Source organism: Somniosus microcephalus, chromosome 2, assembly GCF_052327205.1.
Source record: "Somniosus microcephalus isolate GS21.2 chromosome 2, FLI_Smic_1.0, whole genome shotgun sequence".
NCBI classification, from domain to species: domain Eukaryota; kingdom Metazoa; phylum Chordata; class Chondrichthyes; order Squaliformes; family Somniosidae; genus Somniosus; species Somniosus microcephalus.
Window position 1 is genome coordinate 58,028,319 of NC_140988.1, and position 144,179 is coordinate 58,172,497.

The 144,179-nt window shown below is 46.8% G+C and overlaps 1 long non-coding RNA gene across 1 annotated transcript; it reads left to right on the forward strand.

Moving 5' to 3' along the window:
• Window positions 1–14,005: 14,005 nt before the first annotated feature.
• LOC147122711 (uncharacterized) lies at window positions 14,006–90,125 on the forward strand. The gene is made up of 3 exons (XR_015080330.1): window positions 14,006–14,197; window positions 86,761–86,905; window positions 89,103–90,125. It is a non-coding gene; the product is annotated as an uncharacterized LOC147122711 (long non-coding RNA).
• The last annotated feature ends 54,054 nt before the right edge of the window (window positions 90,126–144,179 follow it).

Here is a 144,179-nt window from a genome sequence, read left to right on the forward strand (position 1 = left end):
GGCTGAATAGGCTCCCCAAGATAGTGGCGTGGGAGTCATGGAGCAGGAACCTACTGGCCTCTCTCTGGATGCCAGCATTCCTGCTCCTTCCCATGTCACTCCACCATTGCTCTTGCAGTTGCCTGTCAGCCAGGCAGCCCAGACTGCCTAAGCCTATGCTGAGATGGTGCAGTCTAAGGTGGGACCATCACACACCACAGCCTCTTGAGGGCATTACAGGAGGGCATCTGACTGCCCTTTTCAGAATCTCAGCAGAGCACTTATAGGATAACCACTAAGGTAAGCACCAGTTACCTATATATTATTCCCTATTTTTTATAGTTTAATATTTATATTTGTGTCAGGTTTCTGTCGTTTGTTTTTGTGCCAATAAAACTGATAATGGTAACTGGGTAGTGGTGGAATTATTGGTCTTTTTTATAGTGCTCTTCATGGGGAAGGGGTTGAAAGGATTGAGTGCAGATGGTGGACTTCCTGATGGATCCCGAGTTGTGGAAGGTGAAGCATGTGGCAACAGTACTCTGGTGCCTGATGTTGGAGGACACCTCTCAAAAGTGCTCTTCAATTAGATGGCGGCAAGTGTCCCTCCTAGGTGTGGGCCATCTACCTGGAGCCCTTTGGTGTTCCCCCTGGTCTCCCTCCTCTTGTGGTTCCTGAGCATGAACCTCTGCCACAATTGCTGGTGGTAAAGGCTGGTCTCTCATGATCGCCAGATTGTGGAGAATGCAGTGAGTCACCACAAATCTGGAGACCTTCTTGGGTGAGTACTGCAAAGCACCTCCTGAAGGGTCAAGGCATCTATAGCTGCTTGAGGACCCCAATAGTCTGTTCAATGATAATCCTGGTGGCTGAGTGGCTCTCATTGTAGGAATGTTCAGCTGGTGTCTGAGGGTTTCTCAGGGGAGTCATGAGCTATGACATCAGAGGGCATACCTTGTCATCTAGTAGGCAGCCATGAACATTGCATTGGGGCTCAAAAATCTATGGGACGGATGACTATCTCATTATAAAACCATCGTGGCAGCTCCCTGGATAGCAGGTATTCACCTGCATTATATGCTGCTGGTGGTCGCACACAAGCTGCACATTGAGGGAATGGAATCCCTTCCTGTTCCTGAACACCTCCGAGTTTAAATGAGGGGCTTGCATGGCCACATGTGTGCAGTCAATGGCTCCTTGGACTATGGGGAATCCTGCAATCCTGTCAAATCCCAGAGCTGTCTGTCTCTGGTCTTCTCTGGAAATAGGGAATGATATATAGTCATTCCTCATAGTGTATAGAGACTTCCCTTATGCAGAAGTGCACATAGGATTGTGAGATGTGACTGATAACACCTGTGGCAGCCTGGAAGGTTCCAGTAGCATAAAAGTTAAGCGCTGCTGTGACCTTGACTGCCACAGGCAATGCAGTCCTGGCTGTGCTGTGACATCTGAGTCTTCGTTCCATGGTGTCACAGCTCTCTGTAATGACGTCCTTGGTAAAGCACAGCTTCCTCGTGCACTGGTCTTGTGTCATGTGAATGTAGTAGTGGTGCTCTCTGAAGACCTTGAGTGGATAGGGCCTCCTGCTGAGGCCTTCTCGCCCTCTTGTCCCTCCTCTCCCTCAGCAGTTAGTGCTGCTCTGCCTGACCTCATCTCCTCCTCCCATTCCTCATGCAGAGCAAGGGGGACCCCTAGCAAGATGCCCATGACCAAGCACTTGCTTTCTCCTGATGACTCCTATGAGGTGTCCAATAAGGTAGAGTGGCACAGCACTCAATCTTTTTAGATGAAGCCCTGAGAGAATTCCTTGGAAAAGTGTTGATAGAGTGTTGGTGATGTCTTGACAAAGTGTCCCAGAAAGTCTCCTGATGTGCCTCAAAGGTCCGCTTCAAACGCAGTGTAGTCAGTCGATCTCCAGCAGCAAATGAACATGAAAAGCTGAGCATGGCTTTAAGAAGTGCTCGCAATCCTTACCAATGACTTCTTTTACTCCTGTTCAGCTGGTTGCCATTAGGAGAGGTTGTTAATTGAAGTGCTACCCACCAAAATGCCATGCAGCCCCTTTAATGAGCGCAAGCAGGCAATTTAATTGCCAATCAGCCTCTTAACGATCCTCTAGGCGGCTGTTCATAGCACTTGTTTCAACTCCTTTACCAAGATGGCGTCTTGCTAAACTGACGCTGCAGCATCTTGGCCACCTCGGAAGCTCTTTAGCGCCTCAAGTATCCAGGGAAAATCGCCCCCTAAGCGTTCATCCACTAATATCAGCAACAATCATTTCTAGGCCAACACATGCATTAAGACCCATGTTCCCTTTACGCTGTGCGGCCATGCACTCGGGCTCTTGCGCAGCCGGTGAGCTGGGTTTTAAATTGGAAAAAAAAACACTGAATTTTGAATGGGGCACGCAGCCCGTTAAAGGGGCCGCACAGACCAAAATAAATTAGAGGGAACATTGGTCAAGACCTCCATAAAATAGCGGCAAAGGAACGTCAAAAGAAAGAACTGGTATTGACATAGCTTTCTAATGACCTCCCAAATAATTTCACTGCTGTTATTTAGGCAAACACAGAAGTCAGTTTGCACTCAGCAAGTTCTCTCAAACATCATATATATGGAAAAAAAATGTACACAGAAGCCCATTGTTTTTATGAGTATTCCTGGTACCAGACAGAAAAATTGCAGGTTATGTGATTTTGCTCCCCACCCCACCACCCACCCCCCAAAAAATGTTAAGGGGCCAATGCACCATATAATTCTCGTCACTGAAAAAATAAGAAGAAACAATTTTTCATGAGCTACAGTAATAAAACCCCAAATCACAAGATGTCTTTGTTTCCTCATCAGTATTTATCCTTTTTGCCTAGATTGTTTTACTGTTTTACCTGAACTGGAATATTATAATTGATTCTAGTGAATTAGCTAAGTCCATTAAAAAATTATCTGCTTACATCTTACAAGGCACAATCTTTGATTGTGACAGGGTTACCAGGTACGTTGATGTACACGCCAACAAGTCCAAATTTGCACCTCGATCTGAGAAATGTTTGTGAGTCCCTAATTATAATTTTGCACATGTAATTAAAATATGAATTATCTTATGGATTAGATAGCATAATACTTTCCACATCAGACAGTGAAAAATAGAATAAAAGTCAACTCTCTCTAGTGATGAACAATCCTAAATGAGTTTCAATTCTCCATTTTTTAATACCAGTAGCAGGAACCAGCCTTCTGATTCTTCACTAATTCAGCAATCTTTCAGCAATCTGTAAGCTGCAGGGTAAATACCCTGTGCCAGAATGGTGAGGTCCAAGGCGTCCCTGATATTGGGCCTCGGGCCTCAATTTAACAGAGCTGGCATGGCACTACAGCCTGCCGGAGAAGAGTGGAGAAGACAGGTAAGAAATTGGGCCTATGCTAGTGCCACAGTGGCCCTCAGGTAAGTGGGTCCACTCAGACGGGGGGTCGGAAGCAGGATCGGGTCGGGGGCATGAAGTCGTGGGGTTCGGGGGGGGGGGGTTCTAGTCATAGGGGTTGGGAGCGAGGGGTGTGGGAGATCACGGGGGTGGGAGATCAGCAGTCACGGGGGATCGGGGCTCGGGGATCTCAGGGCTGGAGGGATGGGTAAGTTACTTATGTTCTTTGTTGCAAGCGTTTCGCCGGGCTGGTTTCCCTGAGTGCAGCCTGCTTCCGAGCAAACGAATGTTGGAGAGGGGACCTCAAGCAGGCGTCAGGCCCTTTATTTGCATATGCAAAGGGATAAACAGCTGCTTCAGGCGTTGGTAAAGGATGTCTCTTGTATGTCCTTACCCAGTATGGTAGGCGGCGTACTTCCTGCTCGCCATTTTGGGGCCTTAGTAGGCTTTAGGGTAGCTGTTCAACTTACCACACAGCATAAAACCGGCATTGTGGATCAACTCCGTTATAGAAACCACCCGATTTTCATTGATCCGCAACAACAGATTTACACCCAGGCACAAAGTTGAAGATCTACGCTAGGATGTCTTCAGTGTGTGAAATAGGAAGATGTGTTTTTCAGAGATTTCGGTTGCATGGGATGTGTTGTGGATGTAATGAAGGAGGAGTTCTGCATTGCATTTGGGTTGTACTCTGGAGATGTGGCAAGGGTCCCATTACAAGAAAAGACAAAGAATGTCCCATTCCTCAGCACTGTCCTCCTTCGCCCTGATGAGCACACATAAATACAAGTGATTAAATGGAGAAAAAAACAACACTGGTGATGATTTTTAATTACACATTCAATCACAGCTGCTCCATCCTATTAAAACTGCAGGCATTACATGTAAACATGAGGCAATCTAAACAGAATGGTTCCATTTATAGGAAGTCTGGTGATTGGTTGTGGTGGATCAGTGTAGTACTAGCAGCTGGGAGTTGCTCCAGTGGAACATGCCTTTCCAATGACAAAGATCTATGGAACTATACTAACATGTGTCCATCTGCCATACAAAGCTGCATAGCAGAAAAATCAATAGCAGATTGGTTGCTTGGGTTTTTCAGAAAGCCACAAAAGGCCTCCATGACCTTTTGAAGACACATGAGACAATAAATCTGTGACCCAGAGTTCCGGAATGCTTTGGGCAAGGTCAAGATGGCAAGTTTCCCACTTCCACAATATCAGATGTTACGGTAATTCCTTTTAGCTAATGTGTAAGGACAAAGGAATTTCTTAAAACCTCATCTAGGCGCTGTGGAATCTGTTGAAAATGCTTGACAGCTGTGAGTTTTGGCTGCACTGCATCTGTGAATGGATGAGACTTGGAAGTTGTTGCGAGGGAATGACTTTAAGCACTTTCCTCTTAGACGTTAACAAAACCCAATTCTGAACAAGGGTTATACCTGAAACGTTAACTTGCCTGTTCAATCCGCAGATGTTAGCTGAGCTGCTGAGGGCTATCAGCATTTCTGTTTTGTTTCTTTTACAGTTCTAAAACCTTCATGACTTCAAAGTTATAGGGGGCAAAATTCAGTTGCTTTGCGCCATGAGGGGGCGCTAACGGGGTGCAAAGCAACTACCGCCCGGGCGCAGCGCCGCTAATGCCTCCCATGAAATTCAGCAGTAGGTCAGCGGCAGCGGTAGCTGGTAGTGCCCTGCGGCACTGCGCATCCGGCAAGGATGCCATCACCATGCTCAGCGCCCTGGCCGCAACCTTGGATCGTGCCCCCTGATCTACCGCTGGAGGCTATGTCCGACAGGATCAGGGGGGCGTACATGCGGCCAGGGCGGCGATAATTAAAGGGCAGGTGCCGAGTGGCCATTTTTGTTTTGGGCCGCCTGCCAGCACCTGCCCCCTCTGGCCTCCTCCTGCAAGGTGCTGGCCGCGATCCGTCAGACTGGCACTCAAGAGGAGTGCCGGGCTCTTTTGCCGGCACCCCGCTCCCTGGTGGCCCGGCAGAGCCCCGGCCCCTTTAATCAGGGGAGGGAGGTCTGCAGTACCACAGCGCTATATGCCGACGCTGATGCACATAGCACCGCGATATTCCACGGGAGCACCCCAAGAGGGAGGGGGAGTACTTCCAGTAGCGCCCCGCCTCTTGCTTGGGGCGCTACCATTGAATTTCGGGCGCAGGGGAGCTAACTTTTTCAGGGCGCTAAAAGTAGCGCCCCGGTGAAGTTATCGCCCCAAAGGGGGAACGAGCCAATTTTCCCCCCATAGAGTTATCATAGTACCATTGAGACAGACAAGGCTCTTTTGGATTTATTTTGAATTAAACTGGAATTCTGCTATGTCCCGTAAATGATTTAGTTGCTCAATATGGAACAAGTTCAAAAGTAGAACGTCATACATTTTTTCTTATTACTTCTGTTTGCAGATATGTCTTCACTTTCAACCAGCTTTAGTGTCCCAGAATTCTGGACGCTGGTTCCAAAACATAAATTCCACATTCATGAGTGTGTGCACGCAAAATAAGGTCAAATCCACATAACATCCTTCATGTTCAGGTGATGCAGTTGAATATTGAAATGTTTTGTCTGTCAACATTTTTGGATAAGATTCTTATAATCCTGTTGTACGGATAGGAACATTAACTAATACTTCGACATTGTCCACAAATATCTCCATGGAAAAGTTATCTACACAATATCACTATCTGCGGTGTCTTAAAGACGTTGGGGTAGATTTTCTCTTTACCGCCTGGGCTTTAATCATTGCATTTTTTAAGAATTCATTGATGGGATGTGGGCGTCGCTGGCTAGGCCTGCATTTAGTGCCCATCCCTAATTGCCCTTGAGAAGATGGTGGTGAGCCGCCTTCTTGAACCGCTGCAGTCCATATTTGCGTGGTCAGAAATGAAAATCTGGCAGGGAGTATCGCAGAACCCATTGAAATGAATGCAAGGAAAATCAGTGGTTTCTGTAAGTGACATGTAATTCTTCCCACCTGACTTTCCTGTCTGCGTTCCGCCCCAGATGATACTTAACACTCTGGCGATAATCTGTTGTAAAAAAGTGATGCTTTTTTTAGGTGGCCAATTGTATTCCCCTAAATTGTCACACTATCCCTAAACGTTAGAAATGGAAACAGTTGTACACTGCCAGGTGTCTCTCAATCACCTGTTGTTACTGAGTTTTATACTTTCAACCTGCTTCTCAGGCACAACCTGGGAATGGACGTTTGATGTACTAGTCCTTCCAACCCAGCCTATGACATTGCAGGATTCCACGAATGAGCGGTGGGGAAGTTTGTGATGTCACAGCCAGAGGAGATTCTGTGTAAAATTTCTGTTCCCAGCTGCTTTAAATCATAAAAGGTCATACATTGGGGCAACTGCAGGTGTGTAGATTTACAACATTTAGAACCATGAGATACTTTGGCGGAATTTACTTTCCCTTTAAGAGAGTTTGACATATTTCCTGACCCTCATGTACAGGACTAAAATTTCTGTCTTTGTTATTATTAAAAAAGGAGATACGAATGAAACATGGTGGATTTTGTGAAGAAAGCACCAGTAAACTATTTGCCGGTGTTTAGTACTGCTTTCAGGATTCCCACCCCTCCAAAATTAGATCATCGTACCGGAGCAAAAAGGATTGGAAAAAAGTGTTTCATGCTTGTTAAGTCTGGTAAAAGGCATGGTAAAGCTACACATGATTATGCACCATTGGGGCTTGGCTATCAGCTTTGGCTCAGTCGCAGCACTCTTACCTCGGAGTCCAAGGTTTGTGGGTTCAGGCCTCACTCCAGGACTTACGTCTGGAATTTCTGCAACTGGTTCTCCCTGATCTCTCACTGTAACATCAACAGAGAACTGGTGTAAACAGACAGTATCACTAAAAAAGATTATTTGGTCATTTCTCTCATTGCTGTTAGTGGGATCTTGCTGGGTGCAAATTGGCTGCTTTATTTCCCTCCACTACAACAATGACTACACTTCCAAAAATGTCCTTCATTGGCTGTGAAGTGGTTTGGGATGTCCTGAGATTGTGAACGGTGCTATATAAATGCAATTCCTTTCCTGCTTCAGAAAGGTTATACCTCTTATTATTTAGCAAAGATTTGTAAGTATCAGTGCATCAACCACAAAACTGTGTCACACAGAGAGTTTTTCCACCTGAAGAAGTTGTGTTACGACAGAGTGATAGGGAAAGCAGTAAATGAGGAGTCTCAGGGCACCAAGGAGGATGTGACTGAGGAGTTCCTACAGGTCCTCCTGCACTTGATGGAACAGGCAACATCTGCATTGACCCAATGGCAGCTAAGGTCACCACTGCTCTCAATTACTATGCCACAAGGCCCTAGCATTTCACCACCACTTATGGGAGCTGGGGTAGCCACACCCCCCACAAAGTGCTCTTGTTTCTCTCTCCCTTCAGAGAGAGAAACGGCAGGCATTGCCAATGACTGTTAGAACAGCTGGGAGACAATCAGGCAAGAGGGCAGCAGACTGTGATCACCCCGAGTCACCAACAGAATACAAGAGGGTTAGTTAGAAGTCATTGCCCTCAGTGTCTCTCTTAAGAGTGACAGTCAGTCATTTTGGTTTAAAAATAGTGTATAACCTATGTTGATGCCTATTACTCTTCAGAAACAGACACACCTCTTAACATTTCAATTCTCTTTGTGATGTTCTATAGGTCCCCTCATCTACGATCATGTACTTCCGAATGGGGTAATTTTAACCACCCAGGGTGGGTAGTGTGTTAAAAACTAAGAAACGGGAAACCCGGTTTTAATTGGGGGGGGGGGGGGGGTCAGGGGGCGGGCGACCACTCCACTATCAGGAGGAGGGATGGCCATTACTATTTTTAAAGATTTTAACTCAAGTTTTATTTTTAACACCTGCAGGCCAGGTTTTTCAGGCCTTGGAAATTCCAGCAGATGAAAGGAGACGAGAAGAGCTGGATCCATGAGGCAAGTGCCTTTATTGCACTGCTTGTGGGTCAGGAGAAGCAAGAGTGCTTCCCCCGGCCCACCAAGCTTACCTTTTAAACACCTCGCGATGGGACCCCAACGATTGGCCGACACCCGCCCCCACCCCCAATGATCGACTCTCCCCACCCCCGCGATATCCAACTCCACCACCCCCCCACGATATCCAACTCCCCCGCCCCCATCACCGCCCACGATGTCCGATGCCACTCACCCCCCATAACGTCCCATTCACCCACCCCGTGATGTCCAATATCAGCCAAGGCAGCAATGGAGTTGCTACAATTGGCAGTGGTATCCTTGAGCTAGGGGAGGGAAAAATTGCCAGAGTTCCTGCCCCTGACTGCCATCTTATTACTTGTGCTGGAAGGTACATACATGTGTTGTTGTGTGCGGACAGTGCATGACTTGGCTGTGATATCCTCAGTATTTGAACAGCCTGGGACACTCACAGAATAGGTTCACATGTGGAAAAATAGCCACCTGGTAGAGTACTGATGGACAGCTGGTGCCCTTGGAATTATACTCCAGCACCAGTTGTGCCTTCAGCCGAGAGGAGGAAAAATTAGGAACATAGGAACAGGAGTAGGTCATTCAGCCGCTCGAGCCTGTTCTGTCATTCAATGAGATCATGGCTGATCTGTGATGTAATTCCATATACTCCAATTTTGAAGAAGAACACCAATATAGTTTGAGAGAAGATCTAGTTTATTTTGGGGGTTTTTTGTAATAAAGGACTTGACTTACCACTAGCTCCAGACGTTGATCAGAAGATAATTATGGATGAGGAAGACCATTCAGCTCATCTTGATTCAGCCATCCAGAGACATTGTAACGTCACACTGTTTCTTATTTGATTCCAAGGTTTTTTTCCCATTACTTTATCTGGAAGTTTATTCCACACTTTGACCATTCTTTGTGGGTTTTTTTTATTTGTTTTTATGGGATGTGGGCATCGCTAGCAAGGCCAGCATTTATTGCCCATCCTTAATTGCCCTTGAAAAGGTGGTGGTGAGCCACCCTCTTGAACCGCTGCAGTCCATGTGGTGAAGGTACACCCACAGTGCTGTTAGGGAGTCCCATGATTTTGACTCAGCGACGATGAAGGATCGGTGATATATTTCTAAGTCAGGATGGTGTGTGACTTGGAGGGGAACTTGGAGGTGGTGGTGTTCCCATGTGCCTGCTGCCCTTGTCCTTCTAGATGGAAGAGGTCACGGGTTTGGGAGGTGCTGCCGAAGAAGCCTTGGCAAGTCGCTGCAGTGCATCTTGTAGATGGTACACACTGCAGCCACAGTATGCCGGTGGTGGAGGAAGTGAATGTTTAAGGTGGTGGATGGGGTGCCAATCAAGCGGGCTGCTTTGTCCTGGATGGTATCGAGCTTCTTGAGTGTTGTTGGAGCTGCACTCATCTAGGCAAGTGGAGAGTATTCCATCACACTCCTTACTTGTGCCTTGTAGATGGTGGAAAGGCTTTAGGGAGTCAGGAGGTGAGACATTCACCACAGAGCGGAGCGATCATAATATGATAGAATTCTTCATTAAGATGGAGAGTGAAGTATTTGACTCAGAGACTAGGGTCCTGAATTTAAATAAAGGAAACTACGATGGTATGAGGTGCGAGTTGGGTAGGATTGATGGGGAATGTCACTCAAAGGGTTGATGGTGGATAGGCAATGGCAAACATTTAAAGATCGCATGGATGAACTACAGAATTTGTTCATCCTTGTTTGGCATAAAAATAAAAAAAAGGCGAATCAACCGTGGCTAACACGGGAAATTAGGGATAGCATAAGATCCAAGGAGAGGACATATAAATTGGCCAGAAAAAGCAGCAAACCTGAGGATTGGGAGCAGTTTAGGATTCAACAAAGGAGGACAAAGGGATTAATTAAGAGGGGGAAAATAAAGTATGAGAGTAAACTTGCAGGGAACATAAAAACTGACTGTAAAAGCTTCTATAGATATGTGAAGAGAAAAAGATTGGTGAAGTCAAGCGTAGGTCCCTTGCAGTCAGAATCAGGGGAATTTATAATGGGGAACAAAGAAATGGCAGACCAATTAAATACATACTTTGGTTCTGTCTTCACAAAGGAGGACACAAATAACCTCCCAGAGATGTCAGGGAACATAGGGTCTAATGAGGGGGAGAAATTGAATGAAATCAGTATTTGTAGGGAAATGATGTTCGGGAAACTGACGGGATTGAAGGCCGATAAATCCCCAGGGCCTGATAATCTACATCCTAGGGTACATAAGGAAGTTGCCCTAGAAATAGTAGATGCATTGCTGGCCATTTTCCAAAATTCTATAGGCTCTGGAACAGTTCCCATGGATTGGAGGGTAGCTAATGTTACCCCACTATTCAAAAAATATGGTAGAGAGAAAACAGGGAATTATAGACCGGTAAGCCTGACATCGGTAGTGGGGAAAATGCTAGAGTCCATTATAAAAGATGTACTAGCAGAGCACTTGAAAAACAGTGACAGGATCGGACAAAGTCAACATGGATTTACAAAAAGGTAAATCGTGCTTGATTAATCTACTGGAATTCTTTGAGGATGTAACTGGTAGAATAGATAAGGGAGAACCAGTGGATGTGGTGTATTTGGACTTTCAGAAGGCTTTCGATAAGGTCCCGCATAAGAGATTAGCGTGTAAAGCTAAGGCACATGGGATTGGGGGCAAGGTACTGACTTGGATAGAGAACTGGCTGGCGGATAGAGAACTGGTTGGCAGACAGGAAGCAAAGAGTTGGAATAAACGGGTCTTTTTCCGAGTGGTGGGCAGTGACTAGTGGGGTACCGCAGGGATCGGTCCTAGGACCCTAGCTATTCACAATATATATTAATGATCTAGACGAGGGAACTAGATGTAATATCTCCAAGTTTGCAGATGACACAAAGCTGGGTGGGTGTGTGTGCTGTGAGGAGGATGCCGAGAAACACCAGTATGATTTGGACAGGTTGGGTGATTGGGTAGATGCATGGCAGATGCAGTATAATGTGGATAAATGCGAGGTTATCCACTTTGGTGGCAAAAACAGGAAGGCAGATTATCTGAATGGCAATAGATTGGGAGAAGGGGAAGTGCAACGAGACCTGGCTGTCCTTGTGCACCAGTCGCTGTAGCAGGCGGTTAAGAAGGCAAATGGTATGTTGGCCTTCGTAGCGAGAGGGTTCGAGTACAGGAACAAGGATGTCTTGCTGCAGTTGTACAGGGCCTTGGTGAGACCACACCTTGAGTATTGTGTGCAGTTTTGGTCGCCTTATCTGAGGAAGGATGTTTTTGCCATGGAGGGAGTGCAGCGAAGATTCACCAGACTGATACCTGGGATGGCATGAATGACGTATGAGGAGAGATTGGGTCGATTGGCCTCATACTCGCTGGAGTTTAGAAGAATGAGAGGGGATCTCATTGAAACTTATAAAATTCTAACAGGACTAGACGCTGGAAGGATGTTCCCGATAGCTGGGGAGTCCAGAACCAGCGGTCACAGTCTAAGGATAAGGGGTAAGCCATTTAGGACAGAGGTGAGGAGGAATTTCTTCACCCAAAGAGTGGTGAACTTGTGGAATTCTCAACTGCCTTCTGTGGTAGAGGCCAATTCATTAAATATATTGAAGGAGTTAGATATATTTCTTAAGGCTAAAGGGATCAAGGGATATGGGGAGAAGGCAGGGCCAGGGTACTGAATATGGATGATCAGCCATGATCTCATTGAATGGCAGAGCAGGCTCGAGGGGCCGAATGGCCTACTCCTGCTCCTATCTTCTATGTTTCTAGAATACCTAGCCTCTGACCTGCTCTTGTTGCCACAGTATTTATGTGGCTGGTCCAGTTAAATTTCTGGTCAATGGTGACCCCCAGGATGTTGATGGTGGGGGAGCCGGCGATGGTAATGCTGTTGAATGTCAAGGGTCGGTGGTTAGACTCTCGCTTGTTGGAGATAGTCATTGCCTAGCACTTCTGTGGTGCGAATGTTACCTGCCACTTATCAGCCCAAGCTTGAACGTCATCCAGGTCTTGTTGTATGTGGGCATGGACTGCTTCATTATCTGAGGAGTTGTGAATGGTGCTGAACACTGTGCCGTCATCAGCGAATATCCCCATTTCTGACCTTATCTTGGAGGGAAGGTCATTGATGAAGCAGCTGAAGATGGTTGGGCCTAGGACACTGCCCGGAGGAACTGCTGTAGCGATGTTCTGGGGCTGTGATGATTGACCTCCAACCATCTTCCTTTGTGCTAGGTATGACTCCTGCCAGTGGAGAGTTTTCCCCCTGATTCCCATTGACTTCAGTTTTACTCGGGCTCCTTGATGCCACACTCTCAAATGCTGCCTTGATGTCAAGGACAGCCACTCTCACTTCACCTCTGGAATTCAGCTCATGTGTGTGTGAATTAATTTTCTTGATATCTGTCCTACAATTACCCTTCTCTAGTCTGAAGCTGGGTCCCCTTGGTCTAGTCCCGCAGTTTAACTTAAAGTAATATTCTGGGTTATGTGGCGGTACCACCGGTTGTACCTTACATAAAGACACATAATTCCCTTTAACTTACCTTACTGTATGTTTAACTTACCTGTTGGGGCCATTGCCCCTTTAAGACGTGCCCTAGCGCGCTGACGTCACGTCACGTACGACGTGATGTGCGTGCGCCGGCACAGCCCGGCCTAGCGTCTTCAGCCGCATCGGCCAGCCGACAGGAGCGACGCGATCTTCCGCTCCCGCGGCAAGCGCCAGCACAGCCCGGCCTTGCGACTTCAGCCTCAACGGCCAGCCGACGGGAGCGACGCGATCTTCCGCTCCCGCGGCAAGCACCGGCACAGCCCAGCCTCGCGACCTCGGCCTCAACGACCAGCGACGCGCATCACGTGACGCCCTAAGCGCGGGAAACGCGAACGTGATGATGTCATCACGCTCCCCACAGGACTGCGAACTCAGTCCTCGTGGAGTCCCCGCTGGGACAAGACCTATACCACGGTGCTCCTACAGTCAGCCATCTTACCTGATGTAATTAGTCTGTTCCTGTAAATAAACAACTTGTTAATAGTTCGTCGAAGTCAAACTCTCTTATTTAGTGGTGATCTACACGAACCGCTACAGTTAACTCTTTCTATCCCCTTAACAATCTTACAGAACTCTAGAAGTTAATCACTTGGCCGTCTTCTTTCCAGGCTGAAAAGCCCAAGTTTCTCCAATCTTTCTTTATAACTCAGACCTCTTACAAATTGGGATCCGTCTCCTGGATAAAAGAACAAAAAGAAATTTGGTAAACAGAACATGTTAACAAGAATTGACTTTACTATAGGTAGGCATTGTAAAAGAATTTTTTTTTAAATTTTCTTGTTTTTTCCTCCCTCTCCCCTCTAGATTTCTACTAAGCATCAACTACTCCTAGAAAATGGACAGCAGGTGACCGGCTCCCAACATTCCATGATTTTATGATCAAACACGAGGAGGCACGCCAGAATGTCTGGTGGTACGTGGGTCTTCCTTTCCCTTTAAAAAAGGTGCCTTGTGACCATCACCATGATAGCACTGCTGAGATCGATTGGTGGTAATCTTAACCCCCCGGGGTTTAAATAGGCACATATGCAAAACCCGACCCCAATTTGCCGCGACGCGCCTACTTCCGTTTTAACCGCGGCGGGTTTGGGGGTGCCTGACGAACCCGCTCTGGAGAGGCGGGTCCGCGATTGTAATATGTTAATGAGACTCCGTTACTCAGATTTTGCCAGCCATCTGAATAAAACGCTGGCCGCCGGGTTTCCCATGACTGCTGCTAGAGGGAGGCGGGAGCAGACAGATCCAACAGGTAAGTGCCTTTTACAGCACTACTTGTGGGCTAGGAGGAGCAGGAATGCTTCCCCCGGCCGCTCAAGCAAACCTTCATCCGCAATCAGCCGAGCCCCGTCCAAAGCCGCGATATCTCCCGGACCCCCGCCCCGGTGATTGCCGGTCCGCCCCCGCGATGTTTCCCAGTTGCCAGGGACCGTCCCCAACTGCAGCTTTCTACCGCTGGCTTTCCCCTCCGGCAGCCAGCCAGCCTCTCAATCTGGCCAGCTGCAGGATGGGAAACGGAGCAAAAAATTATAATGCCCACGTTGTTGGTATTTCCAGGTTTACCAATTGTAAACATGTGCTCGGCTCCCTGTCGATATTGGGGCTATCATGTGAGAAATCAGCTAGTGAATTATATGTCACCATGTTGCTCCAACATGGAAAATATTTTGATTTGAAAAAGAGCTACATGAAAAAAGCTCGTGATTTATGAAGAATATGAACCTGTATTCATCACAAAAGAACATAAAGCGTACAGTTAGGGTTGGAATTCATTATTTGCATCGTATCCAACTAGCTTGGGAAATGTTCTGCAAAATGTCTTCCTGCTCACAAAACTGAATTCAGCAGAATTCTAGGATACCTATATAAACTTAGAAGGTTGATTTTACTCTGCACTTGGGAACTGAGTGTTTCCTCAGTGCAAAGCAAAGTAGAAGAACGCTGGGTCGCTACCCCCATTCCATTACTCTGGCATTTCCCCAGAGTGCATTTTAATGCTTGCACCTGGAGCAGGCACAAGCATTTAAATTGGGCAAAGTGACATAACCCTAACTTTCCTTATCCAACATTGAGCAGGAGTACATTATGTAAGGTGCCCAGAATAATAGGCCTCAGGCCTTGAACTCAGTCCCCCCTCAGATTGGAGAAGCTGAGAGAGAGGCAGACAGCAAGGCCACAAAGGACCTGAAAAGAAAGTTCCCATTTGTTACAGGCCCTGCCAGCAGTGGAGCTTTGGGGCTGAAGGCACAGTGGCCATTACCATTGCTGCAGATTTCTGCCCCCATTTGCAGATGAAAGGTGCAGTGGATCAAACATTCTCAGGGCCATTATCTCTCTCTACTTACACCTGTAAACTTCAATCTTACTGCTAGCTGGATATCCATCCAGCTGTTTTTAAAGGTGTTAATCAGCCATAGCATTACCGCTTCATCTTGGAAATCTATTTTACATTACCACGACACTGGAACATTGCACTGTGAGTTTGCTGGCTATTTGGCATAAGTACCGCACGAGTATGGAATCAATACAAATATCATGCAGGCTACATGTGCATTGCGGCAAGAATTATGGCTTAATTCTGGAAAGAACTCATTGCAGCCTGGTCTCTGAGCAGAGCCAAGTTGACTGATTGTTGTACGAGCCTTGGATGAAACTATGAGGCAAAGTTGGATGAATCATTTTTGGTATTTTTAGTTGGGAAAAAATATGATAACCATCTGTTCTGCCCATGTTTAATTCTGCAGTGAGTTCTCTTATTTGCCCTTCAGAAGAAATAGGTAGGGGCTTTCTACAAATCAAAGCACAACTACAACTTTTGGAAATAAAGTTGGCCAGCATGACAAAACTCAATCTAAGATGTCAAATTGTTTTTCTTAAGGATATTTAGGCGCCTTGCCAACAACATCCAGTTCTCCTACAATTTGCAACTTGAAAATGGCTGCCAGGCCACAGCAAAAGCCTTACTCCTGCGTTGTCATGTATGGCAGCCTGGAGCTGAGGGCACTGCTGTGTTTTTCTCCTGATTTGTATCAAGAATTCAGTTGGTGCCATTCTAATGGAAAATTGATTCCCATCAATCCAGTCACTGGCACTGGTCCTCTACAGCAGGGTTTCTTCCTGCTTCTGTATCATTGTACTTTAAGTACTGTGTGTGGGTGTTTAACTTCGTTTCCAACGTCTACCTATTGACTATGCTTCCTTTCCAGAAACAAATGAAAGGAGATAGGATTTGGAATGTTATTAATACAAATGTAACGTTCACATGTCCTTAAGAAAACACAGACAGAACTACAGTGTGCCATCTGCGACTGCTCCTGCCTGCAGCCACTTTCAAAACAAGTTTTGTTTTTCATCTGAATGTCATTTTTTGTTTTGCATCATGTTGCTAAGTGCAGCAATGGAAAAGTTTTGATTTCCGCTAATTGATGTTTCTCCAAGCGTTACAGAGCAATAATCCACAGGAGCCACAGAGGCTTTCAAAAAGCAAAGTCGCATGAACTATCAAAGTTTAGGATGGATTATCGTGAGCACATATGCAGCTGAATCTGATTTGTTGCTTTTATCCCACCACAAATACTAAAAATAAAGCAAAGAATTTTTGTTTTGATAATCCTTTCTATTATGTGGTCTTGTACTCTGTCACGCAAGTAACAGATAATCTATGAATGTGGGTTCGAACAGGGAAAGCCATGATTAGGTGACATGTCACTCAGATGTTAGATGTCACATTAACAGGAGCAGAGATATATGACTTTGTTCAATTTTTCTTTGAATCATTAAGTTACTACCCATAAAAGCAAAAAGGGCTGGAATTGTTCTATGTAAATTAATGGAACAATATGAATCTCCACATCCAACACACAATACTTTGTACATATAAACAGTGTAAAATAATGAAGGAGCTCTTGTCCGGTTTAGCTCAAAGTAAATTATAGTTTGCATATCTACAGTCTTCTGACCTTTTTTTTTCTCTCCACGTTTTATTTCAAGAGGCCAATCATTAAAAACTAATAGATTATGGCCCAAAAAATCCCGGGGCATTCAATCCCAGCTGCTATGACCTCCGCCACAGATCCTGCCGGAATGTGCATGGTCAGTAAAAAGAAAGACTCGCATTTATATAGCGCCTTTCACGACCACCGGATGTCCCAAAGTGCCTTACAGCGAATGAAGTACTTTTTGAAGTGTAGTCACTGTTATAATGTAGGAAACGCAGCAGCCAATTTTCATACAGCAAGCTCCCACAGACAGCAATGTGATAATGACCAGATAATCTGTTTTTTAGTGATGTTGATTGAGGGATAATTATTGGATACGACACTGGGGATAACTGCTCTTCTCGAAATAGTGCTATAGGATTTTTACATCCACCTGAGAGAGCAGATGGAGCCTCTGTTTAACATCTCATCCAAAAGACGGCACCTTCAACAGTGCAGCACTCCCTCAGCACTGCACTCGAGTGTCAGCCTAGATTTCTGTGCTCAAGTCTCTGGAGTGGGACTTGAACCCACCAACCTTCTGACTCGGAGATGAGAGTGCTACCAACTGAGCCACGACTGACACTATAGGATATCACTTCATTTGCCTGGGGCCAGCAGGTGCCTGCAATATTGGGGGTGGATCTCAAGAGGCTATCCAAGCAAGGGGTTATAAGGCACACCCTCTCCCCTGCCCTTAGATATGCCAGATTGTGCTTGCAGCATCCCCCTGGACAAGAGAGTTGCTCAAAAAATGTTGTCTTACCTCATCCTCAGGATCCAGTCCACAACTAACGCCTCGGCCCCACAAACACCACTTCTGAGCTCAGTAATCCTCTTTCTAACTGGGTATACCCACCACCAATCTCAGGACATTGGGGCAGTAATTCCTCCCCAAACGTGTGAGTACGGAAGGGGTACTCGCGCGTCTGGCCGGAGGAAATGCCGGTTTTCAGTATGCACAGCGCATGCGCTGAAAACCGGCATTTCCTCTCCTCTAACCCAAGAGGTGAAGAGGCTAGCTCGTGCGCTGTAGGGGGCAGCGCATGCATCTTGGATTTCCTCTGTTTTGGGGGATTTGTGCATGTCTAAATGCCTCCGGTCTTTACGCTTGTAAAAAGCACACGTAAGTATTTATTTTTACAGGTAAGTGGTGTTTTAGTGTAATTTAGAATTTTTTTTCCCACAGGTTTATTATTTTAAAGAATCTACAATAGTAAGTTTAGTTTTAGACCCTTTTTTATTAAAAATTTATTTTTTTTCAAAAAGAAATTGTTTAAATTATTTTTTTAAACTTATTTATACTTAATTTAATGATTGGGATGTTTTTTAAATTTTTATTTAAAGTTTAAATAGTGTTTTGGGCCCCTGTAGTTTTCATGAGTTTGACAGTTCTTACACTCAAATTCATGAATGAACCTTCCCCTCCCCTGATTGGTTGTACAGTGCTCACCTGATCCCAGCCAGCACATCACACTAACTACGCCGCTGGATCAGGTAAGCACTGCGCGCTGACATCTGAACCGGGCCTGTGACAGGAAATGCAAGCAGGCCCGGGCTTCAGATGTCAGCGTGCAGGGTGAGTGCAGATCAGGGGCTTGCACACGCGGCAAGCCCCCGACACCAAGTTCTGGGCCAATGCCTACGGGAACGCTGATGTCTGTTTGGAGCGTGCAAAGGCTCTGTCACAAACATAGACGAAAGGAAACACTCGGGCAAGATAGATGTATCCAAGGCCCGGCCTAGTTTCCGGCCTTTCCGCTAAAGTCGCGTTGAGAAGGCAGCAGAAGGACTTTTCAATTGCAATCCCTGTAAGCTGAAATTGGCAAACATCTAGCAGTTAACAGTCCAGATATATAAAATGTGTATTTTATTATGAAAAGGAAAAATTGTACATTGGCTTTCACACTGATATAGCACTGCTGTATATTCTCAACATGACATTTACAGGAAGGCACATTAATGGCCTTGTAGCACGTATCTGTACTACAATTTAAGATGCTTCAAGATTGGGCAGCGCTGCTTTCCTTATGAAAACCAAATAACGTATGTTCCCTACAAGGACAGGAAAATGTATTATTGCTGCTGAAAGTTCTGGATCATTTTACAGCACATTGCATTCTACGGGGGAAAAATTTGGTACCTTAGCACCTCCCGTTAGAGCATTATCCCCAGAGAGGCGAATCCAGCACCACCGCATGCCAAATCTCCCCCCCCCCCCCCCCCTGCAGCGCTGCCAGTAACAGTTATCACCAGGCGGATCGTGGCGTCAGCGAGTATGCAACGCTCACTCACTGCCTGATCTGTGAAATTGATTGTCGTCACCTACCTTGGCGACTGGAGTAAACAGCGATAGGAAGAGCACCAGGAACCCGGTTCCAGGGACATTATTTAAAAGGGATCATCAGTAACTACTCGCAGCTGTCAGATTAGTAGAGTTTCAGCGGTTTCTGTAAGTTTCACATAGTCCAACATTTTCATACAAAGTAACCTTGAAGGTACTGAATCAGGAGTGCTGTCGCAACTAAAAAGTAGCTACATTTATTTCTTAAACAAATCAAACTGCTACACTTGGTAACATTAATGGGGAGCTATACTGGCAGTCGACCTCACCTTCCAGGATCTACGGCGGAGACAGCGTAGGCAGTGAGAATGATGAGAAGAGAGAGATGTCCACAGAGAGATGAGGAGGGACATCAAGGGGTCAATTTTCTGGCAGCCGTCGGGCGGCTTTTCATGCGGCCGGGGGCCGAAAATCGACGAAAAAGCGGGTTGGGACCCCCCGGGCCGGATTCCCCGCCCCGTCCGACTTTCGGACCGCCGTTTCGCCGCGACCCGCTTCAGTTCCGGCTGCCGCTGGCGGGACTGGTCGTCGGCACACTACTAACCAATAATTACCTTGTTGAAGTAGATTTTCCGGGGCTGTTGCAACTTTGGGGCTTTCCCCACATCAAACACGCCTGCGGGGAACCCCGCTGATGAGACCTGGCGTGAAGTTTGCCGGCTTGCTTGCTGTCAGCTGCAGGTCAATCGGAGAAGCTGTGATTTAAAGGGACAGCACTTGTATGGTGAAGGACCTTGTTGCTGCAGGTTTGGGGCTACTTCTTCAAGGCTTAGGCACAGCTGTGGAAGGTTGGAGCCTCGCACACTTCTCCAATGCGATCTCCTGGGAAGCCCCTCTCGCCACCCTCACTCACCGCTTCCTCAGTGGAGGCATCTACGAGAAGCATGGGACGCCTTTTGTTCCTTCCCTTCTTGCCATTAGAGGATCTCCAACAGAGGCGGCAGCAGCAGAACCAGGATGAGCACCAGGCTGCTGCTCACTCACCTGAAGCTGCACAGGCCAGAAGGGGCCAGCGCTTGGAAGTGGCTTGAGAGCACCTTGCTGCGCTTTAGGGGGCCATGGGGACCCATTTCTGCACTGGCAGTCCTACTCAGAAGGACTTCCATGAAGATCTGGTTTCTCTGTTCAACAGATGGCCAACGCTCCTCAAGAGATGTCATTCTCTTTATGAGCACTCACCATGTTTTCCGTACCCTGGCGAGTTATCTCCTCCATGGAGGTTGCCAACCTTTCCATGGTGATGCGTTCATGCACCAATGACTCCACAAAGGCTCTGCTCATGGTCGCTATGGACTCCTCCATTCGCTCCACACTCGCAGCGACCCTGGAGACAAAACCTGCCAGAGACTCCTACATTTGTGCATGGAGATCCATCTCCTCTTCTCTTACGGATGGACCCAGAGGCAGAGGGTCGACATGCAGCACAGCTGAGCTGAGCTGGCGGAGTCCTGCGCCCTCCGACGAGGACTCTCCACTGCTGTCCCTGTCTCCAGAATCTGCTGAGGCTCACTTGTGAGCTGTGAAACACCAGGTGACAACACTACTCTATGTCCCGAAGGTCCCCCCGAGGTGTGTGTGTCTGCACTGGTGCTGGGTGCGCTTACTTCTGCTGACGCTGTGCCCTCAGAGGCTGGAGCTTCCTCTGAGTAGTCTGGCTGCACAGCCTCTTCCTCCTCCACAGTGAGGACGGGGGCTCTAGATGGTACTGTGGGGGAGTAAAGGAAAGAGTTAGAGATGTAATGCCAAGGTTCTTCTGGTGAACCCCAACGAGTTGGCATCTGCTGGCACCTGCATCCATACAGCATTGGTCTCAGTGGGAGGTCTCTTCCTGCCTGACCTAGGGAACAGGACCTCCCTGTGGGCCCTAACCCCATCCAATAATGCCTGCAGTGAAGCCTCGTCGAATTTGAAGGCAGCTTGGGGTCTGGCACTGGCCACAGCTGCTGCAGTCTCCTCTGCCATCCTGTGTGGTTCGTTTGGAAGCCTTCAGATGATGCAGTGCTTGCTATGGACCTTGAAAGCACCACGAATGATGACATCGTACTGTGGGGATTTCTGACTCGAATTGGACAATTAGCAAAGCTTCCCACATGCTGGGAATTAATTGGCCACGAGGGAAAATTGCGTGGAGCTGGCTGACACTTTTTTTTGTGTCAGAAACCCCACATTCGGGGAATCCCGACCATTTCCCGCACAAGCCGAAAATCAGGGCCCAAGGCGCTCACGAGGAGGTCTTACCCTCCGAGAGTATTCAGAGAGCACTTCTCCTACCTTCAATGAAGTGAGGAGCAGTGTATTAGATGGCTCCGCCTCACCAAGGAGGTGGTCACAGAACTCTGCCACTTCCTCCAAACAGACCTCCAACCTCACACCAGGATGACTTAAAGCTCACATCCCCTTTGCTAACCACATCCCCATCATTCCATCCCTCTCACATGCCGTTTCACACCGCAAAGCTGAAATGACAGACACCACAAGAATGGTAAGTGAATTAATAAATTTATCAAAAATCAGTGAACATATATTTACAACAACATTAACTATTTACTCTTGTGCAATCCCTTAGTGCCTCTCGTTACTGTGCCTTTGCCTACTCCAGTGCTCCTACGAAGTGTTGACCCACTGCAGCAGGGCTGGTGGAAGGCTGCTGAGTGTCCATGCAGGAGACTTCAGATGGCCTTGCAGGACGCCCTCGACCAGCTCTGGGCCTGGAAGGCCCGGCTGTAGACTGCACCAACTCAGCATAGGCAGCAGCATTCTGGGCTGGCTGGATGACGGGCAGTGACAAGAGCAATGGTGGAGTGGCACTGGTGAGAGCAGGAATGCTGTCATCGTGAGAGAGGACAGCAGGTTCCTGCTCCACTGCCAGTCCCCCGGGGCAGCACCTCTGCATCCCTGGAGTACAGATTGCTGGCCTGCTGCGACACCGTGAAAGCCCCGGTCGACGGTGGTAGACCCAGCCACGATGGCAGCAGTCAGAGCTTGCATGGCATCAAGCTGAGACTGCATGAGAGCAGTCTGAGATTGGATGCCACCAACCATAGACTGCATTATAGCACTAAGACGTTGCATCGCTTCTGCCAGATTGTCCATCACATGTGGCATCAGGTCTGGGTCACCACGGTCTCTTTGGGAATCTACGATCCTTTGCAGACTGGAAATGATGCAGAGCCTTGTGCAATATTGGAGGCGGACTCCTTCACACTACTTATCAGGGGAAGTGGGATGTGAGAAGGAGTAGGGATGAACATATTGTTTTCCCCAAGCGGGTCAACGTCGCCAGTGGCCATGGTGCCCACCACCTGGTGCCCAATAATCTGCAACACTATTCTCCAGCCAGACAATGGTTGGGTGTCGGCTTGTCCCCCACCTGTGCGCTCCTGCTCCCTCCTGTTGTGAGCCACTTTGGCCTGCAAGAGAAAGGAAAGTGTGTGAGTGAGTGTGGAGCAATGTGATTGGGTGACATGCCTCCCATAGTTGAATAGCTGTCATTGTGTGCAGGGTGTGATATGTGGGTGAGTGTTGGTAGGTAGAGATTGTTGGTGGGTGAGTGCTGGGGGTCTGGTGCTTTGGGCAGTGTGTGAAGATTGTGGTACAGATGGTGGTACATAGCATTTGTTGAAGCATTCACTCACCCTGACCAGGTAGATCAGCACCCTCCATCTCTCCAGTGAACACCAACACCGCCCATGCTTGATCGCAGAATCTGCATGCTCTCTCCCAAGACATGGATCTGTCATGAGTACAGCTGCTTCAGTCCACCGGCTCCTTCTCCTTGTCCTGCTGCTACTTGCTGAGGTAGCTGCACAGCCAGCAATGCTGAGAATAAGGTTCTGCAGCATTAATGAACCTCCCCTTTAAGAACTGAAAAAAGCCTGTGGCAATCATGACTTGCGATTAGACTGCACCCGATATTGGTCCACCCTTTGAGTGTAATGCCAGAGAGCTTGGGCTTTAAGACTTGGTTTAGGACTCCAATCATTTTTTTGAGCAGTGAGCACGAATTTTGCATGCAGTTTAAAGCATTAGCGCCTGCCGCTAATTCTCCAACTTTTCTCATGATACCACCCATTCCTGGGCTATGATGAATTTCTAGCCCTACTAGTCTAAGGATCCAGGTCACAGAATTCCACATTGTCCATTTTCTGTGACTTAAAGCAGGAAGTTTCTACTGCATTTGGGTACCTATGTATGGTTTCCAGCTTTCAGCTGTGTTGAGATGCTTCTAGTGAGAGTACATCAGAGAATTCTGTTACCTTTCCAATTGCCTTTATTATATAAAAAAAGATAGACCGTGCATTTATAGCAACTATCACATCTTCAGGACATCCGAAAACACTTCACAGCGAATGAAGTGCAGTCACCATTGTTTTGTAGGCAAATGTGGCAGCCAATTTGTACACAGCAAGGCCCCACAAACAGCAAAAGAGGTGAATGATATTGATAACCTGTTTTGGTACTGCTGGTTGAGAGATGAATGTTGGCCTGGACACCAAGACAACTGCCTGCTCTTCTTTGTAAATGTGCCAAGGGATTTTTATGCCCACCTGCACTGGCAGATGGAGCCTCGGCTTAACATCTCATCCAAAAGATGGCACTTCTGAAATGTAACACTCTTTCAGCACTGCACTGAAGTATCAGCTTAGATTATGCATTCAAGTCCTAAAGTGGGGCTGAAAACCCACAACCTTCTGACTCGGATGTAAAAATACCACCACTGAGCCAAGCTTAAACTTACTGGGCGAAAAATGTAGCTCTGTGGCGCCCAATCTTTTGGTGCTACGGTTGCCATTTTGTGCCGAACATGGCTACTGCACCACTCACGCACACTTCTGCTCTGCGCCGCGCCTGATGCCATCTTGGTGAGGGCGGTAGGGCAGGCGTTTGGAGCGTGTGCCAGAAGTATGTAGCGTGTGCTGATCGTGACGTCAATCTAGCACTGATTTAATGCCAGTGCTGCCATTTTGACAACACTGGAGCTAACGCCCTGTGCTAACCTCGCAGGGCTAAACAGGCGTTCAGCATCAGCAAAGACCCCCAACCAGCAATATTTAAAGGGGTCAACAACCACTCTTAAGATTAGTCGCTGATTGATATCTATTGGCTCCGTGTAGGTTTGTGGAACTGTTTGGAGCTTTCGAGAGTTGTTTGAAGTTGCTGAGATGCCAGGGAGTGGTGCTGCCAGCGGAGAAGGCCTTGCTTCTGACTTCAAAGGTTCTGGTCAGGCCACTTGCTCCCAGTCATGGGGGCTCTAGTTGTCATCCCCCTTGGCCTGCAGCATGACGGAGATGGAGCAGAGGCAGTGAAGGAGAGGACAGAGGGAGGAGGGGGAGAAGGGCTCTCAGCAGGAGGCCTTACCTACCTAGGGTCTTCCAAGATTAATTCTCTTACCTCAGCCTGAGCCAGGAGCAGTGTGTGAGGCATCTGCGCTTTTCGAAGGAGGTGCTCACAGAACTCTGCCACCTCTTGCAATCAGACCTGCAGCCTCACTCCAAGGTAAGGACAGCGCTGCCAGAGGCTGTGAAGGTGACCGTGGCCCTGAATTTCTGCACATTGGAATGAGTCCAGGCTGGAGCAGGCGACATCTGTAACATCTCAGTTCGCCGTCCACTGCGGCACAAAAGAGGTGACAGACGCTCTTTATGCCAGGAGAGGGGACTTCATTGTCTTCTCTCTGAACAGAGAGAAGCAGGCAGAGCATGCTCATGGCTTTGCCAGGATTGTGGGCTTTCCCGTGGTCTAGGGCTCTATCGATAGCAAACATGTGACTCTGCGGGCACCACATCTAAATGCTGAGATGTACCGCAACCGCAAAGTTTTCCAATCGCTGAATGTGCAGTTGGTGTGTGACCATGCTCAGCATATCATGATGGTGAATGCCCGGTATCCTGGCAGCAGTCATGCTGCTTTTATTCTGTGTCAGTCCGCTGTTCCCTCAGTCTTTGAGCCACCAAGACAAACCAGAGGCTGGCTGCTGGGCGAAGAGGGCTATCCTTTGACTGCCTGGCTCATGACTCTGGTTCACAAACCAACAACACGTGGCCAGCATGCGTACAACGAGAGCCATGCTGCCACATGAAACATCATAGAGCAGACCATTGGGGTGCTGAAGCAATGGTTCCACTGCCTGGACTGCTCTGGAGGAGCTCTGCATTACTCAGAGCGCGTCTCAAGATTCTGGTCTGGTCGTGGTCTGCTGCAGGGTTCACAACCTTGTCATCATTAGGGCACAGGCCTTGCCACTAAACATACGGTGACCAGCTGAGGAGGAGGAAGAGGAGTGGAAGCAGAAGAGGAGGAAGCGAAAGGGAGGACGCAACCCAAACAGCCCCTTTCTGCCCAGGCTATCCGTGATTGATTCATCTGACTGCAGTTCCAGTGAACGCAACCCCAATTCCACATTCACCAATAGTCACACACCTTACCATCACAGCGTCCTCTTGGCCACAATGCTGAAATAGAAGCCATCACAAAACAAGCATTCCAAATCAACTTTATACATCAATCCATCCAATATTACATAAAAAAGTCAACTGATATTCCTTGTGCATTCCCTTAATGCCTGTCTTCAGTGTGCCTTTGCCTGTCCTGGTGCTCCTACGAAGTTCTACCCCAGTGGCTGCAGCATGGCTGGTGGAAGGCTACTGACTTGCAGTGGGGGAGACTGCAGATGGCCTTGCAGGACAACCTCGAGCAGCTCTGGGCCTAGAAGTCCCGGCTGTAGACTGCAGCACCTCGGCAGCAGTCTGGGCAGACTGGCTGACCGGCAGCAGCAAGGACACTGGCGGAGTGGCAGTGGCGGGAAGACAAACGCTGTCATCCTGAGAAAGGACAGCAGGTTCGTGCTCCAGAGCCACTGCCACTCCCCCATGTGGCGCCTCAACAATCCTAGTAATCAGTTGGAGGACAGATTGCTGGACTGCTGTGACACCCTGCAAGCCCCTTTCAACACTGGTAAATGCAGCCACAGTGGCAGCAGTCTGAGTTTGCGTGGCAGCAAGCTGAGCCTGCATGAGAGCAGTCGGAGCTTCCACTGCAGCACTCAGATGTTGGGTCACTTCCGCCATTGCTGCAGTGGAAGCTGAGACATTGGGCATCAGACCCTGCATCATGGTTGGGTCCACAAGTATGCTAATGGTGTTGCCCGTCAATTCCATTCTGGAAATTGTGGGCCCCAAGCTCTGCGCAAAGCCCTGTGCAAAGTTGGTGCTGGACTCCTCCATGCTCCTTGACAGCGACAACAGGCTCTCTGGCAGACCTGCCAATGCATCAAGCATTTCTGTGTGCATGCCCATCAGCCTTCTTCTGATGTTGCCCCATTGAAGTCCTCATCGGAGTCGTGTGCGAGCTCGTCCTCCAGAAAGCTATCACCTGAGCTACACTTTCCCCCTGCCCTGGCTGCAGGTCACTCGTGCCCGGTGAGTCACCACATGCAGATCCCGCCTCTATACTACCCACTAAATACGCACAGTACCAGCGTCTGAGTGGGTGCCTGCGAGTGTGAGATCGAGTGACGGTGTTGCTTCTTCTCCATCACTCTCCTCTTGCTCTTTCTGCACTGGCTGGCCAGGTTGGAATTCTTGGGAATGTAAAAAGAGAAAGGCACAAGGGTCAGGTTGTGGTGAGGGGAGGGATGAAAGCAAGATGCGCACGCTTACACCGTTAGCAGCTTGTAAGTGAGAAGAGATTGTGGGATATGGGGAAGTGGGATGTGAGAAGGAGGATTAGGTATGAGCATACCGTCATCTTCAATGGTTTCAGCCTCGCTGCTTGCCACGGCCTCAGTGATGGCCCCGCCAATAATGTCGAGCGCCATCTCGAATATGAAACCTTTATCTATTTGCGAGGCAACAGATCCAGTTTTTATCTGTAGAAATTAAATGGAGGTCCAATTAAAATCAACCTACAGACATAGCACACCCCTCCAGCCTTCACAAAGAGGACTGTGAAGCCTCAGTATATTGCCTGTAAGGCTGTGGTAGGGAAGGCAAGGGATAATTTTTCATATTTTCTGGTTATGTGAAAGAATTCAGCCCCCCTGACAAAGTGCAGCATGAAATCTAAAATGTCACCAAGCACACAATCAAGCTCAATTTAGTGGATTACCTTCTGGACCTTTCTGCTAGTGATCACTCTAAACCCACCTACACATGGGCAAATTCCGAGGTTTCCTCCTAAGCATAACACAATGATATATTCTGCTGAGGTCAGCTTGGTTCAGTTGGTTGCACTCCTCTGAGCCAGAAGGTTATGGGTTTAAGATCCACTCCAAGACTTGAGCACATAATCAGGGCAGTGTAGGCCCAACCATCTTCAGCTGCTTCATCAATGACCTTCCCTCCAAGATAAGGTCAGAAATGGGGATGTTCGCTGATGATTGCACAGTGTTCAGCGCCATTCACAACTCCTCAGATAATGAGGCATTCCTTGCCCGCATGCAACAAGACCTGGATGACGTTCAGGCTTGGGCTGATAAGTGGCAGGTAACATTCGCGCCACACAAATGCCAGGCAATGACTATTTCCAACAAGCGAGAGTCTAATCACCACCCCTTGACATTCAATGGCATTACCATCGCCGAACCCCCCACCATCAACATCCTGGGGGTTACCATTGACCAGAAACTTAACTGGACTAGCCACATAAATACTATGACAACAAGAACAGGCTAGGTATTCTGCGGTAAGTGTCTCACCTCCTGACTCCCCAAAGCCTTTCCACCATCTACAAGGCACAAGTAAGGAGTGTGATGGAATACTCTCTACTTGCCTGGATGAGTGCAGCTCCAACAACACTCAAGAAGCTTGACACCATCCAGGACAAAGCAGCCCATTTAATTGGCACCCTATCCACCACCTTAAACATTCACTCCCTCCACCACCAGCGTACCGTGGCTGCAGTGTGTACCATCTACAAGATGCACTGCAGCAACTCGCCAAGGCTTCTTCAGCAGCACCTCCCAAACCCGCGACCTCTTCCACCTAGAATGACAAGGGCAGCAGGCGCATGGGAACATGACAAACTCCAAGTTCCCCTCCAAGTCACACACCATCTTGACTTAGAAGTATATCGCCGATCCTTCATAGTCACTGGGTCAAAATCCTGGAACTCCCTCCCTAACAGCACTGCAGGAGTACCTTCACTACACGGACTGCAGTGGTTCAAGAAGGCAGCTCACCACCACCTTCTCAAGGGCAATTAGGGATGGGCAATAAATGCTGGCTTTGCCAGCGATACCCACATCACATAAATGAATATAAAAATAAACCAGACTAACATTTTCATGCAGATCTGAGGGAGCATTATCAGAAGTGCTATCTTTCTAATGAAAGCTTAAACTAAAGTTCTATCTGCCTCTTTAAAAGATCCCATGGCACTTTTTTCAAAGTAGAGCAGGGAGTTCCCTTGTGTTCTGGCCAATATTTATCCCTCAACCAACACCACCAAAACAAATTAACTGGTAACTTATCTCATTTGCTGTTTGTTGGAACTTGCTGTGAATAAATTAGCTGTTGTATTTGCCTACAAAAAAAACAATGGCAGCATTTCATTGACTATGGAACGTTTGGGATTTCCTGAAAACATGAAAGAAGCTATATAAATAGAAGATCTTTGAGGTGGTGACAGGTAGACACTTCCCCTCAATCAGTCAACGTGGGTCAAGCCACAACAGAAAATAGCCCACTCTGCTATACTAGCTGATGCTGAACCAAGAAAAACATCTGATTTTCCATTTCTGGTCTGTTACTAATGGTCCACCAGCACATCAACAACATCCCCCATATAGAGTGTGCAACTGGGATATATATGTGCTGACCTGCCTGCCTGTGAATGATCACAAAGCTGTAGCAAAGCAACCAAAAGGATCCAACAGTGATTAATATCAATGAAACAGCCAACCAGGTTTATGGCTAAAAATCAACATCGTTTACCAGAACCCACAGATATGTCTCCATGTAAGGCTCTTTCCTTGTCAGTCTGTAAGTCTGTATCATACACGAAACCATACTGTGTGTATATTATGTTAACAATATATAAGTAAGTTTCTGCATTGTATCTAAGAACAATTGCAACTTTAAGTTAAACCAAATGAAAATTATTCTTGATCCTGGTTCCAATTTAACAACTTGGCAAAGTGTAGCTTTTTGCCTGGCTCTTACAGCATGGAATGCTCCACCACTTTGGTTGGAAAGAACAAATGTGTTTTTTTTCAAATTTATTTTTATCCCTTTAAATGTTATTGTAAAATGCTATTTAGGATTAAATTCTACACACTGTATGTCACCAAAAGGGGGACTATCTCTTTTAAAGTGCTAAACTTTTAAAATGTAATTTGAATGTTGCTTTTTTGCTCACAAGCATAACATTCTTTGAATGAATGGTTGATCGGGGCTACACAGTGACGCAGGGCAATGGAATTTCACCATGGTGCAGTAGGGACAAGTAAAAACTGGGTTCACACATGTAATTCCCCAACCATAGTATCAGATAGTACCAGACCTCAATCGTGGCACCTAATCTAAATGAAAAATAGGCATTTCCCCACAGGGATCAAGAGAAATTTGAAGGAACAGCCATCTCCTAGCAGCTTGATAAAGAAAAGAGTGGCATTGACCAGCAAGCTCCTCTTGAGCCCACTCTCTCAGCCACATTTGTTCTTTACAACCGAAGCGGTGGAGCATTCCATGCTGTTCGTGCACTGCAAGGAAACTATGAAAGAAGAAAGAAAAGAGATCTCCTCAATTTTCTCATGAATGCATTACTAATACTGGGATAGACTGGGTTCCCTTCAATGCCTTACCCAGGTGACCATTCTTAAAGTCTAAGCCCTGTAGCAGGGGTCACTGGATAGTGATCAGCAGCAGCAGCAAGAGCCCGGGCTGAGTTTTCTCTGTCTTTTGCACAAGGGTTGAAAAAGTCAAAGGTGCTGCCCTGGTTGAGATTTGCCAATTCCACAAGGACCAGGCATCCAACCTGGGACCTTCCTGGTCTGTAGGGATCAGTTCCACACTGGGTAATGGATTTATCAACTGGACCACAAGGAGACTGTACAAAATAAAAATGCATTTCAAGAATTTTAGTTTGAGTTTTAAATTTAAGCAGCAATTTTACGAGGCCAGGGTGCTGGCAGGGAGCCTTGTCCAATGCATTGCCTTTCAGAAATCTGGGCGTATGCTGGTGGCAAGCCAGGCCTCCCACCAGAGGGTGAGACTCCCACATGCAGTGCAGATTCATAAAATTACCCTTTATTATAAAACTATTGGAAATTAACATGTAATTTTCCACGTTTTAGCCCTCATCCAACCTATTTCCAAGTCACGTTGAGTAGAAGACATGGTAATGAGCCATTTGTGACTGTCACACTACCAATGATTGCCTGAGCAATAGGGTCAGAATGAAGGAGAACTGTAAGATACTGGCAGCAAATCCTTCAGCCCAGTCCAGTTACATTCCAAATGGTGCAGTTACAGAACTCTCACTCTATTAAATTATTTATTTTTCAGATAGCAAATTTATTTTTATATAAGTTTTATTAGGGAATGAACAAATGAAGACACAGCTCCTTTTGATAACAAGAATAACACTAACAGCAATAATAAAGGAATAAAATAAAGGGTCAGTATAAAGCAGTCTTGTGTTATTTACTCCAGCTTGCCCTGTATTGCTATCTGCTCTGATTCGCTGCATTTTGCAGTCAGCAAAAACCATCTTGCAGCGAAAATGATTGTCATTTTTGAGCTGAGCTGATGGGCAGCTGTGCACATCTGGACTTGAAGGAAGACGAGCTGTATCTAGGCACAACTTAGATCCCCATCTGTTATTTTTTTAAACTTGAAAACAATAATCACGATAAGAACAACACTGTGTTCTGCCAGACTCAAATGAGTACTTTTATTATGGTCATACTTTACATCAAGCAAACTTTAACTGTGAAATAGTATGCCTGACACAGGATGAACTGCATTTTCAGGTTTTGGTATAATGAACATTTCTGCTGCTGATTTTTTTGCAAAAATAAATCTGTGAACACAAAAGAAAATTTGCTATTCTGCACTCATGTCACGCGCTTGGAACCAAGCAAACACCAGCTCGGGTATTGGCACTATGCTTACTTTAGAGGTTAGGCTAGAGGAGGGGTCTTCATGTTGTAACTCACCAGGCACAAGTGTGCATGAGCTAGGACAGGGGGCTAAGATGCCACAGGTGTCAGCTCACCAGAGGGCGAGATCACACACTAGCTCTGCTGCAGTGGACTCAGATGCAGACTTCAAGGAACCAGGCTACCGAAGAAGACTGATGGGCATACACCAGGAAATACCAGTTGAACTGGAAGCCTGTCAGCAAACTTGCACACAATTCCTCAGAGCATGGAAGAATCAAGCTCCAGTTTGGGTCTGGGCTTTGCACAGACCATGGCGACATGCAGCATTCAACCACAAATCTGGATACATGGTCAGGGTGAACTGAAAAGTTCCTCCCAAACAGTCCAGGCATTGAAAGCATTGTTGTAGCACAGGTGCAGGATGAATGAATAATGACTGCTGTCAGAAAATTGGGCACAGACCTGCATGATATGCTTGTGGTCACAAACAAGCTGGACATTGAGGGAGTGGAGCCCTTTCTATTCAGAAAGATGCAAGATGGTGATCAGGAGCACGCAAGGCAATGTGGGTGCAGTCTATGGCATCTTGCACCCTGGAGAAGCCTGCAATGCAGGCGGAGCCTGGTGCTCTCCTCTTGGTTCGCACCACAACTGCCATCCTTTGCCTGTCAGTGAGATTGTCTATCAGTACGAAATTAGGAGACGCTTTGTGCTATGGGTGTATGCCCACTAAGATGGGGATAGAGACTGCCAAAACTAATTTCGCATGGTTCCCTCACAGCCATCAAACAGAAGGGATATTTGTTCCAAAATGAGATGGATTCAAACCTAGATCCCAGAGGCGAGAGATCAATGGTTTTCTTTTTGGGACAGTGAATTTTCCCTCGAGTTACTACTTTCAATTTAACTGACAATAGACTCTATGGAAAATAGTGACATCAACTTCAGGGCATTTCCCTATTTGTTGAAGAATCTGAGGTTTGAAATGAACATTCCTGATCATGGCACTATGTCATTCAATATAGTTTTTCAAGTTATCTTTAAGAAGACTTCCATCTCTACTAAATCCTCCTTAAATTGAAGTGGCACCATTGTTAGGTACACTAGTCCCTCAATATTCGCCATTTTCATTCTGTTGCAAGAATCCATGGGATTATCTCTATTTATAGGAGAAAGAACAATAGATGCACCCAATCATAAAAACATAAGACGTAGGAGGAGGAGGAGGTCATTTAGCCCCTCGAGCCAGCTCCGCCATTCAATAAAATCATGGCTGATCTGATCTTGGTCTCAACTCCACTTCCCTGCCCGCTCCCCATAACCCTTGACTCCTTTACCACTCAAAAATCTGTCTATCTCCACCTTAAATATATTCAATGACTCAGCCTCCACAGCTCTGAGGTAGAGAATTCCAAAGATTCACGACCCTCTGACAGAAGAAATTCCTCCTCATTTCCGTTTTAAATGGGTGCCCCCTTATTCTGAAATTATGCCCCCTAGTTCTAGATTCCCCCACAAGGAGAAACATCCTCTCTGCATCTACCCTGTCAAGCCCCTTCAGAATCTTTTATGTTTCAATAAGATCCCCTCTCATTCTTCTAAACTCCAATGAGTATAGGCCCAACCTGCTCAACCTTTCTTCATTAAGACAACCCCTTCATCTCTGGAATCAACCTGGTGAACCTTCTCTGAACTGCCTCCAATGCAAGTATATTCCTCCTTAAATAAGGAGACCAAAACTGTACACAGTACTCCAGGTGGGGTCTCACCAACGCCCTGTACAGTTGTAACAGGACTTCCCTACTTTTATACTCCATTCCCTTTGCAATAAAGGCCAATATTCCATTTACCTTCCTAATTACTTGCTGTACCTGCATGCTAACTTTCTGTGATTCATGTACAAGGACCCCCAGATCCCTCTGTACCTCAACATTTTGTAATCTCCCCATTTAAATAATTTGCTTTTTTATTTTTCCTACCAAAGTGGATAACCTCGCATTTTCCCACATTATACTCCATCTGCCAGAATTTTGCCCACTCACTTAGCCTATCTGTATCCCTTTGGAGATTCTTTGCATCCTCCACACAATTTGCTTTCCCACCTATCTTTGTATCATCAGAAGAGGCAAAGTCAGATATATGGACTTGATTTTCAGTGAGGCGGGCTTTTAGGCGGGCGGGGGGGCTAAAATCCCAAATTCAGGGGTCCCGACACCATCCCGCCCAAAACCCACCTCCACGTAAGTTTCAAAGGAGGCGGGTACCCGCCCCGCACTGGGACCTGCCGACCCGAGGCAGGAAGGGATTAGTGCCAATTCACTGCCTGTTAACAGGTAGTTAACAGGCAGTTTTTAGCATAATCCCTATTTTGAGGAGTGTCGTGTGGGATTCCCGACGGCTCCAAACCACGCCAGGTTAGAGCAGGCGGGCCGTCGGGTTGAAGGACTTGGAGGGGTCGCGATGTCGGTGTTCAGGTGAGTGATGGGTGCATCAGTGCAAAGGTAAGTGTGTTTGGTGTGTCTAAAGTGTGTAAAGAAGTTTAAATTACCTGTACTTACCTTAACAGCCTTTCTTCCTCTAGGTTTCGGGAGTCCATCACTCAGCCAGCACTGAAAGCAAAATGGCTGCGAGCTGTCAAAAGTGACAGCCTGCAACTTTCATTGCCGGTGAGATTTCTAACTGAGTCTGCGTAGAAGGACTCAGGTTAGAAATAAGACTGTCAGTGCTTGACAGCTTCAAACAGCTGTGAAACACTGATATTTCATCTGTCAACACCTCTTGACAGATGAAATTTCAGTCTGTGATGTCACCTGTTGCCGGGTGGTCCTTAATTGGCCTGCTGAGCCCGCTGGGTGGGCTCAACAAGGTCAATCAAGGGAAAATCGCGTGGATTGGCCGGACATCTATGTAGGCGGGACTAAAACCCGAAAGTTGCAGTCCCGCCTCCTTCCCGACTGCTGAATGAAAATCCGGCCCAATGTATGTGAATGTCCAACATGGACTCTATTCCACATCTGACATTCTTTTCTCATTTTCTAGCAATTTTTATGAAAGATTGCTTCTAATAAAGATCAGATTCCTTGTTATAGCGCTATAACTTTCAAACCATCTGCCACTTTCAAACCACCTGTTCCCAACATGAAAGGTCTCATTTCAACATCTTAAAACTTGTCATAGCACCCAGTGTAGCTTGCTTGTTACCAAAAGATTTTCACATTCAGATCCTTTTGAGAATGGGTCTATGCCACAGTCCAAGAGAGGACTCTTTATCTAATTGTCTCAGCCTTTTTGGCAAAAAAACTTACTTTTGAAATATTGGGAGAAACTGTTTCCACCAGCAGGAGGGTCAATAACCAGAGGACACAGAGTTAAGGTAATTTGCAAAAGAACCAGAGGGGAGATGAGAATTTTTTATACTCAGCAAGGTGTTATGATCTAGAATGCACTACCTGAAAGGGTGGCGAAAGCAGATTCAACAGTAACTTTCAAAAGGGAATTGGATAAATACTTGAAGGGGAAAAACTGCAGGGCTATGGGGAAAGAGCAGAGGGAGTGGGACTAATTGGAGAGCTCTTTCAAAGAGCTGGCACAGGTGCGATGGGCCGAATGGCCTCCTTCTGTGCTGAATTATACTATGATTCTAAATGAAGCCTCTTTTCCCTTGTGTGAACAGAAGAGAAATATTTCTAATGCTTAAGGCATTGCAAGAGTAACAACATTTACCACCATTTCCCACCTTATCCACAGAACACCTATTGGAATAATGTTATAGCAACATGGACTAAGAAGAATTCTTATACATATAATAAATGAATAGTAATATTTTCATTTACATAGTGCCTTTCACATCAAAATATCCCAAAGTGCTTCATACAATGATTAATTTCTGAAGCGGTGATTGTTGTTATGCTAGCAATTTTCCTCGCTACCTGTCATTTTAAGTACTCATTGTTAAGTTTTGCTGCAAAGTGTCATTTTATATTATGAGGCCAATCTATCCTTAATTACAACCACTCTTTCCGGATGTGAATTCCAGATTGTGCACGGTCGTGGAAGTCTCTTCTCGGTATGACATGTTCAGTGGGCCCCATGTCTTACAACAGGGTATTCATTTCTGAGGTATTTTCAGAGGACTATCCTTATTATCTTTGGTGCCAGGAAAAGCCCGATAACAGGTCTTATCAAAGAAAATACCTTTAGCTAGCAGTTATCGATTGGGCCAGCTGATCATTTGCTCATTACTCCTTTAATCAAAAATATTTTAGTAAAATTAGGTTTCAAAGGATCTCCACTATAAAGTTCTATATGTGTGCTCTGTTTTCTTTTTGCGACTGGCTCTCCTGGCCTTTAGGTAATTCTGAGTGCATGTTGCATAGCCCCTTCAGTTAATCATAAGCCTGACAGCCCTCGGGTATAAATATCCTTCCCTCCCATATGACATTGTTCGGCAATTTTTCTCGGTCTCCTTAAAAATTTGCAGCTTACCTAAGCTCCTGATGGCCCACTGATGTACATGCAGAATTTCTTGATGGCGGCACCAAGATCGTCAACTATGTCTGATCCATTCACCTTGGATGAACTAAACACAGCCTTGTCGACAACCAAATCTGGAAAAGCTGCTGGTGCAGATGGTGTTTACCCAGAATTCCTAAAAGCACTGGGACCCAAAGCGAAGAGATGGTTGACCTCCTTCTTTGAGGTACTGGCAACTGGTAAAACTCCACTTATTTGGAGGGAGACTAAAATAATTGCCCTCCTGAAGCTAGGGAAGAATGCTTGTGAAGCCTCCAGCTACTGCCCAATCTCCTTACTTTGCAATTGTTATAAAGTGTTGGAGAGGCTACTACTCCACAGACTAACCCCCATCATCGAACCAACCATTCCTAAGGAGCAAGCGGGCTTCTGGAGCGGCCGTAACTGCTGCAACCAAGTGATGGCTTTAATAACGCACATCAAAGCAAGCTTCCAGCGCCAGCTCAAGACTGCTGTAGCATTCGTGGACCAGTCCGCAGCGTATGACACAGTATGGAAGCACGGACTGCTTTTCAAGCTCTCCACTATTTTACCCTGCAGAATAACGATCTATCTTCTCAACTCCATGCTTAGCAACCAACGCTTCCATGTGTACTCTGGCACCCAGAAGAGCAGATATAGGACATTGAACAACAGACTCCCACAGGGTTCTGTCCTGGTACGCACGTTATTCAATGTTTACACCAGTGACCTGCCCGAAACAGAGTCCTGCAAATTCATATACGTTGATGACATTGCCTTGGCCACGCAAAGCATGAATTTGTCCATCACCGAAGAGACCGTAACCAGTGATTTACAGAGGATGGAGGCCTACTTCCGTCAATGGTGACTTCGGCCAAACCCACAAAAGACCGTCTCCTCGACATTCCACCTCAACACCCATCAAGCAAACCAAGCTTTGAAAGTCTCCTTCTGCGGCCCAAAGATAAACCGGGCCAAAAACCCTCCTATTTAGGAGTCACGCTTGATCGCACCCTGTCATATAGACAACATCTCCTAAAGAGTAGGGTCAACTTGATCCAGAAGCTCGCTGGATCCACATGGGGAGCAGACGCTCAAACCCTCTGTACGGCAGCAGTCGCCCTGGTGTACTCTACAGCGGAATACTGCTCTCCGGCATGGCTATCGAGTCCGCAAGTCAAATGCGTTGATGTCCAGCTGAATTCTCACCAGAACGCTTTTATCGACACCAACACCTTGGCTGCCCATGTTTGCAAACATCGCACCACCACACCTACGCCACGAATATGCAGTTTCCAGAGAATACAACCGCTACACCAAAGACATGCCGATCCAGGCAGACTTGAACAACCTACCACCGACCCGTCTCAAATCTAGGAGGCCATTTTGGACCGTCGCCGAAGCCCTTCAGCGATCTCCCCTCAGCCTTGATGACCGATGGCAAAATGCTTGGAAGAACTGTGACATATGGAATGGATTCCTTATAGAGGACCCCACAGTGCAACCTGAAGAATCAAACCTTCCTCGTAAACAGTGGACAACCATCAACCGCCTCAGAACTGGTCATGGTAGATGTTGCCACCTTCTCCATAGATGGAAGATTAAAGCATCCCCATAGATGGAAGATTAAAGCATCCCCATCATGCAACTGTGGAGCTCCTAATCAGACCCTGGAGAGCACTTCATTGAGCACTGCCCTCAGAGGAAATTTGCAGGCAGTCTACAACATATCCACGCTGTTACACCAGAAGCTTTGGTCTGGATAGCCGACTTAGATATTGACATTTGACTTGCTTTGCTACTACCATACAAAAGAAGCAGCAGAATTTCAGATTGTCAGACAAGGCAGAGAAAGAGAGATATACACAAAGGGAGATAAAAGAGTAAAATAGGCAAGCACAAAGAATCAAATACAAAAAGTGTGAGAGGCATACAGAGACAGAAAAAGGAAGGCAGAAAGGTTGGGAGACAAAGGCAGAGAGAGGGAGATTAACAGAGTTTGCAATTGGGAGATGAGCAGAGAGACAGTTACAGGAAGTCACCATTTTCTGTGTGCAATGCCACGGGAGATCAACTTCTTAATTAGCATTTTCTTGTCACGCCAATTAGATGATAGTGTTTGCCATTTCTTCTAAATGGGCAATATGACCAAAATCTTCACAAAACTCAAGTAGCAGTTGGTCTATAAAGCACTGACCTATCTGATAATGCAAAGTAACTCATCTCATGCTCCCCTAGAAAAACTTAACTTGTTTGTGATGTCAAACCGTGCTTTTGTCACTTCACGTTTATTGTTACTTTTTGGCTGGTAAACTGAAAGCAACAATAACAGGAATCCACAACACTAGCTGGAGTTCCTCGTTAATGATTCATAGATGATGTGTTTTACATATGGAGGTTGTGATAGGAATATGAAATAAAGATCTATGCAGTATCATTTTATCACTGGCGTTTACCTGTTCCGGAGCTAATTTTATGTCTCTTTTCCATACTGTGGATTAAGAAAAGAACATTAGCAGAAGTTAAAATCCACTCCTACATTACAACAGTGACTACACTTCAAAAAGTACTTGATTGGCTGTAAAGCGCTTTGGGACATCCGGCGGTCGTGAAAGGCACTATATAAATGCAAGTCTTTCTTTGTTTCTCTGAAGGCTCGCTGCTAATTATGGCTAATGCGGAGTGGAGAGTGGAATGTCACAACTTATTTCTAAAACTGTCATGTACAGTTATTGTTGGGAGAAATGTCCTTTCAGCATGGCAACTGACTGTGTTTCTTCAGGCAAAAGGGAAGCCTGAACAGAGGCTGCTTTGTTGTTGAAAAGTAAATGGGACTCAATTTGCGTTCCGAAGGTAACTCCAGGGCTGTGCCTAGGCCGATGCAGAATCACTGAGATACAGTAGGAAAGCCCTCTCCAATTGATAATAATTAGGCAAAAATGAAAATAAATGTACTTGCGTAGCACTATTGTATCTTAACGAGATGTACAGCAGAAGATTATTATTCAAGAAGTGTATGTCTGCATGAGTTTGGAGTTTTTGGTCAGGCTCCTATGCTCCTGATCAATGCACATGAAATTCCTTTATCGCCACACCCAAGGTCATTGTAATGAAAATTCCAAAGACTGTGCCAAGGGGATAGAGTTGCTCCTAATCCCTCAGCAACAAGTCATTCGATCTGTAGGCCCACCGGGGTTATTGTCTGTCTGCTGAGTAGCAAAGGCATAGGAATGGAAAGGTATAGTCACAACTGACTTCCTGTACTTCCTCCTTTCATCTGCACTCTGTCAGTGTGATTGATGGCTTAACAACTTGCATTCAACCAGACAAGCGTTGCACAGCAAAAACCAGAGGAGTCACTTGTATCCATATAAAAGATAATATGCACTTAGTGTTGGGGCTAATTCTCCTTCTTTGATTAAATGCTACAAGTATGCTGTACGGACTCACCTTACATTGCAGAATTGGGTCTTGATGATTTGCATTGTGAGCATATTCAGCCACAGTGCAATGTTCCAAGTTTTATGTTTAAGTTATCTTTGAATAATAAGTGATTAATGAATTGAAAGGAAAGATAATGCAATAAAGCAACACACTTAGTACAATACAAAGACTTTCAATGGGATTTTTTCATTTTGTCACGCATATGTAAAATTCTGTTAATCTTACCATTTTTTCTTCCCTTTGTGAATATTAGAATATTAATTTTCTACTTGAGCATTATCAGATATGCCAATGGTTTCAGATCATCAAGGTGCTGCACCACAATTCAGAACTACAGGTTAACCTAGAATTAACTTGCTGCCCAGAAATCTATCTGGCATCTTATAGTGAACTGTAAAATTCTCTGAACACTGGTTTCTGATGTTCTTTGAGGTTTTTGTATGTGACAAGTCTTATAAACAGCTCTTGTGAGTTTTATAAAGCTATTCTTTCCATAAATTCACTTACAAAGCCACATCATATTGGGAGTTTAGAAAGTGGAACACATTGCAAGGACACAGATGACAGTGGAGTGAATTGTCATGTCTTTGATTCCATTTGGTGGTAGGTGGGATTCGTGAGCCCGCAGCCCACCCGATAGAATCAGTGTGCAGTCCGATCCATTTTCATGGTCGAGCCTTATTTGAATAATCTCGGTGAGCTGCCAGTGCTGAAAAATCAAACAGCCAATCAGAGTCTCATTAAAGACAGGCATGAAGAAGATCACAGCTCTATACTATTGTGTCTTCCCAATTGAAGGAGGCAACATAAAAATGAAAAGCAACCATGGGGGTCTAAAAGAGACAGAAAGTGGAGACTAGTATAAACGTTAAAATGCTCTTATTGGAAGCCATACTTACTGCTTTTAAGGTATTGTTAAGTGGTCTTTATTTATGTTTAACTAATAATTGCAGCTATATCAGTCATGTGATACTGTAATCTACCAATATAGATTGTTACAACTCTTTATTTGAACTTTTATACCTAAAACAATTGTTTCTGCAAAAAGTTGGCTGGTATATATGTTATATCACTGCCTTTATGATACATGACAATTTTCTCATTGCTAGGTGAGCACTTTTTGAAAAACAGTTCCTGGGATCAGCTCGAATAATGGGCCATAATTTGCAACCCCTACGGGTGCATACGAGGTGCACATGCGCCTATAGGGGTCGTGCAAGTTCCAGGTTTAGGCATGCGACGCGCATGCGCGAAAAACCGGAACTTGCGATCTGTCAAGAATCTCTTGACACATAAATTATAACAGTCTCAAATTAATGCTCAGATTTTATAGACAATAGGTTTTGACAGCTGGGGAAAATGTTGCACTTAGCTTTTCATTTTTTATTTCACTCAAACAACTGTAAAATTCTAATACAATAGCAAAATACTGCGGATGCTGGAAATCTGAAATAACAACAGAAAATGCTGGAAATACTCAGCAGGCCAGGCTGATTAGTTCTGATGAAGGGTCCCAGACCTGAAACGTTAACTCTGTTTATCTCTCCACGGATACTGCCTGGCCTGCTGAGTATTTCCAGCATTTTCTGTTGTTATTTTGTAAAATTCTAATGTTGCACGAGGATGGGAAAAGTTGTAGAAGTTGTGAAATGTTTTCCTTCTAGGCCCAGTTCCTGGAAGGGTTCACCTGCAACAACTGCAAGCTGGTCAAGACTGAAGTGGTCAGCCTTTGTGAGTAGCTGGCCACACGTCAAAATATTGGGGAGGGAGAAGTTTTAAAGATGAGATATTTGTGAAGACCAAACTGGGGGTCGGAATAGGAGAGGAGAACCCAGTACCTAGAGGAGGCGGTTGGGTCTCTGTTAGAAAGGGGGCCAGAAGTTGTAGTCAGGTGGTGGAGCAGGAACAGTCATCCCTGACTAGAAGATAGGAGCAGGAGTAGGCCATTCGGCCCCTTGAGCCCACTCCGCCATTTAATGAGATCATGGCTGATCATCCAAATTCAGTACCCTGTCCCTGCTTTCTCCCCATATCCCTTGATCCCTTTAGCCTTAAGAAATATATCTAACTCCTTCTTGAATATATTTAATGAATTGGCCTCAACTGCCCTGTGTGGCAGAGAATTCCACAGGTTCACCACTCTGAGTGAAGAAATTCCTCCTCATCTCAGTCCTAAATGGCTTACCCCTTATCCTTAGACTGTGACCCCTAGTTCTGGACTCCCCCGCCATCGGGAACATCCTTCCTGCATCTAGTCTGTCTAGTCCTGTTAGAATTTTATAAGTTTAATAGAGATACTGTGCAGACTCAAGAGTTGACTGCTTCATCCTCACCTATTGCAATCAGCAGCCTGTCAGGGAAGGTAGATAAAAGAGAAAGAGCAGCAAACAAGTTGTGGTATTAGCGGATTTGATTATTCGGTTTCCAGATAGAATTCTATGCAAATTGGACCCGGAAATGCAAATGGTATGTTGCCTCCTGGGTGCACAGGTCGAGGATCTGACATCCGGGTTTAACAGAATGCTAGAGGGAGCGGGTGAGGAACCAATTGTTGTCATACATGTGGGAACGAATAACATAGGTAGAAGTAGGCCAGTGGTCCTTCATGCTAAATTTAGGCCATAAGAAAGGTAATTTAAGGAAAGGACCTCAAGTGTAGCATATTCTGAAATACTACCTGCTCCATGTGCTAGTGAAGAGATGCAGAGGGTAATTAGGCAGACCAACGTGTGGCTAAGACTTTGGTGTAGGGAATCAGGGTTTCGGTTCTTCAAACAATGGGATACCTTTTGGAATAGGGGGAGCCAGACTGACTCCACCCAAGCAAAAGTAGGGTAGAGTTGTCGGCAGGCAGGATAGATAGAATGGTGGGGGAATGTTTAAACTGGATGTGGGGTTGGTTACTGTCAGTGTAAGAGAGCACCTGTACTGATTAGAACAAATCTTAATGTGTACCAATGATAAAATAAATCAAAGTTTAATTGCAATGGTGGAACATAAACAAAGTAAAAATGTTAATAAAGTAAATGGAAAAAGGTAAAAAACAATGGAGCTGTGCTTACATTAATGCAAGAAGTCTGACAAATAAGATGTGTGATCTGGAAGATTTTGCAGATATTGATAGATTGGAGATCATTAGCATCACAGACATGGTGAAATGATTCCAATCAATGGAATGCATATCTGGAAGGATATAAATTGTTAAGAAGATACTGTATCGGGAGAAAAGGAGGTGGTGTGGCACTATCTAAAGGCCTAAAAATTGGATCACGCTCCCACCTGTTTTTCGAGCACTAAATAGGCACCTAAGCCTCCAATATGAGAAAGTAAAACAAGGGATGGATTGGGGCCACTAAAGTGAGATCTGGTGAGGTCATGATAACTGATGCTGCACAGGCTGAAATGTCAGGGGCCGGATAAGATACATCCGAGAAACCTTAAGGAAATAAGGAAGGCAATGGAAGGAACTCTCGCATAATTCTTCCAGGAATCACTGAATAGGGCTTGGGTGGGATGGCTGTCGGTGTAGGGACTGGGTGCTAGGGTTTGGATGATCAGCCATGATCTCGTTGAATGGCGGAGCAGGCTCGAAGGGCCGAATGGCCTACTCCTGCTCCTATCTTCTATGTTTCTATGTTTCTATTAGAGAGATGCCTGGGGACTGGAGAAAGGCAAATGTTACTACTATTTTTTAAAAAGGTAACAAAAGTAACCCAAGAATCTACAGACCAATCAGTTTGATGTCCATTATGGGTACAGTTATGAAAACCCTAATTAAAAGGTAAGATCATGGAGCATCTGGATAGAAATAAATTCATAAAAATGGGTTCATAAAGGGGACATCTTACCAATTCAATTTAACTGCTATCTTTGAGGATGTGACAAAGGAACTTGATAGGGGTAAAGTAATGCATCTGGGGTTCTTGGATTTCATAAGGATCTTCTGGAAAGGCAGGTACTGAAAATAAGGAAAGTGGGAATCAGTGGAAATCTTTTACAATGGATACGGAATTGCTTGATTGATAGAACCCAGATGGTGATGGTACAGGGATTCTCATCAGCCTGGGAGAATGTTACCAGTGGGGTCCGAGAGAGGTCTGTTTTGGGATGTATTAGAATAGAACTATAGAATGGTTACAGCACAGAAGGAGGCCATTTGGCCTGTCGAGCCCATGCCGGCTCTCTGGAAGAGCACTTCAGCTAGTCCCACTCCCCCACCCTTTCCCCATAGCCTTCAGGTACTTATCCAATTCCCTTTCGAAAGCCGCAATTGAATCTGTCTCCACCACCCTTTCAGGCAGTGCATTCCAGATCCTAACCACTCGCTGCGTAAAAAAGTTATTCCTCATGTTGCCTTTGGTTCTTCTGCCAAGCACCTTAAATTAGTGTCCTCTGGTTTTTCGATTCTTCTGCCAATGGGAAGAGTTTCTTTCTATCTACTCTGTCTAGACTCCTCATGAATTTGAGCACCTCTATCAAATCTCCTCTCAACCTTTTCTGCTCTAAAGGAGAACAACCCCAGCTTCTCCAGTCTATCCACGTAACTGTAGTCCCTCTTCCCTGGAACCCTGACTCCCCAAATCCTTTCCACCATCTACAAGGCACAAGTCAGGAGTATGATGGAATACTCTCCACTTGCCTGGATGAGTGCAGCTCCAACAACACTCAAGAAGTTCGACAACTTCCAGGACAAAGCAGCCCGCTTGATTGGCACCCCATCCGCCACCTTATACATTCACTCCCTCCACCACCGGCATACCATGGCTGCAGTGTGTACCATCTACAAGATGCACTGCAGCAACTCACCAAGGCTTCTTTAGCAGCACCTCCCAAACCCGCGACCTCTTCCACCTAGAAGGACAAGGGCAGCAGGTGCATGGGAACACCACCACCTGCAAATTCCACTCCAAGTCTCTCACCATCCTGACTTGGAAGTATATCCTGTTACGTCCGTGTAATAATAAGAAAAGGACTGCAGAGAACGGTACAACAGGTGTTTACTCAACGTGGTTCAAACTGCAACTGACTGTACAGATCACTACTCAGGGTTTATATACAGGTGTGGTCACTGCCGCTACGACAGGATACAGGAGCTGTAAAAAGTAGTTCTCCCCTTAAAGGTACATACACTACAATTCCTCCCCTTTTAGATTAACAGTACCATAAAACTCTTAATTAAATATCAAACTAATTACAATTAACACTTAACATGCAACATTAACTGAAAATAGTCTATTTATAAATTCAGTCTTTGGGGAGGCTTCCTGATTCTTTCTGGATAACGCCTTTCCCGAGTGTCTCGCTCTTGGTGCGGAGGCGATTCTAACACCCTGTCGTCAGTTGATTCATCAGCTTCCAATGCTATTGTTTCTGAGGTAGATGCGACCTGTATGTCGGGTTCCTCACCAGGTACGCATGGCCGAGACATGGGGTTGACTCATTCCTGTGACTCTAGGATCTGCTCAGCATGGCGTCTCACAATGTTCTCCCCAACATCCACTGTGTACATTAGTGGCCCCTGCCATGTGCATATCGTTCCTGGTTGCCATTTCTCTGCTCGGTAGTCGTGGGCCAAGACTGGTTGCCCTACATTGAAGCTCCTTGTCGGCTTCTCGTTGATGTGCTGGAATTGCTTACTCTCAACATCTCTTCGTACATTTAGTCTGAGCAAATCCAGACGAGATCTCAACCTTTGGTTAAATAACATCATGGCCGGGGCCTGGTTGGTGACTGCATGTGTCGCATTTCTGTAGGCTAACAGGAAATTGTCCACCTTATGCTGCAGTGGAATGTCGTCATCGCACATGGCCTTTACTGCTTTTTTAAAGGTTTGTACAAACCTCTCAGCCAATCCATTTGTGGCTGGATGATATGGGGCGGGTGTGTAATGCCTTACCCCATTCCTTTTCATAAATCTTCGAAACTCTTCGGACACAAACTGTGGTCCGTTATCAGAGCAAATCTGCTCTGGCAAGCCGTTCCTGGCAAAAATGGTCCGTAGGACTGCAATAGTTTTCTCCGTGGTGGTGGAGGACATTTTGATCACCTCAGGCCATTTTGAGTGCGCATCCACGGCTATTAAAAACATGGAGTCCATAAATGGACCAGCAAAATCAATATGCACCCGTTGCCATGGAGATGAGGGCCACTCCCATGGGTGTAGAGGAGCATGTGGTGGTGCATTTTGGACCTTCTGGCATCCTGAGCAGCTCTTTGTCAGGTCCTCGATTTGCTGATCGATCCCCGGCCACCACACAAGCCCTAGCAAGGCTTTTCATTTTTACCCCTCCCAGATGACCTTCGTGAAGCTCATTGAGCACTCTCTCCCTTAACGTGGGTGGAATTACCACTCGGGATCCACACACCAAGGTCCCCTGGCATACTGACAGCTGTTCTCTTCTGGATGAGAATGCTGGCAACAGTGAGTTGCCATGTGCTGGCCATCCCTTCACCGTCAAATCATATACCCGAGACAGTGTCGGGTCATTTCGGGTCTCCTTCTCTATACCAGCGTTAGTTACTGGCAAGCATTCAATTATAGTCGAATGAAATATTTCGACAGGACCCACTGCTGGTGCTTCCTCCACAGTAGGCAGTGGCAGGCGTGATAGCCCATCAGCGTTTCCATGCTGTTTCGTGCCCTTGTACTCGATTTCATATTGGTGCGCCCCTAGAAAAAGGGACCATCTTTGTAGCCGTTGCGCAGTCATCACCGGAACGCTCTTCTTTGGATTAAAGATGGAGACAAGTGGTTGGTGGTCAGTCAGCAAGGTGAACTTCTGCCCGTGCAGATAGTGATTGAACTTTTTCACTCCCCACACTAGGCTGAGGGCCTCCCTGTCAATCTGGGCATAGTTACGCTCGGCTGAGGTTAGTGACCGAGACGCAAAGGCTACTGGCCTCTCTGAGCCATCCGGGAATTTGTGCGATAACACCGCTCCAATGCCATAGGGTGATGCATCACACGCCAACCGAATTGGTAGTGCTGGGTTGAAATGAGCCAACACCTCTTTTGATGTGATCAATGCTTTGCTCTTCTGGCAAGCTTGTTTACATTAGTCACTCCACTTCCATGGTAACCCCGTTTGCAGTAGGGTGTTCAGTGGGTGTAGTACGGTAGACAAATTCGGCAAGAACTTATGGTAGTAGTTCACCAGCCCGAGGAACGACCTCAGTTGTGACACATTTTCCGGTGCTGGAGCCTTGACTACTGCCTCAATCTTTTCAGGGGACTTATGTAACCCCTCTATCAATAACATGGCCACAATACGAGATCTGCTTCTGGAAAAACTCGCATTTGTGGAGATTAGCTCGGAGCCCATATTCCTTCAATCTAGTGAGCACCTGCTCCAGGTTGGCGAGGTGATCAGTCATTTTCGCCCGTGACCAAGATGTCATCCAAATAACACTGGGTCCCTGGAATCCCTTGCAGGACTTGTTCCATTGCCGTTTGCCAAATAGCCGGAGCTGATGCTACCCCGAACACCAGCCGGTTGTATTGGTAGAGACCTTTATGAGTGTTGATCGTGAGGTACTGTTTTGCGGCTTCTTCTACCTCCATTTGCAGGTACGCCTGGGCCAGATCAATCTTAGTGAAGCGTTTCCCTCCAGATAGCGAGGCGAAAATATCTTCAATCCGCGGAAGCGGATATTGTACAGTGTGAAGGACTGGGTTCACTGTCACCTTAAAGTCCCCACAGATGCAAACCTTCGTTGGTTCCCCAGGCGCATTACTCAACGACCTCTTCATTACAGGAATGATGGGTGTAGCCCACTCGCTCCAGTCCACTTTGGACAGTACTCCTGAACATTCCAGCTCTGCTTCGACGGCTGGGCGGATCGCATAAGGTACCGGTCTGGCCTTAAAAAACTTGGGCTTGCATTTTCCTCTATTTTGATCGTCGCTGTTATGCCTTTTAGTGTTCCGAGTCCCTGCTGGAACACTTCTTGTGCGTCAGTTAGCATTTTTGACAGTCGTCCAGGTGTGACGTTGTCATCCTTTTTGGCACCTACAGTCAGTGCTTGTATGGAATGCCAATCTAGCTGTATCTTCCGGATCCATTCACGTCCTAGTAGTGGTGGTCCTCCATCTGGCAATACATATAGGTCCATTTTTGGTGTTTCCTTGCCGTTATATAGAACGTTCACCCTTATTTTTCCTTTGGGGTAGACTCTTTGCCCCGTGTACGTCTTCAAGACAATCTTTGTATCTCTCAAGGGTATATGTGAGAATAGCCGCTTGTAGTCCCTTCAGTTTATGACTGTTGGGGCTGATCCGGTGTCCAATTCCATTTTCACTTGGACTCCTGCTATCTTGAGCGTGACCCAGATAGTTTGGTGATCCTCCGTTTTGATCACATTATGTAGTTTCAGACAACCCAGCTCCTTGCTTCCGGAGTCTGTATCACTCTTCTGTTCGTCTGAACTACTCTCCGTCACCTTATGCACCTTCTTGTACTTCTCCTGTGGAGATTTCTTGCTGCTGGTTTTCTTTCCCAACCTGCAGACTCTTGCTATGTGTCCTACTTTTCCACACTGTCTGCACACTTTGTCCTTGAACCAGCAATCATTTATGGTCGTGTGGTGTTCTGCCGCAGTGATAGCACTTCACTGTTCCGTATGACATTTCATTTGTGCCATATTCTTGCGGTCTCCGTTGTATCTCTGCAGCGCCCCGTGCTGCTGCTTCGTGTGATACTGCAATGCTGAATGCCTTGTCCAGCGTAAGATCCTTTTCTGATAGAAGCCGTTTCTGGGTTCCTTCACTTTGAAGCCCACACACAAACTTGTCCCATAAAGTATCTGCTAGTCCCGTTCCAAACTGGCAGTGTTTCGATAGCTTGCGCAGTTCCGTTAAGTACTCAGCATTACTTTCATCTTTATGCTGGTTCCTTTGGTGAAACTTAAATCTTTCTGCTATCAGCAGCGGTGTGGGGTTTAAGTGGTCCTGTAGGATTGACACTGTTTTCAAAATCCTTTTCTACTGGCTTCTCTGGGGTTACTAGGTTTCGTAGTAAGCCATACGTTTTTGCACCCATTGAATTCAACAATACCAGCGCTTTCTTGTCATCTGGCACTTCATTAGCTTTGCAGTATACTTCTATGCGTTCGACATATGTCGTCCAAACTTCGACTTCATTGTTGAACGCTGTGATACTGCCACTCTTCGGCATTTTTGGGTGTGGTTAGACTGGCATCTCCTGCGCTTTCCTTTCTTCCCCGCTGCGGCTTAAAATGGCGTCTCCCGCGCTGCTGCCAACGCAGCTCGAGGTCGTCATCGTGGCAAATGGCGACGCCCTGTGGGTTTCGTGCGCTGCTGCCAATGCCGCTCTCTGCGGTCCTCGTGGCAATGGCAGCACCTCGCGTTTTCCTGCGCGCCTCTCTTCCCCCGTTGACGCTGCTCGGCCCTTGACCAATGGCTGCGCTCTGCTCTCTTTCGTCTCTCTCCCCCGTTGATGCCGCTCGGTCCTGAACACCAGCTGCGCCCTGTGCGCTCTGCCCTCTCTCTCTCTCTCTCCCCCGTCGACACTGCTCAGCCTTTTTCTGTGCCGCTTGGTCGGGCTCTAGCCCGTCGCTGTCTGGGAAGGGTCTGCGCAGTACCTGTTGCCAGCCTGTTTCGCTGGACCACCGTGACTGGAAAGCCAAGCCTGGCTCTCGACAGCCTCACCTGCGATGCTCAAATCTCCGCTGGATGACTGGGCGGTTGCCCGTGGTCGACGCCCGTGCTTCTGGACTCGACCTTCTTCCACTGTTTTCCAGGAGCGAATCCCTGGGAGGTGATGCAGTGTTGCAGGTAGGTTCGAATCTGCTCGTCGCCACTGTTACGTCCGTGTAATAATAAGAAAAGGACTGCAGAGAACGGTACAACAGGTGTTTACTCAACGTGGTTCAAACTGCAACTGACTGTACAGATCACTACTCAGGGTTTATATACAGGTGTGGTCACTGCCGGTACTACAGGATACAGGAGCTGTAAAAAGTAGTTCTCCCCCTTTAAAAGGTACATACATTACATATCCTTCATCGTCACTGGGTCAAAATCCTGGAACTTCCTCCCTAACAGCACTGGGGGAGTACCTTCACCACACGGACTGCAGCGGTTCAAGAAGGCGGCTCACCACCACCTTCTCAAGGGCAATTAGGGATGGGCAATAAGTGCTGGCCTTGCCAGCAACGTCCACATCCCATGAATGAATAAAAAAAAATTCTTGCAAATCTTTCCTGCACCCTCTCTAAGGCATTCATATCCTTCCTAAAGTGCAGTGCCCAGAATTGGACACAATACTCCAGTTGAGGCCGAACCAGTGTTTTATAAAGGTTCATCACAACATCCTTGCTTTTGTACTCTCTGCCTCTATTTATGAAGCCAAGGATCCCGCATGCTTTATTAGCCGCTTTCTCAACCTGCCCTGCCACCTTCAACGATTTGTGCATATATATCCCCGAGGTCTCTCTGTTCATGCACCCCCTTTAGAATTGAACCCTTTAGTTTATATTACCTCTCCTTGTTCTTCATATCAAAGTGTATCAGTTTGCATTTTTCTGCATTAAATTTCAGCTGTCAAGTGTCCGTCCATTCCGCCAGCCTGTCTATGTCCTCTTGAAGTCTATCACTGTTCACTATACTTCCAAGTTTTGTGTCATCTGCAAATTTTGAAATTGTGCCCTGTACACCCAAGTCTAAGTCATTAATATATATCAAGAAAAGCAGTGGTCCTAGTACCAACCCCTGGGGAACACCACTGTGTACCTTCCTCCAGTCTGATAAACAACTGTTCACCACTACTCTGTTTCCTGTCACTTAGACAATTTTGTATCCATGCGGCCACTGTCCCTTTTATTACATGGGCTTCAACTTTGCTGGCAAGCCTATTATGTGGCACTTTATCAAACGCCCTTTGGAAGTCCATGTACACCACGTCAACCGCATTGCCCTCATCAACCCTCTGTTACCTCATTACAACAGCCACTACACTCCGAAAGTACTTCATTGGTTGTAAAGCACTTTGAGATGTCCGGTGGGCGTGAAAGGCGTTATATAAATGCTAGTCTTTCCTACTTTCATCAAAAAACTCAATCAAGTTAGTTAAACACAATTTGCCTTTAACAAATCCGTGCTGGCTTTCCTTAATTAATCCACACTTGTCCAAGTGACTGTTAATTTTGCCCCTGATTATCATTTCTAAAAGCTTCCCCACTACTGAGGTTAAACTGACTGGCCAGTAGTTGCTGGGTTTATCCTTACACCATTTTTTGAAAAAAGGTGTAACATTTGCAATCCTCCAGTCCCCTGGCACCAGCCCCATATCCAAGGAGGATTGGAAGATTTATAGCCAGTACCTCCACAATTTCTACCTTTACTTCCCTCTGCATCCTAGGACGCATCCCATCTGGTCCTAGTGGCTTAACTACTTTAAGTACAGCCAGCCTTTCTAGTACCTCCTCATTATCAATTTTTATCCCATCTAGTATCTCAACTACCTCCTCATTCATTATGACTTTGGCAGCATCTTCTTCCTTGGTAAAGACAGATGCAAAGTACTCATTTAGTACCTCAGCCATACCCTCTGCCTTCATGCATAGGTCTCCATTTTGCTCTCTAATTGGCCCCACCTCTCCTCTTACTACCTGTTTACTATTTACAGGAAACTCTTTTTTATCCGGCACCGACGGGACCAGCATGGTGCCGGTTGATCAAAAAGTCGAGATTACAGAGAGCCCCGGTTACACGGCACTTGTGCAGGAGTCCCGGTTACACAGCCACAGATCCAGGAGTCCCTGTTGCACGGCCACAGGGGCAGGAACCCCGGTTACATGGCCACAAAGCCAGGAACCACAGTTGCACGGCCACTAATATATAGTAAAACTTACCTGAACCTACTCCTGAATTTTGCCGATTAAGAGAGATTTCCAGTTAAAAGAGAGTTTCCTTTATATGCCTTTTGAAGACTATTGGATTCCCTTTTATGTTAGCTGCCAATCTATTCTCATACTCTCTCTTTGCCCCTCTTATTTCCTTTTTTGCTTCCCCTCTGAACTTTCTATATTTAGCCTGATTCTCACTTGTATTTTCAACCTGACATCAATCATACGCCCCATTTTTCTGCTTCAGCTTACACTCTATCTCTTTCATCATCTAGTGAGCTCTGGCCCTACCTTTCCCCCTCATGGAATGTACCTCAACTGTACCTGAACCAACTCCCCTTTAAAGGCAGTGCATTGTTCCAATACAGTTTTGCCTGCCAATCTTTAATTCCAATTTACCCGAGCCAGATCCATTCTCAGCTCACTGAAATTGGCCTTCCTCGAACTAAGTATTTTTACTCTAGATTTCTCCCTGCCCTTTTTCACAGCTAGTCTAAACCTTATGATACTGTGATCACTGTTCCCTAAATGTTCCCCTACTGACACTTGCTCTATTGACCCACTTCATTCCCCAGAACCAGATCCAGCAATGCCTTCTTCCTCGTTGGGCCGGAAACATACTGATCAAGAAAGTTCTCCTGAACACACTTCAGAAGTTCTTCAACATCTCTGCCCTTTACACTATTATTATCCCAGTCTATATTAGGATAGATGAAGTCCCCCATTATCACTGCTCAATAGTTCTTGCACCTCTGTAATTTCCCTGCAAATTTGCTCCTCTATATCCTTCCCACTCGTTGGTGGCCTATAGACTACACCTAGTAGTGTAATGGCACCTCTATTGTTTCTCAACTCTAACCAAATAGATTCTGTCCTTGACCCCACCAGGACATCCTTTCTCTCCAACACTGTAATAGTCTCCTTAATCAATACTGCCACCCCACCTCCTTTCTTTCTTTCTTTCACTATCTTACCTGAACACCTTGGGCTGGATTTTGCCAATGGGGAGCTTTTGGAGGCTGGACTCCCACTTGTCAGGTTTTAGTCCTGCCTCCATCAACTTGTGGCCAACCCACACTATTTTCCTTGATTGATCTTGTTAAGCCCATCCAGTGGGCTTAGCAGGCCAATTAAGGGAAAGCCGGTTACAGGTGATGTCAGCAAGTGACGTTTCATCTGTCAAGAGCTTTTGACAGATGAATTGTCATCGTTTGATGGCTCTGTGAAGCTGTCAAACACGGACAATCGGTCCTCTAAGTTCAGTCCTGTCACTCAGGCTGAGTTAGAGAGATCTCCTGACCAGAAAGCAGAAGGCTGCAGCTTTTGACAGTTCAGCGGCCATTCTGCTTTCTGTGCCGGTGAGCTGAGGGACTCCGAGACCTGAAGGGAGGAAGCCTGTAGGAAGAAGTAAAGATAAGTAAAACTTATTAAAACACTTTACACACACCTCACACACTGCACACATGCACCCATCACTCACCTGCACATCGGACATCTCGGCTCCTCCAACCCCCGCAGACCGACGACTTGCCTCGCTGACCCTGGCGAGGTTCGGAGCCATCGGGAAGCCCACACATTAGGTGGCAAAATAGGGATTAGTCAAAAAACTGCCTGTTGACTACCTGTTAACAGGCAGTTACTTGGCACTAATTCCCTTCCCGCAAAGTCCAAAGATGTGCGGGTTAGGTTGATTGGCTATGATAAATTGACCCTTCGTGTTAGTGGGGTTACGGGGATAGGGTGGGATATGTGTTGGTGTAGGGGTTACGGTGATCGGGTGGGATATGTGTCGGTGCAGGCTCGATGGGCCAAAATGGCCTCTATCTGCACTGTGGGGTTTCTGTGATTCTGTGATTGATCAGGGAGGCGGCTCCCCGCGCGGGTCGGCTACCCGCTCCTGAGAAGATGGCACGGAGGTGGGTTGGGGGCGGGATGGGTACCCATATTCTGCCATTGTCCCGGCAGGCCCGCTTCCCCAGGGCTGGCAAAATCGCCCCCCCCCTTATATTCAGGAATATTTAGTACCCAATCCTGCCCTTTTTTGAGCCAGATCTCCGTTATCGCCACAACATCATTTTCCCATATATCTATTTGCACCTGCAGCTCACCAACCTTATTTACCACACTTTGGGGGGGAAATTTGGTTGTTTTGCACCTCCCATTAACAGGGCACAAAGCAACTACCGCCCGGGCGCAGCGCCGCTAATGCCTCACGTGAAATTCAGTGAGAGGTTAGCAGCGGTGGTAGCCAGTAGTGTCCCGCGGCACTGCACCTCCGGCGATGATGTCATTGCCGTGCGCAGCGCCCCACTTGCGCCCCGGCCGCAAAATTGGCTCATGCCCCCTGATCTACCGCCGGACGCTATGTCCGACAGGGTCAGGGTGGCATTTTTGTGGCTGGGGCGGCGATAATTAAAGGGCAGGTGCAGGGCGGCCATTTTTTTTGGGCCGCCTGCCAGCACCTGCCCCCTCTGGCCTCCTCCTGCGGGATGCCGGGCCTGGTGTGCGCTGCGCTAGACTCCTCTCCTTTAATCAGGGGAGGGAGGCCTGCAGTACAGCAACGCTACGTGCCGATGCACGTGATAGTCAGTGGGAGCGCCCCAAGAGGGAGGGGGACAATTCCAGTAGTGCCCCGCACCTCCTGCCAAGAGCGCTACCATTCCATTTCGGGCACAGGGGCGCTAACTTTTTGGGGGTGCTAAATGTAGCACCGCAGCAAAGTTAGCATCCCAAAGGGGGCACCACCCAAATTTTCCCCCTTTGTGCTTTTACACACATGCACTGTAAACACATTCCCATGTGCCAATTTGCGCCTGCAGCTCACCAACCTTATTTACCACACTTTGTGCATTCACACACATGCACTATAAACCTATCTTAAACCTTCTTGTATTCTCTCTTAGTCTGACCCCACTGAATACCATACTATTTCTTACTCTAGTGCTATCTGTCTCTCCCAATCCTTTGTGCACCTTGTTTCTCCTTTCTAATGCTACATCCTGGTGCCCATCCCCCTGCCGAATTAGTTTAAACCCTCCCCAACAGCACTAGCAAACCCTCCCACAAGAACATTGGTCCCAGCTCTGTTGAGGTGCAACCCATCCGGCCTGTACAGGTCCCACCTCCCCCAGAACTGGTCCCAATGTCCCAGGAATCTAAAGCCCTCCCTCCTGCACCATTTCTCCAGCCATGCATTCATCTGCTCTATCCTCTTATTTCTATATTCTCTAGCTCGTGGCACCGGGAGTAATCTGGAGATTACTACCTTTTGAGCTCCTGCTTTTTAATCTCTCTCCTAGCTCCCTGAAATCTGCCTGCAGGACCTTATCTCTCTTTCGACCTATGTCGTTGCTACCGATATGGACCATGACCTCTAGCTGTTCACCCTCCCCCCTCAGAATGTTCTGCAGCTGCTCAGTGACATAAGAACATAAGAAATAGGAGCAGGAGTAGGCCATTCGGCCCTTCGAGCCTTCTCCGCCATTCAATATGATCATGGCTGATCTTCTGCCTCAATTCCATTCACCAGCCCTATTGCTATATCCCTTGATGCCCTTACTAGTCAGAAATCTATCGACTTCTGTTTTGAATATACCCAATGACTGAACCTCCACAGCCCTCTGGGGTAGAGAATCCCAAAGATTCACCACCCTCTGTGTGAAGAAATGTCTTCTCATCTCAGTCCTGAATGGCCTACCCTTTATCCTGAGGCTGTGGCCCCTGGTTCAAGACTCCCCAGCCAAGGGAAACATTCTCCCAGCATCCACCCTATCAAGCCCTGTAATAATTTTGTATGCTTCAATGAGATCCCCTCTCATTCTTCTGAATTCAAGAGAATACAGGCCTAGTTTACTTAATCTCTTCTCATACAACAGTCCCGCCATCCCTGGAATCAATCTCGTGAACCTTTGTTGCACTCCCTCTATGGCAAGTATATCCTTCCTTAGGTAAGGAGACCAAAATTATACACAGTACTCCAGGTGTGGTCTCACCAAGGCCATATATAATTAAAGTAAGACTTCTTTACTCCTGTACTCAAATCCTCTTGTAATGAAGGCCAGCATACCATTTACCTAATGGCTTGCTGCACCTGTACATTCACTTTCAGTGACTCATGTACAAGGACACCCAGGTCCCTTTGAGCATCTGCATTCCCCAATCTTTCACCATTTAGGAAATGCTCTGCCTTTCTGTTTTTTCTATCAAAGTGGATAACTTCACATTTATCCACATTATATTCCATCTGCCATGTTCCCACCCACTCACTGAGCCTGTCGAGATCCCCTTGAAGCCTCTTCGCAACTGACACTGCCGCCTAGCTTTGTATCATCAGCAAATTTGGAAATGTTACATTTAGTCCCCTCATCCAAATCATTGATACAGATTGTGAATAGCTGGGGCCCAAGCACCGATCCTTGCGTTACCCCACTAGTCACAGCCTGCCATCCTGAAAAAGACCCATTTATCTCTACTCTTTGTTTTCTGTCTGTTCACCAATTCTCAATCCATGCTAGTATATTACCCCCAATTCCATGTGCCCTAATTTTGTTCACCAACCTCTTGTGTGGGACCTTATCAAAGGCCTTCTGGAAATCCAGATACACCACATCTACTGGTTTCCCTTTGTCTACTCCACTAGTTACATCCTCAAGGAACTCCAATAGGTTTGTCAAACTGGATTTCCCTTTCATAAATCCATGTTGACTCTGCCCAATCTTACTATTAGTTTCTAAGTGTTTGACCCTGGCACCAGAAAGGCAACATACCATCCTGGAATCTCATCTGCAGCTGCAGAAACACCTGTATGTTCCCCTAACTATCGAATCCCCTACCATTATTGCCTTCCTGATTTTCTTCCTCCCCCCTGTACAGCTGAGCCACCCGTGGTGCCATGGACTTTGCTCTGGCTGTACTCCGCAGAGGAACCATCACCCTAACTAGTACTGGTTAAAGAGGGAGATGCACTCAGGGGACTCCTGCACTACCTGCCTGGTCGTCCTTGTCTGTCTGACAGTCACCCATTCCCTCTCTGCCTGCACACTCTTACGCTGCGGGGTGGGTAGCTCTCAGCCTCAGGGGACTCCTGCACTACCTGCCTGGTCCTCTGTGTCTGTCTGATGGTCACCCATTCGCTCTCTGCCTGCACACTCTTACGCTGCAGGGTGGGTAGCTCTCAGCCTCAGTGATGCCAGCTGCTGCTCACATTCCGAAACCTTCCAGCTGATGACACTTCCTGCACATGTGGTTTTCCAGGACACGGGAACGGTCCTGGAGTTCCCACATGGCACAAGTTGTGCATTCCACGAGACTGAGGTGCCTTGCCATGCCTCTATTTATTAGACTATTAAGTAACTTAACAGAAATAAACTTAACACTTTAAAAAAAAAAAAAAAAAAACAGCAGCTACTCACCAACCAGCTCCTTCCCTTGTGCTGACGTCACTTACCTCGTTCCTCGACGCTCGCGCTCCCTCCGGGCTCTTGGGCCTACCTTAATCTGCGGCTGCTCCTCTCACTCTCCCGCAGGTTCGCTCTCGTGCCTATTAACAGACCTTGGGTTCTGTGGCTCCACTCCTCCTTTTCAGTCAGACATCTCACCCGCCTTCCTCCTCTCCACCGAATTCATGCGCTCGCCAAAGTCCCCACTCTGCTTGTGATCCACACCTTTTGCGTTCTCCCAGCTATGTCTCCAAGCTCATATCTTCATAAATGATCTGGAGCTCGGAATCACAAGCACAATGGCTAAATTTGTAGATGATACAAAACTAATGAAGGTGATAGATAAGGTGCAGCCGGATTTGAATATACTTGGGAATTGGGCAGACAGGTGGCAGATGATGGTCAGCTAGGAAAGATGAGTGGGACGTTGCAGGGATATGAAATGGGCATCAGAGTTTTAGATAAGCTGATAGTTTACAGAGGATGGTGGAAGGGAGGCCTGCCAGGTGAGCATTGGAATAATTGAGTCAGGAGGTGACAAAGGCATTAAGAAGAGTTTCAGCTGCAACTGGGCTGAGACTGGGGTGGGCGATGTTACAGAGATGGAAGTAGGCAGTCTTTGTGATGGACAGTATATGGATTGGAAACTCAGTTCAGGGTCGAATGGAACAGCTAGGATGCTAACAGTCTGGGTCAGCCTGAGACAGCGGCCGGAGAGGAAAATGGAACTGGTGACAATAGTACGGAGTTTGTACCTGGGTGGGGGGCGTGGGTGAAGACAATGGTTTCAGTCTTCTCAATGTTTAGCTGGAGGAAATTGCACATCATGCTAAGATTGGATGTCCAGACAACAGAGAGACAGTGAAGGAGTCAAAGTAGGTGGTGAAGAGGTAGAGCTGGGTGCCATCAGCATACATGTGGAAGCTGATCCAACACAGAAATGTACAGAAAATCTACACTTTATAAAATCTGTACATCACTTGTAAGCTAAGGCTAAATTTTATTTTCACTAGACAGCAGTAACTGCTTCTTGACTCTATTGGTGAGTTAATATCAAAGCATTAACACATTGGGGCAGAAATTCCTCCCCAAACGCGTGAGTACGGACGGGGTACTCATGCGTCTGGCCGGAGGAAATGCCGGTTTTCAGCATGCACAGCGCATGCGCTGAAAACCGGCATTTCCTCTCCTCCAACCCAAGAGTTGAAGAGGCTAGCGCGTGCGCTGTAGGGGGCAGCGCGTGCGTCTTGGATTTCCTGTTTTGGGGGATTTGCGCATGTCTAAAGGCCTCCGGTCTTTACGCTTGTAAAAAGCACACGTAAGTATTTATTTTTACAGGTAAGTGGTGTTTTAGTGTAATTTAGAATTTTTTTTCCCACAGGTTTATTATTTTAAAGAATCTACAATAAGGTAAGTTTAGTTTTAGACCCTTTTTATTAAAAATTTATTTTTTTCAAAAAAAAATTGTTTAAATTAATTTTTTTAATTTATTTATACTTAATTTAATGATTGGGATGTTTTTTAAATTTTTATTTAAAGTTTAAATAGTGTTTTGGGCCCCCGTAGTTTTCATGAGTTTGACAGTTCTTACACTCATACTCATGAATGAACCTTCCCCTCCTCTGATTGGTTGTACAGTGCTCACCTGATCCCAGCCGGCACATCGCACTAACTACGCCGCTGGATCAGGTAAGCACAGCGCGCTGACATCTGAACCGGGCCTGTGACAGGAAATGCAAGCAGGCCCGGGCTTCAGATGTCAGCGCGCAGGGTGAGTGCAGATCGGGGGCTTGCACCCGCGGGAAGCCCCCAACCCGAATTTTTGGCCCAGTAGCACTCTTGTCTCTGAGTCAGAAGGGTTGTGGGTTACGTAGGAACATAGGAACAGGAGTAGGCCATTCAGTCCCTCGAACCTGTTCTGCCATTCAATTAGATCATGTCTGATCTGTATCTGAACTCAATTTACCCGCATTGGTTCCATATCCCTTGCTTAAAAAAAATTATCAACCTCAGATTAAAATTTTCAACTGACCCAGCCTCAACAGCTTTTTCAGGGTGAGAGTTCCAGATTTCCACTGCCCTTTGTGTGAAGAAATGCTTCCTGACATCAAACCTGAATGGCTTAGCCCTAATTTTAAAGTTATTCCCTCTTGTTCTGGCCACCCCCACCAGAGGAAATAGTTTCATTCTATCTACCCTATCAAATCCTTTAATCATCTTAAGTACCTCAATTAGATCATCCCTTAATCTTCTGTACTCAAGGGAATACAAAGCTAGTTTATACAACCTGTCCTCATAATTTAACCCCTTAGACCCCGGTATCATCCTCCCGGGTTCAAGTCCCACTCCAGAGACTTGAGCACAAAATCTAGGCTGACACTCCAGTGCGGCACTGAGGGAATGCTGCACTGTTGGAGATGCCATCTTTTGAATGAGCTGTTAAACTGAGGCCACGTCTGCAATCTCGGGTAGGCGTAAATAATCCCATGGCACTATTTCAAAGACGAGCAGGTGAGTTCTCCCCGGTGTCCTGGCCAATACATATCCCTCAAACTACATCACTGAAACAGATTATCTGGTCATTATCACATTGCTGTTTGTAGGACTTTGCTGTGTGCAAATTGGCTGCTGCTTTTCCTACTTTAAAAGTACTTAATTGTTTGTAAAGTGCTTTGGGACATGCAGAGGTCGTGACAGCGTTATATAAGTCTTTTCTTGCTTTCTATTAATGATGCAGTAATACTGTCGGCGGTAAGTTAAGTCAGGCAGTTAAATGTAAGTTGAAAACATACAGATGAATCAATTTACCACTGGAGTTAGCAACTTGACCTTACTGAATGAGGCTGGTACTGTTTCTGATGGCAGCAGAGACACAAAAGTGTATGCCTCCTCAGTTAATTGTAATCTTCCTTTGTGAAATTGGTTTGGACATTCTCAAGCCAGTTCCTAGTGAGCAAGTGCCCACAACACAAAGCTGCCCCAAACTCAGCAATAGTTGGCAACCTCACACGCAACAACTTGGCCACGTAGCAAATTCGAATATAAACCAGCTGGGAATACTTTTTGAATAGGTTGGTTCCTATGACTACCCGATGATGCAATGAGACCACCCCTTGCCAGCTGGCATGCTTCCTCTCTTGAGTTTGTTGCATATCATCATTCTTTTGTGACATCAGACAGCAGAGCTGAAAGGATTGTTTAAGGAACCTTGGGTACCAATGTGGTTACTGCGCCTAACCATTTTGAGGCTGATCCTGTGGGGATTCTTCCAGTGCATTCACACTCCACAAGATTAGCAGTGATGCAAAGCCAAAGGGACTTCGTACCAACATTAAGCTTGGCGTGTGAATGGAGTGCCAAAGCCCAAACTGACTCCGAAAGGAAACAGAATGAGACTTCCACGGACTCCCACTCTGCTTCGTTCCAATCTCAGGTCACGCCTTGAAACTGCATTCAAGTTGCATTTACAGTATAACTCAGCATCGGTGTGTAGCAAAATAACTAAGATATGCTTTATTTTTCCTAAGTTGTCATGTTCCCGTAGCTAAAATTTCATGGCTGAAAACCATATGGAATCACTGGCACTGAAAAATAGTTAGCACCACTGCTGTTTTGTCCTTAAGATAATTAATTTAATAATCAGATGTTTCACCAATGGCATTCAGATGGGTTAACACTTTAAATGGTGAACACTGCCACTCAAAGAGAGGGAAATCATAACCAGACTAGCAGAGAACTATGGGCTGATGAAAAAAAGTTTAAAATAATTAACCCCTCAATTGCTATGAAATGTATGATGCCCATCCCTCAACTTCAGTTGTGTCCACCGCAAATAAAAATTAAAAAAATGTAAAATAAACTTAACAGTAATTGGGGTCATTTTCCCCCTTATCACTGTCCTTGTTCAGAACACAAGGTTGAGAAGAAGGGGAATTCTGTCCACCATTTGCACATGGGCAGTAATGCACACTCAGCAATTTAGATGCACTGATAAGCATATTGCAAAATAAGCCATAAAATAGAAAATTCAGGTTTCTTATTGAGCTTGAGTAACTGAAAAATGTTAATTAACAGTGAATCTATTCCAGCTGTTTTTACCATTCTCCCCCCCCCCCCCATAAAAGAAATTCCCTCTGCATAAAATGCCCTAAAAAGTTAGCACGTAGAAAAATAACTTCTGTACTTTTAAGAACCAATCAAGAAGCAAAGGCTCACAAGATGTTAACATAAAACTAGACTAGATATGAAAACCCCAGCAGAACCCTATTCAAAACATCCCTTACAAGTAGCAAAAACGTAACCAAAACATTTTTCCAGCTGTTTCTGTTTTTTTCCGATTTCCCCCTTGCACAGTCACCCGATTGTGACGGAAGTAAAAGTGTTCTGCACAGTGCCTGAATGAGGACGCAAGTGATGGAAGTAGGTTGCATGAGCTGAATGGCATTTGTTTGCTCCTACCTTCTTAAGTTCTTCCATACCTTTTCTCAATTGCATTAAAAACACCGGCACAGATGTTATCTTCAAACGACACAATGGGAAACGTGGCACAACATCACAGAGTCCAAACGCTGAAGAAATAGGTATACCCCATAAAATCCCTGTAACCCCAATAAAAATATATTTAAGCTTATCATCATTCTAAAGTTCAACAAGTTAAGAAAGGCTGGGCTAAGATATTTCTCCAGTGTATCTGTGGACTTACATGGTCAGGCCCACGTGAACTTTTATTTCTTGGAATGAAAACCAACGTTTTTTTAATCCACACTGACTGGAATTAAGTAATGAATTCTGTGTAATTCATATTATTTGAGGTATAGTTGGGCTTGTGCCTTGTTAAAAAATAACAATGTCTCAAACTGTAATTTCCTGACAGCTAATGCAGGTGTTCAACAAGCATCCCATTGATGCATTAGCAGCCTAGCAACAGAGTTGTATCTTTTTTATTTCTGTGAATTTGGTTGCTTATCTGAAAGTCTGGCGTGGGAGGATAGCAAAAAAGTTATCAATGATATTGTGATATCAAACTGGATTCAACCATAAGGGTGGCAACCAGTTATTTGAACAGCACAATATTCAAATATTTGTCTTTTTTTTTAAAAATGTGAAATATCCAATTGAACTTCCAGGAACTGCACAGCAGAAAAATGATTGACCAATTATCTTACAACATTTACACTATTTAGTCATATCCACCTAACTGAAAAAAATCAACAAAATTGAAATTGGTCTTTAGTTGGGCAGTGAGTCAGCACCAGCAAAGCCAGGATCCCCAGATTTCTGACTCCTGTGATTGTTTAGGCTGTATAATAAAGAAACAAATCTATTACATTTTTTTCTACTGATTCCTCTTTTTCTTTCATCCGAAGGGCTATCAGTCTTTGAACAAACTCAAGAGCTGGCTCCTGCTGGCAGTGGTCAGCACCAGTGTTGCCGTGGAATGCTGATGAATGCGTGTTTGAAGCATGGATGTCTGGTTATCTGCTCTCTCTCAAGGGCAGGACATTTTACTATCGCAACGTGCTTCTTTTAGCTTCAATCAGAAACTTCCTAAAGTGAAACTATGACTGGGAGATTCAAGCGACTCAGTCAATGGGTGGGAAAACAGGGCCGCACTCACAGGACAACTGTGCTGTTTAGTCAGGGTAGCTATTCTTAAAAATATGTTGTGCCAGGGATCTGGACATATAGCAATTTGTAGATTTTCTAGAAGAAAAGGCTGATGTTCCTCCTTTTGTGAAAAGCATAAGGAACACATGATTCTCCCTGAAATTAATGAGGTGCTATCAAAATGACAACACCCAGCTTTGAAACATGTGTGGTTTCTGAGAGTATGGTTTCATTAGCAGCAATGAAAAAATAACAGCCAATTATGATTTATCTGCAGTGAAGATCCCTTTGTGCTTGTCAAACAGCTAACAAATCATTAACTGGTATAAAAGTCAAAAAGTTTGTTAATGCAGCTGTGGAGGGCAACAAGTTTAGTGATAATTGGTGAATGGCAAAGGAGAAATACTGATTTAACAATGAGTTCTTGCAAATGCTGGTAAGCTCTGTAATGGACCAACACAAGTGGAGAGCCCATAAATATAGAAAGAAGAGCGCAAGTATGTCAATATATCTTTGATATAGTGAAGTCTGTCGCAATGACTTGAAGGACTTAGGTGGAGGTTCGGAAAAAGAGTTACTACTTAAAGCAGCACAAAGGTATGGTAAGAATTGCACTGTAGCAAAGGATATAGATGACGAAAAAAAATAGTAGTCAGTAAAGGCACATGCAAAAATATTATATTGACAGAGAAATGTGGCACTTTCCCATGCCAGATACACTCACCTCTTATCACCTCATTGTCCAGGACCTCAAGCATTCCTTCAGTGTCAGTAATGTACAAGCATTTCCACCAATCTATTATACTGTATTCGCTGCTCATGGTGCTGTCTCCTTCACAGTGGGGAGACCAAACACAGCTTGGGTGAATACCTCCATTCCGTCCACAATTGTGATCCTGACCTATCTTTTCAATTTCCACTCCCATTCCCATTGTGCACTTCCTCATTGTTCTGGCCTCTTACGCTGTTCCAATTATGCCTAACACAAGCTTCAGAAACAATAGTCGGAAAATTCCTCGGGTCCGCCTCCTAGGGACGGATCGGGAAAGGGGAATTTTCTTCCATTGCATAGATGTGTCCCTATAAACATCTGAAATCTTGGAGTCGAGGTCATAGAATCATAGAATCTTGCAGCACAGAAGGAGACCATTTAACCCATCGTGCTGTACCGGCTCTTTGAAAGAGCTATACAATTAGTCCCACTCCCCTGCTCTTTCCCCATAATGCTGCAAACTTTTCCTTTTCAAGTATTTATCCCATTCCCTTTTGAAAGTTACTAATGAATCTGCTTCCACCACCCTTTCAAAGTCATATGCAAATTTTGGGCGGACACCCATGCCATACTTAGTGCAGCTTGGGCACCCGTCTCAGTAGGAGGGAGGGTTATCGATATAGCACCTTGCCACTGCATAAGCAGGCTGCTCTGCTAGGCAAAAAGGTTTCAAAAAACTTTTAAAATATTGCAAATGATGTTGAATTTTACATTTGCCACTTTCCCAATGCCAATTGATGACTCTGCAATCAATTGCCATTAGCTAACATTTGTGGGACCCACTTCCACCGGGATGGGGAGGAGGGGTGGCAGGAGCAAGCTGTACTCGCCCCCACTTCCAATGGAATTAGGGAGCACACACCATTTAACCCATTATCTCCTCTCTGTGACAGGAATCAGCATTCCTGACTCTTCACTTTCATCTGAGGTTCTTTTTCCCCTTTCTTCAGTCCACTTAAGGGGCTTGCTCTTTTTCAGTTCTGACAAAGGTTTGAGACTGAAAACATTAACCTGCCTTTTATCTTTACTCAGAGTGGTTGGAATGTTCTACCACAAACCATGGTTGAAGCAAAATCCATAAATACTTTTGAAAGGGAATTAGATATATTCTTCATGTCAGCCATGGCTGAGTGGGTAGCAATCTCACCCCATAGTCATAAGGTTGTGGGTTCAAGTCCCACTCTCAGAGACTTAAGCATAAAAATCTAGGCTGACACTCCAATGCTGTACTGAGGAAGTGCTGTACTGTCAGAGGTGCCGTCTTTCAGATGAAATGTTAAACCGAGGCCCTGTCTGCTCTCTCTCGGTGGACACCAAAGATTCTAAGGCACTAGTTCGAAGAAGAGCAGGGGAATTATCCCCGGTGCCCTGGCCAATATTTATTCCTCAACCAATATTATTAAAACAGATTATCTTGTCATTATCACATTGCTGTTTGTGGGAGCTTGCTGTGTGCAAATTGGTGTCGTGGTTCCTAAATTACAACAGTTGCTACACTTCAAAAAATACCTCATTGGCTGTAAAGTGCTTTGGGATGTCCGGTGGTCATGAAAGGCGCTATATAAATGCAAGTCTTTCTTTATTCTTTAAAAAGCGGACAATTAAAGGGTATGGGGATGAGCAGGAGAGTGGGATTAATTTAAATGGCTCATGTGGAGAAAAATATTGTTTTTGTACTAAGTCTCAATCCCCACTGCTCTTACGTTTAAAGACAAAACTGTCACCTAACAGAAGGGCACAATGTGGAACAGGTAGTGGATCCCACTAACCAACTAATTCTGTGTGGGGGAAAAAAATCATTGATTTGTTTGGCAGTGAGTGAAGGTGTGTATGTTTATGGACACATAAAGTACCATCTGCTCTTTTCACGGAGCCCAGTGGACTGCTAGCAACACACAAAGAGCACCACACCCCTGAAAACCAACTATTAATTGAGTTGGAGATGGATTTCAACCTCCATCTCAACTCACCTTGCCCTCTCTCCTCTGAGTTCACTGCCCTCCTGTCCTCCCTTAACCGCTCCCTCCATATAGAAGTCTCCTACATATATTCACAGCCACCCTCACAACCTTGCCATCCTGCGATGCCTCACTCACTATTCCCAACATCTCAATCACAGACAAGGCCATCTCAGATCACGTCATTGTATACAACACCATTCACATCCCTCTTCGTCCTTTCAACTCCACTTTCAAATGTCTAATTGACTGATTAGCCTTTGGCCCTCCATTAGCCACAATACTTTTCACAATACTGCAGCTCAATCACACCCTCAGCACCACCTTTGATACCCTTATCCCTAGTAAAACCTTTACTCTCTCCCACCCTGGTGGTTCCCCCATCTTCACTCTCTTAAGTCCAAGGGACTCAGATTTGAATGTTTATGGTACACAACTGGTTTAGCCATTCATCACCAGATCTGGCTGGACCACATCAAATACTATTGGACCCTGCTTTTTTTTGCCAAAACTGTTCACTACTCCAGGATTATCCTGGGATGCAAAGATACCTACTGCCTTTTTTCTCCATTCTTAACTGTCTCCTTAAACCCCTCTCCCCTGACCCCACCACCCTCACCTCCAACAACAATTGCGAGAAGCTCATGGACTTCTTTGTTACTCAGATTGAGATCATCTGTTCAGCTGCCTCTGCCACTGCCTTCCTTTCCTTTTGTTCACCAAGCCAAACTTGCTGCAAGAATTCGCCCTGCTCTAGCCCTGAACTCACACCCTTCTCTAATTTATTTCTTATCTCCCCTTTTGCCCATCTGTGCTCATCTTGTTCATGAGATCCACCTCCTGCTCTCTCGACCCTATTCCCACTAAACTGCTGACCACCCAACTTCCATTACTGGCCCCATTCTACATAGGCCCAGCTTCGGCCATGACAAAAGCAAACCCAGCCCAGTCGACATGGCAAAGTCCTCCTCACTGACAACTGGGGACTTGTGCCAAATTTGGGAAAGCTGTCCCACAGACTAGTCAAGCAACAGCCTGACATAGTCATACTCAGAGAATCATATCTTTCAACCAATGTCCCAGACTCCTCCATCACCATCCCTGGGTACATCCTGTCCCATTGGCAGGACAGACCCATCAGAGGTGGCGGCACAGTGGTATACAATCGGGAGGAAGTGGCCCTGGGTGTCCTCAACATTGACTTTAGATCCCATGAAGTCTCATGGCATCAGGTCAAACATGGGCAAGGAAACCTCCTGCTGATTAACACTTACCGCCCTCCCTCAGCTATTGAATCAGTACTCCTTCATGTTGAACACCACTTGGAAGAAGCACTGAGGGTAGCAAGGGCACAGAATGTACTCTGGGTGGGGGACTTCAATGTCCATCACCAAGAATGGCTCAGTAGCACCACTACTGGCCAAGTCCTGAAAGGCATAGCTGCCAGTCTGGGCCTGCGACAGGTGGTGAGAGAACCAACTCGAGGGAAAATACTACCTGACCTTGTCCTCACCAATCTACCTGTCGCAGATGCATCTGTCCATGACAGTATTGGCAGCAGTGACCACCGCACAGTCCTTGTGGAGACGAAGTCTCGCCTTCACAATGAGGACACACGCCATCATGTTGTGTGGCACTACCACCATGCTAAATAAGATAGATTCAGAACAGATCTAGCAGCTGAAAACTGGGCATCCATGAGGCGCTCCGCCATTAGCAGCAGCAGAAATGTATCCCACCACAATCTGTAACCTCATGGCCTGTCATATCATTCACTCGACCATACCCATCAAGCCAGGCGACAAACCCTGGTTCAACGAGGAGTGTACAAGAGCATGTCAGAAGCAGCACCAGGCGTACCTAAAAATGAGGTGCCAACCTGCGGAAGCTGCAACACAGGACTACATGCTTGCTAAACTGCAGAAGCAGCATGCTTTAGACAGAGCTAAGCAATCCCACAACCAACGGATCAGATCAAAGCTCTGCAATCCTGCCACATCCAGTCGTGAATAGTGGTGGACCATTAAACAACTAATGGGGGGAGGAGGCTCCATGAATATCCCCATCATCAATGATGGTAGAGCCCAGCGGCGAGTGCAAAAGACAAGGCTGAAGCATTTGCAACTATCTTCAGTCAGAAGTGCCGAGTGGATGATCCATCTCGGCCTCCTCCTGAGGTCTCCACCATCACAGAAGCCAGTCTTCAGCCAATTCAATTCACTCCATGTGATATCAAGAATTGGCTGAACGCACTGGACACAGCAAAGGCTGTGGGCCCCGACAACATCCTGGCTGTCGTGCTGAAGACTTGCACTCCAGAACTATCCACGCCTCTAGCCAAGCTGTTCCAGTACAGCTACAACACTGGAATCTACCCAACAAAGTGGAAAACTGCCCAGGTATGTCCTGCCCACAAAAAACAGGACAAATCCAATCCAGCCAATTACTGCCCCATCAATCTACTCTCAATCATCAGCAAAGTGATGGAAGGTGTCATCAACCGTGCTAACAAGCGACACTTACCAATAACCTGCTCACCAATTCTCAGTTTGGGTTCCGCCAGGACCACTCAGCTCCAGACCTCATTACAGCCTTGGTCTAAACATGGACAAAAGAGCTGAATTCCAGAGGTGAGGTGAGAGTGACTGCCCTTGACATCAAGGCAGCATTTGACCGAGTGTGGCATCAAGGAGCCCGAGTAAAATTGAAGTTAATGACTCTCCACTGGCTGGAGTCATACCTAGTACAAAGGAAGATGGTTGTGGTTGTTGGAGGTCAATCATCTCACTGCAGGAGTTCCTCAGGGCAGTATCCTAGGCCGAACCATCTTCAGCTGCTTCATCAATGACATTCCCTCCATCATATGGTCAGAAGTGGGGATGTTTGAAGATGATTGCACAGTGTTCAGTTCCATTCACAACTTCTCAGATAATGAAGTAGTCTATGCCCACATGCAACAAGACCTGGACGACTTTCAGGCTTGGGCTGATAATAGGCAAGTAACATTCACGCCACACAAGTGCCAGACAATGACTATCTCCAACAAGAGAGCATCTAACCACCGCTCCTTGACATTCAACAGCATTACCATCACCGAATCCCCCACCATCAACATCCTGGGGGTCACCATTGACCAGAAGTTTAACTGCAACAGTCACATAAATACTATGGCTACAAGATCAGGTCAGAGGTTGGGCATTCTGCGGCGAGTGTCTCACCTCCAGTAACAAAGCCTTTCAACCATCTACAAGGCAGAATCAGGAGTATGATGGAATACTTTCCACTTGCCTGGAAGAGTGCAGCTCCAACAACACTCAAGTAGCTCAACACAATCTAGGAAAAAGCAGCCCGCTTGATCGGCACTCAAACCACCGCCTTAAACATTCACTCCCTCCACCACCAGCGCACCATGGCTGCAGTGTGCCATCTACAAGATGCACTGCAGCAACTCGCCAAGGCTTCTCTGGCAGCACCTCCCAAACCTGCGACCTCTACCACCTAGAAGGACAAGGGCAGCAGGCGCATGGGAACACCATCACCTCCAAGTTCCCCTCCAAGTCACACACCATCCTGACTTGGAAATATATCGTCGTTCCTTCATCGTTGCTGGGTCAAAATCCTGGAACTCCCTCCCTAACAGCACTATGTCAGTACCTTCACCATGCGGACTACAGCGGTTCAAGAATGCGGTTCACCACCACTTTCTCAAGGGCAATTAGAGATGGGCAATAAATGCTGGCCTTGCCAGCAATGCCCACATCCCAGGAATGAATTTAAAAAAATATTGTCGCCTCCCAAATCCATGTCCATCTTTCCCACAACTCCATGTTTGAACCTCGCCAATCAGGTTTCTGCCCCTGCCACAGCACTGAAACAGCCCTAATCAAAGTCACAAATGATATTCTGTGTGACTGTGACCATGGTGCACTATCCCTCTTCATTCTTATTGACCTGTCTGCAGCCTTTGACACAGTTGACCACACCATCGTCCTCTGATGCCTCTCCTCCATGGTCCAGCTAAGTGGCACTGCACTCACGTGGTTCCATTCTCACCTATTAAGTCATAACCAGAGAATGTCCTGTAATGGTTTCTCTTCCCACTCCTGCACCGTTACGTCTTGAGTCCCCCAAGTATCTATCCTTAGGCCCCTCCTATGTCACATCTACATGCTGCCCCTGGGCAACATCATCCGAAAACACAATGTAAGCTTCCACATGTACACTGATGACACCGAGCTCTATCTCACCACCACCACTCTCGACTCCTCCACTGCCTCTGTGTTATCAGACTGCTTGTCCGACATCCAATCTTGGATAAGCCTACTTTTCCTCCAATTAAATAGTGGGCAGACCAATTCATTGTCTTTGCCCACATCACAAATTCTGTTCCCTCGCCATAGATTCCGTCCCCCTCCTTGTCCAGTGTCTCAGGCTGAACCAGACTGTTCTCAATCCTCCTGAGCCTCAGGTAACCCAGCAGAAAAAGGCAGCGAGAAGGGCTGCATCCATCAGGTAAGGGCCTTTTCAGCACTGCTTGTGGTCAAGGCCCAATAAGCTACCCAATAAACATAGAAACATAGAAGATAGGAGCAGGGGTAGGCCATTCAGCCCCTCGAGCCTGTTCCACCATTTAATGGCAGACCATCCAAATTCAGTACCCTGTCTCTGCTTTCTCCCCATATCCCTTGATCCCTTTAGCCTTAAGTAATATATCTAACTCCTTCTTGAATATATTTAATGAATTGGCCTCAACTGCCTTCTGTGGTAGAGAATTCCACAGGTTCACCACTCTCTGGGTGAAGAAATTCCTCCTCATCTCAGTCCTAAATGGCTTACCCCTTATCCTTAGACTGTGACCCCTGGTTCTGGACTCCCCCGCCATCGGGAACATACTTCCTACATCTAGTCTGTCTAGTCCTGTTAGAATTTTAAAATTTTCAATGAGATCCCTTCTCATTCTTCTAAACTCTAGCGAATATAAGCCTAATCGATCCAATCTCTCCTCATACGTCATTCCTGCCATCCCAGGTATCAGTCTGGTGAATCTTCGCTGCACTCTCTCCATGGCAAGAACATCCTTCCTCAGATAAGTTGACCAAAACTGCACACAATACTCAAGGTGTGGCCTCGCCAAGCCTCTGTACAACTGCAGCAAGACATCCTTGCTCCTGTACATGAATTCTCTCGCTATGAAGGCCAACATACCATTTGCCTTCTTAACCGCCTGCTGCACCTACATGCTTACCTTCAGCGACTGCTGCACAAGGACACCCAGGTCTCATTGCACTTCCCCTTTTCCCAATCTATTGCCGTTCAGATAATAATCTGTCTTCCTGTTTTTGCCACCAAAGATGATAACCTCGCATTTATCCAAATTCTACTGCATTTGCCATGCATCTGCCCAATCACCCAACCTGTCCAAATCATACTGGAGTTTCTCTGCATCCTCCTCACAGCACACATGCCCACCCAGCTTTGTGTCATCTGCAAACTTGGAGATATTACATCTAGTTCCCTCGTCTAGATCATTTATATATATTGTGAATAGCTGGGGTCCTAGCACCGATCCCTGTGGTACCCCACTAGTCACTGCCTGCCACTCAGAAAAAGACCTGTTTATTCCAACTCTTTGTTTCCTGTCTGCCAACCAGTTCTGTATCCAAGACAGTACCTTACCCCAATCTCGTGTGCTTTAACTTTGCACGCTAATCTCTTATGCGGGACCTTATCAAAAGCCTTCTGAAAGTCCAAATACACCACATCCACTTATTCTCCCTTATCTATTCTACCAGTTACATCCTAAAAAAATTCCAGTAGATTAGTCAAGCATGATTTACCTTTTGTAAATCCATGTTGACTTTGTCGGATCCTGTCACTGTTTTCCAAGTGCTCTGCTATTACATCTTTTATAATGGACTCTAGCATTTTCCCCACTACTGATGTCAGACACACCGATCTATAGTTCCCCATTTTCTCTCTACCACCTTTTTTGAATAGTGGGGTTACATTAGCTATCCTCCAATCCATGGAAACTGTTCCAGAGTCTATAGAATTTTGGAAGATGACTGTTGAATCCGTGATTCTTAAAGTATGATGTTTTCCAATAACTAGACGGAGGCTGTAAATTAACAATCAACAGGTGTTTACTGGAGGAGGGTAGTCTAAAGACTAACAGTACAGAGGCATGCTCAAGGCTTATATACAGGTGTGGTCACTGCCGGTACTACAGTATACAGGAGCTGTAAAAGTAGTTCTCTCTTAAAGGTACATACACTACAATTCCTCCCCTTTTAGATTAACAGTACCCATAACATTGAAATAACAGTTAACACTTTAACATGCACATTAAACTGAAATAGTCCATTTATAGATTCAGTCTTTGGGGCGGCTTCCTGATCCTTTCTGGATAGCGCTTTTCCTGAGGTTCTTGTTCTTGGTGCGGAGGCGATTCTGGCCCCCTTTCGTTGGTTAGTTCTTCAGTTTCCGCTGCTACCTTTTCTGAGGTAGAGGCTACCGGTATGTCGGTTTCATTCCCAGGTACGCGAGACATGGGGTTGACTCGTTCCTGTGACGCTAGGATCTGGTCGACGTGGCGTCTCACAATGTTCTCCCCGACATCCACTGTGTACATTAATGGCCCTTGCCGTGTGCATATCGTTCCGGGTTGCCATTTCTCTGTTCGGTAGTCGTGGGCCAAGACTGGTTGTCCTACATTGAAGCTCCTTGTCAGCTTCTCATTGATGTGCTGGAATTGCTTAACCTCAACATTTCTTCGCACATTTGGTCTGAGCAAATCCAGACGAGATCTCAACCTTCAGTTAAAGAACATCATGGCCGGGGTCTGGTTGGTAACTGCATGTGTCGCATTTCTGTAGGCTAACAGGAAATTGTCCACCTTATGCTGTAGTGGAATTTCATCATCGCACATGGCCCTTATCGCCTTTTTAAAGGTTTGTACGAACCTCTCAGCCAATCCATTTGTGGCTGGATGATACGGGGCGGATGTGTAATGCCTTACCCCATCTCATAAATTTTCGAAACTCTTCGGACACAAACTGTGGTCCGTTATCAGAGCAAATCTGTTCTGGCAAGCCGTTCCTGGCAAAAATGTTCCGTAGGACTGCAATCGTTTTCTCTGTAGTGGTTGAGGACATTTTGATCACCTCAGGCCATTTCGAGTGCGCATCCACTGCTATTAAGAACATTGAGTCCATGACTGGACCAGCAAAATCAATATGCACCCGTTGCCATGGAGAGGAGAGCCACTCCCATGGGTGTAGAGGGGCATGTGGTGGTGCATTTTGGACCTTCTGGCATCCTGAGCAGCTCTTTGTCAGGTCCTCGATTTGCTGATCGATCCCCAGCCACCACACATAAGCCCTAGCAAGGCTTTTCATTTTCACCCCTCCCAGATGGCCTTCGTGAAGCTCATTGAGCACTCTCTCACTTAACTTGGGTGGAATTACCACTCGGGATCCACACATCACTGTCCCCTGGCATACTGACAGCTGTTCTCTTCTGGATGAGAATGCTGGCAACAGTGAGTCGCCATGTGTTGGCCATCCCTTCACCTTCAAATCATATATCCGAGACAGTGTCGGATCATTGCAGGTCTCCTTCTCTATATCCGCGTTAGTTACTGGCAATCGTTCAATTATCGACGAATAAAATATTTCGATAGGGTCCACTGCTGGTGCTTCCTCCACAGTAGGCAGTGGCAGGCGTGATAGCCCATCAGCGTTTCCATGCTGTTTCGTGCCCTTATACTCGATTTCATATTGGTTCGCCCCTAGAAAAAGGGACCATCTTTGTAGCCGTTGTGCAGTCATCACCAGAACGCCCTTCTTTGGATTAAAGATGGAGACAAGTGGTTGGTGGTCAGTCAACAAGGTGAACTTCTGCCCATGCAGATAGTGGTTGAATTTTTTCACTCCCCATACTAGGCTGAGGGCCTCCCTGTCGATCTGGGCATAGTTGCGCTTGGCTGAGGTTAGTGACTGAGACGCAAAGGCTACTGGCCTCTCCAACCCGTCTGGGAATTTGTGCGACAGCACCGCTCCAACACCATAGGGTGATGCATCACATGCCAACCGAATTGGTAGTGCTGGGTTGAAATGGGCCAACACCTCTTTTGATGTGATCAATTCTTTTCACTTCTGGAAAGCTCGTTTACATTCCTCATTCCACTTCCATGGTACCCCCGTTTGCAGTAGGGTGTTCAGTGGGTGTAATACTGTAGACAAATTTGGTAAGAACTTATGGTAGTAGTTCACCAGCCCGAGGAACGACCTCAGTTGTGACACATTTTCCGGTGCTGGAGCCTTGACTACTGCCTCAATCTTTTCAGGGGACTTATGTAACCCCTCTTCATCAATAACGTGGCCACAATACGAGATCTGCTTCTGGAAAAACTCGCACTTGTGGCGATTAGCTCGTAGCCCATATTCCTTTAATCTAGTGAGCACCTTCTCCAGGTTGGCGAGGTGATCACTGTCATTTTTGCCCGTGACCAGGATGTCGTCCAAATAACACTGGGTCCCTGGAATCCCTTGCAGGACTTGATCCATTGCCCTTTGCCAAATAGCCGGAGCCGATGCTACCCCGAACTCCAGCCGGTTGTATTGGTAGAGACCTTTATGAGTGTTGATCGTGAGGTATTGTTTCGAGGCTTCTTCTACCTTCATTTGCAGGTACCCCTGGGCCAGATCAATTTTGGTGAAGCGTTTCCCTCCAGATAGCAAGGTGAAAATATCCTCAATCCGTGGAAGTGGATATTGAACCGTGTGAAGGACTGGGTTCACTGTCACCTTAAAATCCCCACAGATGCGGACCTTCTTTGGTTCCCCAGGCGTATTACTCAACGACCTCTTCATTACAGGAACAATGGGTGTAGCCCACTTGCTCCAGTCTACTTTGGACAGTACTCCTGAACATTCCAACCCTTCCAGCTCTGCGTCGACGGCTGGTCGGATCGCATAAGGCACCGGTATGGCCTTAAAAACTTTGGGCTTGCATTTTCCTCTATTTATGACTGTTAGGGCTGATCCTGTGTCCAATTCCATTTTCACTTGGACTCCGTCTATCTTGAGCGTGACCCAGATAGTCTGGTGATCCTCCATTTTGATTACCTTATGTAGTTTCAGACAACCCAGCTCCTTGCTTCTGGAGTCTGTATCATTTTTCTGTTCATCTGAACTACTGTCCATCACCTTATGTACCTTTTTGTACTTCTCCTGTGGAGATTTCTTGCTGCTGGTTTTCTTCCCTGACCTGCAGACTCTTGCTATGTGTTCTGCTTTTCCACACTATCTGCACACTTGGTCCTTGAACCAACAATCCTTCTGGTCGTGTGTTGTTCTGCCGCAGCGATAACACTACCCTGCTCCATATGACATTTCATTGGTGCCATATTCTTGCGGTCTCCGTTGTATCTCTGCAGCACCCCGTGCGGCTGCTTCGTGTGATACTGCCATGCTGAAAGCCTTGTCCAGCGTAAGATCCTTTTCTGATAGAAGCCGTTTCTGGGTTCCTTCACTTTGAAGCCCACACACAAACTTGTCCCTTAACGCATCTGCTAGTCCCAATCCAAACTGGCAGTGTTTCGATAGCTTGCGCAGTTCCGTTAAGTACTCAGCATTACTTTTGTCTTTATGCTGGTTCCTTTTGTGGAACTTAAATCTTTCTGCTATCAGCAGTGGTGTGGGGTTTAAGTGGTCCTGTAGGACTTCCACTATGCTTTCGAAATTCTTATCCACTGGCTTCTCTGGGGTTATTAGGTTTCACAGTAAGCCATAAGTTTTTGCACCCATGGAATTTAACAAAACCAGTGCTTTCCTAGCATCTGGCACTTCATTCGCCTTGCAGTGCACCTCAATGCATTCCACATATGTCGCCCAATCTTCGACTTCATTGTCGAACGCAGTGATACTGCCACTCTTCAGCATCCCTGGGTGTGATTAAACTGTCTAAAATGGCGTCTCCTGCGCTCTCCCTTCTTCTCCGCTGGCACAAAATGGCGTCTCCCGCGCTTCCTTTCTTTCCCCCGCGGACGCTGTTCAGCCCTTGAGCCCTGGCTGTGCTCTGCGCGTTCTCCTGTGCGCCTCTCTCGTTGCCGCCGCTCGGTCCTGAACCCGGCTGCTGCTTTACCCTCTCCCTCTTTTTGTTTTCCGTCGACGCCGCTCGGTTTTCAACCCCCGGCTGCGCCCTGTGTGCTTCACCCTGTCTCTTACCCCGTCGACGCTGCTCGGCCTTTTCTGTGCCGTCGGTCGGCTCCAGCCGCCGCTGTCCGGGAAGGGTCTGCGCTGTACCTGTTGCCAGTCTGTTGCTGGATCGTCATGGCTGGAGAACCAAGCCCAGCTCTCAACAGCCTCCCCTGCGATGTTCACTCTCTGCCGGATGACTGGGCGGCTGCTCGTGGTCGACGCCCGTGCTTCTGGCCTCAACTTTCTTCCACCGTCCTCCCGGAGCGAATCCTTGAAAGGAAATGCAGAGTTGCAGGTAGATTCGAATCGACCTCGTCGCCACTGTTGAATCCGTGATTCTTAAAGTATGATGTTTTCCAATAACTAGACGGAGGCTGTAAATTAACAATCAACAGGTGTTTACTGGAGGAGGGTAGTCTAAAGACTAACAGTACAGAGGCATGCTCAAGGCTTATATACAGGTGTGGTCACTGCCGGTACTACAGTATACAGGAGCTGTAAAAGTAGTTCTCTCTTAAAGGTACATACACTACAATGACCAGCAATGCATCTCCTATTTCTAGGGCCACTTCCTTAAGTACCCTAGGATGTAGATTATCAGGCCCTGGGGATTTATCGGCCTTCAATCCCGTCAATTTCCCTAACACCATTTCCCTACAAATACTGATTTCATTCAATTCCTCCCTCTCATTAGACCCTAAGTTCCCCGACATCTCTGGGAGGTTATTTGCGTCCTCCTTTGTGAATACAGAACCAAAGTATGTGTTTAATTGGTCTGCCATTTCTTTGTTCCCCATTATAAATTCCCCTGATTCTGACTGCAAGGGACCTATGCTTGACTTCACCAATCTTTTTCTCTTCACATATCTATAAACCACACCCCCCCCCTGCTAGATCCATGGTTCAGTGGATAAATAATTACACGGATGTTGTACATAAACAAACAACAGGTCTTTACTGGAGGAGGGTCATCTCTAGACTGGGGTACAGAGGCATGCGCACAGCTTATATACCGGTGTGGTTACTGCCGGTACTACAGTATACAGGAGCTGTAAAAAGTAGTTCTGACTTAAAACACATACACTACAATTCCTCCCTTTTTAGATTAATAATACCCCCTTAATATTCAAATAACAATTGCATTTTTACATGTACATTCAATAACAAAAGTCCATTTATAGATTCAGTCTTTGGGGCGGCTTCCTGACCCTTTCGGGATAGCGCCTTTCCGGAGGTTCTTGTTCTTGGTGCAGAGGCAATTCTGACCCCTTTTCATCGGGTAGTTCATCGGATTCCACTGCTACTGGGTCTGCAGTAGATGCTACCGGTATGTCGGGTTCATCCCCAGGTACTCGAGACATGGGGTTGACGCCTTCCTGTGACGCTAAGATCTGATCGACGTGGCGTCTCACAATGTTCTTCCCGACATCCACTGTGTACATTAATGGCCCCTGCCTTGTACATATCGTTTCGGGTTGCCACTTCTCTGTTTGATAGTCACGGGCCAAGACTGGTTGCCCTACATTGAAGCTCCTTGTCGGCTTCTCGTTGATGTGCTGGAATTGTTTGTCCTCAACATTTCTTCGCACATTTGGTCTGAGCAAGTCCAGACAAGATCTCAACCTTCGGTTAAAGAACATCATGGCCGGGGTCTGGTTGGTAACTGCATGTGTCGCGTTTCGGTAGGCTAATAAGAAATTGTCCATCTTATGCTGTAGTGGAATTTCCTCATCGCACATGGCCTTTATCGCCTTCTTAAAGGTTTGTACGAACCTCTCAGCCAATCCATTGGTGGCTGGATGATACGGGGCAGATGTGTAATGCCTTACCCCATTCCTTTTCATGAATTTTTGGAACTCGTCGGACACAAACTGTGGTCCATTATCAGAGCAGATCTGCTCTGGCAAACTGTTTCTGGCAAATATGGTCCGTAGGACTGCAATCGTTTTCTCTGTAGTGGTTGAAGAATTCTTTATCACCTCAGGCCACTTTGAATGAGCATACACTGCTATTAAGAACATTGAGTCCATGAATGGACCAGCGAAATCAATGTGCACCCGTTGCCATGGAGAGGAGGGCCACTCCCATGGGTGTAGAGGGGCATGTGGTGGTGCATTTTGGACCTTCTGGCATCCTAAGCAGCTCTTAGTTATGTCTTCGATTTGTTGATCGATTCCCAGCCACCACACATAAGCACTAGCAAGGCTTTTCATTTTCATTCCCCCCAGATGACCTTCATGTAGCTCCTTTAGCACTCTCTCCCTTAACTTGGGTGGAATCACCACTCTGGATCCACACATCACTGTCCCCTGGCATACTGACAGCTGTTCTCTTCTGGATGAGAATGCTGGCAATAGTGAGTCGCCATGTGTTGGCCATCCCCTCACCGTCAATTCATATACCCGTGACAGCGTCGAATCATGGCGGGTCTCCTTCTCTATATCCGCGTTTGTTACTGGCAATCGTTCAATTATCGACGAATAAAATATCTCGATAGGGTCCACTGCTGGTGCTTCCTCCACCGTAGGCAGTGGCAGGTGCGATAGCCCATCAGCGTTCCCATGCTGTTTCGTGCCTTTATATTCTATTTCATATTGATTCGCCCCTAGAAACAGGGACCATCTTTGTAACCACTGTGCAGTCATTACTGGCACGCCCTTCTTAGGATTAAAGATGGAGACAAGTGGTTGGTGGTCAGTCAGCAAGGTGAACTTCTGCCCATGCAGATAATGGTTGAATTTTTTTACTCCCCATACTAGGCTGAGGGCCTCCCTGTCAATCTGGGCATAGTTGCGCTCGGCTGAGGTTAGTGACCGAGACGCAAAGGCTACTGGCCTCTCCAACCCGTCTGGGAATTTGTGCGACAGCACCGCTCCAATGCCGTAGAGTGATGCATCACATGCCAAACGAATTGGTAGTGCTGGGTTGAAATGGGCCAACACCTCTTTTCATGTGATCAATTCTTTACACTTCTGGAAAGCTCGTCTACGTTCGTCATCCCACTTCCATGGTACCCCTGTTTGCAGTAGGGTGTTCAGCGGGTGTAATACCGTAGACAAATTTGGTAAGAACTTGTGGTAATAGTTTACCAGCCCGAGGAACGACCTCAGTTGTGACACATTTTCCGGTGCTGGAGCCTTGACTACTGCCTCAATCTTTTCAGGGGACTTATGTAACCCCTCTTCATCAATAACGTGGCCACAATACGAGATCTGCTTCTGGAAAAACTCACACTTGTGGCGATTAGCTCGTAGCCCATATTCCTTTAATCTGGCGAGCACCTTCTCCAAGTTAGCGAGGTGATCACCGTCATTTTCGCCCGTGACCAAGATGTCGTCCAAATAACACTGGGTCCCTGGAATCCCTTGCAGGACCTGATCCATCGCCCTCTGCCAGATAGCCGGAGCCAAGGCTACTCCAAACACCAGCCGGTTGTATTGATAGATACCTTTATGGGTGTTGATCGTAAGGTAATGTTTCGAAGCTTCTTCTACCTCCATTTGGCAATACATATATATCCATTTTAGGTATTTCCTGACCTTTATATGTCACTTTCACCCTTATTTTTCCTTTGGGGTAGACTTTTTGCCCCGTATACATCGTCAAGACAATCTCTGTAGCTTTCAAGGGTATGTGTGAAAATAGCCGCTTGTAGCCTCTTTGATTTATGACTGTTAGAGCTGACCCTGTGTCCAATTCCATTTCCACTTGGACTCCGTCTATCTTGAGTGTAACCCAGATAGTCTGGTGATCCTCCATTTCGGTTACATTATGTAGTTTCAGACAACCCAGCTCCTTGCTTCCGGAGTCTGTGTCACTTTTCTGTTCGTCTGAACCACTGTCCATCACCTGGTGTACCTTTTTGTACTTCTCCTGTGGAGATTTCTTACTGTTGGTTTTCTTCCCAGACCTGCAGACTCTTGCTATGTGTTCTGCTTTCCCACACTGTCTGCACACTTGGTCCTTGAACCAACAATCTTTCTGGTTATGTGTTGTTCTGCCGCAGCGATAGCACTTCCCTGTTCCATAGGTCATTTCGTTGGTGCCGTATTCTTGGGGTCTCCGTTGTATCTCTGCAGCGCCCCTTGCGGCTGCTTCGTGTGATACTGCCATATTGAAAGCTTTGTCCAGCGTAAGGTCCTTTTTTGATAGAAGCCGTTTCTGGGTTCCTTCTGGGTTCCCACACACAAACTTGTCCCTTAACGTGTCTGCTAGTCCCGCTCCAAACTGGCAGTATTTCGATAGCTTGCGCAGTTCCGTTAGGTACTCAGCATTGCTTTCGTCTTTGTGTTGGTTCCTTTTATGGAACTTAAATCATTCTGCTATCAGCAGCGGTGTGGGGTTTAAGTGGTCCTGTAGGATTTCTACTATGCTTTCAAAATTCTTGTTTACCGGCTTCTCTGGGGTTATTAGATTTCGCAGTAACCCATAAGTTTTTGCACCCACGGAATTTAACAGAACCAGTGTTTTATTAGCATCTGGCACTTCATTCACCCTGCAGTACGCCTCAATACGTTCCACATATGTCGCCCAATCTTCGACTTCATTGTCGAACGTAGAGATACTGCCACTCTTCGGCATCCTTGGTTGTGCGTTAACTATCCCCAATGGCGCCTCCCGCGCTTCCCCTTCTTCTCCACTAGCACAAAATGGCGTCTCCCGCGCTTTCCTTCCTTCCCGCGCTCGCCCGTCTTCTCCGCTGCGGCTTCGCAAAATGGCGTCTCCCGCGCTCTTCCTTCTTCTCCGCGGCTCAATGGTGCCTCCCGCGCTCTCCCTGCTTCTCCGCGGCTCAATGGCATCTCCCCTTGCTTCGCCCCACGGACCCTGATCAGCCCGTGATCCCTGGCTGTGCGCTGCGCGTTCTTCTCTTGATGTTTGTTGACGCCGCTCAGTCTAGAACCCGGCTGTTTCTTACCCTCTCTCCTGTTTGCAGTATTTTTCCTCGACGCCGCTCGGTGATCAACCCCCGGCTGCGCCCTGCTCCCTTCACCCTCTTTCTTACCCCGTCGACGCTGCCTGGCTCTCTCTGCCGTCGGTCGGCTCCAGCCGCCGCTGCTCGGGAAGGGTCTGCTTTGGACCTGTCGTCGGTCTCTTACTGTTCGTTGTGGCTGGGGAACCAAGCCCGGCTCTCCACAGCCTCCCCAGTGAAGTTGGATCTCTGCCTGACTGCTGGGCGGTTGCTCGCGGTCGACGCCCGTGTTCCTGGACTCGACTATTTTTTTTTAAATGTTGCAGGTAGATTCGCATCAACATTCGTCGCCACTGTTAGATCCGTGGTTCAGTGGATAAATAATTACACGGATGCTGTACATAAACAAACAACAGGTCTTTACTGGAGGAGGTTCATCTCTAGACTGGGGTACAGAGGCATGCGCACAGCTTATATACCGGTGTGGTTACTGCCGGTACTACAGTATACAGGAGCTGTAAAAAGTAGTTCTGACTTAAAGCACATACACTACACCCCCCACTGCTGTTAGACCCCCACAACACAGATCATCATATCCAACTCCTCCCCCCCACACCTGCGATCAGACCACCCCCTGACCACCATCTCCTCTTCCCACCCTCCCGCCCCCCCCCCCCGCCCGCACTGAATGCACAGCCCTGTAAATATCGGGGTCTCTGTTGTAGAAGTTACATCGACAGAGTGGGACTAGCTCCAAGAGAATTTCCAGCCATGAGTATCCACTTCAAATTACAAAGGGGTACTAATGTTACTCCCTTATACTTATATACTTTCATATAGTTAGATATTAGGCCATATGGACTTACCCCTAAATGTAAGATGCTCAGGCCACTTATAAAAGTGATTAACATGCCTGTACCCAACAGAACACCCTAAGGCAAGACCCCAAATTGTGACAGATGTCTTCTTTTCAGACTGCAGAGCCTCAGGCGGCGATTTTGCCGGCGCTCAGACAGCGGGTTTGGAGGCGGGTCAGAGGTTAAATTCATTTTGATTGTCAACCCGCCTCCACGCAACTTTGCAAAGTGTCGGGTCTGGGAGTCCCGATCAGACCCGCCACCAAGTGGTGGGAGAGGCACTTACAGCAGGTAACAGTTTGTTAACTGCCTACATAATCCCATTTTACCAGGCTTTTCCCATTTTAGGACATTTTCAGTGTGTTGCCCGTCGTGCGACAAACACACCAGCTGATTGTGCCGGGTTCAGCAACTACCTGAATTATTGACAGCTGCACCTGCAGCATAAAAGCTGACCTGTAACATGGCTGACTTTCAAATGACAGAACTTAATTTTTGAGGTGTTGGAACACATTTTGCAGGTCTATTGAGCTTGTAAGTGGCTAAGCTGAGATCCATATGCACTGTGACCTCCTTGGAAAACCCTCTTCCCACATTGACAGAGCGCTTATAACATCTATTCCTCAACTGAGATATATACCAGCAGAATGGGAACCATTTACACCCTCTCATCCTGGTCCTCAGCATCGGAGGAAGAGCAGCCGCTGCAGCAGCAACAACAGGAGTGCCAACCTTCTCCTCACCCACCTGATGCTGCACAGAGCAGAGGGCATCAGCGCAGGGCTGCACCGCGCTGCAGGAGATACCCCCAACACAGGGTTTACAGGCTGAGGATGAGTTTCCTCAACATGACTGAGCAGAAGTGCCAAAAGAGGCTGAGACTTTTGCGAGAGGTCGTCGCTGACATCTGCGCAATGCTGCAACAACACCTGGAGCACAGAGGAGCAGGTGGACACTCCTTACCAGTGGCTGTCAAAGTCACCACCGCCCTCAATTTATTTGCTTCAGGGTCCTTCCAGGGATCATCAGCAGACATCAGCGGCATCTCCCAGTCGGCCGCACACACTTGCATCACGCAGGTTACCAGTGCCCTCTTTGCAAAGGCGCACAATTACATCCACTTCTCCACGGATGAAGCAAGTGTAACCGCACGTGCGGTTGGCTTTGCAAATATGGCAGACTTGCCAAGGGTGCAGGGCATCATAGACTGCACACATGTGGCCATTAGGGCACCCCATCACAACCCAGCTGTATTTTTCAACCGCAAGGGCTTTCACTCCCTTAACGTCCAGCTGGTGTGTAACCACAGGAAGTACATTATGCATGTTGGTGCCAAGTTCCATGGCAGTTGCCATGACTCGTTCATCCTGCGGCAGTCTACAGTGCCTCCGCTCTTCAATCCGTCAACCCAACTTTCCAGATGACTACTTGGAGACAAGCGCTATCCCCTGAAGACGTGGCTAATGACGCCATTGAAGAGGCCATCAAATGAAGCTGAGGAGCACTACAATGTGAGCCACATTTCCACCAGAGCCATCATCGAGCAAGCCATCAGCTTGCTCAAAATACGATTCAGATGCCTCGACATCTGGTGGAGCCCTATAGTACTCACCAGCCAGGGTCTCCAGAATCATCGTGGTCTGCTGTGCACTGCACAACATCGCACAGCAGCGTGGCTTACCGCTGCCTGAGGAACAAGTGACTCAGCGCACAGCCTCCTCCTCCTCCTCTTGAGTATTGTGTGCAGTTTTGGTCACCTTATCTGAGGAAGGATGTTCTTGCCATGGAAGGAGTGCAGCGAAGATTCACCAGGCTGATACCTGGGATGGCAGGAATGACGTATGAGGAGAGATTGGATTGATTGGGCTTGTACTCGCTGGAGTTTAGAAGAATGAGAGGGGATCTCATTGAAACTTATAAAATTGTAACAGGACTAGACAGACTAGATGCAGGAAGGATGTTCCTGATGGTCGGGGAGTCCAGAACCAGGGGTCACAGTCTAAGGATAAGGGGTAAGCCATTTAGGACAGAGATGAGATGGAATTTCTTCACCCAGAGAGTGGTGAACCTGTGGAATTCTCTACCACAGAAGGCAGTAGAGGCCAATTCATTAAATATATTCAAGAAGGAGTTGGATATATTTCTTAAGGCTAAAGGGATCAAGGGATATGGGGAGAAAGCAGGGACAGGGTACTGAATTTGGATGATCAGCTATGATCGCATTGAATGGCGGAGCAGGCTCGAGGGGCCGAATGGCCTACTCCTGCTCCTATCTTCTATGTTTCTATGAAGACCTTGCGGAGGCGGATGTGCCAGTTCCACCAGCACGCGAGCACATTGCTGGCCCTGATGCAAGGGATGCACTAATCCATGGCAGATTCGCTTAAGTTTCTGAAGCAAACATATGTGGCTGCCACCTTCTTAACACACCATACACCATCTGTACAACAAACTGTGGGCTCCTATCACTTTCACCACCATCATTACAGATGAAAGGCGCCCTCTGACACCTCACTGTGACACTTCCATTTCTGGGCACACATAGGCCAACTCTTTGAATCTTTGCCATCGCATCTCTTTATTACAATTGAAATGACGATGATAATCTTAAATTTGTATTGCATCAAAACACCCAAGTGACTACCCTTGTGACTATTTGTATGTTAACTTTCTCTTACGCATGCTTCTACGTTGTGCCTCCCCTGTGGCTTCAGTTGATGTGGAAGCACCTTGCTCACTTTCATGTTGCTCCTGCTTCGACACCTTTGGCGGGTGTCCTCTGGGTTTGGGAGCCTGCGAGGGCTCGGCAACAGTCTGCTCCTCCTGCGGTTGTGCAGGGGCTGAGATGGCCATCTCAGTTGGGTGAGGACTCTGGGGCTCTGACCGAGGGCTCCGCAGTGACATGGGAGTTTGAGCATTTGGAGAGGAGCCCACACTTCCTTGTTGTTGACCACCAACATCCCTCTCATGGGTCACCCGCACTTCACTGCTAGCAAGTAGCTGGAGAGCACCTTGCTGCACATCAGTGGAGCCATGAGGACCCGTCACTATACTGACAGTCCTCATAACGGGGACGTCCATGTACCTCTGGTGTCTCTCCTCAAAAGCTGCCTATCTATCCTCCATAGCAGACCATCTATTTAGAAGAGTCACCAAGCTCTGTTGAATCTAGCGACTTAGGTCCTCCAAGGAGGTTGCCACCCTCTCCATTGTGGCACGTTCATGCGCCATTGTCTCCACCACGGCATTGCTTATGTTTGAGATGGACTCCTCCATTCTCTGCACACTCGTAGTTACAGTGGTTGCAAACCCTGTCAGAGCCTCATGCATTTGTTCCTGAAGTTCCAGCACCGCTCTCTTTCTGGATGGCCCCAGAGGCACAGGGTCCACATGCAGCTGAGCACAGCTAGGAGTGCCCTGCGACCTCTGATGAGGACTCTCCACTGCTGTCCTTGTCTCCACCATCTGCTGATGCTCACTTGTGAGCTGTGATACACCAGGTGACAACACTAATCTATCTCATGAATGACCCGCCGAGGTGTGCGTCTCTGCGTTGGTGCTGGGTGCGCCCAATTCTGCTGACGCTGCGCCCTCAGAGGTTGCAGCTTCCTCTGAGGAATCTTCCGGCTCTTCCTCCTGGACAGTGGGAGGGGGGCTTTCGATGGACCTGTGGGGGAGTAAAGGCATGAGTTAGACATATGATATTAATGTAGCATGCACATTGAATTGTGCAGATGATCATAAGTCAATTTGTATGAACATCAGATGCCATATCAGTCACTCATGCAATGTAACTGAGAGGGCTGCAAATCTATTCTGTCACCAGCTTGCTCTACTGCTCCCATCTGACCGTCCCCCACTTCCAGATCCTCAGCACCTCCCACACTGTCGAGAGCAGCTTCCTCAGCGGTGGTCAAGTGAGCAATCAAAGGTGGCCCTCCTCCTGTCCTGCCCCTCTCCCTCTTATTGTGGGCTCTCTTAGCCTGCAATGAGGGACACAAGTGGAGTTTGAGTGAGAATGTTGGAGTGAGTGTAGAGAATCCATAGCATAGATGTTTAGAGAGAGACAAAGATGGATGAGTTGCCAATACCATGGGCCCTCCCTGTGCATTGTTAGTTGTTGTCATTGCATAACAGTGATAGCGAGTGTGAGGGCTGCATAGTCAAATAGTGAAGTGATTCTGTACGTAGAGAGAGAGGGATGGTTAAGGGTGCAAGAGATGTAAGGGTAAAGTGGGATGTGCAGGAGTAGGTTGACAATGCAGAGTGCTGGTGATGAGAGGAGATGGGGAGCAGACTGAAGGAAAGTGTAATGTTATACTCACTTTTGCTGTGCGTAGCAGGTCATTGAACCTTTTCCTGCACTGAACCCAAGTGCGACCACACAAAGACCTGGCGCTCACCTCCTCAGCAATTTGCAGCCAGGCTGCCTTGGTTTGCTGAGGAGGCTTCCTCCGCCCATTTTAGGGGAACAGTACCTCTTGGCGCCCTCTCACTCCCTCCACCAGAGCATGGAGGGAGTCATCATCAAATCTGGGAGATGCCTTCGGTCTTGAAGCAGTCATTTTGAGATGTGCCAATAGGATTGATCAAAAACAAGGCTGCATGGGCCTCTTAAATGCAACTGGCTGAAAGACGTCAACAGAGGCGAGCAGCAGACCCGAACCCACTGATTGGGCCGGGTAGCATGCACAGCGAGCTTAATCAGCCCACTTAAGCAAAAATCGTAATTCCTGGGTGGCTGAAACGGCAGTGGGACCGGAACCCGCTGAACATCAAAGCCGCCTCCAACCCGCCTCCACTCGGAAAATCGCGGCCTAAGCTTCTCTAATTTTCTTCATTGCTCATCCGGTTGACAAGAAGAATCAGTTTTGTTGCTTTTCTCTGCAGCATCTCCAATGCATGTCAGACTATAGGAGGTGCTGACTAGAGAGCTACTGCTTGGGCTATATATATCCCAGCATTCTATTTGCTTCTTTAATTTCTTCCCCACATTGTTTAGTCAGATTTGTTACCTTTCCAAAGACAGATGCTATTCTTTCTGTCAGTCATGCGGAGCCTCACCAGTGCCCAATGATCCCTTCATGACATTTCCCCCACAAATATCCTTCTTGGTCTCCTTCAGAGTCCTAGGAAATATGTCAGAGATTTATTAGTCTTAAGTCCATTTAACTTATTGAGGACCTTTGCCATGATTTAAAAATGTGTTATTTAGTGTACTATAAAAATGAAGTAGTGAGTTAATGTTGTCCTGTTTTAAAAATTGCCATTAATAATTCAGTGTTATTCTTAACATGTTTTGCCATCTTCACCTCTTGGGCCCTTGTTGTATCTTCAATGCCTCGTTTACCTGTTTCAGAAAATTCCGATATTCCTCCCAGAATTCTCCACGCCCCCTCCTCCCTCTTTGTAGACTTTGTACAGTCTGTTTTTCTTTCCTTATTCCTCTTTTAATTGCATCCATTTTGGGGATTGAGTCTATAAACAACATGGAGAACATACAAACATGAGTGAGAATTTTGCAATCATGGCAGTAAAATACATTAAACGCATGCACCACTCGCACTGTGCAACCATATAAAAACAATTCACTGTTATTGCATTAAAATCAAAAAATGCTGGAAATACTCAGCAGGTCAGGCAGCATCTGTGGAGAGAGAAACAGAGTTAACGTTTCAGGTCGATGACCTTTCATCACCGACCTGAAACGTTAACTGTTTCTCTCTCCACAGATACTGCCTGACCTGTTGAGTATCTCCGGCATTTTTTGTTTTTATTTCAGATTTCTAACATCCGCAGTATTTTACTTTTGTATCACTTTTATTGCATGTCTCTCATCTTTCAGAAGTGTCAGCTCTCCAAAGGTCAAACAAGCAAACCAACTCCTGAGATGAGCCTTGTAGGTGTCTGGAAGGCCTCTATGGCAATAAAATTAAGGCCAGTGTCTACCTTCACTGCCATCCTTCAGATCTTCAGTCACAGCCTCCCTGGTAAGCCTGAACCTCCTCGTGCACTGTTTCTCCACCATGACAGATAGGTGACTCTATTGCAGTACACCAGCTATGTGAAGCAGTACCTGATACAAGTCATGCACCTCCTGGTTACTCTTTGAGCCACCAGCTCATCCTCCTCCTCCTGCTCCAATACAGTATACCCACCAATGGCCACTATTTCCAAGCTCACTGACAGAAAAACTCCTCTGGACTAATCACTTCTTTCACTACGATGGTGTTACTTCAAAATCTTCCCCTTCGTTAAGCTCACTGTCTGACCTGGAGTAAAATGCTCACTTCAATTTGACTCTGCAAGTTTGTTGTTAATGATCTTTAACTAGATCTTAACAAGAAAAATTCAACTTGTTTTACTTTTCACGAGCTTTTTTTCTCCCTTTTTGGAGATCAGTGAATGCTCTGATCAGTGCTAAGCACTGAGGGGGAGAAATTCATTATAGTCCCGTTTCGGGCGCTAACTTTTAAAGTTGAGAAAATTAGCGCCAGGCGCTAATGTTTCAAAACTTTTTTTAAATTCGGTTTTGCGCTCCAGGAAGGAAGTGGAGCGCTAAATCAAGCGCTCCACTTCCTTCTTGGAGCGCAATCAGCAGCAGGCGGGGCGGAGACTTCAGCAGTGCTGCACACTGGGCCATGCAGCGCTGCCGCGTTCAAAGGCTCCTTCCCTCCCTTAAAGGGAAGGTCCATCGCTGCAGGCTCTGCAATTTAAAAAGTACCTACCTGGACCACCAAGGCAGCCGCGAACCCATGCGATCAGCCCGGCGCTCAAGCAGAGAGCTGGACTGATCAATCGCAGGCAGCAAGAAAGGTAAGTTTTTTTTTTTACTTACCTCGGCCACCTCGCCTTTAATCACCGCCCCCGAAGCAGCCGGCCGCCCGATGCACACCTCCTGCAGCTGTCAGTGTTTTCGACCGGCACTGCTGCAGGGGGTAGAAGTCAATTTCGGGTCTGGGGCGCTACCGGGGCGATGCACACGGTGATGACGTCATGATCGCTAAGCGAGGGAGATCCGGGCGCAATGCCGTAGCGCCGCCGCAAAACTCCCACCGAATATGGCGGGAGTCGATGTCAGCGCCGCCGCGCCCGGATGCAAAGCCTTTGCGCCCCCTGAATGTTTACTCCAAACAATACTCTTTTTACTTATGTCTGCTCTTTTACTAAAACTCATCAAGAGAAGAATGTCAGGACCACGGTTTGCCTTTTGATGTTTTATTATTATTATTGACGTTTTCAGATGCTCATGTAATATAATTAGTGCCGCACGTGACCATGCTTTAACTTGAATTTTCAGTTCTGACTGACAATATAAAGGTGGAACGGACTGCACCTAATATGAAGTAAATGCACTTACTAATTTCATGCATCCTTTGGCTACAAGTTTGAAGATAGGCAGGAGGCTCTCATTAACATTCTGCTTCTGTGTCCTCAGACATGCCCAGTTGGGCACATGTTGCTCCGCAACTGTCATGATCTCTAGGGTACTTGAGGAACAAATAAAACTAGTGTGAAGAGGCGAAGGGACACAAACAGGATGGATTATGCAGACCAGCCATCTGCGCAGCTGCATCCTCCTCGAAGAAAAAGGCCCCACTGTTCATGAATCAATTACTCCTCATTCACAATCTTTCGATATAGAGCTGTATTCAAAATGGCTCTAAGGGTAACTGTGCCAACAGAATGGTCTGTTATTTTGTGGATGGTCATGAGGATGTAACTATTTATCAGTGTTGTACCCTTGCCAAGGCACACTGCAATGACTCAGAGAGCTTTGGCTTCAAATGAGAAGGAGTCATGCTGCTATGAAACAGAAACCCATCCACTGTTGATTTTTTTTTACCCAAAACCTAAATAACAAACAGCAAACTCTCTTCTGCACTTCTTTGTTAACTCCCCTTTTGATGTGGGCACAGACACAGACACAGCCAAGATTAAAAACAGCAGAGCGATAAAATTGCCAATGGTTCACTCTTTATTCCCAATATAAGTAATGCAGCCTGAGAAAATGAGACTATTGCTGGGTTAAGTCTCCATTTTTAAGCTCTGCATTGGTACTGTTTGTTTTCAGGGCACTTGTCTTAGTCAATCTGAAGTAATCATTCAAAACCAATTATTAATTTGATACATTCATGGTTCATGATCATTTATTGACTGTCTTCTTTGTGTCTTCACAAAAAACAGATTTTGCAAGATGGAGAGGCTGCCAACAGTCCCAAAATGAGGAAAGAGCATAATTGGAAGACATGCAACAGACACAGAAGGAAGCTATTGACCTTTCATCCCCATTGTTTCAAATCTCTTGAAAATAAACAGTTTCAGTTAATCTGCCACGTTTACAGTATGTTGCAAGATAGGTGAAACATGCTCAGGGGCTAACTTTGACTTAAAACTGGTCGAATTGACACCCATCTGTTGACGTACTCTGTGGATCACGATTCATGTAGCTCCATCTGCTACACATTACAGTAGGTTGAACTTAGCTAGTCTGTTTGGTTCATTGCTGCTGTCTTTTGCCAAAACCATAATTGCCCTAAAATTATTTCATTCTATGCTGGTTTGTGTTGGGGAACAATGTTATACATAGTTACTGCAAACAGGCATCATCTGGCTCTCAGGGCTGAGTGAATATTTTTATTCATAGCAATAGGCTTTTTAATACATGACTACAGAATGCAGCACATCCAGTTTTGCATTTAGAAAGCGTCCTGACAGAGCTTGAGATTATGTTAATTTACCTTTTTATCCAACTTCTTTGCACAGCTTTGCCTAATGCTTTTAGTGGACCTGGATTAATCTTACAATTTGCGCAAAACAAAATATCCTCCATAAGCCACTGGTAGACACCAATGGGGGAAGTACATTATTAAAACTATATCACTGCGAATCACACTGAATATCTGCTCATGTTATTTTTTTTCTTGCCAGTAATTGAAATATTTGGTTTTTAGTCACCTGTGTTTCAGATATTTGAGAAATCTTGATAAATCCCATCACCATGTTTAAGAGTCTCCAAGCCACACTCCCGAGAATTCCACTTGAGTACAGGTTCCATTTGTCTGATATTAATCTGGAAGTTTTTTTTTATTCGTTCATGTGATGTGGGTATCGCTGGCAAGGCTGGCATTTATTGCCCATCCCTATTGTGAGTGATGCTTTTGTACGAACACTAAACATGCTTGCAGTGGTGTTAAACTATTTGAAATAAATAAGTTAAAATAGCAGAGAGAGGAAGTAGATATGAGTGCATTAAATATCAATGTGATAACCACTCACACTAATTGGCATAATCTCTTTCTATACGGCCACACCCCACTTTACCCAAGACAGGAAACATAACCACAGGTTGGCCAACAAAAGGCCTAGGGACTCCCCAAGTGTGTGCAATGGTACTGCTGGAGTTTGATCAACTAAACCACTCAGTTTCAACACAGAGCACGGGTAAGCCACCTGCTTCTTATCCAACATGGACCACTTTGGCCATTAGAGTACTGACTTGCAAGACTTGGGAAAACTCCCAATCTCCAGTGGCAGGTCTACTCCTCTCGGTGCCTTCAATAAACCAGGCAAATGGTTAACCCGCAATAGCGCCATGGAATACTATAAATCTGCTTGGTTCAGTTCTGGATTACTGAGTCTAACATAGATTCTAGGTATGTCATCGTGGAGCCAATTCAACCCCACTTACCTTCCACCCCACAGAAGGGTAATCACAAATTAGTCATTAGACAGCTGACAAACTAAGCCCGCATTAGGCAGAGAGCAAGTACCAAGAACCCATCCGAGTGGCAGAATGAGCACAGCTCACTGTGAGTGCACAGTTACAGTACCCCTGACCACAGCACAGACACAGCACGGTATCCCATTGGAGAGTGGTTTCACCAGATGGAGGTGTAGAACCTCAGCAGCAACAGCTTGCCTCTCTGCAACACAATCAGAGTACCTATCAAACCCTGGATGCAAGTATAAGATTATGTCATGAAGTCACACTCTTTGGAGTGAAATTCAATTTTCGTTTAAAAATGTTAACCCATTCTGAGGCTTCTCACACAGAAAAATAAACATGTTACATAGAAACATAGAAGATAGGAGCAGGAGTAGGCCATTCGTCCCCTCGACCCTGCTCCGCCATTCAATGAGATCATGGCTGATCATCCAAACTCAGTACCCCGTACCTGCCTTCTCCCCATATCCCTTGATCCCTTTAGCCTTAAGAAATATATCTAACTCCTTCTTGAATATATTTAATGAATTGGCCTCAACTGCCTTCTGTGGTAGAGAATTCCACAGGTTCACCACTCTCTGGGTGAAGAAATTCCTTCTCATCTCTGTCCTAAATGGCTTACCCCTTATCCTTAGACTGTGACCCCTGGTTCTGGACTCCCCTGCCATCGGGAACATCCTTCCTGCATCAAGTCTGTCTAGTCCTGTTAGAATTTTATACGTTTCAATGAGATCCTCCCTCATTCTTCTAAACTCCAGCGAGTATAAGCCCAATCAACCCAATCTCTCTTCATACGTCATTCCTGCCATCCCAGGTATCAGTCTGGTGAATCTTCGCTGCACTCCCTCCATGGCAAGAACATCCTTCCTCAGATATGTTTAAATATGTTTACAATCGGTGTTGCTTATTTGATCACAAATCTTAAATCCAATATTTCTATGACAGCTCTGTGAAGCAGCATGCTCAGTGATTGTTTTGATTGGAATTGAATGAAATATCAAGTCAATAAACATTATAGCCTCAAAATTATACTGTGCAGTACAGGTTGAGCGTCCCAAATCCGGAGTTTCGGAATCCAGAATTTTCCGGAATCCGGACTCCGGGACGATTGGTGGCAGGGGTCCAGAATCTGTAAAATGTTCCGGAATCCGGACACCCTGAGGGAGGCTTACCAAAAACTGGAAATAGCGCAACCTGGGCCCAGGCATTTCCAGACTCGGAGCGTGTTTCTGATGTCCGAAGTCCAGAAAAACCCGAAAACCGGCTCGGCCTCTGTCCCGAGGTTGCTGGATTCGGGACGCTCAACCTGTAGTAGCATGGTGTGAAGATAGTCTGTTATTAATGAGTTAATGCTTCTTTTAAAATAACTCTCCATCTTTCGGTCTTTAAAAAGAAATTACAATTATTTTATAGAAACTTAGGAATTGCTAAACGAAAAAAGACCACGATCCATCTAGTTTACCTTTTACCATCAATTCTGGTCACATGATACAACCATAATGGAGTTGTTGACTAATCATGGCAATCAATCTCTATCAACAGACCCAGACATGAGGCATGGAAAATCTCCAGTGGTGAAGAGCTTTGAGAACCATAGGTCTAAAGACACCTGTTCCTCCCAAGCATGCTATGCTCACCAAGTCATTTCTCAAATTACTCAGACTGTATCCCAAAATGTTATTTTCTGTTAATTTGAATGAATCAACACTAATGGCTTCCACTGTCTCCCTAAGGAGCCTGTTTCACAGATTTACCAGTCGCTCACTGAAATTGTTTCTGCAGATTAGGTATGAATTGACCCCACTTCAAGTGCAGGCCATGTCCTCTGGTTCTACTGTTCTGGACAAGGCAAAATAAATTCTCGTAGTCTTCGTTATCTAGTCCCTTTAGAATCCTAAAAACAGCAAAAATATCATCTCTCAACCTTCTCTTTTCCAGTGAGAATATGCCCAATTTACATATTCGCTCCTTATAATCCAATCCCTCCATCCACTCAATCATTCTGGTTGCTCTCTTCTGTATCCTTCCAATAGCTGCAATATCCTTTTTGTTCTGTGCTGACCAGAATGGAACACAGTATTCCAAGTGCGGTCGCACCAATGATTTATAAAGTGGCAGGATTACCTCACTATTTCGGTTCAATATTGATCTTTTAATACATCCCAACATCTGATTTGCTGTACTCACTGCCACCGAGCATTGTTGTGATAGCTTCAATATATTGTCAATCAGTACCCCCAGATCTCTGTCATTTTCCATGCACATTATTTTCTTTCCATTTAAGTAATAGTCCCATCCTGGATTTTTCGATCGCATGTGAAACACTTTTTGCATTTCTCTACATTGAATTTTCTCTGCCTGCTGTAGCTTATCATGTTCAGCTACCACCTTCATTTGCTTCACATCAACTGAAAATGTATCTACTGTGCTTGTGACTCCTAGTTCCACATCATTTATAAAGCTATTAAACAAAAGAGGTCCCAAAACAAACCCCTGTGGGACCCCACTGGTAACATTCTCCCAGGCTGATGACAATCCCTGTGCCACCACCCTCTGGGTTCTACCAGTCAACCAAGGTTTTGAATGAACAACAAAACACTAGTGATAGAAACACAATACCACACAAATGCCTGCAAGATTTATCATTTCCTTTTCATTTTTAGAGGCTACACATAATGTCCTTGTCAGCTGTGGCTCAGTGGGTAGCATTCTCGCCTCTGAGTCAGAAAGTTGTGGGTTCAAAGTCCCACTCCAGGGACTTGAGCACATAAAGCTAGGCTGACAGTCCAGTGCAGTGCTGAGGGGGTGCCGCACTGTCGGAGGTGCCGTCTTTCGGATGAGACGTTAAACCGAGGTCCCGTCTGCTCTCTCATGTGGACGTAAAAGATCCCATGGCACTATTTCGAAGAAGAGCAGGGGAGTTATCCCCGGTGTCCTGGTCAATATTTCTCCCTCATCCACCATAACAAAAACAGATTATCTGGTCATTATCACATTGCTGTTTGTGGGAGCTTGCTGTGTGCAAATTGGCTGCTGTGTTTCCCACATTACAACAGTGACTCCACTTCAAAAAAGTACTTCATTGGCTGTAAAGCGCTTTGAGACATCCGGTGGTCGTGAAAGGCGCTATAGAGATGCAAGTCTTTTTTTCCTTTGTTATTTCTGAATTTTATGGCTGACACCTTTTGCAAAATAAAATCAGGTAAAACAATTCCATTGTGTATACATAATAATTCAAAATTATGAACGCAAGTTTTATTTAAAGTGCAAAGCCTGTGCAATGAAAAGGAGTCCAGCACTGTCACCATTACTGCAATTGGCACTGCAACTGAAGCTAATGGTCAATAAAGGTGATGGGCCTCATATGGCAGCATTCCCATTGGTGGTAACCAGAAGCAGTGCGAGCAGTGGCAACCTGATCTTCTGACGGCTTCCAAAACACATTGCAGTAGAGTTTCCGCTTTGGGCACGATCGGCAATCTGGGCGTAAATTGCGCTGAAATTGCATTGGTTTTCCGAAGTGACGTGATGGTTTGGGTTTTTCCTCAAACTTATTTGCATAATCACAAACATAAAATTTTCCATGAACCAGAGCAATCTGGCAGTGTAATAGCGCGTAATTGGGTTTTTTCCCTTGCATTAAAAAAATTCCTTGATGTATTTAAGAGTGGTAATCTGGTGCAGTTTTATTAATACAGCTGAAAATGGGTTTATCACAAAAAATAAGCATTTAGAGTGTCTAGTCCACCACCTGTGAGTAACCTGATTTTAAATCACTGAAAATTAATTTTAAAAACTATACTGAACCATTTACTAGTTTCATTGAGGGTACACTAGTCGGTTTCTTAGTAAATTAAATTTTTTTGATATTTAAAAGCTTTTAAAATGTGCCTATTAGTGCCTTAGTGCCTAAAAAAGAACGGCTTTATGTTAAGAGCCTTCTCAAACGGTCGCATACGGGGGACAATCGACGGAAACTTGCCATGTTCATTATTTCGACCTGTGGCATGGGCAGTTTTGTGCGCGGGGCCGGCTTCCAGCACCATGTTTTTTTAAACCAGCGTTAAAGATTGCAGAAACTCGATGTACACATGACGTAATTTGCACTTAAAATTCCTCAATCTTTAACACTGGCCGATTTCCAGTGAATTGCGCTGGTGGTGAAACCAGAGCAAACTAGCGGAAACTCTCGGCCTCTATCAGTAGTTTCTAAGGCCTCTGAGGAAAGGGACAAGCTAAGGCCAGCTTTCTGCTTTTCCCTTTTTCATGTCTGATACCAAGATCAGAACCCGGGCATGAGAATATGGATATTTTTTCCATTTCCAATCTTGAGATGGATTAATAGTACTTCCTTTACTGTGTGAGTTTACAAATATAAAAGCTATGTTTGCAGCTGTCGTCGTCTTTATACACAGCTCTGCCTCAATTCAGGTACTTTTTAAAAGAATTACCAGCTGGCTTTACGTGTTGCATTCTCCTTTATTGCAGGATCGGACAGAAGATTGTCATTAAGCATTTCCAATAGACAGATGTCAATAGCAAGGTCTACAGCTTACTTAAAATCTGCGGTGCGAAGGTGGAGTCTCGTCGCTGAACTAATGCCCTGTTTGCACTAATAGGACTAAGCTGTGGCTTAATGTCAGCTGTGGTTCAGTTGGTAGCACCCGTGCCTCTGAGTCAGAAGGTTGTGGGTTCAAGTCCCACTCTAGGAACTTGAGCACATAAAGCTAGGCTGACACTCCAGTGCAGTGCTGAGGGAGTGCTGTCTTTCAGATGAGACATTAAACCTGCTCTCTTAGGTGGATGTAAAAGATCCCATGGCACTATTTTGAAAAAGAGCAGGGGAGTTATCCCCGGTGTCCTGGCCAATATTTATCCCTCAATCAACATCACAAAAACAGATTATCTGGTCATTATCACATTGCTGTTTGTGGGAGCTTGCTGTGCGCAAATTGGCTGCCGCGATTTCCACATTACAGTAACTCCACTGTAAAGCGCTTTGAGATGTCCGGTGGTCGTGAAAGGCACTATATAAATACAAGTCTTTCTCTCTAAGCCGGTGTGCTCCTACTGATTCTCAGGTGCTGCAAAAAATATCTGTTTTTTTCCTGAGCTTCCAACCAGAGTGAATGAACAAATCTTTATTGTACAAGCTCCAGTCTGACCGGATACCTAATTGCCAGTTCCTTTGAAGCAACTGTAACACTGTGTCAAACAACAACTACTTACATTTCTAAAGAGCTCCTCGTTTACAAGAAGGCTCTGTAACAGGACAGAGAAAAGAAAAGTAGATGCCGAGCAAGAGGGAAAAAAAGATGATATAGTTAGGGAGCCAAAGAGACGGTCAAGAAGATGGGCTATTTAGAATACTTTTGGAAGCAAGGATAAAGGTGGCAACTTGGAAGCACTGTGTGAGAGCTCCAATGGACAAAGGCAGCGGTGGGGCAGAGGGAACAGGGAACAAGGAGTAAGCAGGTGTCAGAGGAGCAGAGGGGGTGTACTGCAGGAGGAAATTGTGAGGTAGGATGGGACATGGACAGAGAGGGATTTTAAAGTCAATTGCTGGGGGCCGGGAAAGCCAGTGGAACTTGAGAAGCACAAGGATGATAGGAGCACACAACATAGTTCAGGTGAGAACTCACACCACAACATTCTGAATGAATTGACCAACCTGGCAACATGAGCATTATGGCATAAATTTAGAGGTACATTCTCATCATTGTTATGTTACTGGACAAGTAATCCAGAGACCTGGACTAATAATCCAGAGGGCATTAATATCTCACCATGGCAATTTGAGAATGTGCCTGCTTCTGATTTTCCATTCATTGATTTAAATGAGGGGCGGTGCCCCCTGCAATTTTCTGATATGCCGCCTGCTACAAGCAAGATCACACAGTGACATGGGACCTTGGAAAGGTTCACCCTATATCTCCACTCTAGTGCCTGAGGAAGAATACAAGTGTTGCCAGCCATATGGTTTGGGATCAGATAGTCTGTTTTTTTTTAATAGGCTGTCTTGAAACTTTGTAACATTTAAATTAAACACCAAAAGTTATTTTTAAATAGAAATCTGCTATTTTATACTTTATTGGAATTGAGGAGGAAAGGAAGGAAGGGAGGGGAGGGAGGGAGGGAAGGAGGGAAGGGAGGGAAGGAAGGGAGGAAGGAAGGGAGGGAGGGAGGGAGGAAGGGAGGGATATAGCACCTCCCAGGAAATGATGGGAGAACGGGGCTTAGTACGAGTTAGGACACAGGCAGCAGAGTTTTGGATGAGCTCAAGTTTCCGGAGGGTGGAAGGTGGGAGGCCGGCCAGGAGAGCGTTGGAATAGTCGAGTCTGGGCATAGCAAAAGCATGGATGAGGGTTTCAGCAGCAGATGGGCTGAGGCAGGGGTAGAGATGGGCAACAATACAGACGGAGTTAGTATTTGCAATGCTTTTTTGACTCTCTGTGCATGCGTGCCTGTTTGGTACTGCACATGCTCACTCGATCCAGTCGCGCATGGGCAGTACATAATGGTGCAGCACCTGCAGCCTGCACCGCCACGCTTCACTCGGCTCCATGCAGAGAAGGTCGGGGATCGAATGGGAGGGGGGGAAGGGCAGATCGAAGGGGAGGAAGAGAGGAGAGGGGATGAGAGAGGAGAGGGGATCAAAGGGGGGAGAGGAGAGGGGATCGAAGGGGGAAGAGGACAGGTGGTCGAAGGGAGGAGGAGAGTGCATCAAGGGGGGAAGAGGAGAGTGGATGAGAGAGGAGAGGGGATCGAAGTGGAGAGAGGAGATGGGATCGAAGGAGGTGGAGAGGAGAGGGGATTGAAGGGGGAGAGAGGAGAGGAGAGGAGCTCGGAGGGGAGAGAGTAGGTTACCAATCTGTGACCCACACACAATGCCCCATCTATGGTGGTGGGGGGGTGGAGAAGGTCAGGAACTTGTTGTGGGGGAAGAAGGTCAGGTGCTTGTTGTGGGGGAGAAGGTTAGGAACTTGTTGGGGGAGAAGGTCAGGAACTTATGGGGGAGAAGGTCAGGAACTTGTTGTGGGAGAAGGTTAGGAACTTGTTGTGGGGAGGAGGTCAGGAACTTGTTGTGGGAGAAGGTCAGGAACTTGTTGGGGGAGAAGGTCAGGAACTTGATGGGGGAGAAGGTCAGGAACATTGTTGGGGGAGAAGGTCAGAAACTTGTTGGGGGAGAAGGTCAGGAACGTGTTGGGGGAGAAGGTCAGGAACTTGTTGGGGGAGAAGGTCAGGAACTTGTTGTGGGAGAAGGTCAGGAACTTGATGGGGGAGAAGGTCAGGAACATTGTTGGGGGAGAATCACAGAATCACAGAAACCCCACAGTGCAGATAGAGGCTATTTCGGCCCATCGAGCCTGCACCGACACATATCCCACCCAATTCCCCGCAACCCCTACACCAACACATATCCCACCCTATCCCCGTATTTAATCCCCCTAACACTAAGGGTCAATTTATCATAGCCAATCAACCTAACCCGCACATCTTTGGACTGTGGGAGGAAACCGGAGCACCCGGAGAAAACCCACGCAAACACGGGGAGAATGTGCAAACTCCACACAGACAGTCACCCGAGGCCGGATTCGAACCCGGGTCCCTGGCGCTGTGAGGCAACAGTGCTAACCACTATGCCACCGAAGGTCAGAAACTTGTTGGGGGAGAAGGTCAGGAACGTGTTGGGGGAGAAGGTCAGGAACTTGTGGGGGAGAAGGCCAGGAACTTGATGGGGGAGAAGGTCAGGAACATTGTTGGGGGAGAAGGTTAGAAACTTGTTGGGTGGGAAGGTCAGGAACTTGTTGGGGGAGGTCGGGAACTTGTTGGGAGAAGGTCAGGAACTTGTTGTGGGGAGAAGGTCAGGAACTTGTTGGGGGAGAAGGTCAGGAACTTGTTGTGGGGGAAGGTCAGGAACTTGTTGTGGGAGAAGGTCAGGAACTTGTTGTGGGGGGAAGGTCAGGAACTTGTGGGGAGAAGGTCAGGAACTTGTTGTGGGAGAAGGTCAGGAACTTGTTGTGAAAGAAGGTCAGGAACTTGTTGTGAAAGAAGGTCAGGAACTTGTTGTGGGAGAAGGTCAGGAACTTGTTGGGGGGGGTCGGGAACTTGTTGTGGGAGAAGGTCAGGAACTTGTTGTGGGAGAAGGTCAGGAACCTGTTGGGGGGGGTCGGGAACTTGTTGGGGGAGAAGGTCAGGAACTTGTTGTGAAAGAAGGTCAGGAACTTGTTGTGGGAGAAGGTCAGGAACTTGTTGGGGGGGGTCGGGAACTTGTTGTGGGAGAAGGTCAGGAACTTGTTGGGGGAGAAGGTCAGGAACTTGTTGGGGGAGAAGGTCAGGAACTTGTTGGGGGAGAAGGTCAGGAACGTGTTGGGGGAGAAGGTCAGGAACTTGTGGGGGAGAAGGCCAGGAACTTGATGGGGGAGAAGGTCAGGAACATTGTTGGGGGAGAAGGTTAGAAACTTGTTGGGTGGGAAGGTCAGGAACTTGTTGGGGGAGGTCGGGAACTTGTTGGGAGAAGGTCAGGAACTTGTTGTGGGGAGAAGGTCAGGAACTTGTTGGGGGAGAAGGTCAGGAACTTGTTGTGGGGGAAGGTCAGGAACTTGTTGTGGGAGAAGGTCAGGAACTTGTTGTGGGGAGAAGGTCAGGAACTTGTTGTGGGGAGAAGGTCAGGAACTTGTTGGGAGAAGGTCAGGAACTTGATGTGGGAGAAGGTCAGGAACTTGTTGGGGGAGAAGGTCAGGAACTTGTTGTGGGAGAAGGTCAGGAACTTGTTGTGGGAGAAGGTCAGGAACTTGTTGTGAAAGAAGGTCAGGAACTTGTTGGGGGAGAAGGTCAGGAACTTGTTGTGGGAGAAGGTCAGGAACTTGTTGTGGGAGAAGGTCAGGAACTTGATGTGGGAGAAGGTCAGGAACTTGTTGTGGGAGAAGGTCAGGAACTTGTTGGGGGAGAAGGTCAGGAACTTGTTGGGGGAGAAGGTCAGGAACTTGTTGGGGGAGAAGGTCAGGAACTTGTTGGGGGAGAAGGTCAGGAATTTGTTGTGGGGGAAGGTCAGGAACTTGTTGGGGGAGAAGGTCAGGAACTTGTTGTGGGAGAAGGTCAGGAACTTGTTGGGGGAGAAGGTCAGGAACTTGTTGGGGGAGAAGGTCAGGAACTTGTTGGGGGAGAAGGTCAGGAACTTGTTGGGGGAGAAGGTCAGGAACTTGTTGGGGGAGAAGGTCAGGAACGTGTTGGGGGAGAAGGTCAGGAACTTGTGGGGGAGAAGGCCAGGAACTTGTTGGGGGAGAAGGTCAGGAACTTGTTGGGGGAGAAGGTCAGGAACTTGTTGGGGGAGAAGGTCAGGAACGTGTTGGGGGAGAAGGTCAGGAACTTGTGGGGGAGAAGGCCAGGAACTTGATGGGGGAGAAGGTCAGGAACATTGTTGGGGGAGAAGGTTAGAAACTTGTTGGGTGGGAAGGTCAGGAACTTGTTGGGGGAGGTCGGGAACTTGTTGGGAGAAGGTCAGGAACTTGTTGTGGGGAGAAGGTCAGGAACTTGTTGGGGGAGAAGGTCAGGAACTTGTTGTGGGGGAAGGTCAGGAACTTGTTGTGGGAGAAGGTCAGGAACTTGTTGTGGGGAGAAGGTCAGGAACTTGTTGTGGGGAGAAGGTCAGGAACTTGTTGGGAGAAGGTCAGGAACTTGATGTGGGAGAAGGTCAGGAACTTGTTGGGGGAGAAGGTCAGGAACTTGTTGTGGGAGAAGGTCAGGAACTTGTTGTGGGAGAAGGTCAGGAACTTGTTGTGAAAGAAGGTCAGGAACTTGTTGGGGGAGAAGGTCAGGAACTTGTTGTGGGAGAAGGTCAGGAACTTGTTGTGGGAGAAGGTCAGGAACTTGATGTGGGAGAAGGTCAGGAACTTGTTGTGGGAGAAGGTCAGGAACTTGTTGGGGGAGAAGGTCAGGAACTTGTTGGGGGAGAAGGTCAGGAACTTGTTGGGGAGAAGGTCAGGAATTTGTTGTGGGGGAAGGTCAGGAACTTGTTGGGGGAGAAGGTCAGGAACTTGTTGTGGGAGAAGGTCAGGAACTTGTTGGGGGAGAAGGTCAGGAACTTGTTGTGGGGGAAGGTCAGGAACTTGTTGTGAGGAGAAGGTCAGGAACTTGTTGGGGGAGAAGGTCAGGAACTTGTCGGGGAGAAGGTCAGGAACTTGTTGTGGGAGAAGGTCAGGAACTTGTTGTGGGGAGAAGGTCAGGAACTTGTTGTGGGGGGAAGGTCAGGAACTTGTCGGGGAGAAGGTCAGGAACTTGTTGTGGGGGAAGGTCAGGAACTTGTTGTGAGGAGAAGGTCAGGAACTTGTTGGGGGAGAAGGTCAGGAACTTGTCGGGGAGAAGGTCAGGAACTTGTTGTGGGAGAAGGTCAGGAACTTGTTGGGGGAGAAGGTCAGGAACTTGTCGGGGAGAAGGTCAGGAACTTGTTGGGGGAGAAGGTCAGGAACTTGTTGTGGGGGAAGGTCAGGAACTTGTTGTGGGGAGAAGGTCAGGAACTTGGGGGAGAAGGTGAGGAACTTGTTGTGGGGGGGAAGGTCAGGAACTTGTTGGGGGAGAAGGTCAGGAACTTGTTGTGGCGGGGAAGGTCAGGAACTTGGGGGTGGGGGAGAAGGTCAGGAACTTGTTGGGGGGGTCAGGAACTTGTTCAGCGGGGTAAAAGGTCCTAACCCACCAGTGTGAGTCCTTTCTGTTCTCTGAAAGCAATACTGTGAGCTCTGTCTGGAGCCTGGCAGTCAGAATGAATGGATCAAATTACACATTGCAATGTACTTGATTATGCAGGCAGGCAGGATCTAATTCCACATTCCAGACAAACTACGGGGTGTGTCTTTGTCATCCAAGGGGACCAATCAGAAATCTGGTCTTGTCATCCAAGGGGACCAATCAGAACTTTGGTGTTGCAAATACACACTGGCTATTATAGAGGTGGAAGTAGGCGGTCTTGATAATGGAGAGGATTTTGGGTCGGAAGCTCAGCTCATGGTCAGATAGGATGACAAGATTGCAAACAGGCTGGTTCAGCCTCAGACAGTGGTCAGGGAGGAGGATGAAATCAGTGGCTAGGGAACAGATTTTGTGGCCGGGCCAATCACAATGAAATACTATTTAAGTGTAATCAATTCAATTCAATTCAATTCACATCGCTTTATTGGCATGACAAGGTACATCTTATGTTGCCAAAGCATCGAAAAACATTCATGGTTGAACACAAAAATACAGATCTATCCATACAGTGTATAAACAGATATATCCCTGAGTGTATAAATATACATTCATATAATTTGTATATACTCTTTTCTTATATTTAGTGGTTGTCCCTCTGTTTATGGCAAGCTGTACATAGGTCAACTCAGGAACCAATTTGCACATAGCAAAGTCCCACAAAGAGCAATGAGATAGATGTCCAGATAATTTGTTTTTAGTGGTAGTGATTGAGGGACAAATGTTGGTCAGGACACCAGGACAACTCCCCTGCTCTTCTTTGAATCGTGCCAGTGGACATTTACGTCTACCTGTAGGGTTAGCAACCCTCCCAGATTGCCCAAGAGTCTCCCTATGAGGCATGAATCTCCCGGGCACTGCTGCTAGGACTTCCACCTTTACATTTATCCCTGCAGCAGTGCCCTTTCCCCCGCGCTGTGACGTTATCAGCTTCTGCCAGAGAATCCTCCAGCTCAGTGGTATCACCTCCATTCTGGGGAAACGACCGGGACTCTGGAGGGGCGAGAGAGTGAGACAGAGCAGGTACAGGCTCAGGCTGGAAGAGGGTAAACAGGGACTAGGGGGAAGGAGATTGGGGATTGGGGCACGGTGGGTGGGGGAGAAGTAAGTGACCAAGAAAAAGGTGGTTGGGGGGATTATGACTCGGGGCGGGAAGAAAAAGTGATAGCAGGCTGGGGGTCACAGGATGGAGGATGAGGGCTTGGGAGGTGAGAGGGCGACTCGGGAATGGGATTGGGGGATGGTTGCTCGGTGGTAGAGAGGGATACTGGGGTACCGGGAGACTGAAGCTTGGGCGGGGTGAGAGAGGGAGATTGTGGACTGAGAATCTGAGGGATTGGGGCTTAGGTGGGAGGGAGACTAGGGAATAGGGTGGGGGTGGGCTTGACACAGCATTTCCTGCAAAGTCGGAGCAGCAGCAGCAGCAACATGGTGAGTGGGAGTGGTGCTGAGAGAGGACCAGCTAGTAAAGGGTGAGTGAGACCTACTGACTTTACTGTGGGTAAATAGTGAAAGATTGTTTCCACTATGGGGCAAATGGGGAACAAGGATACAGAGTCCGAGGATTCTCACTGGAAGAATCAAGGGAATGGAAGGTTTTTGCGCTGTAGTCTATTCGACCATGGGAAGCTTCAATACATGGCTATTGAGACAGAAACTAGAACATCATTTGAAAGGGAATGGTATAAGTATTTGAAAAGGAGGAATATAAAAGGATCTAGGGGAATGGGTTTACAGGAGAGAGCGCCAGCTTGAATGGCCTCTTCCTGTGCTGTAATTTCTATAATTCTATGAAACTCTCCTTTATTGAATCCGAGCCCAAGGAGTGGTTTAGAAATGTTGGTGCTGAGCTGAGTTTAGGATGATGTGCCCTGTGAGAAGTGCCCCAAACACCGAGCCTGCCGCCCTTTGTGCGATCTCTCAGTTTGGTTCAGGTCAGTCTGTGCCGGCCAGTTTTGACGTGTGAAGTCCAAGTACAGATTGGCTGGAACTGAGGCTCCCAGTTCAGAGTTGTCACCTTCACAGATAACTTGAGTACAGTACAAACCAGTTTCCAAGGAGATAAGGAGAGAGATTAGGTCTGTTAAAAGTGCCATTGACTGTGGAGCCAGTCCACAACTTGTGCAGTGCAGGGGGATCCAGGCTATAGTTACAAAGTGAATACCAGCAGGTTATAGGATTGCTACTAGTTACAGCTAGTATTTCAGATTGTTACACCTATTAATACCAGTTACATATAGACGATCAGTGAGTTATTATATTACTGTTGGTTACAAAGGGAAGCTGAGTGTTGTCTATATTACTTTTAGTTATTGGTGCAATTTTAGTCACTGGTGGAATCAAAGTTCCTCCCAGCTCTGGTTTCCCCCTGTGAATCCCTCCCCCACCCTTAGTTTCCCCTCTTTGCCTGCTCACAGGTGGCCTCCTGGTTCTCAAAACTTCTCGCACAACAGCTGCTAGTGCGAAACCACAAGCAAAGATACACAACTACAGGAGACCAAACCTTTCTAAGGTAAACGCAATAACATTTCCAGATGTCACATGATCACATGTCAAGTGATCAGACATCGTGTGATCAGAACGTCACGTGATCAACCCTCCAGGAATGGCTCCAACCAGGGTTGGCAACCCTTTCTACCTAAGAGAGCCTCAGTTTAAGGTCTCATCTGAAAGGCGGCATCACCAACAATGGAGCACCCCTTTAGTACTGCACTGAAGTGTTCAGCTTGGATTATGTGCTCAAGTCTGAAGTGGTGCTTGAACCCACAACCTTCTAACTCAATGGTAAGCATGCTACCACTGAGCCAAAGCTGACACTTTTAGAAGAAAAGGAGGCCATTCTATCCATCATTCCTGTGCCAGTGCTAAATCTTCATCTAAAATTACCAGCTCTAGCCCCATTTCCCTGCCCTTTCCCTCAAATGCTTTATATTCTTCTTTTTCAATTAGTCTCAGCCTCAATAGTTACTTGTAGTAAAGCAATCCTAATAATGCCCCGTATGCAAAAAAATCCTAACTTCCCTATTCATTCTTTTAATAATCATACTCGGTCTATGCCCTCTTCTTATGATTCGCCAGCCAGTGGAAATGATCTATTGTTATTTATCCTTTCTAAATACTTCCTCATTTTGAAAACCTCTATTTGATTCCTCCCTTAATTATGTTTGAATGATAAACAAGTATCCAAGCCTATCTTCATAAGTAGAATTTCTTATTCCGGGCATCATTGTAATTAATCCTTTCATTGGCTCTAGTGCCTTCCTACAATGGGATACTGGAACAGTATGCAATATTCTAACTGTGGCCTAGCCAATATTTTGTACAAAGTCAACATCACAGCCTTGCTTTTATACTCAATGCGGGTAATTTTGACGTCGTGTCATAGTGTAAAATGGGCAATGTCGATTCATTTACACATCTCTCCCAATTTTCAATTCCAGTGACTTCCATTGGCTGAATCGATATCACTCGTTTTACACTGGCACTCAAAGTCAAAATTAGCTCAAACGCCTCTACATATAAAAGTCTGAATTCCATTTGCCTTTTATGGCCTTTTCTCCCTGCACTCCCATTTTTAAAGATGTCTGGCCTAAAACACAGAGATTTATTTGGTGCAAAAGTGGTATAGTTCCAGCTTATGGGGTTAGAATTTGGAGCATTAGTCAGAATCACCATCCATAAACACAGGCTAAATTCTGGCTGCTGGCTGAAGATGTTCCTGCCCCCGAAGTGGTGCATGTATATAAATGACAGGATAATCAAGGCAAAATCTTCTGCCATTAATACCAGAATGGCACCCGAATTAAGTTAAGCTTGTAGAAAAGAGGTGTAAATTAACTGTCACCTGTCAAACCAGCATGTGGTTGAGTTCACAGGCGTTGAAGGTCCACAAACATGAGCTTTGCCTGAAACAGGAAAGAAAAACTGTTCTCAGCTGTACGGCTGGGAAAGGATTCTACAAATTGCCTTTCAGCAGTTTCAGGCAGGGAAATGTTTTTCTTCTCAACCTTCTGTCATGGAGCCCTCACCATGGAGTTCACTATGGGCACTCCCATATATATCCTTATGACAGGCAGAACAGGAGCAGGAGGAAGAGGAAACAAGACAGGCATGCAGCATAAGGCAACAACAAAAGAGAGGATGACCAACCAGGAGGTACTCTTCCACCAGTCTACACTGCTCCCTCAACGATGTCTCAGTAGAGGTCATTTTAAGGAGGCAACAGTTCAGTAAGGATATTTAAAAGAAACAATTATGTCTCCTATTGTAAACTGGGCTCCAAACATCCTGTCAAGCATAAAAAGTGAAATGGTTTTACTCTACTCATACAAATTTACAACATGCTTCTTATTACCACCATGCCTACCCCTGCTGCTTCCCTATGGTGTTCTGTGCAGCGCCAAGGTGATACTTGAGGACCAAGGTCTCCAGTGGTTTTTGACTGTGTTCTGGTATAATAAGGACCTCGTCTCAGGTCTTCTGAGTTCTAAGAGGACTCAACAGCAGACAATAACGCCACTGCATGGGAAGCCTAGTCCTCTATCCTGCCACCTACATGAAAAGGCATCTGAGGGAGCTGGTTGGAAAAGCCACATGAGCTGTCATCAGGAGAGAGGATGGCATCATGAAGGTGGATTCTAGCCATGCCACTTGTGCTGGGTCCTGGACCAGAGTGCCCACTGATCAGAGGGAGGGCAGACCTGAGTGATGATTTCCCCAAACTGTCAGAAGACATTTTCTATCCAAGCGGTCCCACAAGGCCTGAAGGCCAGAGCTCAAAATATCCACTTTAGATGAAATGACTGGTCTGGGAACCTCTCTGTCAGTGAGTAAGGTGCTACAAACCACTCCAGGTAGTGGTGCATTATGTCCAATTCTTCTCAAATATTGGCACTGAGGATAGCATTGGACTCTGCCACGACCCCGGCATCTGCCTCAGGTTCTCCAAGATGTTCCTCACAGTCTCTATGTTGAGCATGATGCTCAGCGTGCATCCTTATTTACAGAGCAGGACCCCAGAGATCTAGAGTGCACAGGCTTGGGAGCCACAGGCTCTCTTCTGTAGGATCTCCACTCTCCATTGTCAGATGACACCTTCACTTCTGATTCCTCTGGCAGTATGAGGATAATGAATGAAGGAGTAAGACTAACAAGTCCATAATTTCCTGATTTTTATTTTATTCGTTCATGGGATTTGGGCATCGCTGGCAAGGCTAGCATTTATTGCCCATCCCTAGTTGCCCTTGAGAAGGTGGTGGTGAGTCGCCTTCTTGAACCGCTGCAGTCCTTGTGGTGAAGGTACTCCCACAGTGCTGTTAGGTAGGGAGTTCCAGGAATTTGACCCAGCGACGATGAAGGAATGGCAATATGACTTCCAAGTCAGGATGGTGTGTGACTTGGAGGGGAACTTGGAGGTGGTGGTGTTCCCATGCGCCTGCTGCCCTTGTCCTTCTAGGTAGTAGTGGTCGCGGGTTTGGGAGGTGCTGTTGAAGAAACCTTGATGAGTTGCTGCAGTGCATCTTGTAGATGGTACACACTGCAGCCTTGGTGCGCCGGTGGTGGAGGGAATGAATGTTTTAGGTGGTGGATGGGGTGCCAATCAAGTGGGCTGCTTTGTCTTGGATGATGTCGAGCTTCTTGAGTGTTGCTGGACCTACACTCATCCAGGTGTGTGGAATATTCCATCACACTCCTGACTTGTGCCTTGTAGATGGTGGAAAGGCTTTAGGGAGTCAGGAGGTGAGACACTTGCCACAGAATACCCAGCCTCTGACCTGCTCTTGTTACCACAGTATTTATGTGGCTGGTCCAGTTAAGTTTCTGGTCAATGGTGACCCCCAGGATACTGATGGTGGGGGATTCGGCAATGGTAATGCCATTGAATGTCAAGGGGCAGTGGTTAGACACTCGTTTGTTGGAGATAGTCATTGCCTGGCACGAATTTTACCTGCCACATATCAGCCCAAACCTGAATGTCGTCCAGGTCTTGTTGCATGCGGGCATGGACTGCTTCATTATCTGAGGAGTTGTCAATGGCACTGAACACTGTGCAATCATCAGCGAACATCTGCACTTCTGACCGTATGTTGGAGGGAAGGTCACTGATGCAGCAGCTGAAGATGGTTGAGCCTAGGACACTGCCCTGATGAACTCCTGCAGTGATGCCCTGGGGCTGTGGTGATTCACCTCCAACCAACACAACCATCTTCCTTTGTGCTAGTTATGACTCCAGCCGGTGGAGAGTATTCCCCACGATTCCCATTGACTTCCGTTTTACTAGAGCTCCTTGATGCCACACTCGGTCAAATGCTGCCTTGATGTCAAGGGCTGTCTCTCTCACCTCACCTCTGGAATTCAGCTCATTTGTCTATGTTTGTACCAAGGCTGTAATGAGGTCAGGAGCTGTGTGGTCCTGGAGGAACCCAAACTGGGCATCAGTGAGCGGGTTTTTGCTAAGTGCCGCTTGATAGCACTGTCGACGACTCTTTCCATCACTTTGCCGATGATTGAGAGTAGACTGATGGGGCGGTAATTGGCCGGGTTGGATTTCTGCTGCTTTTTGTGGACAGGACATACCTGGGCAGTTTTCCACATTGTCGGATAGATGCCAGTGTTGTAGCTGTACTGCAACAGCTTGGCTAGAGGCGCGGCTAGTTCTGGAGCACAAGTCTTCAGCATGACAGCCGGGATGTTGTCGGGGCCCATAGCCTTTGCTGTATCTAGTGCGCTCAGCCATTTCTTGATATCACGTGGAGTGAATCGAATTGGCTGAAGACTGGCTTCTGTGATGGTGGGGACCTCAGGAGGAAGCTGATATGGATCATCCACTCGGCACTTCTGGCTGAAGATGGTTGCAAACGCTTCATCCTTGTCTTTTGCACTCACGTGCTGGGCTCCACCATCATTGAGGATGGGGATATTCATGGAGCCTCCTCCTCCCGTTAATTGTTTAATGGTCCACCTCCATTCACGACTGGATGTGGCAGGACTGCAGAGCTTTGATCTGATCTGTTGATTGTGGGATCGCTTAGCTCTGTCTATAGCATGCTGCTTCCGCTCTTTAGCATGCATGTAGTCCTGTGTTGCAGCTTCCCCAGGTTGGCGCTGCATTTTTAGGTACGCCTGGTGCTGCTCCTGGCATGCTCTTCTACACTCCTTATTGAACCAGGATTGGTCCCCTGACTTGATGGTAATGATAGAGTGAGGGATATGCCGGGCATGAGGTTACAGACTGTGGTGGAATACAATTCTGCTGCTGCTAATGGCCCACAACGCTTCATGGATGCCCAGTTTTGAGCTGCTAGATCTGTTCTGAATCTATCCCATTTAGAACGGTGGTAGTGCAACACAACACAATGGAGGGTGTCCTCAGTGAGAAGACAGGAACTCGTCTCCAAAATGACTGTGCGGTGGTCACTGCTACCAATGCTGTCATGGACAGATGCATCTGCGACAGGTAGAGTGGTGAGGATGAGGTCAAGTAGGTTTTTCCCTTGTGTTCGTTCTCTCACCACCTGTCGCAGGTCCAGACTGGCAGCTATGCCCTTCAGGACTCGGCCAGCTCGGTCAGTAGTGGTGCTACTGAGCCACTCTTAGTGATGGACATTGAAGTCCCCCACCCAGAGTATATTCTGTGCCCTTGCTACTCTCAGTGCTTTTTCCAAATGATGTTCAACATGGAGGAATACTGATTCATCAGCTGAGGGAGGGGGGTAGGTGGTAATCAGCAGGAGGTTTCCTTGCCCATGTTTGACCTGAAGCCATGAGACTTCATGGGGTCCGGAGTCAATGTTGAGGACTCCCAGGGCCACTCCTTCCTGACTGTATACCTCTGTGTCGCCACCCCTGGTGGGTCTGTCCTGCCGGTGGGACAGGACATACCCAGGAATGGTGATGTAGGAGTCTGGGACATTGACTGAAAGGTATGATTCTGTGAGTATGGCTATGTCAGGCTGTTGCTTGACTAGTCTGTGGGACAGCTGTCCCAATTTTACACAAGTCCACAGATGTTGGCGAGGAGGACTTTGCAGGGTCGACTGGGCTGGATGTGCCATTGTGTCCGTAGCCGGTGCCGAGGTCGATGCCGGGTGGTCCATCCTGTTTTATTCTTATTGTTTATCGTAGCAGTTTTTTTACAACTGAGTGGCTTGCTCGGTCATTTCAGAGGGCAGTTAAGAGTCAACCACATTGCTGTGGGTCTGGAGTCACATATAGGCCAGATCAGATAAGGACGGCAGATTTCCTTCCCTAAAGGACATTAGTGAACCAGATGGGTTTTTACGACAATCCTATATTTTCATGGCCACCTTTACTGATACTAGCTTTTTATTCCAGATTTATTTAATTAACTGAATTTAAATTCCCCAGCTGCCATGGTGGGATTTGAACTCACGTCTCTGGATCATTAGTTCCGGCCTCTGGATTACTAGCCCAGTGACATATTATATTTATACCTTACCTTTCATGAATAGGGTTCAACATTTATCCACCCTTAAGTCTTTTGGCACAATTCCAGTTTCCAAAGATTTATGGAAAATGATGGTTAATTTTTTAACTTCTAGTGTCATTTTGGCATTACTTTGTAATTAGGAGAAAATTAAGCTTTTCCTAATCCGAATATCCTATGGCAACAGCAGCTGTGATTAAAATTCCTGAGTTTGGTCACACTTACATGTCACTCCTAGCAGCCTCTGTGAAGTAACCTACTGAAAGAGAAACTGTAGCCAAGGATTCTGTCAATGTCTGCTTTAGACTTACCAAAACATAATAACCTCAAAGACTGCAGCGTAGATTATCCAACACCTTGTATGTTGCGAGGTACCTCTAATGCTACTAAACATGGATTGGAAAATCATGGGCAGCAGGCCTCGAAAATGTACTTTGCCGTAGTTGCACTTGGAAAAGCCCCCCTACATGTGCACAACCTCATCAGCTCCATGAGTTTCTGTGGTCTATCATGTAAACAATCTCCCAACATAGGAGGAATCTGAAAGTGGTTTCAGCTCTAATGGGCCGAGTAAGCGAGCTTAACGCTGGAATAAATAACTTTTGTAATAATTATTCTGGATTTTTGTTTAATTGCAAATCCACTGCTGATCTACAACAAAACGAGACACAGTCCTGTAGTTTAGACAAGGCGAGGAAATCCAGCTTGATAAGGGTAGCTAGATTTTAACAATGGGCTTCCAAATGCTTATTTTTCCTACACTTAGGCCATAGGGCTATCAATAATATGACCTGTTCCAGCTCTATCAGTGAGGACTGTTATCTACATGTTCAAATATCCAGTTACTCACAGAGGCCACCCAAAACAACAACTCGAAGGAACAGTTACATGTCCGCACTACCTCCATTTCTCTTTCTCTTTTTGCCAGTGTTTACTCTGTCTTCATGATTGATGTCCTCCTGCAAGAGTCACAGGATCCTACAGCTGACTGAAGCTGCATTTGAAGGAAACTGGCGCCAATGAGCTGTCATTAGGCTGTCAGACAAACAAACTCACAGAAAACAGACAGCCAAAGAGTAAGTGAGGCTCTGTGTCTAGAGACAGCACTTCCTGCTGCCACTTCCATCAAATACCAGTTTTATGTTTTTATGTTGTCGATTGGTGTAATTTTTTTAATGGGTCAGAAGTAGGAGTTATGATCGCCTTCTGCCACTGAATTTATTTTTGTGGAGTGGGGAAGCCTTTATTACTGAGGTAACTAGAGAAGCAACTAGTCTTCCCAAGGATTCCATCTCATTCACATTCACTACTATCTCACCCTGCTGCTTCCCTTTCTGAAGTTACTGCTATCTTTCTGCATCACTCCCCCAACCCAGTCTGCTTCACTCCACGATACCCTTCTCGCAAGCACCGCCACCCTAGGGTGACCATGTTTTCCAAACCGAATCCGGAGAAACACAGGGTGAGAGCACAGCAAAGTAGCCAGGACACGTTTCAAGAAAACCGGCATGACGACTTTGTTGCTTCTGCTAGTGGAATACACGTAAAGACAACACCATTTTTACTTTACACCGAATCGCGAATCTTGCGTGTGTTCTGGCAATAGTGCTGTACCATCTATACTCATCTCCGAATACCCGAGCTTTTAATTTCTCAATTTCAAATCATAGACAGTGATTTTACATATAAGGTGTGAAACACCCTCTGTCTCAGAAGGTTTCAGGAACCTCTTCACGGTGGGAGAATTTAGAGCTTGCCTTATTCAGTAAAAAAACACAATGCACCATACTAATCTGAGGTAAAGAAAATCCACTCACCCACCAGCTCTCAGTGCACGCTTGGTGCATTTTAAAGGTTCCACCCTCCGGCCAGTCACTATTGGCTGAAACACGGGGTCAGGTGACTCAATCCCCCAGAGTGCAGTGCGGCCCGAGCTATCGATGGAGCTTTTTCTTTGCCGCGCTGCATTGTGGGAAGACAGGCTGCCATCGCCACCTCTGTTCAACCTGCTCCTGGAATCAGTTCCTGAGCTCAAACCGGGCGTGAGTGGGCCGAGAATCTCCACCCATATTTAAAAAAAACAAAGACTCTATACGGGGAGGAGTTTCCTGAACCAGGGACTCTTCCAGGGACATTGTTTGCCGGGGGACACAGTACCTAAGCTGGGGATTGCCCTGGAAAACGTGGACCTATGGTCAGCCTATGCTACTCACCAATCCCATACAAATTAACAAACATTGGTGATTTTAGAAACAGCTCAAACTACAAGTGTGACATTTCTTTATCACAACTTAAACCAATTTAACATAGAAAATGTCCTTGTCTAACATCTGCTATTTATTTCCATATTGTTCTAGATGACCCTATGGACTGGATTTTCTGCCCGGAGGCAGGATAGTGGCCGGTCCGCTGTTTGGCAGGTTCCAATCCTGCTCCCGGTTCCAGCCGCCCTGCAATAACAATTTTCCCCTGATTGGCCTCATTAAGGCTGACATGCGCACTAGCCAGCCCAATCGGTGGGTGCGGGTCGGCTGCTCGCGCTTGATGACGTGCTAGGATCCTGTATATTTAAGGGGGCCATGTCCCCTTTGATATTCACATGCTTCCGAATGCTGGTTGCTACAGGCATGGCAGCTCAATGGTCCAAGGCTGCTCCCCATTTTGATGATGACTCCCTCCATGCTCTTGTGGAGGGAGTAAGAGGACGAAAGGAGGTCCTCTTCCCTTCCAATGGACAGAGGGAGCCTCCTCAGCACACAAAGGCAGCCTGGCTGCAAATTGCTGAGGAGGTCAGTGCAAGGTCGGTCTGTAACGCAGCTGGGTGCAGTGTAGAAAATGGTTCAATGATCTGATGCGTTCAGCAAAAGTGAGTGTAACATCACACTTACCTTCAAACTGCTTCCGATCTCTTCTCATCCCCATCACTCTGCATTGGCAAGCTACTCCTGCACATCCCAACTGAACCTAACACCCTTTACACCCTCACCCATCATTCTCTCTCGATGTACAGAATCACTTCACCATCCTACTATGCACCCCTCACACTTGATCTCACTGTTATGCAATGACAACAATTAACAACGCACAGGGAGGGACCTTGGTATTGGCACCTCACTCCATCATAGTCTCCCTCTAAACATCTGTTATCCATTCTTTACACTCACTCCATCAATCTCGCTGAAACGCCACTTGTGTCCCTCATTGCAGGAAAAGAGAGCCCACAATAAGAGGGAGAGAGAGAGGACAGGAGGAGGCCCACCATCCCTAGCGCATCTAATGAACACTGAGGAGGCAGCTCTGGAGATCCTGACAGGTGCAGAGGAGCTGGAAGTGGGGGACGGAGAGACGGGCGCAGTACCGCAAGCTGGTGACAGAATTGATTTCCAACCCTCTGATTTTGCATTTATGAGTGACTCATATGGGATCTGATGTTTATAGAAATTGAGTTCTGATCATCTGCACAATGGGATGTGTATGCAACCTACATATCACATGTCTAACTCATGCCTTTACTCCCCCTCAAGGCCATCGAGAGCCCCCCTCCCCACTGTCCTGGAGGAAGAGCAGGAGAACTCCTCAGAGGAACCTCTAGCCTCTGAGGGAGTAGCATCAGCAGAACTAAGCGCACCCAGCACCAGCACAGAGACGCGCACCTTGGTGGGTCATTCGTGAGGTAGATTAGTGTTGTCACCTGGTGTATCACAACTCACAAGTGAGCATCTGCAGATGGTGGAGACAGGGACAGCAGTGGAGAGTCCTTGGCGGAGGCTGCAGGACACTCCTAGCTCTGCTCAGCTGCATGTGGACACTGTGCCTCTGGGGCCATTCAGAAAGAGAGCGGAGCTGGAACTTCAGCAACAAGTGCAGGAGTCTCTGAGTGGGTTTGCAACCACTGTAACTGTGAGTGTGGATGTCAAACATGAGCAATGCCATGGTGCACACAATGGTGAATGTAGGTGCCACCATGGAAAGGATGGCAACCTCCATGGAGGACGTAAACCGCCAGACACAAACCAACATGGTGACTCTTCTAAATAGATGGTCTGCTATGGAGGATAGATGGGCATCTATCGTGGAGAGGAACCAGAGGTACAGGGACGTCCCTGCTATAAGGACCATCAGTACAGAGACGGGTCCACATGGTACCACTAATGTGCAGCAAGGTGCTCCCCAGCTGCTTGCTAGCACTGAAGTGCGGGTGACCCAGGAGAGGGATGGTGGTGGTTGACAACAAGGAAATGTTGGCTCCTCTCCAAGTGCTCACACTCCCATGCCACTGCAGAGCCCTCGGTCAGAGCCCCAGAATCCGCACCCAAATGAGATGGCCGTCTCAGCCCCTGCATAGTTGCAGGAGGAGCAGACTGTTGTGGAGCACTCCAAGGCTTCCAAACCCAGAAGACGACCACCAAAGGCATCGAAGCAAGCACAGCAGGGAAGTGAGCAGGCTGGCTCTACATCTGCTGAAGCCACAGGAGAAGCATCATGTAGAAGCACACATAAGAGAAAGCTAAAGCACAAATAGTCACAAGAGTAATCACTTGGGTGTTTTCATATAAACCAAAGTTACATTTGTGCTCTTTATTTTTATTGTATTAATGTTTCAATGCATTGCCCTATGTGTGCTCAGAATTGGAAGTGGCACAGTGAGGGATGAGGGCACATTTCATCTTTTTTTTTACTTTTTTTTATACGTTTATGGGATGTGGGCGTCGCTAGCAAGGCCAGCATTTATTGCGCATCCCTAATTGCCCTCGAGAAGGTGGTGGTGGCCGCCTTCTTGAACCGCTGCATTCCGTGTGGTGAAGGTACTCCCACAGTGCTGTTAGGGAGGGAGTTCCAGGATTTTGACCCAGCGACGATGAAGGATCGGCGATATACTTCTAAGTCAGAATGGTGTGTGACTTGGAGGGGAACTTGGAGGTGGTGGTGTTCCCATGCGCCTGCTGCCCTTGTCCTTCTAGGTGGAAGAGGTCGCGGGTTTGGGAGGTGCTGCCGAAGAAGCCTTGGCGAGTTGCTGCAGTGCATCTTGTAGATGGTACACACTGCAGCCACGGTACGCCGGTGGCGGAGGGAGTGAATGTTTAAGGTGGTGAATGGGGTACCAATCAAGTGGGCTGCTTTGTCCTGGATGGTGTCGAGCTTCTTGAGTATTGTTGGAACTGCACTCATCCAGGCAAGTGGAGAGTATTCCATCACACTCCTTACTTGTGCCTTGTAGATGGTGGAAAGGCTTTGGGGAGTCAGGGGGTGAGACACTCGCTGCAGAATACCTAGTCTCTGACCTGCTCTTGTTGCCACAGTATTTATGTGGCTGGTCCAGTTAAGGTTCTGGTTAATGGTAACCCCTAGGATATTGATAGTGGGGGATTCGGCGATAGTAATGCCATTGAATGTCAAGGGAAGGTGGTTAGACTGTCGCTTGTTGGAGATAGTCATTGCCTGGCCCTTCTGTGGTGCGAATGTTATCAGCCCAAGCCTGAACGTCGTCCAGGTCTTGTTGCATGCGGGTATGGACTGCTTTATTATCTGTGGAGTTGCGAATGGCACTGAACACTATGCAATCATCAGCGAACATCCCCATTTCTGACCTTATGTTGGAGGGAAGGTCATTGATGAAGCAGCTGAAGATGGTTGGGCCTAGGACACTGCCCTGATGAACTCCTTCAGCGATGTCCTGGGGCTGTGATGATTGACCTACAACCACCACAACCATCTTCCTTTGTGCTAGTTATGGAGCGTTTTCCCCCTGATTCCCATTGACTTCAGTTTTACTAGGGCTCCTTGATGCCAGACTTGGTCAAATGCTGCCTTGATGTCAAGGGCAGTCACTCTCACCTCACCTCTGGAATTCAGCTCCTTTGTCCATGTTTGGACCAAGGCTGTAATGAGGTCGGGAGCCGAGTGGTCTTGGCGGAACCCAAACTGGGCATCAGTGAGCAGGTTATTGGTGAGTAAGTGCCGCTTGATAGCACTCTCGACGACACCTTCCATCACTTTGCTGATGATTGAGAGTAGACTAATGGGGCGGTAATTGGCCGGGTTGGATTTGTCCTGCTTTTTGTGGACAGGACATACCTGGGCAGTTTTCCACATTGTCGAATAGATGCCAGTGTTGTAGTTGTACTGGAACAGCTTGGCTAGAGGCGCGGCTAGTTGTGGAGCACAAGTCTTCAGCATGACAGCCGGGATGTTGTCGGGGCCCATAGCCTTTGCTGTATCTAGTTCGCTCAGCCGTTTCTTGATATCACGTGGAGTGAATCGAACTGGCTGAAGAATGGCTTCTGTGATGGTGGGGACCTTGGGAGTAGGCCGATATGGATCATCCTCTCGGCACTTCTGGCTGAAGTTGTTTGCAAACGTTTCAGCCTTGTCTTTTGCACTCATGTGCTGGGCTCCACCACCATTGAGGATGGGGATATTCTTGGAGCCTCCTCCTCCCGTTAGTTGTTTAATGGTCCACCACCATTCACGGCTGGATGTGGCAGGACTGCAGAGCTTTGATCTGATCCGTTGATTGTGGGATCGCTTAGCCCTGTCTATAGCATGGTGCTTCCACTTTTTAGCATGCATGTAGCCCTGTGTTGCAGCTTCCCCAGGTTGGCACCTCATTTTTAGGTACGCCTGCTGCTGTAATGGTGGGGAGAGTGATAGGAATGCACAGTTCATTGTACAGATGCTGTATGGTGTGGAAGGGAGGTCCTGCCAACCTTCATGTGCATGTGCCAGCCACATGTCTGTGCTGCGTAAAGTTATGCTTAGATGCACTATGGCTTAGCGCATCTCTTGCCTCATGGCCAGCAATGTGCTCGCATGCTGGTCACACTGGGGCAGCCGCCTCTGCCAGGCCTTCCTCATCTGCAGCTTCATTCGGCTCTTCTCCCTCCTCTGAGGAGGAGGAGGCTGTGCGCTGAGCCACTTGTTCCTCAGGCAGCGGTAAGCCACGCTGCAGTGTGATGTTGTGCAGGGCGCAGCAGACCACGATGATTCTGGACACCCTGGCTGGTGCATACTGTAGGGCTCCACCAGATCTGTCCAGGCATCTGAAGCGCATTTTCAGCAATCCTATGGTTTTCTCCATGATGCTTCTGGTGGAAATGTGTCTCTCATTGTAGTGCTCCTCGGCTTCCTTTGATGGCCTCCTCATCGGTGTCATTAGCCACGTCTTCAGGGGATAGTCCTTGTCTCCAAGGAGCCATCTGGAAAGTTGGGTTGGCGGATTGAAGAGCTGAGGCACAGTAGACTGCTGCAGGATGTACGATTCATGGCAGATTCCAGGGAATTTTGCGCACACATGCATAATGTTCTTCCTGTGGTTACACACCAGCTGCACGTTAAGGGAGTGGAAGCCCTTGTGGTTCACAAATACAGCTGGGTTCTGATAGGGTGCCCTGATGGCCACATATGTGCAGTCGATGACGCCCTGCACCCTTGGCAAGCCTGCCATAATGGCAAATCCAACCGCCCGCGCCGTTACACTTGCTTCATCCATTGAGAAGTGGATGTAATCGGCTGACTTGGCCAACAGGGCATCGGTAACCTGTGTGATGCATGTGCAGGCGGCCCACTGGGAAATGCCACTGATGTCTGCAGCTGATCCCTGGAAGGACCCTGGAGCAAAGAAGTTGAGGGCAGTGGTGACTTTGACAGCCACTGGTAAGGAGTGTCCACCAACTCCTCTGGGCTGCAGGTCTTGGTGCAGCATTGCGCAGATGTCAGCGACTACCTCTTGCGAAAGTCTCAGCCTCCTTTTGCACTGCTGCTCAGTCATGTTGAGGAAGCTCATCCTCTGCCTGTAAACCTTGTGTTGTGGGTATCTCCTGCGGCACGGCGCAGCCCTCTGCTGACAGCCTCTGCCCTGCGCAGCATCAGGTGGTGAGGAGAAGGTTGGCGCTCTTGTTGTCGGTGCTGCTGGTGTGCCTGGTCCTGCTGTTGCTCGTCCTCTGAATCTGAGGACCAGGATGAGAGGGTTCCCATTCTGCTAGTCTATATGTCAGTTGAGGAAGAGATGTTATAAGTGCTCAGTCAATGTGGAGAGAGGTTATTCCAAGGAGGTCACAGTGCATATAGATCTCACAACAAACATTTACAACCTCAATACACCTGAAAAATGTCTTCCAAATCCTGAAATCAGAAAGTTCTGGCATTTGAAATTGTACTGATGTGGCAGGTTAGCTTTTATGAACTATTCAGCTTCTTGGAAAACCTGACACAATCAGCTGGCATGTTTGCCAAACAACGTGGAACACGGTGAAAATGTGGCAACATTGAAAAACCCTGTCAAGATAGCAGTTAACAAGTAGTTAACAAACTACCTTAGGTACCTCTCCCATTGCTTGGTGTCGGGTCAGATCCAACACTTTGGAAAGTTGCGTGGAGGCGGGATCATGGCGGGTTTGCAACCCGCCGTCAATCATTTTGGATTTATCTCCTGACCCGCCTCCAAACCCGCCCTCTGAGCACCGGCAAAATCGCAGCCTATGTGTTATTTGGGATAAGAAAAGACATGTTATAGTAAGGTTACTATAGATTGTTTTTCTATTAGATGGTGGAGTCAAGTAACATGTCATTTCAGAAACTATGGTCTACCACAGAGAGATATGGTCAAGAGCTGGTACTTATAAAATAATGGATAGATAAAAAGGGGATAGAAGACGGTAACACAATGGAAGTTTTGTACAGCAGCCTAGCTCTTGGGAGAGCGAGTTATCTGCACCACTCTCAGATAATTTCCTTTGTAATGTGCAGCCACACTATTGTAAGCCACTGCTCTGTGGGAGCATGCTATCCCATGCACAGATTGCCCAGAACATTTTGGCCACTGCATACGAGCGGTGTAATGACATCACAATGAGCATTATCCAGTTCAAGGAAATCCAAAGGGACGAGTAAACTTGCATTCCACTGTACAATGTATTTTGGGTGTCTAGAGGTTTTCAATCTGCAGTTGCAGCTGGATCTGGTGCTGGGGAATGAGGTGGGCCAGGTCGACCAAGTGTCTGTGGGAGAACACTTGGCTACGAGTGATCATCGTATCATAAGATTTAGATTAGCAATGGAGAGGAGCAAGGAACAATCTAGAGTGGAACTTCTAAACTGGAATAGGGCTAACTTCAATGGGATGCAAAAGGATCTAGCCAGGGTAAAATGGAACCAAAGACCGACAGGAAAAACTGTAACGGAACAATGGGTGATCTTTAAGGAGGAGATGTTCCAAGAACAGGCTAGGTACATTCCAACAAGAGGCAAGGGTAAGGAAACCAAAGCAAGGGCTCCTTGAATGATGGGGGAGATAGAGAAGATAATGAAAAAAAAGAGGGTGTATGATGCATGTCAGGTGAATTCTTCAAGGGAGAATCAGACCAAATACAATAAGTTGAGAGGGGATGTGAAGATGAAAATAAGATTGGCAAAGAGAGATTATAAGAGTAGAATGGCGGTTAACATAAAAGGGCACCCAAAATCTTCTACTGGCATGTAAACAGTAAGCGGGTAGTAAGAGGCGGGGTGGGGCCTAGTAGAGACAAAGAAGGTGGTATATGCTTAGAGGCACAGAGCAAGGCTAGAATACTCAATGAGTACTTTGTATCGGTGTTTACTAAGGAGGTGGATGCTGACAAAATATCGATAGAAGCAATGGAAGGGGTGAAAATTGATAGACAGGATGTACTAGAAAGGCTGGGCATGCTTAGAGTGGACAAGTCGCCTGGTCCAGATGGCTTGCATCCTAGGTTGCTCAGGGAATTGGGGGAGGAGATAGCGGAAGGGCTTGTCATAATTTTCCAATCTTCCCTAGATGCGGGGGAGGTGTCTGAGGATTGCAAAGTGGCAAATGCGACACCATTGTCAAGAAAGGGTATAAGAACAATCCTAGTAACCACAGGCTGGTCAGTTTAACATCAGTGGTGGGTAAAGTTTTAGAAACAATAATCAAGGAAAAAATTAACGGGTATTTGGAGAGGTTTAAGTTAATTAAGGAGAGCCAACAAGGGTCTGTAAAAGGAAGATCGTGTTTGACTAATCTAATTGAATTTTTTGATGAAGTAACAGAGAGGATTGATTAAAGGAATGCAATGGATGTTGTCTCCATGGATTTTTGGAAGGTGTTTGACAAGGTACCACATAGAAGGCTGGTTAACAAAATTGAGGCTCATAGAATAGGTGGGTCAGTGGCAGCTTGTATAAGGAATTGGCTTAAGGACAGAAAACAGCGAGTTGTGGTAAATGGCTGTTTTTCACTGGAGGATGGTAGACAGTGGTGTTCCCCAAGGGTCAGTGCTGGGGCCACTGCTTTTTTTGATATATATAAATGACCTGGATATTGGAATACAGAGTAGAATTTCTAAATTTGCCAGTTACACCAAACTTGGGAGTGTAGCAAACAGTGAGGATGATATCAATCGACTGCAACAGGACACAGAAAAGCTAGCAGAATGGGCAGACAAGTGGCAGATGGAATTTAATACAAAGAAGTGTGAGGTGATGCATTTTGGCAGAAGGAACAGGGAGAGGCAATATACACTTGATGTCACAGATTTAAAGAGTGTACAGGGACAGAGGGACCTGAAGGTGGCAGGACATATTGAGAGAGTGGTTAACAAAGCATATGGGATCTTGGGCTTCATAAATAGAGGTATTGAGTACAAAAGTAGAGAAGTTATGCTGAACCTTTATAAAGCGCTGGTTAGGCCACAACTGGAGTATTGCGTCCAGTTCTGGTCACCACAGTTTGGAAAGGATGTGAAGGCACTCGAGAGGGTGCAGAGGAGATTTACCAGAATGATTCTGGGGATGGGGGATCTTAGCTACAAGGACAGGTTGGAGAAGCTGGAATTGTTTTCATTAGAGCAAAGGAGGTTGAGGGGGTGATTTAATAGAGGTGTACAAGATTATGACGGGTTTGGATAGGCTAGACGGGGAAAGGCTGTTCCCACTAGTTGATGGTACAAGGACTAGGGGACACCGATTTAAGGTTTTTGGCAAGAGATACAGGGGGGATGTGAGGGAAAACTTTTTTACGCAGCGAGTGGTGAGGATCTGGAATTCGCTGCTGACGGAAGTGGTGGAAGCGGAGACACTCAATGTTTTCAAGGGAAGACTGGATAGTCACTTGAGGGAAATAAACTTGCACGGCTTCGGGGATAGAGCAGGGGAATGGGACTGACTGGATTGCTCTACAGAGAGCCGGCATGGACTCGATGGGCCGAATGGCCTCCTTCTGTGCCGTTATGACACTATGGAGGGGATATTAATTCAGGTGCGGGATGGTGTCGTGTTATCCGAATTTTGTGTTTCCCACACGAATCTAAATGGATGTGGGAGGTTGACGCAATTTTAACTGAATTGGCCAATTGATTTCCAACGTGTGGGAAGCCTTTGCAAATGGGTTTTTCATGACTGAAAGTCCCCTCTGATGATGTCATAATTGCTGCTGCATTTAAGGTCCACAGCAAGCCTTGCTTCTTCTGCAGACTGCCAAGCTTCTTGACTGTGCAGTGTGAGGGAGCTGCAGCAAATATGACAAGCGGGAGGGCCAAATCAGCTCCTCGCTTTGACGAGGTGGCACTGCAGGCATTAGTGGATGGGGCTAGGGCCAACAGCGAGGTGCTCTTCCCTTCATCAAGGAGGAAGAGGCCTCCCACTCAGACCAAGGCAGTGTGGATGCAGGTGGCTGAGGAGGTCAACTCCTTGGGAGTCACCCGCAGAACCTGGATACAGTGCAGGAAAAGATTTCATGACCTTCAGCGCACTGGAAAAGTGAGTATGAATTTCCCATCACCCTCAATCTGATCCCCATTGCCTTTCCTCAGCAGCACTCAGCTTTAGCAATCTCTTCCTCCACATCCCACTTGACACTGACATCCATGCACCCTTACCCATTCCCTCTCTCTCTATGCTCACATTCACATAACTATTCGACCATGCAACCCTCACACTCCCTATCACTCTGATGCTTTGAACACAACTGACAACACACGGGGAGGGCCCTTGGTCTTGCAAACTCACTCCATCTTTGTCTCCTTCTAAGTATCTATGCTATGCAATCTCTACACTCACTCCTTCATTCTCACTCAACCTCCACTTGTCTCCCTCATTGCAGGAAAAGAGAGCTCACAACAAAAAGAGAGCGAGCCAGGACAGGAGGAGGGACAACCTCAATAGCCCACCTGACCCCCTGACCGTCTTGGAAATTATGGGAATAGAGGATGATTCGCGCATAACGGACGGACAGATGGGTGTAACACAGCAAGCTGGTGACAGAAAAGTTTCCCATCTCTCTCTTTGACATTGCATGAGTCACTGATAATGATTGTGAAGCTGTAACAGATGGACTTATGAGCATCTGCAAAAAGCTATGTGCATGTAGCCTTTGCGTCACATCTCTGACTCTTTCCTTTACACCCCACAGGACCATCACAAGCATCCGTTCCCCCCTAGCCAGGAAGAAGAGGCTGAGCAGCCAGACTCCTCAGAGGAAGCTGCAACCTCTGAGGGCGCAGCGTCAGCAGAATTCAGCGCACCCAGCACCAGCGCAGACACTCACACCTCAGTGGGACTTTCGGGACATAGAGTAGTGTTGTCACCTGGTGTATCACAGCTCACAAGTGAGCATCAGCAGATTGTGGAGACAGGGATAGCGGTGGAGAGTCCTAGTCGGAGGGCGCAGGACTCTGCCAGCTCAGCTCAGCAGCATGTCGACCCTCTGCCTCTGGGTCCATCCATAAGATCAGAGGTGATGGAACTCCAGGCACAGATGCAGGAGTCTCTGGCAGGTTTTGTCTTTAGGGTCGCTGTAAGTGTGGAGCGAATGGAGGAGTCCATAGCGAACATGAGCAGAGCCTTTGTGGAGTCACTGGCGCATGAATGCATCACCACGGAAAGGATGGCTACCTCCATGGAAAAGATGGCTACCGCAGAGGAGAGGATGGCTACAGTAGAGGAGAGGATGGCTACAGCCATGGAGGAGCTTAGACGCCAGGGTATGGAAAACATGGTCATTGTTCAGAATAGAATGACATCTCTTGAGGAGCGATGGGCATCTATTGAACAGAGAAACCAGACCTTCATGGAAGTCCTTCTGAGTAGGACTGCCGTTGCAGATACGGGTCCCCATGGCCCCCCTGATGTGCAGCAAGGTGCTCTCCAGCCACTTCCTGGCGCTCACCCCTTCTGGCCTGTGCAGCTTCAGGTGGGTGAGCAGCAGCCTGGCGCTCCTGTTACTGCTGCTGTTGCTGGTGCTGCTGTTGTTCCTGGTTCTGCTGGTGCCGCAGCTGGTGCTCAAGCTCCTCTAATGCCCAGATGGGAAGGAAATAAATGGCTCCCATGCTTCTGGTATATGCCTTCGTTGAGAAAGCGCTGAGTGAAAGTGGCGAGAGGGGTTTCCCAGGAGGCCACACTGGAGATGGGTGTGAGGCTCCAACCTTCCACAGGTGTGGTTAAGCTTTCTAAAAGTTGCCCCAGACCTGAGACCACTAAGTCCTGCCACCTGCAAATGATGGATGATCAAATCCCCTCTTTAATGGTAGACCTGCAGTTGATAATCAGCAATCCAATAGTGCTCCCGCCAGGTTTCACATTCGTGATTCCCACCAGGCATGTTTTACGTGGGAAAAGGATTAAAGTTGCAAGGGCCTGTTAAAATAGGATTATAGAGGCCATTTAGTGGTTATTAAGGGCCTTAAAGACCAGTCCCGCCTGTTGGATGCGGGACGGAGTCGGGACCATCAGACACGCCTGAGTTAAAATTGCTCGGAATCGGGAACCAGGCGGGGGGGGGGGGGTCCCGCCCGCCAGTTTTTGCGATTTTAACCCCCTGCACACCTCCAAGCCCGACTCCACAGCTCAATGAAATACAAGCCCATATGACTCTATGCAGCATATTCAAAAGAATTAACATTGTCCCCAGCTGTGGACAGATCAATGTCTTTTGAAGTAATAAAGGGAAACCATCAGCACTTTAGCAGAAAAGGTTACACCAGGGTTGTTCCCGCAAGTGTCCTCCAACGCTATCCCCGCCAAAGATTACGGAGTCAGTAAGAGGACATGTAAGGGATAATTTAAAAGATTTTAAAAGGGCAACCCGACCCCAACCCACCTCATTCCAGTTTTAACAGAGGCAGGTCAGGTGGCTGGTGACCAACTCACTCTCAGGAGGCGGTTCGGTCCTTAAAATAATTTAAGGAGGCTGCGTGACTTCATTTAAACATTGCTTTTATTTTGAACACCTGCAAACCAGGTTTCCTGGGACTCATAAAACCTGACAGCTGAAGGGAGACATACGTGACGGGCCAGATGGAACAGGTAAATGCCTTTACAGCACTGCTTGTGAACCAGGATGAGCAGGAGTGTTTCCCCCCGGCACAGAAAGAAAACCTGTAAACACCTCCCGACTGTCTGCACCCCCATGCGATCTGTACGACCCCCACCCACGATCTGCCCAGCCTGCGATCTGACCGAACCCCTCCCCTTATCCCCTCCCGATCACTTATTACTCACCAATGCCAGAACCCCAGGAGCCAACAGCCTGCCAATCAGGCGGGCTGCAGCCAGGAAACAACTAATTAAAAAAAAAAATCCTGCCATTAAATTCGGCAGGACCCCCGGGACACCCATACTTCCAGGTTTCTTGGCCACTAAACCCCACCCCCCCACACCCTTCCCACCTACCTGCTATTATCAGGACCATAATCTGTGCAGGGCAAGCAAGTGTCCACATCACTAGGGTTACGGTAGAATAGTGATTATGTTACTGGACTAATAATTCAGAGGCCTGGACTAATGATCCGTGAAACACGAGTTCATTCCCACTATTTAAATTCAGTTAATTAATAAATATGGAATAAAAAGCCAGTAATGAAACTACTGGATTGTTGTAAAAACCCATCTGGTTCACGAATGTCCTTTAGGGAAGGAAATCTTCTGTCCTTACCTGGTCTCGCCTATATGTGACTCCAATGTGGTTGACTCTTAACTGCCCTCTGAAATGGCCTAGCAAGTCACTCAGTTGTGTCAAACTGCAGAACATAGCTGCCAGACTGGGCCTGCGGCAGGTGGTGAGAGAACCAATCTACCTGTCGCAGATGCATCTGTCCATGACAGTATTGGTAGGAGTGACCACTGCAAAGCCCTTGTGTAGAAGAAGTCCCATCTTCAAACTGAGGACACTCTCCTTCGTGTTGTGTGGGATAAATTCAGAACAGATCTAGCAGCTCAGGTATGTCCTGTCCACAAAAAGCAGCCAATTACCGCCACATCAGTCATCAGTCATCAGCAAAGTGATGGAAGGTGTCATTGGAAAAAAAACATAACTTTGGACTGTTAAGTATAGGGCCAGAAACTCGGGCCCCCACGGGTGAGTACGTGCTGTGCACTCACGCGTAGGGCCAACGAAAGTGCCGGTTTCGTGCATGCACTGCACATGCGCTGGAAACCAGAACTTCCGTTCCCGTGAAGGAAGGGATTCACAGGTCAAACGCATGCGCCAGAGATTTTTTTAACAGGTTTCTCCAGGAGGGTAAGTCTCCAGCAGCTGCGCGTTTAAAAAGCAGTCGCAAGGCCTGCTTTTAACAAGGTAAGTGGTGAATTAAGTAAAATTAAAACATTATTTCCACAGGTTTATTATTTTTAAATATTTTAAAGAAAGGTAAGTTTATTTTTAGCCCTGTTAAAAACTGTAATAAATTTTTTCAAAAATTTAAATTATTGTTTAAAATAGTTATTTTATGTAATTTATAGTTATTTTAAAAAGGTGATTTTCAAAAAATATTTATTTGAAGTTTTAGTTAGGTTTTGGGGCCGATCCCTATTCATAGATTTGACAGGTCTTTCTGTCAAATTTATGAATGGAGATTCCCTGCTACAATTGGCTCTCCATGGCCCACGTTATCCCAGGGGACGCTTCGAACTAACTGCGTACCTGGGATACGCAAGCACTGTGTGCCGGCAGCTGGAGGAGGCCCAGGATCGGAATCCCACGTGGCCCCACAGCACAACGGCAGGCGCGCTAGGTAAGTGCAGGTCGGGGGCTTGCACCCGCGCAAAGCCTCCGACCCGAATTTCTGGGCCACAGTAAGTTTATGGGCACATATTACAGGAGGAAAGGCGTCATAGTAAACTTCCTTGCGAGATGTTTTGTCATGTTTATAAACAAAGGCAAGTACAATTGTGTGAATGGAAACACAATGACAATGTCCTGGCCAATTTCTATCCCTCAGCCAACATCACTAAAACAGATTCTCTGGTCATTATCACATTGCTGTTTCCTGCAAACTCATTTTTAGTTCAGTTTTAATTTTTTAAAAATCGACTTTGACAAAGTTCAGAAATGCCTGCTGCCACAATACCCAACATGTCAGTGAAGTTCTCAAAGGTGATCTCCACAAAAACCCTTAATGAGACGGCAATACCCCTTTACAAGGGAAGTGATGCAATGGTGCTTATTTATTAACTTATGCATTTATTCATTAAAGCCTTCGGTCTGTTTGAGGGTGGGAGAGCTGGGGTGGAGAACTTGGGATAAGTTTTCAGAGACACCGTGCTGGGAGAAGAGTTTTCCAAAAATATACTTATTAACTTGGAACACTGGAGATTTGGTTAAAGGGAAATTATTGCCCCTGTACAGTTGTTGGAATAGCTTTTTACCACAGGCATTCATATCTTAAAAATGTCATAGCACTGTGAGGTTGACATTGTATCACCTGTGCATGATATTATTGTGACTAAATGATGAGGTGAGAGTGACTGCCCTTGACATCAAGGCAGCATTTGACCGAGTATGGCATCAAGGAGCCCTAGTAAAATTGAAGTCAATGGGAATCGGGGGGAAAACTCTCCACTGGCTGGAGTCAGACCTAGCACAAACAAGATGGTTGTGGTGGTTGGAGGCCAATCATCACAGCTCCAGGACATCGCTGCAGCAGTTCCTCAGGGCAGAGTCCTAGGCCCAACCATCTTCAGCTGCTTCATCAATGACCTTCTCTCCATCATAAGGTCAGAAGTGGGGATGTTCACTGATGACTACACAGTGTTCAGTGCCATTCACAACTCCTCAGATAATGAAGCAGTCCATACCCACATGCAACAAGACCTGGACGACATTCAGGCTTGGGCTGATAAGTGGCAGTTAACATTCGCGCTACACAAGTGCCAGGCAATGACTAGCTCCAACAAGCAAGAGTTTTACCACCACCCCTTGACATTCAACGGCATTACCATTGCCGAATCCCCTACCATCAATATCTTGGAGGTCACCATTGACCAGAAACTTAACTGGATCAGCCACATAAATACTGTGGCAACAAGAGCAGGTCAGAGGCTGGGTATTCTGTGGCAAGTGTCTCACCTCCTGACTCCCCAAAGCCTTTCCACCATCTACAAGGCACAAGTCAGGAGTGTGATGGAATACTCTCCACTTGCCTGGATGAGTGCAGCTCCAACAACACTAAAGAAGCTCGACACCATCCAGGACAAAGTAGTCCGCTTGATTGGCACCCAATCCACCACCGTAAACATTCACTCCCTCCACCACCGGCGTACCATGGCTGCAATGTGTACCATCTACAAGATGCACTGCAACAACTCGCCAAGGCTTCTTCGGCAGCACCTCGTAAACCCGCGACGTCTACCACCTAGAAGGACAAGGGCAGCAGGCGCATGGAAACACCACCACCTCCAAGTTCCTCTCCAAGTCACACACCATCCTGACTTGGAAATATATCACCGTTCTTTCATAGTCGCTGGGTCAAAATCCTAGAACTCGCTCCCTAACAGCACTGTGGGAGTACCTTCACTACATGGACTGCAGTGGTTCAAGCGGGCGGCTCACCACCACCTTCTCAAGGGCAATTAGGGATGGGCAATAAATGCTGGCCTTGCCAGCGACGTCCACATCCCATAAATGAATTAAAAAAATGATAGTGAGCTCTTCTTTGCTCTGTCCTTCCCCAAAACAGCAATAATCCTCCTTTAAATATAAACCAGCACAAGACAAAGGACTGGGTAGCACAATGGATTACCAGTGTCCTTTCAGCTCAGCGAGCTGGATTCAAGCCTAATGCAAACTGATGGGATGGAAATCCCATTTCTTGATTACAGATTTGAGTTTAGAGCACGACATGAAATGAGCATGCATGCTGCTAACCCAGCTGATGGTGCACGTGATGTGCCCAAAGCACAAAACTGGCCCAAACTGGGAGTCTCACTTAGAGAGGCTGCAAAGATGGCTGACATGGACAAAAATCATACCAATAAAGCAAAAATGTATTTCTTAGGCTACTTAAAGCACTTTGGAAGCTCTATTCTACACCTACCCTTTGATGTCTGCTTAGTACTCAAAATATGTCCCCAAAATGTAAGTCTTCTGTTCCTTCACATTGATAAGCACAAAAAGTCACCAAAAAGTCAGTAGCTTGTCAAGGTTATGAAATTGATAAAACTGATTGCTTAGGAACAGCTTTTTACGTGACAAAAGTTTTACCGAAAAGTCACAATTCATCTGCATATTGCTAAGATAAGTTGTATCTGAAATGATAAGTAACAAAGATGAAGGCTTCGAAAACCCATGCGGTAATACACCTCTGTGTAAGTGCAGAGATGCGCTCACCCAAGACGTCCTCCCCTGACCCCACCAAAGTTTACAAGGTTGCTGAAAGGTCCCAGAATTTGCATGGTCATGGTGGGCTTCGGGCATATCTGGGGCCAAAGATACCAGAAGGTCTGGAATAAGTGCCCAGAGCTTGAGGAGGGTTGTCGGATTCCTCCCACCACCCCCCACCCCCCACCCCACCCCCACACACACAACCCCTCTACACAAAATAACTGCTAGCTGTGTCCGTGACCCCTGAACTAAGGAGGCCACCTTAAGCTAGAGAAACAAAACTCTGTTCAGATCTTTGGGCGGTCCCACCTGCCATCCCAGCCTGGAGACACAAGTAGGCCATAGATACAACAACAACATGCATTTATATAGCTCCTTTAACGTAGTAAATCATCACAAGACACTTCACAGGAGCGTTATCAAACAAAATTTGACACCGTGGCACATAAGGAGATATTAGGACATGTGACCAAATGTTTGGTCAAAGAGGTAGGTTTTAAGGAGCGTCTTAAAGGAGGAGAGAGAGGTAGAAAGGTTTAGGGAGGGAATTCCAAAACTTAAAGCCTAGGCAGCTGAAGGCACGGTGGCATAGTGGTTAGCACTGTTGCCTCACAGCGCCAGGGACCCGGGTTCAAATCTGGCCTCGGGCGACTGTCTGTGTGGAGTTTGCACATTCTCCCTGTGTCTGCGTGGGTTTTCTCCGGGTGCTCCGGTTTCCTCCCACAGTCCAAAGATGTGCGGGTTAGGTTGATTTGGCTATGATAAATTGACCCTTAGTGTTAGGGGATTAAATGCGTGGGGTTACGGGGATAGGGTGGGATATGTGTCGGTGCAGGCTCGATGGGCCGAAATGGCCTCTATCTGCACTGTGGGGATTCTGTGATTCTGTGAAATGGTGGAGCGATGTAAATCGCGAATGCATAAGAGGCCAAAATTGGAGGAGCGCAGAGATCTCAGAGGATTGTAGGGATAGAGGAGGTTACAGAGATAGGGAGGGGTGAGGCCATGGAGGGATTTGAAAACAAGGATGCGTTGCCGGACCGGGAGCCAATATAGGTCAGCAAGCACAGAGGTGCTGGATAAATGGGACTTGGTGCGGGTTAGGATACGGGCAGCAGATTAAACACAGAGAATTGTGAAAGCTGTAAAATTCACTTTCAGGGTTAATGGTTGAGGCAGAACTATTGACACAATTTTAACTCCAAGCCAGTTTTCGGCGGGTGAGCTGTGGTGTGAGTTAGAAACTCACCCGCTGCTCCAGAAATTAGGTCTGGGGTATTTAACTCCTTGTCCTCAATTAATTTCTGCCAGCTGACAGGAAGTGGTGGAAAATCGCACAGCCTGGAGACTACCCGTTGACAGTATTTCAGTGGCAATATCGGTTGCCAGGCCATGGCATGGGGTGAGTTTACGGCAGAGGAGGCCTAAGCTTTCTTTGTGAGGCCCGGATGATCACACCTGCTCCTCTTCGCCCCACAAGGAAAGTAAACTAAAAAAAGAACTTATCTTTTTGGGCCTCATGTGGCCCTGATCCTCTTCACCGTTGGGTTGGTATATGTGATACTTTATTAAACGCCTTTTGAAAGTCCATATACACAATATCAACTGCATAACCCTCATCCACCCTCTCCATTACTTCATCAAAGAACTCAATCAAGTTGGTCAAACACAATTTGTCTTTAACAAATCCGTTCTGGCTTTCATTTATTAACCCATATTTTTTCAAATGCCAGTTAATTTTGTCCTGGATTAATATCTCTAAAAGTTTCCCCACCACCGATGTTAGGCTGATTGGCCTGTTTTATCCATCCTCCCTTTTTAAGTCCAAGGGGATGCAGACTTGAATGGATATGGCAGACAACTGATTAAGCCATTCACCACCAGATCTGGCTGGACCACTTAAAGCATCATCAGATCCTGCTCTCGTCTGCCAAAACTGCTCACTATTTTAGGATAATTTGGGAACGCAAAGATAACACTCGGCTTTTATTCTCTACTGCTAACCATCTTCTTAAACCCCTCAGCTGCCTCTGCCACTTCCCTTCCTTCCACTAACCCACTGGGCCAAACTCCCTCTAAGGTTCCCTCCGCCCTAGCCCTGAACTCACATCTTTCTCTAGTTTCTCTCCGATCTACCCTCATGACTGCTCTGCGCTCGTCTTGTCCATGAGATCCAATTCCTGCTCCCTCAACCCTATTCCCACTAAACTGCTGACCACCCAACTTCCTTTTCTGGCTACCATGTTAGCTGACATTGTTAACGGCTCTCTCTCCTCAGGTACTGTCCCCCTCTCCTTCAAATCTGCCATCATCACCCCTCTCCTCAAAAAAACAACCCTTGACCCCTCCGTCCTTGCAAACTACCACCCCATCTCCAACCTCCCTTTCCTCTCCAAAGTCCTTGAACATGTTGTCATCTCCCAAATCCATGCCCATCTTTCCCGCAACTCCATGTTTGAATCCCTCCAATCAGGTTTCCGCCCCTGCCACAATAACCAAACGGCTCTCATCAAAGTCAAAAATGACATCCTTTGTGACTGAGATAAAGGTAAACAATCCCTTCTCTTCCTTCTCGACCTGTCTGTAGCATTTGACACGGTTCACCACTCCATCCTCCTCCAACGCCTCTCCACCGTTGTCCAGCTGGGTGGGACTGCACTCGCCTGGTTCCATTCTGATCTATCTAATCATAACCAGAGAATCACCTGCAATGGCTTCTCTTCCCACTCCCACATTATTACCTCTGGTGTCCCCAAGGATTTATCCTTGGCCCCCTCCTGTTTCTTATCTACATGCTGCCCCTCGGTGACATCATCCAAAAATGCAGCGTCAGTTTCCACATGTACGCTGACGACACCCAGCTCTACCTCATCACCACTTCCCTCGACCCCTCCACAGTCTCTAAATGATCAGACTGCTTGTCTGACATCCAGTACTGGATGAGCAAAAATATTCTCCAATAAAATATTGGGAAGACTGAAGCCATTGTCTTTGGTCCCCGCCACAATCTCCGTTCCCTAGCCATCGACTCCATCCCTCTGTCTGAGGCTGAACCACACTGTTCGCAACCTTGGTGTCATACTTGACCCTGAAATGAGCTTCCAACCACATATCCACGCCATAACTAAGACCACCTATTTCCACCTCCATAACATCGCCTGTCTCAACCCCTGCCTCAGCTCATCCGCTGCTGAAACCCTCATCCATATCTTTGTTACCTCTAGACTTGACCATTCCAATGCACTCCTGGCTGGCCTCCCATGTTCTACTCTACGTTAACTTCAGGTCATCCAAAACTTGGCTGCCCGTGTTCTAACTCGCACCAAGTCCCATTCACCCATCACCCCTGTGCTCGCTGACCTACAGTGGCTCCCGGTTAAGCAATGCCTCAATTTTAAAATTCTCAACCTTGTTCTCAAATCCCTCCATGGCCTCATCCCTCCCTATCTCTGTAATCTCCTCCAGCCTCACAACCTCCCCCCACCCCCCAAGAGATATCTACGCTCCTCTAATTCTGCCTTCTTGAGCATCCCTGATTATAATCGCTCAACCTTTGGTGGCCGTGCCTTCAGCTGCCCAGGCCCTAACCTCTCCGCCTCTTTCTTCCTTTAAGACGCTCCTTTAAACCTACCTCTTTGACCAAGCTTTTTGGTCACCTGCCCTAATTTCTCCTTATGTAGCTCGGTGTCAAATGTTGTTTTATAACACTCCTGTGAAGCGCCTTGGGACATTTAACTACATTAAAGGCACTATATAAATACAAGTTGTTGTTGTTTTTGAACAGGGCTGTAACATTTACAATTTTCCAGTCCTCTGGCACCACTCCCATATCTAAGGAGGATTGGAAGATTGTGGCCAGAGCCTCCGCAATTTCCACCATTACTTCCCTCAGCAACCTAGGATGCATCCCATCCAGACTGGGTGACTTTTCCACTTTGATCGCAGCCAACTTTTAAGTGCTTCCTCTTTATCTATTTTAATCCTATCCCATTTCTCCACTACCTCCTCCTTTACTGTGACATTGGCAGCATCCTCTTCTCTAGTGAAGACAGATGCAAAGTACTGATTTAGTACCTCAGCCATTCCCTCTGCCTCCACAAGAAGATCTCCTTTTTGGTCCCTAATCAGCCCCACCCTTTCTTTGACTACCCTTTGACTATTTATTTTTGTCTATGAAATACTTTTGGGTTCCCTGTTATGTTACCCGCTAATCTATTCTCATACACTTTCTTTGCCCCTCTTATTTCCTTATTCATTCTCCCCTGTCCTTTTTTATTCAGCTTGGTTCTCTACTGAATTATGAAACCAATATTTATCATAAATTTCCTTTTTCTGTTTCATTTTAATCTCTACATCCTTACTCATCCAGGGAGCTCTAGCTTTGGATGCCCTTCCTTTCCCCCTCATGGGAATGTGTGTCTGTACCCAAACATTCTCCTCTTTGAAGACCTCCAATTGGTCATTTACTCTCTTACTTGCCAATCCTTGATTCCAATCCATCTGGTCCATATCCCTTTTCAACTGATTAAAATTAGCCCTCCTCCAGTTGAATATTTTCACATTTGATTTTTTCTTGACCTTTTCCATAACTACTCTAAACCTAATGATATTGTGATCACATCTTAGACTACCTCACATTTGCCCCTATTGTTACTTCTAGACTTGACTATTCCAACGCACTCCTGGCTGGCCTCCCACGTTCTACCCTACATAAACTCCAGGTCATCCAAAACTTGGCTGCCCATGTCCTAACTCGCACCAAGTCCTATTTCTCAACTACTCTTTATTCTAATGCTGTTTGTCTCTCCCAGCCCTCTGTGCACCTTATATCTCCTCTCTAATACTTCATGCTGGTGCCGCTCCTCCTGCCAAATAAGTTTAAATCCTCCCCCACAGCACTAGTTTCTGAACATTGAACATTTCAATACATTGAAAAAAAATGTGATTCCTTCATAATCAATCAGCTGGCTAGTTACTGGTTAGCCACCTAATTAATAGTGAGGTGGGCTTGAATGCCCCAGTACCATAGTAAAGTATCTGTTATTCCCCTATCTTACTCTTACATTGGTGGGATGTGTCACAGACCCAGAATTTAGCTATGCTCACTAATCCTTTTGGCTTTTCATACTCAGAACCTGACAACAAATGTCTTGCCTTTAAAGCCATGGGAAGCACATTTGGGATTGTGTGACTTTACAAATGGCCAATTAGACATAAACACAGGAAACAACTGTGCTGAATAAAACTCCAGAACCAAGGCCCTGACCCTTACACAGTACCCCTCCCCCTCTCTCCACCAGTCCTCCCCTCCACTGTCCATGATGTGTTCCAGTCCTCAGACTGCGTGAGCTGCAGCAGGTGTAAAAATCAGTCGTGCTTTGCCAGGCTGAGCACAGGAATGTTGAAAACAAGCCCAGAAGATGGAAGAGGATAAGTTATTAATGGCCATGCATGAGACGGCTGGTTAGTGTAAGTGTTGAGGCACAAGATATATAGCCCTCACCTCTCTGAATATGATAAGCAATCTCTCAGTACAAATGTGGCTCCTTTAATTCTTTAGATTCTGCAGTTTGTAACACCATATAATAACTGGTGCTCATATTATGAGATATAATTTCAATTATTTCAAAATTTACAGTGTAGGTTAAAATGCAACAGTATTAATTCACATAATGAGTGTTCTCTGCCGAATAGTACATTTTGCCCACACTTTTTAGGTTAATTATTTCATCTTTAATACATTCAACATAGTGTACAGATAATGACCAGACTGTAGGGAGGAGAAATTGGGCTCTGTAGCGCCCGCTTTTTAGGCGCTACACAGCCTCCACCGAGGGTCTTTGGGGAGCAATTCTCTTACCTCAACATCAGCGAGGGCCAATGTTCGAGTCGTCTCCGCTCACTAAGGAGGTCTTGACTGAAATCAGCAAACTAAAACCTCAAATCAGGAAGAGCATTGCCTCTCGTTGTCAAGGTGACCGTGAATCTTAACTTTTATGCATCCGGCTCCTTCCAGGCTGCTGCTGGAGATATCAGCAACATCTCACAGTTTGCAGTGCACTGCGGCACAAGAGAGGTCACTGAGGCACTCTATACACAAAGAGACAGCTTCATCTCATTCCCTCTTGCCAGAGACAAGCAGGTGGAGTGAGCATGAGGGTTTGCACGGATTGCAGGCTTCCCCATGGTGCAGGATTCCATTGACTGCATGCACATTGCTTTGCATGTACCTCATCTGAAGTCAGCCATTTTCATGAAGCACATCCCTCAATGTGCAATTGGTGTGAGACCACAGGCAGCACAACATGCAGGTGAATGCCTGTCATCCTGGCAGTAGTCACGATTCTTTCATTCTGCGGCAGTCTTATGTGCCACCTGTAATTGACCCACCATGGCAAGTCAAAGGCTGGCTACTGGGCGACAAGGTTTATCCACTCATGACATGGCTCATGACTCCGGTTGGACGCTAATCGGCATGAAGGCCCCCTTAACAACGCTATTTAAAGGAATCTTGCAGTACATACAGTTTAGTTGCTGGTTTATTATTTCTGGCTAATGCTTGACTTCTGGGTGTTATCTGCTGTGTTCTATCATTCTTGAAAGTTCCCTTTGTCTGCACAGCGAAACGTTTTGCTGCTATTGCTCTTTGACTCACCAATGGCCTTTCTGCAGACATGGGTGGTCTGGTAGGGCTGCCTTTGGGAATTGAGGTTGAGGGGGAATAGCAAGGAGGACACCACAAACCAAGAGAAGCTGCCAAAATAGGGCAAAAGGAGAAGAGGGCACTCAACAGGAGGCCATATCCACAGAGGGTCTTCAGGGAATAAAAACAGAAAATGCTGGAAATACTCAGCAGGTCAGGCAGCATTTGTGGAGAGAGAAACAGAGTTAACATTTCAGGTCAATGACCTTTTGTCAGAATGTTTCTCTCTCCACAGATGCTGCCTGACCTGCTGAGTATTTCCAGCATTTCTGTTTTGATTTCAGATTTCCAGCATCCACAGTATTTATCCAGGCATCTGAAGCGCATCTTCTGCAAACTGATGGTTTGCTTGATTATGGCTCTGGTAGACATGTGGCTGGAGTTGTAGCTCCCCTCAGCTTCGTTGGATGGTCTCCTCAACAGCGTCATTAGCCACGTCTTCAGGGGATAGCCCTTGTCTCCAAGTAGCCATCCGTTAAGTTGTTCTGGCAGACTGAATAGCAGAGGCACACTAGACTGGCGCAGTAGGTAGGAGTCATGGCAACTGCCAGGGTACTTGGCACAAACATGCAAAATTTCCTTCTGTAGGGGGTGGCGGGTGGCGCATGCACCCAGTCAGTTATGCCCCTGACTGTCTATGAGCAGTTCAAATCGCTCCCACGCCCCTCGGTTCTAGATACCGGACTTAGGTACAGGCGGCGATACAGAAAACTCGAGTAGACAGGTGGTTTGGTGTAAGAAAACCAAGATTTTATTAAAATAGGAACGAAAACACAGTCTTATGAGAAAAGTTACTGGTAGAGAAACAATTACAGGCATATAACACTATAACTATATACTTATACAGGGAATGGGGAACACACGGCACATTGAGGGAAATACAACTACGTTAACAATCCCCTTATCCTTATCCCACCCCTATACCTAACTAGATTAAGCTATGAGGGGCCAGGAATTCATGCTCACCAATCCAAAGCAAAGCCTGTTGTTTTAGCAATTGTGAATTTGAGGTCTGGTCTTCTGTCCTTTTAGGTACCCCGTTGCCACGTGGTCTCAGGGCGCGGTGCTGGAGCAGCTACTGCGACACACTTTCTTCTCCTCAGCTACCGTCGTCGTCTCGTCGCGATGGGTTTTCTTCTTCTCCCTCGGGCGGTCGTCGGCGGTGTCGTTATGTTTATCGGACAGTTGGCAGTCTTTACTGCTTAGATTTTACTAGCCATTCTTGGAACGCCAGTATATTCGTTGTGGCGTAGACACTTGCGTTTATTCGCAGTGTTCAACAAGATTCTTCCCCCAAGCGCCAGCTTATAACTAGGCACTTGGCCTTTATCAATACGCCTTTCGCTGCACTGCTCTGCTCTTATCGAGTGGTTACCTTCTTCTTCGTCTCTCCTCGTCTCGTCTCGTAGGGCTACTATACAAGTCCTGGGCTGCCTGCTCAGTTTCGTCTCACCCCTTTTTGCAGCTTGGGTGTCCTGGATGACTATGTACTCGGGCCTCGTTCCCCTCCCCAGCGATTGGTATGGTTGTCCTTGGCTGCTGAAAACTTACTGCAGGGAGCGAGGAGAGACCCACCACGAGGCCAGGGCACCAGTATGAGCGGCGGCAGCTCCAAGAGGCCGGAGCCACAAGAGCAAGAGCAAGGGGCAAGAGCAAGAGCCAAGAGAGCAGAGAGCAGAGAACGATTGCTACTGGGGGCCTACAGTTATACTCCTTTCGAATGGCCCTTATCTGCGCGCCAAATCAGGTTAGTCCATTGTTTCAATTTTGGGGGGCTGTTTTAAATGATTATAGCAATCTAAAATAACTGTTTTTAGATGGCCATTTATCGCACCTAATGGCCTGATGTCTGGGCTGTATTGTCATTAATGCATTTTAATCGGCCTGTCCAGCCTCGATGGCTTCCTTAAGCTGTTTCCGATTATTTATGCGGACAAACTAATGGCCTCATGCTTAGGCCTAACTAGGTTGATCTGTTCCAATTTGCCGAAAATGCATATTCAAATATTTGCTTAGCTGTCTGGCCCTTCAAACACAAAAGTCCTTTTCACAGAAATGCCTTTTAAGTTTCGATTTCCCAAAGCTGCTTGTGCTGCCACAGAGTCCAAGCTTTTAAAATCTTGCAGGCTTTTGGTCACGAGGTGCGGACGCCACCTTTGGGTACCCTTTTTAAATTGTCCATAGGGTCCCTTTTATTAATAACCTTGGGAGAATGTGGAAATTTTGCGAAACCTACACTCCTCCCTGTGATACTAAAACTTGCTTGAAGTATCATCCTTACAAGGTGAGCAAAATTTTCTGACCCTCCATAGTCAACCTTCCCCTGTAATTACCTAACTAATATACCCACGACACATGCACTTCCCATTCCGCGAAAATGTAGTGTACATAAGAATACATAGGATAATTACAGTCTTTTACACACATCCAAGCATGGAGGGGGTCCAACACCCCTGCACCACTTGGTACACATATATCTTTATTAACAACGTGTCGCAAAATCTTTATTAAAAACAACAAACACAAAAAAACAACAATCTTTAATCAAAAATACAAAAACTCAAACAGGCGTATCTCCCTCCACCTTCACATAATGTTCCTTCCAGATCCTCTGATTTCGGAACTCTAACAACTAACCTTTTCCCTTGCATTGGATGCAGACTAGATACAACACTATCCCTAACTGGCAAACCACGAGAATGTGGGAAGCCAGTCTGATCCACGAAGGGACCTCTATGTTATTGAAAATGTCCCACCAGGGTGGAATCACAATATCCAATATCTTAGCCCCTATCTCTACTGTTTTCTGCTCTAGAGTGTAAAAATGTTTCTGCGAAACTATAACGGCCTTGAGTATTTTGGTAAGGTGTTCAGGGAGAGGGGGAATTTCGTAGCCAAAATGCGCTACATACTTCTGCAGGTTGGTAAAATTCTCCTTCACAGTGAGGTGAACAGTGGAGGGTTCAGGAATGGGGACAATTCGCTCCTGGGCCACTTGAACTTCTGCCTCGGGTTTAAAGCAGAAACTGCTGTCACTAACCGGACACCAGCTATGCTGTCCATGCTGGTAGTGGGACGCTCCGGTGGTGACACAATATGTCCCACCTCCTATATATGCTACCTGCGGGGGAACATGGCCTTGTGCCGTTGCCTCCATGGTACAATTTATAGGTTTCGCGCCAGCAGCACTGAACCCGCACTGCGGTTTCGAATAGGCATTGAAGTGCTGGGGACACTGGATTATGTGTGCTCCCCGGCTCCGGCACCCTGAGAGGTCAGTACCTGTCATAGCGTGCTCCCACTTTATGACGTAAGGTGGGACCGCTGTGAAACGAATGTGCGCACCCCCTTGAATGACTCCAATGTTCTCTACCCTGTATACCGGTGCAGGTCGGGCTGTCCTACCCATGACCGGCATCCTAACTACTACTCCCATGATTGTGTGGTTGGACCCTCCACAATCCACTGGGACTGGGTAGGCTTCGGAAGCTAACCGGAGTGGCACGGGCTTAATGCATTCTCAAACGGATGGAGGGCTGCGAGGTTCTTGTTGCTGATCCAGGAGGGGACTAAACCCTGTTTTAAATCCTCCAGATTACTGCGGCCCTCGCCCAGCAACCATGCCCCGTATAGCACGCACACCTCGTTCTGCGCAGCCTGGTCAGAAGCATTTCTGTCCTCCCTTATGAGGGCATTTACCATCTTTGCCTGCTTCTCCAACTCTGCTATGATCTCCTTTAAATGGACCATCATGGCTTGGTCCTCATGCAACTCCGAGCCCACTACTTTGTTCTCATCCATTAATATCTTCCTCAACTGAGTTTTTAAACCGTTTATCTGGGTTTGCAGCTCTATGTCATCCAGACTGTTGACGACAGAGTATTAAACGCAGTAAAAACATCATTCCATACACCCCTTCTTTGTCTCCCTGCGTTACCCAAAAACTCGCAGTGTGAGGTGTACAGTTCGGTTTTGTCCATATTGGAGAAATCGAACTCATAAAACTTCCTGAATATGTCCTTTAATAGGGCTTGGTATAGTTGCTCTGTTTCTTTGGGACACCACTCCGGTAAATGTGCCTCGGTGAGATTTAAAATCACGGAGGCTACTGCATAGTGTACCCCCTGGTACAGCACTAGTACCAACCCATTCCCTGGTCCCTTGGTGGTGGTGGGGCACCCTTCCCTGTGTATCCTCGCTGCCGGCGCCGTGGGTGGGGGCTTTCGGGGGCGGGTAACAAGCTCAGTGGCATTGACTGGGATCGGGGAGAATGGGACTGTGCGCACCTTGTGGTCATACACCAGCTGAACGTTACGGGAGTGGAAGCCCTTGCGGTTGACAAAAATACCTGGATTGCGATGAGGTGCCATAAGGGCCACATGTGTGCAGTCAACGATGCCCTGCACCCTTGGAAAGCCTGCCAGATTAGCTAATCCAACCGCACGCACCGTACACTGGCTTGATCCTTGGTGAAATGGATGTGATTGTGCGCGATGGCAAAGAGGGCATCGGTTGCCTGCAAGTGTGTGCGGCCGCCTGGGAGATGCCGCTGATGTCTGCTGCTGATCCCTGCAATGAGCCTGAGGCAAAAAATTTGAGTGCGGTGGTGACTTTGACGGCCACTGGTAAGGGTTGTCCACCTGGTCCTCTGGCCTGCAGGTGTTGTTGCAGCATTGCGCAGATTTCACCCACTACCTCTCGCGAAAGTCGGAGCCGCCTTTGGCACTGCTGCTCAGACATGTTGAGGTAGCTGACCCTGTGTCTGTAGACCCTGTTTGGGGGGTATCTCCTGTGTCAACGGGCTTCCATGTGCTGGCCCCTTCTGGCCTGTGCAGCTTCAGGTGGGTGAGCAGCAGCTTGGCGCTCCTGTTGTTGCTGCTGCTGTTCCTGGTTCTGCTGCTGTTGGTGCTGCTGTTGTTCCTGGACCTGCTGGTGCCACGGCTGGTGTTCGTCCTCATCTAATGTCCAGAAGGGAAGGAAATAAATGGCTCCCATGCTTCTGGTATATGCCTCAGTTGAGGAAACAGTGAGGGTGGCGAGAGGGGTTTCCCAGGAGGTCACACTGGAGATGGGTGTCAGGCTCCAAACTTCCACAGCTGTGGTTATGCCTCATAAAAGTTTCCCCAGACCTGAGACTACAAAGTCCTGCCACCTGCAAATGATGGCTGATTAAGTCTCCTCTTTAATGGTTGAGCTGCAGCTGATAGTCAGCAATCCAATTGTGCTCCCGCCAGGTTTCACCGTCGTGTTTCAGAACAGGCGTGTTTCACATGGGAAAAGGGTTAAAATCGCAAAGGCCTTTCAAAATGGCATTATAGAGGCAATTTAGTGTTTGTTAAGGGCGTTAACAGCCTATCCCACCTCTTGGAGGCGGGATGGAGACGTGACCATTAGACACAAATTAATGAAAATTGCTTGGAGGCGGGCTGGAGGCGGGGTTGGGCCCGCACGCCAGTTTTTGCAATTTTAACCCCCCACACGCCTCCAATCCCGCCTCCGCGGCCCAATGAAAATCCTTCCCTATACCTCTATTTATGAAGCCCAGGATCCCGTAAGTCTTTTTAACTGCTTTCTCAACCTGCCCTGCCACCTTCAACGATTTGTGCACACATACCCCCAGGTCTCTCTGTTCATGCACCCCCTTCAGGATTGTACCATTTAGTTTATATGTCCTCTTCTCATTCTTTCTACCAAAATGTATCACTTTGCACTTTTCTGCATTAAATTTCATCTGCCACGTGTCCGCCCATTTCACCAGGCTGTCTATGTCTTCTTGAATTCTATCACTATCCTCCTCACTGTTCATTATACTTCCAAGTTTTGTGTCATCTGCAAATTTTGAAATTGTGCCCTGTACACCCATGTCCAAGTCATTAATATATATCAAGAAAAGCAGTGGTCCAAGAACCGACCCCTGGGGAACGCCACTGAATACCTTCATCTAGTCCAAAAAACAACCGTTCACCGCTACTCTCTGTTTCCTATCACTTAGCCAATTCCATATCCATGCTGCCACTTAACATTAATGTCCTCAGCCATCTCCTCCCACTGCCTTCTCAGCAAATGCCTGGAGGGTTTCCTGCCCTCTGGGGGAAAAATAATGTCCCTCCTCCTCTCCACTGCCTGTACCAAAGCCTCCAGTGCAGCATCAGAGAATCTTGGTGCCCGCGCTCTCCCTCCATCAGCCATTTCCTCCAGAACATGCAGTACAACTTTTGCAGCCAGAATGCACCTCCCCTTTAAGAGGTGCTGGCTGCCTTTAAGTAGCGACCTGGCCTCCCGAAATCGCCACCCACCCCACACCCCTCCGATAGGCGTGCAGCCAAAGAATAGTCAATGATAGCACTGGCGGTACACAAAAAGCATTGCAATCAGGAGGCAGAACAGATTTTGTGTGCTGCCTGCATTGGTACCAACTGATGAGGGTAGTCCGGTCCTGTTTGCCCCTTTTCAGGGGCGATCTTATTTCTAGGTTTCCATGTCCCAATGACCCTCTGTATTAAAAAAAATCATGTTTGGAAGATCTCTTCCACTCCAATGTCTAATTGTCTCCCACACCACTGAAAGAAGAACTAATTCTGTTCCCATTTCACAACCTAAGAACACAAAGAAATGGCTGCTGTTTCTAATTTTAAAGAGGACTTTTTAAAAAGTTTTTGACCTTAAACCATCTATCCTGCAGGGACTGACTCACACTGGGGCACAGTTCCAATAGTGGTGAGTTTCCCAGCACCTCATCCAAATAACTATTCATTATTTGTAAGTATAGGAAAATCTGGAGATATGGGACTACATGAATCTGTCATTGCTGTACCCTTCATTTAGCTAAAAGGGTACTATCTTCATCGAAAATGTTTGACACACTTTTTTCCTCTTGTGAACGGCATTGATGTAATAATGGAAGCCACAATGCAATGCAGCAGCAACAACAGCACGACAAAAATAATCCAATGCTTTTTTGTTTTCCTGGCTCCTCATCTTTCCTAAACAGAAGGAAATCTAAGTGAAGGGCCAAATCAAGCTTGAAAAGTGTAGGAAAGGAGAGGGGGTTAAGCAAGTGGCCAGATGCCATCTAAAAAGTGCCTTGCCAAACAATTTTCCTAAAGAAAATGTCCCACAATAGCATGGTCTTTATTGATCATTGCACTTTTGATCCTGTGACATCTTTTCATAAAACTAAGTGTAAGCTGTCAATTAAATAATCAACAGAACAACATTAGAATTCTATTATTGTTCTAAATTTTAGATATTGCTCAAAATTATTATTGTCCTTCAACCTTAAGTACCATCAGCACAATACATCTTATCTGCATGATTTCCCCCCTTCAGAGAGTATCACTCATCCTTTCACTGGCCCCACATGTCCATTGATGAGGCAGCTGTACTCTGGTTGTCACATGTACAAGATGTCCACCGACCACTTCTTTTTTCCCAGGCAATCCCAGAGCGAAGCACACACAAATCAGAATCAGCATTTAACAAATGTCAGGAAATTTTTGTAAAGCATTGAAATCTGGGAACTACTGCACACTGGAAATGAAAATAAATGTTTCTGAAGGTATATAACGGGATTTCCTGCCAATAAAATAAAAGTTGGCTCAAGCCAGGAAATTGTCACAGTCATTTACAATGTTGATCTCTGGGTTAGTTTATCCAACACATTCTTTTTCTACTTCCTTTCTTGAAGGTAATGTTTACACTGGTTTATGATTGCTCCAGTATCCCATCCAACTAGCCATTCTAAACAGGTGGACCTGGAGCCATGGGACTGTGGGACAACACAGTTCCAACAGTAATCACTGCTCATGAGTGGGAACCCTGGCTTTCCTCCTGAGCCCAGAGGCAATGAGACTCGTTGCAAGTGGCTTCACACTGCCCAATCTAGCACAAAGCTGTACCTTTCTGCTCTGTGTGGCACACTACATTTACCTACTGGGCCATTTGAGGGAGTTAGATTCTATCTGTGGGACAGTATCCTGCACAAAATTGGTTCTCCAAATCAAGCTGGGTTGTGATTCGGCTTCACTCATCTTGCTTTGTGTTTCTTGTAAATGAACAGTTTCCATTGTTAGTCAAGAAATGTGAACCCACTTCTGAACCGGGCCCTCCCCTGTACAAGACTCAGGCTCCTTAAACTATTAGGTACAGCGTAGGGATTAGTACAGAACAGAACACGACACATGAATTGTCTCAGGCAGTAGAAAAAAGTGACGCAGGCTCCTTAAAGGAATGGAGTTCCTACAATGTGTGCAGGACTCCTTTCTAACCGAGTATGTAAGAAGCCCAACAAGGGAGGTTTTGCTACAGGATCTAGTAATGGGGAAGGAATGAATCAGGGCAGATGGGAGATGTTATTCACATGGGCTTCCAGAAGGCAATCGATAAAGTCCCTCATAAGAGACTGTTAGCTAAAGTTGAAGCTCATGGAATTGAAGGCAAATTATTGACCTGGTTAAAAGATTGGCTGAGTGGCAGGAAACAGAGAGTAGGGATAATGAGCAGGTACTCTAATTGGCAGGTGTGACTAGTGGTGTCCCGCAAGGACCTGTGTTGGGGCCTCAATTATTTACCGTATTTATTAACGACTTAGATGATGGGATAGAGAGCCACATATCCAAGTTTGCCGATGACGCAAAGATCGGCGGCATTGTAAGCAGTGCAGATGGAAGCATAAAATTACAAAGGGATATTGATAGATTAAGTGAATGGGCAAAACTGTGGCAAATGGATTTCAATATAGGTAAGTCTGAGGTCATCCACTTTGGACCTAAAAGGATAGAGCAGGATACTTTCTAAATGGTGAAAAGCTAGAAATAGTGGCGGTCCAAAGAGACTTAGAGGTCCATGTACATAAATCATTAAAATGTCATGGACAGTTACAGAAAATAATCAAAAAGGCTAATGGAATGCTGGCCTTTATATCTACAGGACTAGAATTCAAGAGGGTAGACGTTATGCTACAGCTATATACACCTGGAGTACTGTGAGCAGTTCTGGGCACCACACCTTAGGAAGGATATACTGGCCTTGGAGGGAGTGCAGCATAGATTTAC